We start from the raw sequence: 126,885 nt of genomic DNA on the forward strand, positions 1-126,885 counted from the left end.
AGGGCATCAAGCCCCAGTCTGAGGATGACTACAATGAGGCCATACAGGCTATTGACGCGAGTGCTGGCACAGGCTAGCCTCATTATGTCTTGGTGAAGACAGTATGAATGAGACAAGACATTGGAACAGCAGAAGGGTAACCGCTTTATAAGGAAGGGCACAGGGAAGACCACACAGATTGCCCGGGTGAAGGCAGCTATTCCAATCTTTCCAATAACGCCATGGGTGAGGATGGAAGCATAGTGTAGTGGGTCTCGGATGGCCACAAATCTGTCAAAGGCCATGGACACTAGGACTCCTGATTCTGCTATTCCAAATACATGGATGAAGAACATCTGTGTGATGCATGTGTCAAAGGTAATCTCAGGGGCATTGAACCAGAAGATGCTGAGCATGGAGGGCAAGGTGGACATGGAGAGACTCACATCAGTGATGGCCAAGATAGAGAGGAAGTAGTACATAGGCTCATGGAGGCTCTGATCCACCTTGATGACAGCTAGGATGGTACCATTTCCCAGGACTGTTAATGCATAAAGAAATCCCAGAGGAAAAGCCATCCATGGATTCTTGTCTGGCATCTCTGGGATACCTGTCAGAATGAAACTGTGGTGGTTGGCATGTGATGAGTTCAAGTTCATCATGGTATTCTCACCATTTGGTGAAGCTGGACTCTCCCACTTAGCTCACAGCTCCTAAATTGAAAATATATTCCCATATAAACAGGTAAATGGCTTTATGAATGTATAAATAGAATGGCAGAGGGAAGAATAATACTAAACACTAGCATCTAAATTTTTTTTTCTTTTGCTCCTAGAAAGTCACACGTGATGACCTCCCTTCTCTTTGATTTAATTTTTTTATCTGAAAAATGGAGATAAGACTAAATATTAAGTGTTTAGATAGTAGAGAATTAGACTCCTCTTTTGGTTGCTCTCAAAGTTTGGTAGAAAAGAAGCAGCCAGAAACAAAGACTTAATAACAGAGTATTTTGCTAAATAAATTTTAAAAAACCCACCAAATTCACACTACCATTGGCACTCACATACCCACACGCAATCCCATGGCCATCACAAACCCACATCCACACATATCCATGTGTGTGTGTTAGTGTATGTAAAGACAGAAATATATCAATCACCTGCGTAGGCATCTATTACACTGTATCTGTAATGAACTGCATGTGCAAAATAGACACATTAGTGGAAAATTTGCTCATATTATCATTTAATCCTCAAAAATTTCAACAATTTATAATTTCCATAACCTCATTTTAAAGTAGCAAGGAGCAGAGAATAAAGGTTATTGGCTCAAGAGAATAGCCACAGATAGGGCTTTTTGTTAGTCTCCTAACACGTCAGAAATTTTGGAGCCATATTTAAAAATGCTTCCTTCATCAGATCAACGCTTGACCAATTTCCAAACTTATCTCTAAAACATGAAAAAAAGTTATCTCCTTTCTTCCTCTTCCTTGAGCCAATAAATCATGTACTCTATTTCTTCCCAGCTCTCTAATTGATCTTACTGCATCCACTAGTGCCCCATTCCAACACATTCTTCATTCTGCAGTCAGAATAGACTTTTTTCCAAAAAAATAGCAAATCAATTTATTCATCAGAAGCAAAATGACTTTAAGGGATCCCATGGTACTTAAAACAAAGTTCAAAATTCTTAGCCTGCAAGGAACAGGAAGATCCATCCCCTCCCTCTTCAGCACCAATTCATGTCATTTACTCTTACCTTTGGTCTATTTAATCCAGCCAAATTTGTAGTCTTTAAGTTCCTGGATCTCACTGAAATATTTCCTCATATAAAGTTTCTACATTTGTTCTTTCCAGTTATTTAGGCTTTTCCTCACCCCCTGTAAAGTCCCTCTTTGCCTAACCAAAACCTGTATCCACCCTTCCCAAGTAAGCCTTTTTCAAATATCCAGGTAGCTTAAGACTCTTTGGTATGCTGTCCTCACATTTCTGGTCTTTTCCTTTTTAAAAGTCAGTACAGTTAGTTACACATTGCATAAGTATTTTTAAATGTCTATCTCTCCTACCTGACATTAAACTCCCTGACATAAAGGAATATTTTCTTGTTCATCACCTCCTTGAATACATGCAAAGCATATCTTAACTTTTCCATATGAATTGAATGAAGAAACGAAACAATGAATGAATGGCTATGGAGATTGAATGTTAACCTTCTCTCAAGCAGTCATGCATACCCTCAAACCCTTTTCTGATCTTCGACATGTGGATTAAAAATCTTTAACCAAGGAAAAAAATCTATTTTTCTATGAGGCCACAAACAAAATCTTCAATAGGGAGTCTGTGAGAGATAGTATGGACATCTTTGTTTTCACCGAGGTATTTGTGAGAAAGGAGAAAGACATCTCAAGGGCTGGTCGGGCAACTCTGAGCTTGGGGTGGGATTAGGCACACAAAACCAGGTGGATTTCCCTGCTCATTTTGTTTCCTATTTTTCTGCTGTAGGATGAGAATTTTCTGTTTGGGAAACATGAATACAAAAAAGTTATCTTGTAGATTCTGATTTCTTAGACACAGAAAAGTCTTTGAAAGGGAGTGCAGTCCACTTACAAATGTTGTGTTATGTCTTCCTAACAGAATCCCAGCCTCTTTCAAAAAATATACTTTCATGTTATGTGAAAGCCATTCACTTGCTTGGGTTGCTGACCCCTAATCTCAAAAATTCTGGTGGCTTTCACTTGGGACGAATCAATTGGCTTATCCCTACTGGAGGTTTTCTTGGAAAATCTTTAATATTCTTTGTCTAGACCCCCAGGGCCTGCTGAAGCACTGTTCTTCTATGCAAATGGTTGATTGCTGTTTTCCCCTTCTGTGATGCTTATTTTGACTCTGCTTTTCTTTACCTGAATGTGTTTTACCCTATCTTCTCCTTTTTATCCTCATTCTTATCTCTACCATCTTTCTTCTCCTTTTCATCTTCCTTAACTTTTCAGCCCCCTCCTTCTCTATCTTCCAAGGAAATCCCTATGTATTCTTCCATCCCATCTTTAGTTTATAATTATCCATGCACTATGTCTCCCCCCACAGTCTATGCCTTCTTTTATTCCTAATAATAGCACCTGAATTGTACTTTTTCTTTTCATCTTTGCTTTCCAGCACTGCATGAGACTGTGTAGACTATTATCATCTGTATTTATCATATCCTTCACTAGAATTTCTGCTAGGATTTAATGAAAAATTTTACATAAATAATTCAATACAGTGCTTGCTTTTATGTAGAGGGCATACAAAACATTTTAAGGTTAATTTGTTACCAGTATCAACCTCTGTGCTCCAGTGCAGAATTAACTGGGCTCCTTCCCTTCCTTGAAATTAGCATGCAGAGCACTTATGAAGACAACTCAAACCTCTGGTGGTGTCTGAGGCCATCATGATTCTGCAAGGATTTCACAACTTCTCTGTAAATAATCCCTTGTGGGGTGTTACACAGTGCCACCTGGGCTAATCCCTATTCCATCACCATTTCTCTACTAACTCCAACCCTTCCTTTATCTGTCAGACTGCCCTTTCTTCGGCCAACACTTATCTCAACATTTTCTTCAGTTTGCTTTTATTTGCATCCTCTCAGCCAGTTGTGAACATATACACACTTGCATATGCACACACACATGCAAACACACTGATTTGCCTCATGTTAAATCACTGAGTTTTAAGATTCTAGCTGAAATTGGGTCCAGGGCTTCTGACTCCAAAGCCAGTCTTACTCTCAATGATGAAATAGTGTTATAATTGGCCCTGCGGTAGGGCTAGAGCCTACTGTTGTTTTTGTTTGGAGAGAATGGTTGCCTGAACTCTGTCCTTCAGGAACACAGAGGCAAAGTTCTTTGAATTTACTGGACTTCTTTGGTTTCCTGGGTTGTTATTCCAACATATCACATATAATTTCTTTCATTTGTTTTAATGCATTTTTCTATGATTTTTTTTCATCAATGAGATAATTCTGAAAATTATAGGGCCAGCTGATTACTTCAGTCTGTGCCTTTTTGTGGTCAGTCCTTCAATTGTCCACAGATCCTTTCTATCTCATCTTTATGCCCCCTTTGATCTCATTCATTTTCCTTCATAGGCATATTCACATTATTACAGAAGAAAACAGAAGTCAGATATAAAACATTATTTGGGGGATACTTTAGTTCAGTCATGATTGAGAGTGTATGGCAGAAGTTTATCTATTTATTTTAAATTTCTAAACCCATTTCTTTCCCAGTGTGTATTACAACCTGAAGGAGACAATGTGCACCATAAACGTTAAGGAATAGTGCCTAAATATAAGTGCATCTATATATTTTTGAATAAGAGATTATGAATATATCTAGAAACCTATGAATTTTCTGTGTATTTATAGTATTACCATATATTATATATTACGTAATATATAATATATATTATATATTAATATATAATTCTATATGTGATATATATTATCATATATTTTATATATCATATGTTGTATATTATGTATAATAAATACTACATATAATGCTACTACATTATACATATTTCTAATATACACTATATACTATATATATTTCTATAGATTAGGTTTTAATTTTTTAAACTATCTTTAAGCAACCCTAGTCACTAAGGGCAAAAAGTTAAATGACAAGATCTTTAATTTCAAGGAATTTTGATCTTGTGAGAGTGCTTAGTGGGGACAGAACTAAACACGTACAAAGCGCTTGATGCAAACTTTCTGAATGCTTAGCTGGTGACATGATCTCCCTGAGGACATCAGGACTTGTCTCATCCATATGTACAGAGACTGATGCCACCTCTAGCATAACTTCCTCCAGAAAGACTCCAGATTATTCTAACAGTCAGAGTTTCCTATCATCTGGAACTCTACTCTTTCAAAGGTGTGCCTCTCCATATCTAAGATGGCAAATTCAGTAGAAAGAGTAGAGTCTGTTAAGTCTGATACATCTTGTTTGAAATCACAGTTTTAATTTTTCAGCTCTTTGATCTTAGGGACAGTTATTTAACCTGCCATTCATTCAGCATTTAGTTGTTATCTATTATTAAGCAACTTCTCCTGGATAAGTGCAGCTATTCCTTTCCCTCCCCATCAGCATTCATACAGCCCAATATGTCCAGAGGAAATCACACAACCATGTTTACTATTGCTACTTTAAATGTATTTATTTATTAGTAAATTTATAACTTAATTACAAAAGTCCTCATGTATTCCTTCAATGCTTTCAGACAATCATACTTTATAACTTTTCTCCTCCCTTAGATAATGATTTCCTACCGATCCTTTCTGCTCAAACACCCATCATCTTACCCAAATACTTGCTCTTTGTTGATGACTTTGCTTCTTCCTTCATTAAGAAAATTAAGACAATCAGAAAACAACATCCAGCACCCCACACTACATTTATTCCTCCACTAACAGTGCCAAATATACACTGACTTTCCTGTTACCTTATATTATAAAGATGAGATGAAATATTCATTCTCCTTTCTAAAATCCAATTCTCTAGTCTTTACATCAGATTCTATCCCCTGTTGTCTGCTCAGGAACATCACTTCAGCGATTCTGTTTATGACTCTTTCTCATCATGCAGTTTTTATCCTGTACACGATATTTCCACCAGCATCACACATCCTGTCAGGTTTTCCATCAGAAAAAAAAAGCATCCTGCCAGTGTTTGCCTCATTTCTTTGTTTTTTAATATAAATATTCTAAAGTGCAAGGGTGTGTGTGCATGTGTGTGTGTGCATGTGTGTGTAGGCACATGTGTGGGTATGTATGTGCATCCATATATAGATACATGTGTATAACAGTAGAAAAAGAAGATTTTCTGCCTACTTCAGAGGAATAGATTGGTGAATCCTCTGTAAAAAAAAAAACAACAACATAAAACTGGACAAATTATTTTTTAGAAAACTCTAACACTCTGGAAATTGACCCAAGACAGGCAACACATTGAGAAACATATTGAAAAGCTTATACAGCTTCTTGCAAGAATGCTCCTCTCCCACCACTGTCAGTAATACGAATAATAAAATCAAAAGTAGTTTAACCAGGTTTGGGCTGCCTGACAAAACAGCAGCTGTGTTGCCAGAGAGAGTACAGACTCAACTTGGGGTGGAGGAAAAAAAAAAACAAGGTTAAGTCAACTAAAATTGAAAAGCTAAGTGTAAAATTAACAGGGAAAATTCACAGTTTTAGTAGCCTGAGTTTGCAAATAGGGGAACACTGAAAAATTTAACAGGGAGAACCTGGAGATTACAGTTATAAAAGGGCCAAGTAAGCTCTTCATGCATCCCTTGCTTTCTGAGAAGCTATTTTAACATGTGGGGGAAACTCAAGACAGCCTGCTGGAAAGTGAAAGCAAAGTGGGATGTGAGAACTGGTTGAATATGAAACGTACACCCACACAACTCACAGATCCAGGAGCCCAGTGTTTCTGACCTAAGGTTCTCGGCAACAGTTTCTGCCCAAATTATTGGCACACCACCAAGATGTATAGACTCACAGGCAATACCTAGGAAGCCAGGATGAAAAATGGAATAAAAGTAAGAATAATCTGAGAGTACACATCAGTATTTAGTGGGAAAGATTTATTGTAAGAAGACAGATTTCACAGTTTAAATTCAGACAAATTACAAAAAATAAACAAAAGAAAATAATAACAAAAACACAACTACCTTAAAAGCAATTAAGAACCTAAGGTCTCTATGCTATTGTATTTAAGGTATCCAGTTTTCAACAAAAATCTGTGAGACTTTTATAGAAATAGGAAAGCATTGTTTATAATCAAGAAAAATAGCACTTAATAGAATTTGACTCTGAAATGTCCCACGTGTTGATATTAGTGGACAAATAATTCAAAGAATATATTTTAAATGTATGCAGATTATTTTTAAAAATTATATTAAAATAATAAAAGGAAATATGGTGATGGTGATTGAACAAATAGGTAATCTACATAGGGAAAACGGGAGTATAAAAAAAGAACAAAATGGAAATTTGAGTTGAAAATTACAATAAACTGAAATTAAAAAATAATCACTAGATCAACTCATTAGCAGATTTGAGATGGCAGAAATTAGAATCTAAGAACTTGAAAATAGATAAATAAAAAAGTAACAAAACAAAATAATATAGAGAAAAATATTGAAGACAAATAAACAGTGTCAGGCATTTGTGGGGCATCAGCATACCAACATCTGTATAATGGGAATTCCAGAGGAAAGATGAAAGTGGCAGCATCAATGTTTGAGAATATATAATATTACAAATATTCTAAATTTAGCAACAAAAATTAGTCTACAGATTCAATAAGTTTAAAAACCTAAATTAGAATAGAAAGATGTTAACACATAGACACAACATCATAAAACTGCCGAAAGTCCAAGACTGATAACAGCCAAAAAAAAAAAAAATGACTCATCAACTTATGGGGTAAAAAATGATCGAATCAATGCCTGATACTTCATCTGAAAAAAAATGGAGGCTAGACGGCATTGGATTGGCATATACAAAGTTCTGAAATAAAAAAAAAATATTGAAATAAGATTTCTATATTCAGTGAAACTCTCCTTCAAAATAAAGGGAGAGGGGAAGAGCAAGATGGCTGAGTAGAAACCTCCAGGGATTGTCTCTGCACAAAACCCAAATTCAAGAACTATCCACGCAAGCAAGCACCTTCAGACAATCAAAAATCATGTGAGGGATCATACTACCTGGCTTTAACATTATATCAAGAAAAGAGGCATCAAGAGGGCAGAAAAGACAGTCTTGCTTTGCCTATGCAATCCTCCCCCGTCCCCTGGCAGTGCCACCCCAGCATTCCAAGTGGAGAGAGCATCTGTGTGCCTGGGGGCAGGAGAGTGAAGTTATTGTGGGAATTTGCATTGAAACTTAGGGTTACTCTGGCACGAGGGAACATGACACAGGGCAGAATTCTGCCGGTGCCCATGGAGAGAGCATTTAGACCAGCCTGGGCAGAGAAAAATCCTCCATGCCAAAATCCAAGTTCCGCTAGCCCTACCACCAGCAGACAAAAAGCAGCCTGGGGCCTACACTAAATTCCTATGGCAGTAAGGCCACAAGGGCTTCAGTCCTTGGGCTATTTCTGTGGCTGTGCATGTTCAGAGCCAGTGGACTTGGGTTTCACGTGACCTGGTGTGACACCAGCCACTGCTGCCAAGCCAGTACCTGTGTCACCCCTCCCCCAAGTGCAGACAGTATGTCTCAGGGAAAGTTGTCTTCTCTTTGGGGAAGGGAAAGGGTAAATTTCAGAGGCCTTTGTTTTATAACTTAGGTATCAGCTCAGCCATGGTAAAATAAAGCACCAGTCAGACTTCTGAAGCTCCTAAGTCCAGGCCTTCATTTCTGGAAGGCATTCCTGGGCCAGAAAGAAACATGCTGCCCCAAATGGAAGGACCCAGTATGAGCAGGATTCACCACCTGCTGAGTAAAGAGCCCTTGGGCTTTGAATAAACATCAGAGGTAGCCAGGCAACAGTCACCATGAACTTTTGGTAGAATGGGCTGGCAGTGCCCTTGTCACTTCTCCGCAACTCCAGCAGTCCAGCACAGAGACTGAGGGAAGAGAGTGAGAGTTGTTGCCTGGTGATCCAGGGAATCTTCTTGTATCTTACCCAACCTCACCAAGGCAGTACCACCAGGAGTCTGTAAGAGTCACAGCATTACTGGGATTGGGTCATGCCCATTGCTGATAGAGCTGCAGTGACCAGAGACTTAGACCACAACACTCCATTCCTTTTGAGTATCTGGAAAGCCTTCTCAAGGATGTGTTCAAACAAGCCCAGAATGCAAAGATTAAAATAAAGACCTAACTTTTCAATGCCCAGATGTTGATGGACATCCACAGGCGTGAAGAACATCCAGGAAAACATGATCTAACTAAACAAACTACATAAGGTACCAGTGACCAATCCTGGAGCGATACACATGAATTAGCAGCAAGGTTTGATGTTAATATTCCATCAATATTGGAGCATTTGAAACAAATTGGCAAGGTGAAGAAGCTGGATGGATGGGTACTGCATGAATTAAACAAGTGTCAAAAGAGAAATCGTCTCAAAGCTTACCTTTCTTTGCTGTCATGACATAAAGGTGAACCATTTCTGTAACATATTCTTCCATGTGATGACAAATAGATTCTTTTTTTTAATTTCAGCATATTATGGGGGTGCAAAAGTTTAGGTTACATATATTGCCCTTGCCCTCCTCTCCCCTCCGAATTTTTCACAATATGTTGGGGGTACTAACATTTTGGTTACATGAATTGCTTTTGTACAGTTTGAGTCAATGTTCTAAGTGTATCCACCTCCCAGATAGTGTGCCTTGTACCCGTTAGGTATGGATTTCCCCATCCCTCTTCCTCCTCCCACCTGTGTGATTTCCATTGAATTTTACTACCATATGTGCACACGAGTGTTGATCAATTAGTTCCAATTTAGCAATGAGTACATGTGGTGTTTTTTTCCATGTGGTTTGTTTTTCCATTATTGTGATACTTCACTTAAAAGGATGGTCCCAAGTTCCATCCAGGTTGTTACAAAAGGTATTAGTTCCATTTTTTTTAATGGCTGAGTAATATTTCATGGTATACATATACCACATTTTATTAATCCACTCATGTATTAATGTTCACTTGAGTTGTTTCCACATCTTTGCATTTGTGAATTGTGCTGCTATATACATTACAGTGCAAGTGTCTTTTTAATAAAATGTTTTTTTGACCTTTGGTTAAATACTCAGTAGTGGGATTGCTGGATCAAATTGTAGGTAAACTTTTAGTTCTTTGCAATATCTTCATACTACTTTCCATAGCGGTTGAACTCGTTTGCAGTCCCACCAACAGTGTGTAAGTGTTCCTTTCTTTAACATCCATGACAGCATCTACTGTTTCGGAACTTTGTGATAAAAGTCATTCTCACAGCAGTTAGGTTATATCTCATTGTGGTTTTGATTTGCATTTTCCTGATGATTAGAGATGTTGAGCATTTTTTAATATGTTTATTGGCTATTAGTCTATGTTCTTTTGAAAAGCTTCTGTTCATGTCTTTTGCCCACTTTTAAAAAATAGATTCTTTTTGACAATCACAAGTGTTTGGCACAATGGTTGGATAAAGATGAAGTACCAGAACACATTCCCAAACCAAATATTTATGAAAAAATGCTAGTGGTGTCTATTTGGTGGTCCAGCACCGGTATTATCCACTACAGGGTCATGAAACATGAACAGTGGATTACAGGAGATGTCTACTTCATCCAGTTGGATGAAATGATGAAGATGTTTGTGATTAAGCAGCGGAGATTGGTCAGTAGAGACTGGCCAATCCTCTTGCAAGACATCGCTTCACCACATGTTGCACAAACCACGCTGCTCAAAGTATAGAGGCTGCACTTGGGAACACTCTGTCATCCACCATATTCACCAGACCTTGCACCAGCTGACTACCAGTTCTTCCAGGCTTTGGACCAGTTCTTGCAAGGATGAACATTCAATTCTCAACAAGCTGTGGAAAACTCCTATTGTGATTTCATTGTCATTAGCTCTATAGGCTTCTTCACTGCTGGCAAAAACAAGCTAACATTAACATAGTTTAGTTGCATACTTTGATTAATTGTACTGCTTCTTGTAAGAGATATAATAAATGAATGTTTGATTCAAAATAGTACATTTCATATTTAATGACCTGAATGAACAATATTTGATTCATAAGAAAGTGACTATAATCAACAATAAGTTAGGGTATAGTTTAAAATAACTAAAAGAACAGAATAGAATTGTTTCTAACATGAAGAAATGATAAATACCTGAGGTGATGGATACCCCAATTAACTTGATTTGATTAATTCATATTGTATGCCTATATCAAAATATATACCCTATAAAGATGTACAATTATTATGTACCCATTATAATTAAAAATTAAAAAACTAAATTTAAAATAAATTTTTTAATAAATACAAATCTGAAGATTTTACTGCTAGAAAGTCTTCTTGACAGGAAATGGTAAAAGATGTACTCTTGGTGAATAGAAATGACGCCAGGCATTATCTTGAATCCAAAGAAGAAATAAACAGCATTGAAAATGACAAATGTATAGGTAATAGAAAAGACTGCATATGCAAATAATGTATTATTTTTTAGTTTATTTAAAAACACAAGTTGCTTAAGTAAATAATGATAACATTGAATTATTTGGTTTATGATATGTAAACGCAATAAGTATAAAGTAATTTCATAAAGGATGGGAGAAAATGGATGTATATTGTAGAAAATTTGCAATATTTTACTGTGAAGTGAAAAGTAACAAGGTTAAAGATGCATTTTATATATGTTAGGGTAATTATTAAGAAAATAACTCAAAATGTAGCTACTGAAGTATCAATAGAGGAATTAAAATGTTATAATGAATGGTACAATGGTGATGGATTAGATTTTGAGAAAGAGAGCAAGGCCTGAATTTTGGTTTGGGCACCTAGGAGGATTGTGGTATAACTAGTGTGATTTATTGAAATTAACCTTAGGGACATAGGAAGAAACAGTTTTTTGTTTCTGTTTTACAGTATTTTCCTTGTGAAATTTGAGTTTCTTATTTGATATCCAAGTGGAGTTACCAAGTAAGCAGCTGATAGGGAGATCAAAGTAGAATTATACTTACAGGTAATAAGCATATAATGATATTTAAAGCTTTATCAAAAGCTTTTTAAAAGTAATATTTAAAATATTACTCATTGAGAGAGTGGAGTTAAAGTATAGGGGAAAAGACCAAATAAAAGACACAACAAGATTTTGTGATTTAGGAAGAAGATAAAGTCATCACTGGATACTGAGAAGTGGAAATTAAAGCAGGAGGAAATATCAAACAAACAGTTTTGCAGAAACCAAGAAAAGAAAGTAATTCAACATTGTAATTTTGCACTGTATTGAATCCTGCTGCAAAGCAGAGTAAGATGAAGAATGTTCTCTGAGTTTAGCAATAAGCAGGCCATTGATGACATCTGCAATACAATGTTCAAAGGCTTTGCTGGGAAGCCGAAAAAAGAATGGAGGGATAACTAAAAGGCATGTGAAACAAAGGTAAACTATTCTTTTAACTTTTTTTAAGAGAGAATTTTAAGCATTAAGCCCTAGAGTATAATTGTATGCTGATATAACTAGTGATGCACCATTCATACAGGACCCGAGATTAATTCAGTTTGCATGGGTTGCCCTCACAGTTTTACACTGGGGAAAACCAGGTCCTCTGAGACCATGACAAAGAAGACTTGCTCAGAAGCTGGAGTCTGTCTGGACTTTGGCCCTGGGGGCATCTCCGGGAAGTCAGCCTCTCAGGTCTCCATAGGATCACTCCAGAGGAAACTGGGATCTGCCCTAGCATTATTGCTTTTAAGTCTCTGTGCTACAGTGGCTGTCAGCATCAGAAAAGACACGAGCTTCCCAGACCAGGCTCTGGGTGAGTTGGGGAGAAATCTTAGGTGCTTTCTTTGAGGGTGCTGTCACAGAATGGAGGGAACTGCAGTATGGGCACTTCATAGAAAAATGTAAAGGTCAGCATTGAATGGTGGGAGTTAAGGAGGTCATGGCTGAACTCAGTCCACTGTTTTGTCTGGAATTTGAATTTAGTAGGAGAAATTGCCCCTGTGGCTAAAAGTTGATCCTCTTCTTTAGAAAAAACCAGAACTTCAAAGCACGATGATCAGAGTACCTGGATTTAACTTTTAGTTTTGAGATTTGGGTCGAATTAGTTAACTTCTCTCACTTTTGTTTTTCTAGCGCATGCAGTTGCAATAATAATAGTTCTTTTCCCCTAAGCTTTTTGCATCGTTAAATGAGATAGGACATATAAAGGGCTAAGAACAGAGCCTGGAACAAAAATAAGCAATCAATAAATATTAGATATTTTTATACTTAAAGGACTAAAATAATTTTAATATGCCTATCCATTATTTTTTCCATTGTTTATCATATAAGGTTATTGCTTGTGTTTTCTATGTATTTATAAAGAGCCCAGAATGACCACAGTGTTCAGCAAGCATTATTTTTTTCATTTCTTTCTCCTTTTTCATTAAATAGAAATAACCCTTCTAACTGTAGATGTGGGAATTAAGTGGAAAGAGGAGTATCTTATTCTGCCAAAGACTAATTAGTGAAATAAAAGTCCTGCAGATTGTTCCCCTTTCCTCCTAAGTCCCAGATCAAGTCCAATGACAAATACATTCCTTCCCCAAGTGAAAAATCAATCCTAGGCTCCCCCATGAGACAAATCCAAAGGGCCTTCTCTTCTATCCTGCAGCTGAGATCCTTTCAGAGTGTAGGATGTTCATGCCTGTCCCTCAGAAAGCAGCCATTCCACCTTTCTGCCTGAAAAAGTATTGAATGGTAGTTCCATAGTAGACGAAAGGAAATGACTCTCAATGCCCACCCCTCCCCCACCTTCAGCTACAGAAGCTCCTGCCCTGTTGCTGTGAGGAAAGCTCAGGCTGGATCTTCTCCATGGTATATCACTATTATTGAGGGAGATAGAATTAAGCTGAGTGCAGCTGAGAAGACAAGCTCGACATATTGACCCATGTATAAAGCATGCCTGTGTTCAACTTTAGGAACACAGTGCATTCATGTCGCTGATCTTGCTTTCAATGTGTTCTTTGCTAAGGGGTCTTAGAAGGTCTTCCGTTCAATCACGATAAGTCTGGTACTTAGTAGGTATTCAATAAATATGAAGTAATTAATCAATAAATTAATTGAACATGAAAAGGTTTTTTCTGAGTTCATGAGATATTAAGAAATCAAGAGCCTGGTTTGCTATTCTCATCCTAAATCCTGGAAGAGTGGCGCTGGTCTTTGGGATTAAGCTCCTTAGATTGCCAGCGCAGTGTTTCTTTTGTGGTTACTAGTTCTTCAGAATCAATTTTCCTTCTTATTCTCTTGTTATTATTGACTTTTTTACTACCTTTGACTCCTACTCATGTACCATCCTTTCATCTCTGATTTATCCAGGACCTGCTTCCTCTAAATCTTTTACAGTAAGCAGTAATGGTTAAGTGCAAAGTCATTGAGAGAGATCTACAGAATCCAACATCTTGAGCCTTGCAACAGCCACCACTTGCAAGCCATGGATTTCAGTGTTGGGATAAATCGGTTGAGCGGGGGAGAGATATTAGCAATACAGAATTTTATGGAAATATGGAAATAATATATGGGTAGGTTTGTACATAAATTTAACAACATGTAAAAAGATTTCAGGACAGAAATATTTTTAGAGATAATGTTTATACTTAAACAAACATTACCAAAGTTATGGATAATGATGAACATTGAATATAGCTAAGCTTTAGTGAGTGTTTTTTATTTCCCTGATGCTTATCTAAGTGCCCTATCAATAGTCCTAATGAATACTCTTAACAACCCCATGGTAGATACTATTATTTTTATTTTCATTGTAAAGAGGTGAGGAATGAGCACAGAGATTATTAAGTAACCTGTTCAAGGTCATACAGCCAGGATTTGAACCCAAGTGGTCTCTCTCCAGAGTCTTTAGTTTTAAAGCTATTTTCCTTTTCAAATTTCCAAAAGAGAGACAAAGACAGAGAGATATAGGTAAAGAGAGACAGAGGGTATGCAGTACATAAGTGACAGACCCTCAAATCCAACTGGACCAAAAATTTGTCAAGAGGTCAGCTAGGATGATGCCATCCTTTAACTCGGCAGTCTGCAGCCCCAACTTTTCAAGTTTCAGTAGATTTTTCCTAAATGATAAAAATATTCTACATCTGTACTCTCCAATTGCAATACAGTAGCCACTAGCCACATGTGGCCATTGAACACTTAAAATATAGCTAATACAACTAAGGTGAAATTTTAACTTAATTTAATTAGTTTAAATTTAAATAGGCACATGTGTCTAGTTTCTACCATATTGGACAATACAGCACTAAACTACTGATTCCCAAGAAATTTGGGATAACTCTTTTCTGTTTCCATTCATTCCAAGCATTCATATTTCTGTTTTTTGTGTCTGCTCTGGATTTTGTCCAGTGGCTTTGGTCCTTTCTGTGACCTAGGTTTCTATTTCATGTTTTGTTTTTTTTTTTTAAATCCTTTAAGTCTGTGTTCTTAACTTGGGTCCATGATGGTTTTCAACAAAATGTAAATTCACTTAATATTTGTGCAAAACTTTGCTTGTATTTGTGTGTGTGTGTGTGTGTGTGTGTGTGTGTGTGTGTGTTTCTATGAACATTCTTACTTGGGAGACCCTTTATGAGATTCTTTGAAGGGTCATGATAAAAACAAGGTTAAGAGCCACTATAGCACTGCTCTTTCTTTTAATCCTAAACCCTCTGTCAGCTGTGGCTAGACTGGCCTAAAAAGGTGATTGTTTCAGATGCACATTTAAATATATATTCTTAAAGACAATAGCACAAAATTAAAATGGAAGAGAATTGATTGTTTGGTACTAAGATTTTAATCTTGAACTTTGTCACTGTAAGCAGTGGGTCTGAACATCTAGAATAGCCCATAGATCTACACAGGCCTTACTGAGAGTTATAGTGAGAAATGTAGTTGTTGCTAACTCAACATGGAGTTTATTAGAGCAGCCACATAGTAGCATGGAATAAAGAGAATGAGGATTCCCCATGGAGGGACAGGGAAAGAAGTCCAGATGAGTTTTCAACACCAGAGTTTTCAACACTGACTTTACTAATCTGAACAATGCTTGAATCTCTCTTTTTGGAAACTCCTTATGAATGAATTTCATCTAGCTAAACCAGCTGTTAATTGCAAAACTTGCAATATTAAGAGGTTATTCTTTTCTCTAAGGAAGAGAAAAATGGATCTCAGAATCCTTTTCCAGATGCACCTTAGGACAAAGAAATCTCATTACAATAAAGAAAAACAGTGTCTTTTTGACAGGGCCTGAGTAATTGAGACCAGCAATAAGAAGACTTGGAATGTTTCAGAAAAGGGACTAAAGTAACTCTACTGTGGTTCCCAGGTATTCATTTTCTACTACTGCTATGAGAAATTACCACAAACTTAGTGGCTTAAAGCAACATGTATTTATTATGTAACAGTTTTGTAGGTCAGAACATGAGTCTCACTGGGCTGAAACCAAAGTTTTACGAATTCCTTTCTGCAATCCTTTCTGGAGACTCTGGAAAAATTCTCTCCTCTTCTCTTTACCAGCTTTTATAGGACACGCACATTCCTTGACTTCTGGTTCTCTTCCCTCATATTCAAAACCAACAAGTAATGTCCAGTCCTTCTCATGCTGCCATCTCTCTGGTTTTTGCAGCTGGGAAAGTTTCTTCACTTTTAAGTACTCATGCGATTAGATTTGACCTACCTGGATAATCCAGGATAAACTCTTCATCTCAAGGTCTTTAACTTTATTTCCATATGTAAATTCCTCTTTGTCAAGCAAGGTAACATCTTCATAGGTTTCAAGGATTCCAGTGTGGACATTCTTGGGAGCTATTATTCTGCCAACCATAGTGAGTCTTTCTAAGGTTCCTTGGGGGCCAAGGTTACTTCTCCCTCCCTCACATGTTTCAAGCTCAGGTCCTTTTACTACCCATAGACCAAGGAATGCAGAAATCAGAGCTTTAAATTCCTTAAAGGGTATCTTTTCTCCTCCATCCCACATCATACAGGTGGAGAAATTGAGTACCAAAGAGGGAAAGGAGCATATCTAAATCACAACAATTTAAGATCACAATTAAGATATACATACATACATATACACATGCATTCATCTACACATCCGGGTTTAGGAACAGCCCTGGGGTTTGTATTCACTAACATTTTCTTTATGGTTATTTTATTGATGTTGGTGTTTATTATACACATAAATGCCAATGCCAAATTTTTTCTTATTATTGCAGCCTGCAAGACAGCTAACTCCTTGATGTTTTCAAATGATTTATATCCCCCTTGGGGGCAAATGCTAATTGAAGTTTTTGTTTTTTCCTTTCTGCTAAGTATTTTAGCATTTTATGAACAGTAACAGAATTCTTGCCTCATGAGGCATATCCATCAGTTTTTGTATCAAGCTGTGAACATGGATGTGTTAGAATGATATCTTATTTATTCTCTTTTATGGCTACCATCTCAATACTTATTGTCACTGATTCCATTGAAGGATGTTTGACTTAATGAGCTCTTCTCTTTTTGTCTAGTCAACCACTGTTCCACTATGTCACTGCTCAACCAAACTGCTGATAACCACCAGACCTTCTTCACCCTGACTGGGATTCCAGGAATGCCAGAGAAGGACTTGTGGATGGCCTTGCCCCTCTGTCTTCTGTACAGCACCACGTTCCTGGGCAACGTCACCATCCTTGTTGTGATCAAAGTTGAGCAAAGTCTCTATGAGCCCATGTATTATTTTCTGGCCATGTTAGCTGCTACTGACCTTAGCCTTTCACTATCTTCCATGCCCACCATGGTCAGTGTTCACTGGTTCAGCTGGCGTTCGGTAAATTTTAATGCCTGTATCAGCCAGATGTTCTTCATCCACACCTTAGGGGGAGTGGAATCAGGTGTTCTGGTGGCCATGGCCTTTGATCGCTTTGTGGCCATCCGATTCCCTTTGCATTATGCTACTGTTCTTACTCATGGGGTCATTGGCAAAATTGGAGCAGCAGTCCTGCTGCGGAGCGTGGGGGCTGTGCTCCCTGTGCCTTTCCTCATCAAAAGGCTACCTTTCTGCCACTCCAATGTCCTCTCCCATGCATACTGCCTCCATCAGGATGCCATGAGGCTTGCCTGTGCTGACACACGTGTCAATAGCATCTATGGCCTGCTGGCTGTGATCTTCATCATTGTGTTAGATGCCTTAATCCTCTTGGTGTCTTACATTCTAATCCTCCAGGCAGTATTGGGCATTGCTTCCCGGGAAGAGAGGCTCAAGGCTATCAACACCTGTCTCTCTCATATCTGTGCAGTGCTGCTTTTCTATGTGCCTCTCATCAGCATGACCCTGGTTCATCGCTATGGGAAGCATCTGTCACCACTAATACACACATTCATGGCCAATGTCTACCTGCTGCTCCCTCCTGTGCTCAATCCCATTGTGTACAGTGTTAGGACCAAGCAGATCCGGAGGCGTATTGTCCAGGTGTTCTGTGGGGGCAGGGTTGGCCCTTAACAGCATCTACGCTTTCTGTACAAATGTAATCAATTCAGAGAAAAGTATAAAATGCACCACTGTTCTATAGAAATTCCTGCAAAAATGAAAATGTTTCATATCTCTGCTGTTCAGTACAGTAACCAGTGGCCACACATGGCTACTCAGCACTTCAAACATTGCTAGTACAAGTGAGGAACTGACTTTTAAATTTATTTAATTTTAGTTAATTTAAATGTAAATTTAAATAGTCATATGTAGCTAGTAGCTACTGTACTGAACAGTACAAATATAATGGGTTGTGAGATGACATTACATAATGGTTTTGATGAAAGCAATAATTTATTGCAGCTTGATAAAAATAGGAACTTTTATACTTAAAATGGTATATAACAAGTTTTTAAACATTTATGCACAATAAAATTCACTCATTTTAGTATATAGTTCTATAAGTTTTGACAAATACATAGAGTCATCTAACTACCACTGAAACCAAAATATAGAACAATTTTATTACTCCCCCAAATTTCTTGATGCTGCCCATGTATAGTCAACAGCTCTATTTACACCCAGTCTCTGACAAGCACTTAGTGGTTCTCCTTCCCTGTCGTCTTTTTCAGAAGTGTCATGAAAATGAAACCTTGCAATAGAAATATATAGTCTTTTGTGTCTGGTTGGCTTCTTAATATAATGCATCGAGATTCACTCATGTTGTTGCATGTATTGGTGGTTTATTCCTTTTTATTGCTGAGTAGTTTTCCATTGTATGCCATTGTTTAATAAGTTTTGTGAAAAATATTTCCAGATTGTTCTTGCTGCATTATAATCACTCAGTTATTTAGTGCAGAACATAAGACATTTATTTTATTTTGCCTTTATTTATAGATTTTATAAATATGAGGGGAGCATGTGTGAGTGGTTGAAAACAAGAAAGAAAAATATTTAAAAAAATCATGTTGAAAATATATGAGAGCATGGTGCATTTAGAGAGTTGGAAAAATTAGAAATTCTTTGTGTGCTTTAGATGCCAATTTCAACTTGACTTCTGTCCAGAGGGCTTTTCTGATCTGCCTTTTAATTTGTCACAGTTTCTCACATTGTACTTCGATTACCTAACAAATATCTTCCCTGTTATTCTATGTGCTCCATAAGAACAAGGACCCTTTTGTTCCACTTCATTGTATCCCACATATTTAACATAGTTTAGAACATACGGTAGACACTCAATATATATTTTTGAATTAATGAAAATTTTACTTTATTAATATTGATTTCATGCTTCTTATCCTTTGTATTCTCATTTAATATTCATAAATCTCATTTGAAATTTTCAGAGTCACTCATTTTAGCTCACAGGAACCAGGGGAAAGCAGTGGTGTTTACATATGAATCTGAGCAGTGCTTAATGTATAACTTCATGGAGTTACTCAATATTTCTAGATACTCGTTGAGATAAGCACATTTGCTCAGTGTGCCTCATATGGATATAGTGAGCACATAGATGGAGAAATGTTTCAAGAGTATAAAAAGCAAGGGAAGTTAGACATGAGCAGGATGATTGAGTCAGATTTACTACATACTCTGAAAACTTGGATTCTGGTCAAAATGAGGCTTAAACCAGGTGTGCACATGCAGTTGGGAATCAAACAGTCAATAATATGGATAGATTGAGACCATGTAGTTAAACCATATTTCTTGAAGATATGAATAGAAAGAGTTGACTGAAGAAGGTAGTATGACATATTGGTTAAGATCAAGAACTTTGAAGTAAGATAGACGTGGTCTTGCATACCAACTCTGTAACTTGCTAACTTTTAGATGGGTAAAGTTATTCAAAACCTCTGTGAGTTTCACTTTCCTCAGCTGTGAAATAATGGATAATAATACTTAGCTCATAGGGTTGAGCATGAATAAATAAGACAATGTATTTAAAGGGTATAGTGCAGTTTCTGTCATATATTACGTGTTTGTCAAATGTTAGGTGACTTATGCTTAGAAGGTAGGTGGGCTGCTGACATGATTCAAACAGGAAGGCTTCATAGGAGGGGCTCCTGTATCAGACGAGGCACTTGAGAATGGCCAGGGGGATAACAAGAGATGTTAGAAACAGTACATATGGCAAGCAGAGAGATGTCTCCTTCTGCCCTCTCCTAATCCAGCTCTGACATTCAGAGAGCCTCTCTGGCTGAAAATCTGTAGCCTAAGGCTGGGGGAAGAGGAATGGTTGTAGTTATCTGACCCAGGAAGGCAGTTTGCACAGATGCCCATTACTGTCAGCCCCCAGGGCCAGGACTATTCTTCCAGTCCCTGATAGATGGGGTTTGCTTGGGCCTGGGAGCATGGTTGAAGCTGTGTCTGGGGGATGTGTCTCGGGTGCTATAGAGGAACATGTGAATATGGGTCCCATCACTCTTACTCCAATCAGTACACTTACTAATCAAGAAAACGTGCCCTGTTGCCTGGGAACTCTGTTAGGCTACCTATAAAGCCCCCACCCTTGGGATCTGGTTTAGTCCCTGCTCTGGGATAGGGCTGAAGAGAAGTTGGTCGTGATTCTTGCTGATGTGACCAGGTAAGATGAGTGAATATATGGGAAGAGACCAAAGGGAAGGAATTAAAGAATGAGGAATGTTAGGACAAGAATGGGAGGAAGACAATGCAATGGATTGATGGAAGCTATAAGTGGCGATAAAGAAATGGAGAGGTGTAATTGATACTGGAAGAAATTGAGGTAGGAGATAAAAGACAGGAGGGAAAAGAAGGGAGAAAAGACAAAAGTCGACAGTGCTCAGAACTCTTTTTTTCTGGCCATAATTGCTCAGGAATCAATCAACATGATTAAATGAAGCTCTCTATTGTTCCAGATTGTGCTTTAGCAGCTAGTATTGACAGGTAAAAAACATGCACACCTAAACTTTCAAGGAACTCACACTCCTGGCAGAAAAGGATGATATTTGCATATATAAATTACCAATCTCAGCTGTGCATCGTTATTGAGAATCAAATGAAAGATCCAAAAATTAAGTGGTGCAAAGATTTATAAGCAGACGGTAGTTTCAGTTTAATGTGTCCTGGAGCTGTCAGGGCAGGTTCTGAATCATGGAGAAAATAGAATTCAGTGCCGAGAAATAAAGAGAAGTTAGGGGTTGGTAAATGAAAAGGATGGATATATATCATTACTGATGCCAGAAAACAGTTACGTTGACCTTTGGATCACTACCTTATTGAGTTGTATGTTATCTACGTCATCTTACCTGGTCTTTTTGTATATGAATGAGCAGTGTTACCTCCTGCCTGGATGGTCAGATGGAGACTTGTACTTGAAGATAGAAAACACTAGCCTGTTCCTCTGGTTATCGGGCAATGTAGAGAAAACGTTGATGAACTTAGGCACTAAACTTTGACCTACAACTGGCTCCAGAGTGTATGAGCTCACAGAGAGAAATTCCTCTGCTACTTCTTCTTCCACTCCCCAAGAAAAATTTCTCCAGCAGCAAGATGAGCCACTGTATCCTATTCTCCTACCCCTCTCACATTATCCTGTGTCACTTTTTTGGTCTTTGTGAAATATCATTCAAGGAACAGAAGATAAACAGTATCTGCTTTGTGGGCATCTTATCTCTCATTTACTCTTCCACGACAAAACTCCCCTCTACATACATCAGCACACGGAGACACACACAATACAAACATATGCACACATTGACACATATTTGTAAACACATTGGACTCCGTAAACATTCTTCTTTAGATGAGTCATGAGGACACAGTTCTCTATTTTACTTATTTCTCATCTCTATCCCTTCTCTGTATCACACAGATATATAATAAGTCATTCAAAAATTTTGTATTTCAAAAGAAGGAAATTATAATGTACAACTATCCATATTGTCTCATCAGCCTGTCCTCTCTGATAGTTTGAAGTGTAGTAAAAAATATTGGACTTTGAAGTTAGTCAATCTGGTTTTGAATTTCAAATCTATATCTATCCATTTTACCTTGGACATATTATTTACCTGCCTGGGTTCATTTTCTTTCTTTAAAGCAGGAGAAAAATATCTACTTTGAATTTTTCCTGGGATTATATAAAATGATATATAAAGTGGCTAGCCAAATCTATTACTTACACAAAGAATCTTAATTATTTTCCTTTTATCTTATTCTATCCTCCTTCCACTCTTTTTATGTTGTCTAGGGAAGTAATTTCCCCAGGGTTTATTTTTCTTTCAAAACTTCCAGGCTCAACCTATTCTTCATTCATGTATTCTTCATCCATCTCTCTATCATCTGCCACATCTACTATTTATCAATGTATCGATGTAGAATATTTGAGTTGCCATGTGCCATTCATTATGTTTGTCTCTAGATAAAATACAAAGATGGACAGCATATGTGTTGTTTTTTGAGAGAGCCAGCATTCTAGTGGGGAAAAGAATATGTCATCACAGGTGTCCAAGAGTGATTTGTATTGTGCTTCTCTGTTAATTATGGAGCAACTTATATAACTTGGAGACTTAATACAAAGACCCATCAGGTTGTAATTGTGACTGTTGCTTTGTTAGTATTCATATGTCTGCATGTGTGCGACCTAAGTCTGTAAGCATTTTCGACTTCAATCCAGGGCTAGTCTGAGCAATAGCGTGGGGATAAGTCTAGGGAGATTGATGTTTATAATCAAGAAAGAGTAGAGGCAGGAGCATGGGGCCAGGTTCTAACAGGAAAAATCCAGGATGCCATAGAATTATGTGATAGGTACAGTAATTAGACTGGGGGTTTTAAATAAAGAGAAATTACTGTGTAATTTAAGAAGGGTTTATGAAAGAGTTAGGACTTTAAAAAAAAAGGATCATTCTAACAGATATTCTTCTTCTTATTTTTCTTTTCAGGGTGTGTCCTCAACCCACCATGCTAATTTTCAACAACACCACCTCCTCCTCCTCAAACTTTCTCCTCACTGCATTCCCTGGGCTGGAACGTGCTCACATCTGGATCTCCATTCCTGTCTGCTGTCTCTACGTCATTGCCCTCTTGGGAAATAGCATGATCTTTTTTATCACCATTATTGAGCGGAGTCTGCACAAACCCATGTACTATTTTCTCTCCATGCTCTCAGTTATTGATCTGTGTCTGACCATCACAACCCTTCCCACTGTGCTCGGGGTCCTCTGGTTTCATGCTCGGGAGATCAGCATCAAAGCTTGCCTCGTTCAAATGTTCTTCCTGCATGCTTTCTCCTCCCTGGAGTCCTCAGTGCTGGTCACCATGGCCTTTGATCGCTTCATGGCCATCTGTAACCCACTGAAGTACGCGACTGTCCTCACAGACATGATGGTCCTGGTAATTGTACTGGTTGTCTGCATACGACAGGTACTTTTCTCAAGTCCTGTGGTTGTAACCATACAGACTCTGTCTTTTTATGGGGGTCAAGAGCTTTCCCACCCATTCTGTTACCACCCAGATGTGATCAAATACACACGTTCCAACTCCTGGTTGAGCAGTTTTTGTGGCATGTTTCTTCAGCTCTACATGATTGGCACTGACTTACTGTTTATTCTTTTCTCCTATGTCCTGATCCTCCGTACTGTTCTGAGCACCGTGACCCCAAAGAAACAACAAAAAGCTCTCAGCACTTGTGTCTGTCACATTTGTGCTGTCACTGTTTTCTACATGCCAATGCTCAGCCTATCTTTGTCACACCGTCTCTTCCGCTCCACCCCAAGGGTGCTCTGCAGCACTTTGGCCAATATTTACCTGCTCTTACCACCTGTCCTGAACCCTATCATTTACAGCTTGAAGACCAAGACCATCCGCCAGGCTATGTTCCAGTTGCTCCGATCCAAGTGTTCACAGGGTCGTCATGTGAGGGGTCTTAGAGGAAGGAGGGATTGAAGGGAGAAAGTTGTTGGGACATAAATAATGTGTAGGTAGGAAATAGAATTGGGCCAGTGCCATCCACAGGACTTTTGGTCCTGAAGCCATTTCAGTTGAATTATAGGAATGGGAAGAAGAAAGTAATTTTTCCCTGAACTTATCAAAGTATTTTTGTTTTTAAATACAATTAAAAACTGAATCATTTATGTCTATGTCCCTCAGACATTTAAAACAATGTCATAGACTCTTCCGTATGATAAAAGCATAATAAAATCACTTTAATTTAATGGAATAATTTAATTATCTGCTTTAAAACAGGAATTTTTAGAAGAGAAAAAAATGAGCATTTTATTTTTGGATTCAGCTAAAGAAAAATTTTGTCCCCCTGAGGTCAAATTTCCCACAGAGCAATGGAGAGTGTTCCTAGAGCTGGTAAAAGGAAAATTTACATGTGTGTACAAAGGCATACACTTAGAAATTTGTAATTAAAATATCCAGGAAAATCTTACACATTGGTTTCAGGTCCTAGAGTCACTTCTGGAGAGTGCTATATCCTTACCGATGCACTCTCTGTACTTGTCTCTTTTCTTCAATCCTTTTTTTTCTAGTGAAAATGATACTTTTTTCAGTTCTAATTGCTACTTTGTGTACCTCCAATCAGTCCAATCTATAAAATTACACATTGACTCAATTATTATTAAAAGGATTTGTTCTATAAAATTTGGATTTAGTCAAAAGGCTGCACTCAAGGATCCAGAAGGCCACATGTGTCCCCAAGGCTGCAGGTTCCCCTCCCCTCACCCAAATTCTGCTTTCATAGTCACTCTTCAGTGCTGGCTCTTTCTCATGCCTGCAGCTGCTCTTTTATTTGCCCTTGTTCCTTCGGTTGTCAATTTTCTGCAGAACAGCTATTAGCTGCCTCTACCTTATGGTGTACTTGTCACTGTAGAATTGCAGAGTAACCTTGTTGCTTTTAAATAAGAAATTTCTGGATTACTTTTATTAATGATAGTTGTTTTGTGAAGAAGTAACATCAGATGCAGAGTTGCTAGGGTATTGCAGAGAATTCTCTAAAGTTTTCTTTCAAACAGAGTTTTGACAATTTAGTTCCACCTAGGATAATTCATGTCTGAGCACAGTGGACCAGGAAGACATTCTGATTTGACCCACCTGTCTCCTCCCCCAGGTCATCTTTCTACTCTTTGGCAGACAGGTAATACCCATACCAATTTTTGGTTTGTTTACCTCAGTGTTCTTTCAAGCTGCATTGTTCAGCTCAAGCACTGACAACTTTGTGACTCTACTTTGCTCAAACCCCAATGTCCTTTACTTTAGTCATTAACAATAATATTCACACATTATTTATAATTAAAATTATTTGTATGATTTTGTTTTTATACAGCATATTCAGGTGATTTAGATCACAGAAGATTGTGTGGCAGAAGCTATTATTTTAAGTGGAAAAAAGAAAATGCATGACCATCCTAGAAAGCAATGTAACTGGAAATAAAATTCAATTTTTCAGGCTCTAAACTCAGCATTACACCAGAAATGTCTCTTGGCCTCGTGCACTCTGAGGGCAGTCTTTATATTCCAATTGTACTACAATTCAGTATTTTCCTTTTCAATATTTCATTCTCTTATTGCTGCCAAATAAATGTCTCTTTGATTTTATCCTCATTAAAAGGAAAAAATATAGCTATTATGCAAAAGTACAAGAATCTCAAGATATATCTAGTTTCTAGACATTTGTTCCATACTAAGAATTAAGGACAGAAGAATTCTTTTAAAACAGACAGGCTGTTAGTGAACCCAGGGTAAAACCACAACCTTAAGGATTATTTATGAGGACTTTGTAGGTTTAAGTAAGACTGCCAGTATTGGGGTTGGGACAGATAAAACTGTTACAGAGTTGAGCATGTGCTAGGTGAAGTCACTTGGTGAGTTTAGGAATATGAGGACTTCAGGAAATGATATAAAATGCCAAACAATATTTTTTAACATTCATGTTATTGAGCCCAGATGTCAGTGCACCTGGAGATGGAGAGGGCTTATATAGCATCTGAAAGGGACAGTGGCAATGAGGATCCACGGGCTGGGAAACAAGAGACCGTTTTCCTTAGAGAGTGTCACACTGTGGCAGAGGCTCTGACACTGGAGTTAACCTGTGGCAGAGTAGACAACCCAGCTCACTCCCCAGTCTCACCATCCAGACTCTCCTACATCAGTTAGTTCTTTCAGATGTCTTTGCTCTTATAATTGCTTCTTTTTTTTTTTTTTACCTGCCAGATGTTTATTATTTATTCATTTTGTTTTTTTTCTTCTTTTGAAGACTTTTCTAAAGTTTTTCTTGGTAGATCTATAATTCTCTATTCACAATTCAGAAATTTCAAAACATCTGAAAAACAATAGCTTTTTCAAAAAATTATCTTAACATTTGTGCCAAAAATTATTGGCTGAAAAACCTAGCAGGAAAAGATATGAGCATATATATGGATTATTATTTATTCATATATTTCAATTCAGAAATATTGCCTCAAAAGCCATATGGCCCCTCTAATGTATTAAAAATTCTGAATTTTAAAGGTTTTAGATGAAAAATTGTGAAATGTGCAATAATTCTTTCAGTTTTATTTCAGTCAGTACCTAGGGCAGGCTGCTGTGTGTGTTAATCTTCTACTATTTTGAATGTACTTTTCATACCTGACTCGAAATGCAACTGCTTACCCAACACTAAAAACATTTTTATCAGTTAATAGGATATGAATTTGTGTTTTGTTATTAGTTCAAGCAATGTATTTAATATATTTGGAGCTTTATTCTGATTATAAATGTCATATATTATATATAATTAAATTTGTGAATATATTGAGAAATAGGGAAAATTATTAAAAACATAAAAAATATAATAAAATTATTTAGAACCATACTGAGAGATTATATAATACAGTCATGCACTCCAAAATGACATTTCAGTCAATGACAGACTGCAAATATGACTACAGTCCCATAAGATTATAATTCCAGTATTTGATTGTACCTTTTCTATGTTTAGATATGTTTATAGACACAAATACTTACCATTGTGTTACAATTGCCTACAGTATTTAATACAGTAACATGCTGTACAGTTTTATAGCCTAGGAGCAATAGGCTCTACCATCTAGGTTTGCATAAATACACTATATGATGTTCCCACAAGGATGCATTTCTCAGAATGAATCCCCAGTGTTAAGGAACTCGTGACTGTGTAAGACCTAATCTTTCTTTTAATAAACTAAAACATGTTCACACATGTATATATATATTCATAAACTGAAATAAGTTTATACTCAAATGTATATCTTACTTGTTTGCTTGATTTTATTCATTATTCTCTATTAAATAGTAAAATTTTTTATTAGACTTAACTTCTAGGAAACTTTCCTTTGATTCTCCACCAAAATAGGCACATTGCCATTCTTTAATGTATGCTTTCCTAGATATGTAATTAAACTTACTATACTTTACTTAGCATATCTTGTTATTTATTTACATCTCCCCACCACCAGACTGTAAGCTCCTTGATAATAGACCTATTTCTTATCTTTCATTTAACCCTTAACTCCTAACATAGGGTTTAGCAAATACCACTTAGTTGTTGATGCTGTGCTGCATTGGTGAATAACATTTAACCATATTTGTATATCATGGATTATGTTGTTATTTCTTATTATTTAACATTTCAGTAACCCTTGGTATATACTTTTATAAATATATATTTGATCCTACCTGTGATTATGTTCTTAGATTCCTAGAAATGTAAATTATTAAATTTAGAGGGAGGCAAAATATCTGCTGGGTTCTTGTGGGGGCTCAAGTTATAGGCTCTGGAATCATACTGTATGAGTTTAGATTTCATGACTTAATACTTTATGGCTCTATATCCTTGGAAGAGAGTTGTTTAACTTAAATCTGTAACTTTCTAATCCAGAAAAGAGGAGGAAGTAATATAATCTACCTTTCCATGCTCTTGCTGAAGTTAATGATGTTGATTCTGGTAAACACAGAGCCCAATGCCTGGAACCTGGGAAATGCTGGATGTTTCCTGTTGTTATTATCTTCTAAATTATGACTATTTAAATTTTATACACATAACTAATTGTTTTTTGGTAAAAACATGTAACACTTTTTATTTTCACTTTTCCATTGTAATTATTTAATTAGAAAATCATTCCCATCCAGAAATTATTTATTTACTTATATTTAAGCAGATTTTAAGTTATTTTTGCACTTAACTTTTAATTTGTTTTTGTGTGTGATAAACATCACAAATAACAAATATGAAATTTTAAATAGGTTGTCATTTTTTCCTACCTGTATTATTTGACTAATCAATTTATTTTATATAATGTTCTGATATTCTTTTATTGTATGTTAAGTTTTCAGGGCTTATGTGGTGTACTGCAGTGTGTTCATTCTATCTCTTTGTAATGCTCATTGATTTGTTGAATAAATAACACAATTTTACAGCTGTTTAATGAATGTCATTATCATAGTGAGCTGTATTATTATTTGTATTGTGTTTATTTTATTATATACTCTCCAGTTTACTCCTATAACTCTATTTTTAGAATTATATTGGTAATTACCAAAGAAATATTACTGGAAGCTTAATTAGAAATATTAAACCCATCTGATGATTGAGAGATACAATTTTTATCCTATTAATTCTTCTATCTAGAAATATTTATTGACATTTTATGACTTGAGTCATTTATGCCTAGTACAGATACGAATTTCTGAATTGAGGACAAACACAAAAAGGGGGATAAACATTTGTCTTTGTGTCTTTGATGACAACGTGTTTGCTTTTCCTTGTGGTTTAACAGACATGAACCGCTTTACAGGACAGCTTCATTGACTTGAAATTTATAGTTACCCCTTACTATTTTGGCAATAAGTTTTCTATCATTTCAGATGCTCAGCGCACTTGTAATTTATCATCATAGTCCTAGCTGTCAAAGGCTTTTTTTTTTTTTTTTTTGAGACAGAGTCTCGCTCTGTTGCCCAGGCTAGAGTGAGTGCCGTGGCATCAGCCTAGCTCACAGCAACCTCAAACTCCTGGGGTCAAGCGATCCTACTGCCGCAGCCTCCCAAGTAGCTGGGACTACAGGCACGCGCCACCATGCCCGGCTAATTTTTTCTATATATATTTTTAGTTGGCCAGATAATTTCTTTCTATTTTTAGTAGAGACGGGGTCTCGCTCCTGCTGGTCTTGAACTCCTGACCTCGAGCAATCCACCCCACTTGGCCTCCCAGAGTGCTAGGATTACAGACGTGAGCCACCGCGCCCGGCCTTTTTTGTTGTTTTGATTTTTTTTTTTTTTGTTTTTCAGTAGTAGTTGGGCAGTATGTCAGACTACTAGTCAGATGCCATTTTATATATACTCTACAAGTAATGGAGATATGCCAAGGCCAGTGAATTTGATTAACACAATTCCTTGCAGGAAACAAAATACAAGTAGAATAGACAGACGTGAGCTAATAATTATAACACACTTGGAGAATGGCTGGGGCCACAGAAAAAGAATTGAATACTACACCCTGGAAGGGGGCAAGGTTGTCCCTCCCTTCCTTGATTAGGCCGTGGGCATCTTATCCAGGATCAGCTATTGAACAATAAGAACTTACCTAAACTCACCTGGGGACATAGCATATATATGAATATTTACCCATTTAAAAAATACAAGAATATTTGAGCCTTCTTCAAAATGGTTCTTTGAAACAGAAATAATAATTATTGGTGAGTTCAACATACGCAGTAAAATATTGCACTCTATTAATTGAAATAGTTTTCTCTCGATTCGTAATATAAAATTGTTAAGAATTGATTTATCTAAAATTTTATAATTTATAACATTGTCTACTACTAAGTACTCACAAATAAAAGATGGACAAGAAATAAATTTTTCAGAAAATAATTTGAGGTACATGATCATCTTCAGTTGGTTACTTATCTTTTTAAAATATGAAACCATTGATTCATGCATATAATTATATATTGGATAATATAATTATTTTCTGCTTGTTTAAAATTATTTCTAGCTTGTTTAATATAAATTGATTATATCAGAGTTTAAAATAGCAAGTGCCTAAACAAGGAAAGAATCATTATTTTAGAACATATATTTTAGAGCAATTAATCAAGAATATCAATGTTTTAAAGCCACATACTTACAGCCAACTAGTCTTTGACAAAGTCAACAAGAGCATACAATGGGGAAAGAACACGCTTTTCAACAAATGATGCTGGGAAAATTGGATTGCCATATGCCAAAGAATGAAATTGGACCCCTGTCACCATATACAAAAATCTACTCAAGATGGATTAAAGACTTGAAACCGTAAAAATACTAGAAGAAAACCTAGGGAAAACATTTTTGCATATTGGTCTAGGCAAAGCATTCATGACTAAGACCTCAAAAGCATGGGCAACAAACACAAAATAAACAAATGGAACTTAATACAGAAGAAATAATCAACAGAATAAACAGACAGCCTTGAGAATGGGAGAAAATATTTGCAAACTATACATCTGGCAGGGGACTAACATCCAGACTTTAGAAGGAACTCAAACAACTCAATAATATCAAAAATAAATTAATTAATTAATTAAAAAGTGGGCTAAGGATGTGAATAAATATTTTTCAAAAGAATTACTGCTTTTTTTTTTTCTTTTAACCTTTCCTACTTCCTACTAATAGCACAATCATTCCTCTGTTCTCCTTTCTGTAGTTATGACTTATTAGAAGTTTGGAGTAATGTAGAAAAAAAAGCTAGTTTTTCTAAAAGAATTTTCTGAGAGAGTTTACTGTCATAATGTAAGACTATGGAAGCCATAAAGTAAAAGAATCACTGGTTGTCCCTATTTGATTGTTAAGGAAATAACAAAGGGCAAATATTGTTAGCAAACTCATACTTCACAATAGACTTCTTTCACTTAAATGGGAAGTCAAGAATTCCCACAGGATTGACTTAAGGCTCCTTAAGAAATACAATGTGTCTGAAGGCCACATGAAAGAAAACCAATAATTAGAATGGAGTAACATCCTTTAACCTTTAGCTTCTTTCATATTCATTATCTCCAAGGGGATAGAATCCCTCCTGCCACATGTACTTGTCCTTGTGCTGTAAACAATGTAACAAAAATCACATATCTGTGTGTTAATTCATGATTTTAATAGTATTCTATTATTGTTCCATACATGCTGCAAATGTCCATGTCAGTCCTATGCTCACAGATGTCTTAGCCCTACATGTTATACTGATTATTGTCATCCCTTGGTATTCTTAGAGGATGGGTTCCAGGACCCTCAGGGATACCAAAATCTGAGGATGTTCAAGTCTCATATATAAAAGGGCATTGTATTTGCATATAATCTACTCATATCCTCCCATATACTTTAATTCATCTATATATTACTTATAATACCTAATACAATGTAAATGCTGTGTAAATATTTGTACCATTTATGGAATCATGACCAAAAAAGTCTGTACATGCTCAGTACAGATGCAACCATCCCTGTTTCATTAATATTTTGAATCTGTAGACAAAGAACCTATAGATATGGAAAGCCAACTGTATAAGGAAGATTAAGAAAGATAATGATAAATCATTGATAATGCTTTGCTTAGAAATATATTGTTTTCTTCCCTGTTCCTGGATGACCCTGCCCCACTTTGTCTCATAACTTTATTTTAGACCTAGTTTTCCCAAAACCTTGTCACGAATTTGTCGTGTCTTCACACAATATACAATGGGATTCATTAGAGGTGGCACTAGCAAGAAAATGTCGGCAATGAGGATCATGGCCATTGGGGACTTATGCTTGCCAAAGCGGTGCATGGATGCCAAAGCAATGATGGGCACGTAGAAGATAAGAACAGCACAGATGTGGGAGACACAGGTGTTGAGAGCCTTCAGCCGCTCCTTATGGGACCCAATTCCCATCACAGTTTTCAGGATGAGCACATAGGACACAGCAATGAACACACTGTCTGACATCATACAGAGGGCAACAAAGAAACCATAGAAAAAGTTGACTGTGTTGTCAGAGCAGGCCAGCTTCATGACATCCTGATGGAGACAGTAGGAATGAGAAAGTAGGCTTTTCCTACAATATGTCAATCTTTTAAGAGTGAAAGGAAATGGGAGTACTAATAGCATGCTTTTAATGAGAAACATCAGCCCCATTTTGGCAACTCTGGCACTGGTGAGGATAGAGCTGTATCTCAGCGGGTTGCGGATGGCCAAAAAGCGGTCGAATGACATGATCAGAAGCACTGAGGATTCCATATCTGTGAATCCATGGATAAAGAATTCTTGAGCAAAGCAGGCATTTGGAGAGATTCCTGTGGCATTGAATACAAAGATCCTCAGCATAGTGGGTAGGGAGGAGAGGGACAGACCCAGGTCAGAGACAGCCAACATGGAAAGGAAATAGTACATGGGTGCATGGAGTGATGGCTCAGTCCTGATCACAAAGAGGATGGTGCAATTACCCAGGACAGCTACCAGGTACATGAGGCATATGGGGATGGAGACCCACACCTGAACATGCTCCAGCCCTGGGATTCCAATCAGGAAGAAGGTGGTAATTTCAATTTCAGAAGAATTGAGAATGTTCATGTTGAGTCTACTGGAAAGTATTTATTTTTGTATCTAAAATGACACTTTCAACACGGATCAGTTGTACATTTGTCTTCCTCCTTTCAGCACATTTGTCTGAGAAATAAACAAAAGAATGCAATTTTGAAAGACTTACCATTTTAAGAAATAAAAGATTGAGGTATTAATTCTAAACAGATTATAATAGAGTCAGATAATGTTAACTGACAAGGAGAACCAGAAATAAGGATATTGTCTTGACCAGTCATACATTTCTGTTAAGTTTTTGGGAAAAAAAATACTCACGTAAAGAGCAGTAACCGCAAACAATTTCCCCTTATACTATTAGGCTTTGCTCCTCAGCATCCCAATCCAGTGAAAAATTATATAGAGTCAGTCTGGACTATAGGGTTACATCTTTTTCCTGGTCCAGAACATAGAATTGAAAAAAAAAAAAAAAAGGACAAGGAAATTCCAGGTAGTGGATTTTAAGAAAGTATAAAATTAGATTTCTCTAATTTCTAGTCATTTGCAGCAAACACTTTTAAGGCTATTTCTTGAGCTTCTAAAAGCTGTTTTTACTCGCTAGCTCTCTGTAGTAAGCAGTCCAAAGAAAGGACATAAAATAGGCCATATGTCTTGAATATTAGCCCTCACTTATAGCACTGTGAAAATCCCACCTTATTGTTGATTATTATTAATAATTAATAATCAATAATATTATTAATAATAATATGCTTGTTATTATTTATTATTTATTTCAATTTAATATAATTGTAATAAATTATGACTAATTCCTTTAACTCACATAGCATTTTGTGTTTCTAAATATCCTTCTGCTAATGTCAATATTTTTCCAGCCTGAATTTAACCCTCTGGCTTTGGAAGACTCAGTTCTTCTTGGTAGTTGTCTCTTTCTTCCTGATACCCTTGGCTTTTGTCTCAACTCCCTTCTATATGCCGTTAACAAAGTCATTTTTAATACTCCTTTTTCCCCCAGCCTGCTTGCAAAAACTGCTCTACATAATATAATACATGCATATATTATTTAAATTATATATTACATAAAATACAGTCTGGATTAGATGAACTCCTGTTTAAAAATTTAAATATCAGTATCAAAGTAAATAAAATCTTAAATGAAAAATAACTTTATATCTATCTAATCTCTCATTCCTCCAATATTTCCCTTCATGTTTATAATAAAATCTATACATCTTATCATAGCTGATAAGGCCAAATAGGATACCTCTAGAAACTTCTCCAGTGTACTACAACCACACTCCTTTTCATAACCCCTCAAACATGCCAACATCTTTCCATCTCAGGACTGCTATACCTCAGCTCAAAATGCTCTTTCCACAAATGTCTGGGTCACTGTTCATAACCTGGAGTTCTGAGTCTAGCATTTTGTTTTACTGTGAATGATCAATCATATGATCTCTGAGATGAACAATACATAGGTGGAGTGAAAAGTGTTAAGGGATGGCTAAACAGAAATTTAGTGTCTTTTTCATTTTCATAGCTTCTTCTCCAAATTTAAGTGAAACTTGCCTTTTGTCAGGAAATTATAGCTTCTTCCACTGCCCATTGCATCCAATTTTGATGTTTTACTTCTGAGTCCCTCCTACACTAAAATTTTGGAGCTTCTACTACAGCCACCCTTATTTATGTCCTCTCCAAGTCCTTAGAGTATTCATGTTTCAGGGACACTTCAGGAGATAAAGCCATATTGTAAGACAACATTATGTTATGGCCCTGTTTCACTTACCATTTAGCTACATAGGGAAACGAATTGAATTTAGGCTAGAGCCTTCTCAGCCTTAGTGTCCTATGTCTGCTGGCCATGATTTTTATGTACACACCACAGATTGCTTGAGCTGTCTTCTGAGGTTTGCTCTCATGGGACACCAGTTCCTCCACTTCTGCCTGTCTCTCTAAAGAAATGATCTCCTTGAAATATTTTCTAGAAATTCCCAGAAGGGAGTCTGGTTCAAGACCACAGTTTTATCTCACTGGTTCCCACAAGGCCATGGTGGAGTTAGATTAGGAGGGACCAAAGGTTTTAGAAACCTGAATACATCAAGGAGAGCCGACCCTTGATTAGGGAAAGGAGTTGAGGCTACCAAGAAATCACTTAACACCAAATTAACCGGTATATTATTATTTAGGTTCACATTTCTTTGTTTCTTTTTTCTTATACTCAAGAAAGGTGTTTTTCCTTACTTTACTAATGAAATACAATTTACATATAGTAAGATGCAGAAATATGTAGTGTACAGCTCAATAGATTTTTATGTACATATGCAAACTAGTAACATTCCACCACAGGAGTGCTAAAATCTCCAAATCTGATTGTGAATTTGTCTTTTTAATTTTAGTTCTGTTATTGGTTATTTTGTGTATTTTGAAGCTTTCCTACCACATGTATATACATTAGGATCTTTGTGAATTCTTGATAGATTGATCCTTTCATCATTACAAAATGCCTCTCTTTTTCTTGGTGATAATGTCATGCTTTAAAGTCTATATTCTCTAATAATAATAATACGGCCACACTGACTATACATATTATATACATGATATTTTTTCCCTATTCTTTTACTCTTAACCTGTCCTTATATTTTACATGTAATTTTTATAATCACCATATATTTTTAATCTATTGTGATAAGTGCTGTTTTGTAATTGGGTCTTTAGCCAATTTACATTTAATATTTTATTGATACATCTAGTTTTATTTCTATAATTGTCTTATTTGTTTTCTCTAATTTTCTCTTTTCTCTTCTTTATTATAACATTCCTCATTTCTTTTAAATCTTTAAATCAAATTCAATCAAGTGTATTTCAGTATTTCATTTTATTTCCTCCACTGGCTTTTTAGCTATACTTATTTTTCTTTTCTTAATAGTTCCTTGAAGTAAGCAAACTTAACTTTTCAGAGTTCACCATAAATTAATATTATATTGTTCCATATATAATGCAAGAAACTTTTCACAATATACTCCCATTTAACTCATTTTTATCCTGTATATAATTACATCAAGTGTATGTTTCTACTTTAAAGAAGTTTTTAGCTCTCAATACATTGTAACTCTTAAATAATAAATTATCTCTTCCAGCAATTCATAAAAGATAAAAAAATAGTTTATATTTACTCACATATTCACCCCTTTTGGTATTCTTCATTTTTTCCTGCTTATACAAGTTTCTGCCTTGTATTATTGTACTTTTGCTTGGGAAACTTCCTTCAGCATTTATTGTGTGCAGGTCTTATGGCTGTGAATTTTCTTGGGTTTTGATTATCTGTAAATGTACATATTTTACTGTCTTTTGAAAGATAATTTTGATAAATTTTTCATTCTAGGTTGACAAATTTTTCCCTCAGTACTTTCAAAATGTAATCCTATTGTCTTAAGTACAGCATTGTTTCCAGTGAGAAGTTAGCTGTCATCCTTATCATTATTTCTCTATATGAATATCTTTTTTTTTCTCTGCTTTTAATATTTCTCTCTTTTTCTTTAGTTTTCAGAATTTGACTATGATGTGTCTGTTAACTCTTTTCATATTTATCGTGCTTGGGATTTGCTGCTGTGGCACTCATCTCAAATACAAATGGCCAATTACTTTCAGAGTTTCAGTTTAATAAGTCTTACACCTAATATTCTTTTATTGTACTATAGAAAATTATGACTTTTATCCTGTCCAGGACTTCCCCATAATTTATGTGGGGATTAACGTAACTCATACCCTTCCACATTATAATCAGGGTAAAATTCTGTGAATTACATTAATAAATCATGAGGAAAAATGGATATTTGTATTGGCATTATTTATCTTCCTCAAAGATGTCCATGGGTATATTCCTTAACATATAGAAGACATTTACTTAACTCCTCCATGAGGAAGAAACCCTCAACCCATCTATTCCAGAAGTTATTGGTTTGGATATACTATTTAAGATAACATTCATTAGGAATTTAGAAAATGGACTCTTAGATAAAGACTAGCATGCAGGAGGGTTTCTTTCTTTCTTTCTTTCTCTCTCTCTCTTTCTTTCTTTCTCCTCTTTTGTGTGTGTGTGTGTGTGTGTGTGTACTTTCAAGAAAAATACCTGTAAAAGTGGGAAGGAAGCTTGATGGGTTAAAAAGGTAATTTGTCATTCAAGGCAGTAATAATGAAGGCCTCAGTTAATGCTGAAGGAAAGTCTGGTACTGGAATAGCCCTTTATAGTTTGCCTAAATTAAAGCTAAGAGGAAAAAGACAAGGTCTTTTTTACCCCTAAGCCAATCCATCACTGAATATGGTCTTTCCACCACCAAGAGGCATAAACTGGGTGAAGCAGCTTTATTTGAATCAAAACGATTCCAGTAAAAGGGCTTAGCTGTATTCCAACAGCAGCCAAAACTTCTGGAAGCTGGGAGCTGGTACCTCAGTTCTGAAATAAGGATGACTGGGTGATTCACTGTATCATTTATAACTGTCAGTACTTGAACTACTGGAATACAACTGTTTCATGTATTAAACAGTTGGAATAGCTTCTCCAGTGTTTGGGTTATTTCATTTGACCAAGAAGACATAAATTTAAAAACTTAGTGAGTTAACTACAGCAGACACCATTGCAGGTGTTCTTGAAACCTCAACTGATCTTATCATCTTCCATCTCTGTAATCCATTCTAAATTCCCCTCTACTGAAAGCTAGAAGCTTTACTGTCTTGGTGTCTTTCATGGTGGAGTGACCCAGGCCCTTATTCCCAAAGGGTACAAATGACTGAATACAATGCCCTTCTCAGGCTATGGCTACTGCACTGGCTAATTTATCATCAAAATTTGTAGAGAATTACCAGGAAACAAACCAGTCAACCTCTTGGGTACTGACCATGTACTGAACATATTCCACTCCTTCACTGTTTAGCAGCAGCCCCATTTTTTCTGGATGATCATGGATTGATTACCACTGTCAGGTTAGTGACCTCTTTCCTTACCAGCTAGTCTTTAGTTTTAGAAGAGATCAATGCTACTAAGTAGGAGTGTAACTTACATTTTACTTGTACCCTTACTGTGTCTCCAACTCTGGAAATGGGAACCTTTAGTCCAATAGAACCCAAATTGCAGAAATAAGACGTGCAAATTTCCCACACAGGTCACTGGAAATAATTGTAAGTGGGGCAACTCTTGCATTTTACACTTTTGTGTTCAAATACATGTATTCTAATTATTGGAGTCATACTCATTGGAAATGTAGAGTTCACAGTTCTGACAAACATATACATCTTTATAATCACCACCACAATTGAGATATAGAACATTTTTATCATGACAAAATCCACCTCTTCATCATAGCCAAAGACAATCACTGATTTGTCTTCCAGCATTATAGATTATATTTGTATTTTCTAGAGTTTCATATAAATGGAATTATGTACTATGTAATCATTTGTGTATTACTTCTTTCTCTTTACTTCAGATTCTAAAAAATAATGCATCCTGTTGCATGAATTAGTAATTCATTCTTCTATATTACAAGGTAATATCTTGTTATGTGAATATACTACATTTTTTCATAAATGATACTTTTAATTAGTCATCATTAATATCTGAATTGTAAGCAGATTTTTAGACACATGGCACATATCTATCAGCTTGTTCAACTTTAGAACCTCTCTCATGCCAGTAACTTTTGCAGGACTACTTCCTTTTCCATGAACCTCCATGAATGTTCCCAATTCAACATTTTTATTTTTTAAATAAATGTATCGTGAAGAGGATTACTAGATTGGCAAGGCTTTTCTATGTCTTTCCTAGGGCTGTCTAGAATCAATTTCTTAACAACTCCTTTCAAGTCACTTGTCCGGTCCTCTCAGGTCATGACTTTTATCATGTTCTTCCAGATTTGATGGATCTGTTTGTAAGAAGTATCCTGAATTGGATTGTTGTGTTTTTTAGTAAAAATCAACACAGAGCAGAGGAAGTAAATAACCATGAGTATTCTTGACATCAATATGATCTTCAATCACAGTTTGCCACTTTTTGACCATGAAGTACATTTTGTCATGGGTAAGGGCTAGGCCATGGGAATTGGTCAGGCAGTTTTTTCCTTCAACATCTTTAGTAATTAGCTTGAGATTTTCTAAATGCAACTTTGCCAATATTGGGTCAATGAGGTTTATTTTCAAAACAAAACTTTAAGGTCATCAGATGCAATTTCCGTTGCTTAAGTCCTTGTGATTATGTTTGTCCAATATTTCTTATACTGAGCATAACTGGTACTTTTATATTATACTGATCTTTCTTAGAAAATATATCAACCACTTTGTTTGTGGCTCTTTTTTGTTACCTTTTATAAGGTGCTTGTTCTTGCCAATCATTATGGTGTTGTGCAGAGAAGCTACCACATTTTTAAAATAGATCAATTAATGGCCTTTGGGTTTTTTCAAGCTTTAGCTATTATTAATATATTAGCTATGCATGATTATATAGAAATAATTATGTCTACAGATGTTTTCATTTCTTTTGAGTAAATACTTAGGAATGTAAATACTATATGACATGTAAGTTTGTATTTAATTTGCCTGGTATATTTTGAGGCTATACATTTTGGATTATGTATAACATTATTATAGAAATAAATTATATTTCTATTTTTCTTCTTATTGGTATACACTGTCATTCCTTGTCCTTTGTATGATATTAAGATGATCATCCTAGCTTTCTTTGACTTTATGTTTATTTCATCTATCACTTTTCTTCCATTTTTTTACATTCTTTGCATGTACTATTGTTTCAGTGTATTTTTTGTAAACAAGCTTATTATAAAATTTTTTAAATTTTTGTTTCTAATCTAGTACCTACCTCTATATCATTTAATTGGGAAGTTTAATTCATTTAAATTTACTGTGGTTATTTCTTTATTCAGAAATCTTCTGCCCTTTAATTTATTAACTTCTATTTATTGTACTTTTATTTTTCCCTTCTTTCTTGCTTTTCTTTGGCTAGATCAAATTATATTCTGCTTTTCAAAAATTGTTTATTTTTTCTCATGGACATTTCCCTTCAACTCAGAGTCATATTTAACTTTACTTTTCCTTGTTGATTTCTTGCCACTATTCAAAAAGTCCTGTAAGATGCCAACTCAGAATTAGGTCTCATCATTTTGGTGCTTTCTATTGATTGTCACAGATCTAGACAACAACCATCTTATGGTTCAAGTGCAGGACAAGAACCTGTTTCTCTAACCAGTTAAGATTGGTGGCCTCTGTAAGCAATGTAGATCATTCACTTTTTAGCCTTCTTTTATGAATTGTTCACATACAGTTTTCATTCCTCTCAAAGCAGAAACTGAGAAAATAATTTTAGAGCAAGTTAATTATTTGGTAGCTGATCCCAAGAAATATTTACCATAATTGTACAGGAAAAGGAAATCTTGATACATATGTTATCAAGCAAGTTACTAAAGAATATTAGTCCTTCTGAGTAACTCTGGAAGACAGTTTAGAACATGTGTGTCAGTTATTCCTCTTCAGGAATAAGGAAGAAAGAATATTTATAAATTTACATCTGTTCATTATTGGTGAGGACTGTTCCAGGTGGGTTTTAGATTTCCAGGGTTGCTGGAATGCTGAGTGTAGACAAAGCCTGCTCATGGGAGTTCTATCTTAAAGAAATGCAGATATTGGCAGTTGGAGATCCAACTGGCTTAAAATAAAATGTTAAGTACCAAGAGGATAGGGTGGGTATCAAAGCATCCTCTAGAATGCCTGATGACTTTTAATAAGTCAGTTTGGTTCAGGTAACTTGATCTCATGTGGAGATGGAAACCACCCTTTATAAATTAATAAAGGGATGCAAGGCTAGAACTGTGGTAAGGCCCTAAACTTTGCAAAAGCACACGCAAAGCTAAAAATAATGATAATAACCAGCCACTGTGCCCTAGTTTGCTTTTCTGTAATTGCTACTCAGGAGTCACTTAGCTGATGGTCATAAAGATTCTTAACTTTCCCAATAGATAACATTACTCTTGTGAAACCTAAGGGTAGTTTTTAAGATATCTTCCAGGCCCTGCATTCCAGTGGACTGGCTGACCCACCCAGACCAGTGGCCCATACTGAGGAACTGACTCAACTGGTATTGTGACCCCCACCCAAGAACCAACTAAGCAAAGAAGACAATTTCTACACCCCTGTGGTTCTGACGTGAACCCACTCAATTAGCAGACCCAATTGCTTAGACTTTTTTTCACAAATTATCTTTAAAAATCCTTTCTCCCAAATCTTCAGGGAGGTGGATTTGAGAAATTTCTCGCATCTCCTTGCATGGCACCTGTGATATTAAACTCTCTGCTATAACCCCTGCTGTCTCAGTGCATTGGCTTTCTCTTGACCAGTGGACAATGAACTTGGTTGGACTATAACAAGACTGTTTAATCTTATTTATCCCATGGGAGTTGATTGTCTTCTCCAGATGTGGAACCTGGCCATGAATAGGCTTATCCCTGCTCATTGTTTTAAATTTCTGTTCCTTTTATCATTCAAAGAGATGTATATGTTGTGTTTGAGCCTGGTTATATCTTTTTATGTTATTCTTTTAAATCCTGTTAATAATAATTCTGTTTATTATTAATGTAAAGTCTTTCCATTATTTTGGCCAAACTTCTCCTTTTTAATTTATAAACGTGCTTTAAAAAAAAAACTTAAAACCATTATCTATCTATATCTTCTTGTTTTATACATATATATCTTTTTTTTTACTTAAATTTTCTTTGATTTTCATATTGCTTCATAGCCTTGAGTAACTATTATTTAATTTAAACTCTTAGTGGCTTACTCCTATAATCCTAGCACTGTGGGAGGCTGAGGCAGAAGGATTGCTGAGCTCAGGAGTTCGAAGCCAGCCTGAGCAAGAGCGAGACCTCATCTCTACAAAAAATAGAATACATTAGTCAGGCGTGGTGGCACATGTCTGTAGTCCCAGCTACTCAGGAGGCTGAGGCAGGAGGATTGCTTGAGCCTAGGAGTGTGAGGTTGTAGAGGGCTAAGATGATGCCACTGCACTCTACCCGAGATGACAGGGTGAGACATTGTCTAAAAAATTAATTAATTGATTAATTAAAAAAATAAACCCTTGTAGGACCAATATAAAAATTGAAAGATATGAATGAAGCACAAAGGATAGCCTTCAAAGAACTTAGTGAATGTAATATACAAGTTCGGAGGTATGTAGTTTTGAGATATCTGTTTAGAAATCTAACAGAGTATAATAGGCCATGTCTACTTCAACATTAATCTAATGATCTTTGCCAAAAATGGATCATAGACATAAATGGAATTACTGGTAAACCATTTTATAATTTGTAAAGTGCTTTTAAGAATATTTGATATTTGTATATTACTATCTCCATTTTGTGGATAATTAAGCTGAGATGAAGAAAAGTCAAGTTCTATGGCTTAGAATTGGAACCAAAGTATTTTGATTACAGATATTTTGTAACTTTAACTACATTTTCCAACCTCTATGAATGCCATATTTCAAGCTGCTTCTATCAATGTGATTTCAAGTATTTGTCTTTCTCTTGAGTAGCCTACCAGTTGTTTTGTCTTACAATTTCCCTCTAGCTTCTACTGAGGTACCTGAATATCCCAAAGTGTTAATGTACCAGCCCCAGGCCCAGGGGTTTCTGTGTAAGCTTGATTACTCTCAAGGGTCTACAACCCTGAGAAAAACAGAAGTAGGTACATCTACATAATGTGTAGATTAAAGTGGAGAGTTCTTGATTTTATCTTTCAGGGACTCACTGAGCGTCTGGTTCTGATAAAGGAGGTAAAAATCCCTTTGAAAACTTAAATGAAAGCATGTAGAAAAAAATATATACATAACTTTTAAGTCCTTTTTTATTATTTATTTTATTACATTGGCTAAAATCTCCTTTATAAAGCTGAAACAGTGATGGGGACCTTGCTGGTTTGTTTCTTGGCTTCTGTTTTGCATTTTTATTTCAAAATATTTAGGGGGTATAAATGTTTTTGTTACATGGACACCTTTTATAATGCTTAAGTTGGGCTTTTAGTGTGCCCATTATGGGTACCTTGTTTTATTGTTTTTTAAAATTGAGACTGTTTCTAAAAGTTCATCATCAAGTATAATGTTCATTGCAGATTTTTGATAAGATACATTTCATGAGCTCTAGTTTCCATTAACTCTTAGTTTAAAAAAGATTTTATCATGAAAAAGTGTTTATTTTATCATTTTTTTCGGTCTTCCTTAAGAAATTATTTTCTCCTCTAATCTGTTAATATTCTAATTACATCAATTCCCTGATATTGAACTAATTTCATTTATTTCTGGTATAAACCTTACTTGGTAATATTGTATTCATTCTTACTAGATTCCATCTTGTAACAGTTTAAAATCTGTGTTGTTAAAACCATCCCTTATTTTTAAGATTTTTTTCTTTTTTACATTTGCATATATTCCCATCATGTTTTAAGGACTGTCTGACTCCAGAACCACTGCAGTTAATCTTTATTGTATACTGACATTAGTAATGAAAGTGAATAATTTTCCAAAGACATGTTAAGGTGAAAATAAAAGCTGGATGAAAGTAAAAAAAAAAAAAAACAGCTTATGTCTGAATAAACGTCTATGGGGAGGAAGAAGAATTGGCTTCAGTGTCTGTATGTTTGTGTAAATGTATAGTGTACGGTATGGTTTGAAAGTTAAATAGGTATAATATGAAGGTTAAATTGAAAAGGTTAAATATCAAGATATTTTTAATACCCAAGTATCAATAGGGTCCCATTTATTTAATAATATGACAAATAAAAATAAGCTTTATTGTCAATTTAAAAAATAAAAATTTATCTTTGGCCAGTCTAGCACTTGATGTATGGAAGGAATGGCTAGGGGAATTTTGTTGAAGTGATTATTAGCGGTTTGTATTTGCTGATTATCTTCATTATGTTAGAGACTATATCAGACTGTCAAAAGCAACTCTGAGGTAGGTACTGTTATTTACAATGATTAACAGAAGAGAAAACATCTGCTTGGTGGCTTAAGCAGGATGACAAGATTCACACACGGTAAATTGCCAAGCTGGGATATATGCTCATGTGTTTGTGCATTAGTCTGAGGACTGAATTTTTATGTTAAAGAATAAAAACTCTAAGTGGTTTGGGCAATATTTGATCTGAGGACTATCCTTGAAACATTCTGTTTTTCTGAAACCTACCACATCCTACCTCTCTGGATATTCCTTTGCAACATCCTCTCAACAACCTTGCTGTACTTCAGCGTTCTATGAGATTTAAATTTTGTAATTTGTACATTTTTTCCAGTATGATTTCATTTACTCTCATGATTTCAGATGCCAACTATCATGTCAATATTTCTGAACAAACAGCTCTTTTGTGCTATTTTTTTTCCTGAAGTTCACTCATATCTAAATGCATACTGTGTATAGGAATAGTTTACCAAGGATAATACGAGTGACAGGAATGTGCATCAATGTTCCTTATTTGCTGCCAAAGAAAAATATGGAGAAGGTACTAAGAAATGATTGTACATGTCTTATATTTCATCCATTCACATTCATTCTTTACATATTTGCTGAGAGTCTTCCATATTTCATGTATCATGTTGATGACAGATACATGAAGATAAATACAACTCTATGTGTTTTAGCATTTAGCAGTCAGTGTGCAGAGTGGTGGTGGAGTTGCACAGATAGGATTCCATGAAAACAATACAAAAGATTGCATGGAAAAAGCAATGGAAATGACTCTAGGTGTCTTATTACTGATTCAATAAAAGCAGCTCCACTTTGATATTATTCTATTTGGTTTAATGTTATATTATTTTGTTAAAAAGGCTAAAAAGTCACTAACAGGACAAATTGTTAGAAGTAAATTTTCCACGTTGGAGAATATGAACATGTTTAAGGACTTATGGTAAATTTTCAACACTACAGTTGATTAACTTGCCAAATATGCTTTTGAGCATAGTATATAAGTGAACTCCTTATCCCATAGAACTGAGTCTTATCCAAAAGTATGTCTGCTTTCTGTTTATGTGGTTTCAGATCTGGCTAAAGAGCTCGTATTTGCACACATCATGTCTGTTCTCAATAACTCCGAGGTCAAGCTTTTTCTTCTGATGGGGATCCCAGGACTGGAACATGCCCACATTTGGGTCTCCATCCCCATTTGCCTCATGTACCTGGTTGCCATCATGGGCAACTGCACCATTCTCTTTATCATAAAGACAGAGCCCTCACTTCATGAGCCAATGTATTATTTCCTTGCCATGCTGGCTGTCTCTGATATGGGCCTGTCCCTCTCCTCCCTTCCTACAATGCTGAGGATCTTCTTGTTCAATGCCATGGAAATTTCACCCAATGCCTGCTTTGCCCAAGAATTCTTCATCCATGGGTTCACTGTCATGGAATCCTCAGTGCTTCTAATTATGTCTTTGGATCGCTTTCTTGCCATTCACAATCCCCTAACATACAGTTCTATCCTTACTAGCAACAAGGTTGCTAAAATGGGACTAGTCTTAGCCATTAGGAGCATTCTCTTAGTGCTTCCATTCCCCTTCACTCTAAAGAGATTAAAATATTGTCAAAAGAATCTTCTTTCTCACTCATACTGTCTTCATCAGGATACCATGAAGCTGGCCTGCTCTGACAACAAGATTAATGTCATCTATGGTTTCTTTGTTGCTCTCTGTACTATGCTGGACTTGGCATTGATTGTTTTGTCTTATGTGCTGATCTTGAAGACGGTACTCAGCATTGCATCTCTGGCAGAGAGGCTCACGGCCCTAAATACCTGCGTCTCCCACATCTGTGCTGTGCTCATCTTCTGTGTGCCCATCATCACCCTGGCTGCCATGCATCGCTTTGCCAAGCACAAAAGCCCCCTTGTGGTGATCCTCATTGCAGATATGTTCTTGCTGGTGCCGCCCCTGATGAACCCCATTGTGTACTGTGTAAAGACTCGACAAATCCGGGAGAAGATTTTAGGTAAGTTGCTTAACATATGTAGGAGATAAGAACTTGAATAACTAGAAAATAAATTATCAACCAGTAAGTAATTGTTGGTACTTGCTATGTGTTTAGTGCAGTGGTGGTCACTATCTGATGGATGACTGGAAGGAGAGAGAGAAAAGCTATGCAGTGCAGAATTTATAATAAAGTTGGGAATATAATTTAAACAGGATAGAAAAAATAATCATTAGATATATGATATGATACAAGATATCATCTATGAATTCTACAAAAACCTTTCTGCATGCAAACTGGAAAATGTGGAGGAAATGGACAAATTTTTAGAAACACACAGCCTCCCTAGGCTCAAGCAGGAAGAAACAGAATTCCTGAACAGACCAATATCAAGAACTGAAATTGAAACAGCAATAAAAAAGCCTTCCCAAAAAGAAAAGCCCCAGACCAGATGGTTTCACACCCGAATTGATATGATTCATAGATGTTTAATTAACATTTTAAGAAAAATTGAAAGAAAACATGATAAAGCAGTTGAATTTGAATTAGCTCTTAAAGAATGGTAAGATTTGGGTAGATTAATATTATTCAATTAGCCTTTATTACATATATATAGTATAAGCTCTATACAATCAAGGAAACGTAAAACAGTAGAGCAGATAGCAGATATGAAGGATGTTAGTCTGGTTGGAATACAGAGTGTAATCTGGCAAATACTGAGTGATAGTTTTGGATAAAATGAGTAAATCAGATTTTGGAGTACCTAAAAGACCCTTCCGAAGTCTAAATTTAGGAGGTACCGGAAAGCCAGATTAGTCTCTAAACCTATTCCTAACATAGTAAATCTCATTTTAAGAACAGTGTGTATGAAAGCATGAGCAAGATGGATTGAATTTGGGAGAGATAAGGAAGGCAGATTAACCAGAGATAACACAATAATCCTGCTGTGAAGTGATGACTCTCAGGATGGGCACAGACAGAACAAAACAGTTTTTGTTGTAACCAACATATAAGTTATAGGAAATTCACAAATTTTACTAAGAAATAATTTTAAACTCTATGATTTTGCTGTTTAGTCTCTTCTGCCATTTCGTCTTTTTCCTGTGCTTTAAAAAAATTCAGCCCCTCTGGTATGTTTTTAAAAATTGGACTCCAACAGTACACAGAATTTTGTACCATGATATTTTCACTAAAATTTATATTTTAAACTTTTTCTCATGTAGAGAAGAAATATTTTAAAGAAAAAAATCAAATGATTGAGCATACGACTGAAAATTCAATTTGAAGGATGGCAAGGAATTAAGATTCACATGACAATCTCTCGGGGGCATTGAGGTAACAGAGTTGTTACAAATAGAAAAGGAGAAAATTTTAAAAGGGACTGGAGGTTTGAACAATGGGTTCAATTTTATCTTTTTTTGGCTTCCAGTTGAAGAGGATCAATTTTATCTTGAGAGGATTTGGCACAGGTGACTAAATTTGCAAAGATAGACATCCTATAGAGAGTTTGAAACAGGAGACTGACATGTCGCTTATCTGTCATGACTAGGAAAGTAACATTAGTCCTTTTTGCAAGACAATAGTACTCAGATGTAGATATGGAATTAAGCATATATTTTAACCAAGGTTGTGTCATTAAACAGTGAGGATCCTCCCTTATTAAGGTATCTCTAATATGCTTTGTTATCCATTGATTCTCACTGCTGTTGTCTTAGTTCAGATTTAAAACTTCCCCTGAACTCTCCAACCATTCTGTACATTCAGATTAGCTACTTGGAAGATGTTTCTAAAATGTAAATTTAACTTCACTTAAAATCCTTCAATAGCTGTGTAATAATTTACAAGATAATTGCAAGGCTCTGCCTATGCGCAAAACCTTTGCATTCTTCAAGGCCTGCTTGTCTCTACTGCTTTCTCTGTTAAAGTTTTCTGTCTTACACCTCAACTGAGTAATATAAAAACATCATGTTGTTACTTGCACCTTAACTGTTGTTTTTGGTGTGTTTTCTGTCAAGAATGCTGCATACGTTTTCTACTGCTGCCTAACAAATTATCATAAATTTAGTGGCTTAAAACAATACAAATTTATTATCTCACAATTCTGTAGGCTAGAGTTCTCACATAGGTCTCACTGGCCTAAAATCAAGGTGGCAAGCCTGTGTTTCTTTCTGAAAGAACTGGAGGAGAATTTGTTTCCTTGCTTTTTCCAGCTTCCAGAGGTAACCTACAATTCTTGGCTTGTAAGTGTCTTCCTCATCTTCAAAGCTAGCAACATTGCATCTCCCTGTGACTTTCTTCCATAACTTCTCTTGACCATGGCTGGGAAAGGCTCTCTGCTTTTAAGGATTCATATAATTATATTGGGTCCACCCAGAAAATCCAGGCTAATCTCACTGTGTCAGGTCTTTAACTTTAATCCTGTCTGCAAAGTACCTTTTGCCAAGTAAGGTAATATATTCACAAGTTTCAGTGATTAGGACGTTGAAATCATTGGGAGGGGTTGAATTCTGCCTGTCACAAATGCACTTCCTCAACTTCTGTTTCTCCCATTTATCTCTCTAGCAGGACCCAGCTTAAATATACTTACTCTATTAAACTGTACAGACACCTTCTCATTCCAAGTATAACAAATTTATACCTTGATTTTGTTCCCTTTCATGATATACTGATTTCTACACCATAATTTATAATAAATATTAGCCTTTATTTCAAAGGTTTTTTGTCTCTGCCAAATTGTAAACTCCATGAGATGTGTGTGTCTGCACATATTATTTCGTTTTAAACTCTTAGTGTTTAGCACATATTTGGACAAAGAATAAATATTTGTTGATCAATTTATAAATGCATGAGTGACAACCATTGAATTAAAGAACTGCTCATTTCCTATGCTCAAAATCTTGAGCATCCCTTGTGGACTGAGCCCTGAATACACCATGTCAATTATCTCAAATTATAACACATTATCACTCCTTTAGGCAGCTCCTTTCCTCCTACTACAATCATATAGTGTGTGCCAAAATGTTTCTGTCTAATTTGCTAAAGACCAGAGAACTTGCTTGCTCTATTACTTCTCCCCATCTCAGTCTATTTTTGTGCTAGTGTTCACTATCTCACTTTAATTTTCACATGCCAGGTTTCACAAAGTCCTACAGAAGTTTTTCTCCCAAATGTATATGAAAATTTTCCTGTTCTAACTGTTCTTCCATAATCCTTGTCCAAATCACCGTTTTTCCATGCTAGAATTTTTTCTATAGCTCTCTAATTTGCTTTCTTTCTTCAATCTCACCCTCCTATCTGTTCTCCGCTTTCTAGCCGGAGTCATCTTTAGTAAAACAGTCTAAGTTACCCACTTGCTTAAAACACTGTCATCCTCTCCTCCTATCTTGGACTAAGGAACAGAGCCCATGGGCCTAAAGAATCCTTGTAATCTGGCTGCTGCATTTTTCTCTGCCTTATTTCAGGCCTGTAGTCTGCTTTCAGCTGGACCTGTTTTACTTTAGGCATGATTAGAACCCAGACCAGAATAAACAGACAAGAACCAAAGAACAAAAGACTCCTACAAGAAAGAAAGAGCTGTACAATTCATTACTTGCAAGACCCTGATTTAGCATCAAGCACCACAGACAAAATAATAATAATAATAATAATTCAGTGAATTGCTCAAGGTCACACAATAAATAGTAACTGAAATTGTTAAAAAAAAGTGGAAATTAGAAAGTTTCCATAAATTCATCTACTTTAACTCTAGTGACAATCTAAATAGATATTATAAGCTTAAGAAAAGCTTGAGACAAAAGTCCAATGAGTAAAAAGTGAAAGAGCAATGGGAAGAAAGAAGAACTTTCTGAGGTCAGAGAAAGTACGAGACTTGAACCTCTTTCCTAGGTCTTCCCCAAATGAGAGCATTATAGGATTGTTCCCAGATATGGTAGCTGAAAGAATTGAAGCCATTTACAGTGGTGTAAGAGAGGCATTGGAATTTAATCGTTTTTTAATTTGTTTGTAAGACTGGTAGAAGGAAGCAAAACTTGAATGGATCAATTTTGTGATCTGGAGACATAAGGTAATCTATATAGGAAAAATATATTGCACACACTTAATTGGCAATGTATTATTTGCTCGTTACTTTACCAAATATCTTACATATAGTGTCTCACTTAATCCTTATAACAATTATCTGAAGTAAATATTACTCTTATCCAAAATTTATAGCTTAGACAATTAAAGTGATGTTAGTGAGAGAGCCAACTAGAGTTGCCCGGTACTCATCTCCCCCATAAAAAGAGACCAGGACATCTGCATTTCTACTGTATGTGACTATAAACAACTACATTTTGACGGGAGTGACTGAGGAAGTATGCTGGAGAGCACCAGGTACGCAGCAAAATCACTGTGGTGCCCAAAAGCCCAGGATAGCACCACACAGAGCAGAGGGAGGCACCCTGCCTCTTCACACTGTCTCTCTTGCCTGACTTCCCTTCAGTTTGGATTTAGAAGGGACTTCTTATGGGGAAAGAGTAAGCTGGAGACCCTCAGCAGTCTCCACTTCCATCATAAACACCAGCAGTCCTCGCTATAGGAGAGTCCCTAGTCCTCTTAGGCCCTGAATCCAGTTTGGATAGTTGCTGGGAATTCACACGACTGCATTGTCTCAGAGTAGGAGCCCCCAAATTAAGCACATAATATCCATACAACCTAAGCTATTATGATATGGCATAATCTTGAACCTGGACCCACTGCTCTAGTGTGCCCTGTGCTTGGTCTTGGCAGTAACCAGTTTCTGCTGGCTTTGACTGGGGCATGTGGACCCTTGCTCCAATGGTTGCCAAGTCCTTGTAAATACAGAAGAACTACCTTATATTGAAACTGGGTGTTAATCATTCTTAAAGCTTTTGTTCAGAACTGTAAGCTGATGTAAGCTTTGGCTCAAGGCTCAGGCAAGTAGCCAAAGTCCACCTCCTATATTATCTCATATCCGCCACCACCTATGAGATTTCTAGGCTTATTGTTTTGCACAATGGTCCTTATCCAATCAGTAGATCTGCAAAAAACAATGTTGGTATCTTAACGGGGACTGAGCTGAGTCTGTAAATTACTTTGGGTAGTATACACATTTTAACAATGTTGATTCTGCTGATCCATGAGCATGTTACATTTTTCTATTTGTTTACATCCTCTGTGATTTCCTTCCTCAGTGTTTCATAGTTCTCCCTGTAAAGGTCTTTTGTGAAGACCTCCTTGGTTAAATAGATTTCTAGGTATTTATTTTGTTTGTTGCTATTGTGAAAGATATTGAGTCTTTGATTTGTTTCTCAGCTTGACTATTGTTGGTGTATATGATGCTACTGATTTGTATACATTGGTTTTCTAACCTGAGACTGTGCTGCATTGATTTATCAATTTCAGAAGTCTCTTGGCATAATTTTGGGGTTTTCTAGTTATCAGATCATATTATCAGCAAAGAACAATAGTTTGACCTCCTTTTTCCCATTTGGATACCCTTGATTTCCTTCTCTTGCCAGTTGCTCTGGCTAGAACTTCAATCACTATGTTGAACAGAAGTGGTGATAGTGGGCAACCTTGTGTGGTTCCAGTTCTAAGTGGGAATGCTTTCAGTTTTTCCCCATTCAATAAGATGTTGGCGGTGGGTTTGTCATATATGGCTTTTATAATATTGAGGTATGTTCCATCTATGCCTATTTTGTTACGAGTTCTCATCATAAAAGCATACTGAACACCTGCATGTGGCCACACTATGTGGTCTGAGCTAACTCTTAGATTGGGGGCTGGATTCCTCAAGCAAGTGTTGAGACAGAGAGAAGTAGAGATAGATTGGAGATGAGGGAGAGAGAGAAAAAGAAGCAGCAAAAAACTTATCACCTTTTATGACCAAGCCTTAAAAGTGTTACATGGTCATCTCCACAGTATTCAATTCAGGAGGCATTTACAAAGCCCTACCCAGTTGCAAGGGGAGAAGAAATAGACACCCCCTCTTGAGGAGCGGCAAGTTTCTGGAAGAGAATGTGAGATGAGAATTATTTCTGTGGCCATTTTTTGAAAACACAATTTGCCACATTATACTACATTGTATTTCTACTCCCCACCCCTGCCAGACTAGAGTGAGAGTTCTGTGAGGGCTGTGACCTCTTGTTCATCCCTGTATATGTTTGTTAGTAAATAAATAAATGTCTCCTCTATTTCATGCCCATTAGATGTTATAAAGGATGAACAAGTACAGGAGCATTTAAGGTGACAGTGCCTCCAATATTAGACCCAGTTAATAACAAAAGGCATGAGTCACCCGATCTCTGATCTGTTTTGTCTTCACACTGTAGACAATGGGGTTCATCAAGGGAGGAAAGAGGAGATACACAAAACCCATGACCATCTGGACCAGGTGGGGTGCCTGCTTTCCAAAGCGGTGGATGACAGATAAGCCAATCATGGGAGTGTAAAAGAGGAGCACAGCACAGATGTGAGAAACACACGTGTTAAGAGCTTTCAGTCTCTCAGCCTTGGAGGCGATGGACAGTACAGTGTGCAGGATCAAGGCATAAGAGAAGAGGATGAGTAGCGAGTCTACACCCACTGTGGAAACAATGACAAACATGCCATAGATGCTGTTGGCCTTGATGTCTGCACAGGCCAATTTCATCACTTCTTGGTGGAGACAATAGGGATGTGAGAGGACTGGGGAGCCACAGTAGGGGAATCTTTTGAGCATGAAAGGCAATGGGAAAATGAGGGCTACACTACGGCCCAGAGAGACGAGACCAATCCTGCTAATGGCAGCGTTGGTGAGAATGGAAGCATAGTGCAAGGGGCAGCAGATGGCCACAAAGCGGTCAAAGGCCATAGACAGTAGCACAGAGGACTCTAGGAAGGACAAACAGTGAATGAAAAAGAGCTGGGCAAAACAGGCATCACGACTAATCTCCCGTGCCCCAACCCAAAAGATGCCCAGCACTGTAGGGAGGGTGCACAGGGACAGACCCAGGTCAGTCAGAGCCAGCATGGACAGGAAGAGGTACATAGGCTCATGGAGTGAGAGCTCTGCTTTAATGATAAAAAGAATTGTGCTGTTGCCTAGGATGGAAATTAGGTACATGAAGCACAGTGGGATGGAGATCCAGACGTGCATGTGCTCCAGCCCAGGAATGCCACTCAACAGGAAGGTAGAGGAGATGCTGCTGCTGTTTTCCAGGGATCCCAGTGTCATCGTGTGTGGAAACAAGGGTGAAGTTGAGTTCTCTCCAAAATCCTGAAATGAATTGAGGAAATGAGAGTGATTACACCTGGCAGAAATTAAAGAGAAAAAAAGATTAGAATCAAACAGACCTAAAATTGCATAGCTCCTTTCAGGGGTGGTTTCACTCTGGTCCCTGGCTTCCTCTCAACATCTTTTTGAGGTGATATTTTTAGTGTCAAAATTTCAATAAGAAACAAACACATGGAATTGTGAAGTGACTGCTAGGTAACTTGTAAGAGCCAAACTGGGTGAGCTGAATATTCTACATGAGCTCTTCCACACTTTTTGCTCTGTTCGGACCTCTGTATCAACCAGATCTTCTTCTTGGCCTCTGGACTTTTTAGTAGGCTCAGCCAATGGGAAGCACCAAAGATTGATAGGAGTATAGGAGGGAGAGAGTTCAGGCTCTTTCTCCATGGCACTGTGGGTTGACAGTGGCTGTGTTCCACTACTGAAGGCCACAGCTGTTGTTGGGGACCTTTCTTCTACAGCAGCACACCTTCTTGAGCTGCAGGAATTGCTCTCTTTGCTCCTCAGGCTAAGGAGTTAGAATACCTTCACTGTTCCCGTTGGCCATACTTAACTTTGCCTACCCCTTAACGAAAAGATCTTTCATTGAACAATCCTCACATGACTCTTTCCTTCCAGGCCTCTCACTAGTGTTCCAACTTTTTTTTTTTTTTCATCTTCTTTTTTCCACCTTATCTTACATTGATTTCTCTGTTATTATTTTTATTTATTTTTCTTTCTTTCTCCTTTTTGTTTTTGTTTAACCTGGCCAGGTCTGTGAGAGCCCTAATCCTAGACATAGACCAACCATCACTAACCATCTCTTCTGGTTTTCCTGACATAGAAGCCTAGCCTTGTCCAGATAGTTCATAAATGCTGCTCAGGTCACAGCATTCCAGAGAGAACTGGAGGGTGCCTGGATGCCTGTGAATCTATTTCCAACTGCTAGGTAAGAAGGCAAAGCCCTGGCCCTCCTGTCCGCCAGTGATTGGCATTCTCCAGAAGTCTAGAAATCCAACTACTGTGGACCTACGTAGCAGGAGGGGCTGAAGCACTACCACACATGGCCACATCCCCAAGTACAAGGCTGAGTCCAGGAGAGTCCACAGAACACGGGCAGGGATGCTAGGAGGGCCATTCTTCTACAGATAAAGAAATGAAGGCTCGGGAGAGTCTAGTCATTGGGCAGAGTTTCACTTGCCAATTTAGGCCTCCTGAGGTGCAGAGCAATAATATTTCCATTCTCAATTAATAATGCCACTAGAATGTGAGCTCAAGAGGGGTAGGAGTTTTGCTTTGTTTACTTCTGTAAAGCCAGAGCTTAGAATATGCTCTGGTTTATAGCAGTTGCTCAGAATTTTTTTCCTTGCATAAGTAAGAGTTAAATTTTATTTAGTTAGCTATCAATAACTTAATGTTTTATCTCCTTAAAAAATCCCTGTGAATCCTGTTCTATTGATAGCATGATGCTATAGATGAGGAAACAGAAGCTTCAAGGAAACTATTACCATGTCTAAAATAAGAGAAATAGTAAATGACCAACATCTGACTATTCTCTAGACTTCGGGCTCTGAACAACCGTTACACTTTCTTCCCAAACAGAGAATAATTCAGCATCAATTAGCAGCAGCTAACTGAATAGGTCTTCAAAAACAGTGCTGACTCTTTAGCTAAATTAATAAATAAGTGGATTGGAGAAATACGCATAAACATAATACACAGACATTTTCTCTGTCACTTTGAATACCAGTGACATTAATAGCCAGTGTCTTTAACTCCCTGCCCATTTGAAGGTCAGATTTGTGCTCATGCTGTGCTCCTTAGCTTCTACTGTAGCCACTAGTGCTTACCATGTTTCATATCAAAGTGAATTCAGAAGAACTGTGATAAACTTAACTGCCAGAGATAGACAAGCTACATGGTGGTTAACAATATAACTTATAAGATGGAAATAATCTAATTATAACTAATATAAAACCTAATATATTATATAACCTAACGCAGAAAATATTTTTGACATTAAAATGAAGTACAGTAGTAAAGAAGAAAGAAATATAATACCCGATGAGCATCTGCTATTTGCCAGGCTCTATATCAGGAGCATTGCAAAAATAATCACATGTAGACTTTAGAAAAACTTTGCAAGTTAGTATTATTCCCTCAGTTCACAAATGAGAAAAGAGAGACTTAGAGTATTTGATCATGTGCCTAAAGTCATATAGCCAATCAGTGCTGGAACTGGAATTCAGACTTAGATCTCTGGAGTTCCAAAGCACATACTAAAAATTTGGAAAAATTAAGGTTAACAAATCCAGACAACTTTTTAAATTAAGGCAGCCTGAAATGGGTGGAGGTTAAATGACAAAACATGGAGAAATATCAAAAGTCTGTTTCCCACCTCTGTTTGCCATAAGTTCAAGACAAACTCTCTTTGGGATTGGAATTTGTGCTTCACATGGTCAGGAGTAGGGCAGAATAAGAATCAGAGAAAGAATGATGAGAACAGGTTGTAGGAGAGGACTTAGAAATAAAAGAAAATCTAGAATAATTAAGCCAGTTGATATCGGCTTGGGAAAGATCACCTTTAGTCTGATGGACAGAGAGATCTTAGTAGTATGTGCTTCTTAATGAAGATCTTCAGATTATCCATTATCAGGTTTGGTGAGGATTTCATTATTCCTGACCAGTACTAAAGCAGTTGTCCAGAGCAGGGTGAGATGGGGGATAGATTTAACCCATGGCCTTTCTGCCCCAAGTTACTTTGCTTGGAGACTACTTCCTGAAGGGATTTAAGCAAGTTCAATGGCTGTTCTGATTCTTTTACTTATCTTCTGTGATTACTCAGGGAAATGTCTTTTTATTTCATAGAAAAGCTTTTCTCCCAGAGGATCAGATTAATTCATATCCATCTATCTCTTTGCTTCTTGGAAATACCTTCTGATCCAACTAAGCTGTGTCTGAAACTAAGAGGTAGATGAACCCTTAATAACTGAGCTCATCTCGTGTCTGCACTGCAGTTTTGCCCACCTAACTTGCTTGTCTCTCTGGGTCTCATCAATATTCCTGCTGTTACCATACAAGAGGCAGCTCTCTAGTCAGGGAACCAAGGGAGTGCATGGAGAGAAAGCTGCTGTCTGCTTTCTGAGCTAGTGCTAAGATCAGACCTGGGATCCCATGAAGCCAACAAGATCTTACTTCAGTGGTTGCCATCTTTAGCAGGCACCCTTTACAGCCTTTCTGTGACCAAAGTCCCTTCTCTCACCTCTCTCTCCAAAGCTCAGGCTGAATCTCCCAGGGTCTCTTCTTGGCTTCACACTCAGCACCAAACACCTGACTCCTATATTGATACATCACATACCAAGACTGAAAACTAGAGGCTGTGGGAAGTATGGAGGGACTGGAGGATGGAAGTTTAAATCCCTGATTTTTGTGCAACTGCCTGTTGAGACCATTTCAAGGATTTTTAATCAAGTCCCTACCAGGACTGACTCCCTGGACCTCATTACCTCATACCTTGGGGATAAGCGAAAAAGAGGAGAGGGGAGTGGTTTTATGAGATGACTAGATGGGAAGCCCAGAGGACACCGTGCCCGTGTAGCCACTGCTGAAGGATACGATGAAAGTTTTGAACAAACTCCACAACTTCAGGAAAGCAGAGTGGGTGTTGTCGACAATGTTTTATGTGTGATACAGCATAACTCCAGTTAATGCACATTGGATGCAATAGTGTGCATGTTAGGTACATATAACCATATGTGAATTTAAAAAAGGGCTTTTTACTTTTTATTTCAGAGTATTACGGGGGTACAAACATTTAGGTGATGTATATTGCCTTTGCACGCCCTGAGTCAGAGCTACAGTGTGCCCATCCCCCAGACAGTACACACTGCACCCATTAGGTGTGAATATACTTATCTCCTCCTCCCCCCTCCCACCTGCCTGACACCCAGTGAATGTTACTTCCATATGTGCACATAAGTGTTGATCAATTAGTACCAATCTGATACTGAGCACATTTGGTGTTTGTTTTTCCATTCTTATGATACTTCACTACGAAGAATGGGCTCTAGCTCCATCAAGGATAATACAAGAGATGTTAGTTCACCATTGTTATTTGTGGCTGAGTAGTACTCCATGGTATACAGATCCACTCATGTACTGATGATCACCATGGATAACAGACTTAAACCTAAGGCATGAAACCATAAGAATTCTAGAAGAAAATGTTGGAAAACTCTTATAGGCATCAGCCTAGGGAAAGAATTTATGAAGAAGACCCTAAAGGCAATCACGGCCGCAACAAAAATAAGTAAATGGGACCTGATCAAACAGACAACCTACAGAATGGGAGAAAATATTTGCATGCTATACATCCACCAAAAGGCTAATAACTAGAATCTACATAGAACTTAAGAAAATCAGCAAGAAAAAGGGCTTTTTAAATTTTTAATGTTTTTCCCATCACCAAGGGGAAGAAGGAAGTCAGGCCAGGATCTTGGAGACACTGTGATGGTGTTGATGGTTATTCTTGGTGCCCCGGGTACTCCTGTATTCTCCTGCCCCGTCTACACTCAGCGACTCCATCTCCTCTTCCTCTCTCTGCTCTGTTCAGAACTCAGCCCTTCGTTTCTAGATGTCAAAGAGCTAATTGAAGAAACTAGTCATTTCTTATGCCCTAGTGGGTGAGCCCATGCAAAAGGTAGTTAAAACTAAAAAGGAGATTTTATATGTTAATACAAGGATATGAAGAGATAATTATCTATTTTTAGGCCCTGGAAGAGCTGATGGAGAAAAGATTTTAGAGATATGGAGAGGCATTTCAGTGTTTTCATTGTCTAGATAATTAGTATCCAGCTTATGGCATCTCTCCTGGGAGTATAAAGATATAAATATTAAGGGATTTCCCAGAGTCCCCAAACCATTCACAAGAGGTTATTTTAATTCATTGTCCTTATCTCTTTAGAATGTGGCAGGTTTCCTCTTCTGGCCACATTCCAGTAATATTTGGATGAACGTGTTATACATTTAAATGTTACAAAACAGTGTTTTTCAAATTACAGTCCCTGATGACCTAGATCAGAATCTCTTTTGATGCTTGTTAAAAATTCAGATTTCTGGGCCACACCTCTGAAGGGCAGAATCAGAAACCTTGACATTTGTGACAACCACAGAGGTTTAGTAATTTTCATATATCCTTGTCCTTATGATTTGTTTTCAACTCTGATTCCATAATTTTTTATTCCCTCTATAATTTAATGTACATCTTCACTCTTAGCTTGGGATTTGTTTCAAAACACAGTTACCTGTATTAATTTGCTGGAGCTATCATAACAAAATACCATGAACTGGGTAGCTTAACAGCAGAAATTTATTTTTTCACAATCCTAAAGGCCAGAATAATCTAAGATTAAATTGTGAACAGGTTTGGTTTCTCCTGAGGCCTCTCTCCATGGTTTACAGATGGCCACAATCTCAGTGTGTCCTCACAATCCCTTTCTTCTGTGTGTGTGCACTGTTGTTTTCTCTTTGGGCATCCAAATTTACCCTTCCTCCAAAGATACCAGTTATATTGGATTAGGGCCCACCCCACTCGCCTCATTTTAACTTAATTACCTCTTTAATGTTCATACCACCTGTTTATCCAGACATCCTGTCACACATTTATTCACCTGCTGAAAAAATATTTTATAACAAATTAATAATTTGCATATAATGAAATGATGTTGTGGGAATGAGGCAAGAATGTAGAGTGGCACATAAAATGAGATAAATAATCTCTATTCTCCAGGAAAAAATCTTAGCTAGAAAAATAAGAGTGTACTCATTTATTTATTCGTTGGTTCCTTCAGGTGTTAACTTACTCAACACATATATGTTAAACCCTGAACACAATTTTCTCTCTTCCCCCTCCCTAATCTCTATTTCTCTCTCTCCTCTCTTCTCCTTCTAACTCTACCCTCTCTCTCTTTAAAAAAATTTAAATATGAAATTAAATTAATTCTTATAAAAAGGAACAGAATTGACCAAAATATAATAAAATTTCAGCAATGAATTTTATTGTGTTTTGTTTTTCAAATAAATTCTTATGGTTATGATTGTAATGAAAATAAAAGTAATGAATTTTTAAAGTTTGGGAATAATATGTATTAATATTGTAATGTATAACCCATGTGCTCTCACTTACCTAGCACTTCCAGATCTACAACATTTGATACTCCCAGAAGCCCCATGAAATTTGCAGACAACAAACTCCCTTCATTTCATAGATGCCTAGGACAGTGCCTGGCATCGAACTGGTTCTCAAGATATATTTGCTGACCAAGCTGGTGAAGGAAGTCACAGAGCCTTTGACGCTATGCCTAGATTTTCTTTCTTGCCTTACTGTCTTCCAGAGCTCTGGCATTAGAATTTAATATTTCATACCTGACTCTCATCTCTAGCTCTCCCCACATAGCTCTCCAAATCCACTCCCCTTAGTTCCCACTTGGTAAAGATCTGACAAATTGATTACCCGGTATTGTGAGAGAGCAAATTCTTTATAGTGGAATCTGCTATCTTTCTCTCTCTTTTTACCAGGTTCTTCATTTCCTTATTTTAAAGAAAAAAATTCGAATTTCAGATTTATATTTCAAAATGCATTCATGAAAGAGAGATGTGAAGGGTTGGACGGTGGCTTCTTAGGGCTTTGCAGACCACACTGTGCCCCTGTGTGATTTCTTCATTAGGGTGAAGAGCGGGGCTTAGGTCAGAGATGGATGAAAAGGTGGGGAACAGGATATTATGTTTTACAGTTACCTACATTTCTGTCTTTATAGCACCTTTTTTATAAGAGCTCTTTGTGGTCACACTTAAGAAATCTAAGCCTTCTTTTGGGTTTCAACATTGTTCAGATTCTTGCCAGGCCTTGACTAAATCTCTTTCTCAATATAAATATGTAGTAGAACCAAAGGTAGGCCATCTGTCACTGCTTGTGTGAGTGGGAGTGGGGGCGTGTTTTGTTGCCTCCTTGAGTCCATGAGTATGTGTGTATAAGCACAGAGCTCTTTGAACACAGTGGTTCATTCATGCCTATGTGTGTATAGTCGTGGGTCCTTTACTGTATTTTGTAGAACATGACAGCTTAAAAGCAGTGAAAACAGGCCCAGGTTTAGAATACATGACACCTGGATTTGTCTCCCATCCCTGCTCGTAGTCAATTGTTATCTTTCAGCACCACTCTTCTCCAGTGTAATGTGGGGATAATAAAATCCAATCTGCTGAGTAATCGGAATGATTAACCACAGCCACCATGAAATTCTTGGTGTATAGGAGGCAGTCAACAAGCAGTAGCTATTGTTTCCACTAATATTTGCAACCACCCTGTTAGATATTAATGTGTGTATTTTACACTGAGGGCGTATAAGACAAGCCATTAGACTGAACATAGCTGCTTTCTTCCATCTCTCCTTGCCTTTCTCTTTTATTACTCTCTTCCTCCCTATCTTCTTCCTTCTCTTTGCCTTTCCTCTTTTCTAGCCCCAATTTATCTACCATTTTCTCCTCTGACTTCTCTACCCAGAATATGCTTTACTTTAGGAAAACTCACTCTCACAAGCCTCTAAAGAGATAGGCCCCTGTGCCATTTTGTTTACTACAGCTTCCTTCCACATCATCTGGTCCCCAGCACACTTCTGATTGAGCCATGACTATTTCTCTGACTTCCAGCCTGATTCCTTCCAACCTAAGTCCCATTCTAATCACTGACATTTGGAGATTGGGCTCTTCCCGAAACTCACATGCCTCAGGATGGGGTGGCCTCCCATAAACATGATTTTGACACAGAAAGAAAACCTTAATTTTTTGGTATGAGGCCCTAGATAGAGTAGATGCTCGGAATATTATGAGAAATTATGATCTTTATGACAATAGTGACAATGATACAATTAAACACAAAGTGAGCACAAAACGATTGAACCTAATGCCTTAAGCATGATTCCAGGCAGTGCAGTGTGCAGTTCTGCCAAGGACTTTTGGGTTTATTCCTCAGGCCCAAATAGGGAGAATTACATTATGAAAATCCCTTCATGTTAGATCCAAATTTACCTATTTTATGGCTTATTTATGTTGATGATCCTCTATACAATATCTAATATGAGAAATGTAATCGTTTCTCTAATAATTTGCCATAATTTTGAAAGCATGCTTTAATCCAGAAAATGAAACTAGTAATAAATAAATCCAGCTATTATCATCACTCACAGATGTTAGACTTCATCTTCAAGTCTTTCCTTAAACATAGAATTGTGGAGATAAGTGATTATTTATTGAATTTTGTGAATCTAGAGACAGCTAATCTTTGAAGTCAAACCACACATACTTATTTAGATTTTGTCCTGATTTCTAAACAATCTTGTAGGAGCTGAGTAACAAGTTGGTAGAGAAGGTACAACCAAAAACAGCAGAAGGCATAGAAGCAGCTTGCAGGGCTTTCATACTCTTTCAACAAATGGATGGAGTACTTGTCCTCTTTGAACTCTATGAAAGATATTCTTCCAAGACTCACAATATTGGTCTAGTCCAGGGAACTCCAGTACAATCCATGTTGCCCCAGATCCTGATTTGGGGCTTCAGTCTGACAAAGACAGAGACATACTGGCTCTTCCAAAAGAGAACCGGAATAGGTACATGGGCTAGGTTGTAAAGCATACATTAAGTAAAATAAATAAAGGAGAATGTCAGGTCAATGAGATATATAGCTCATACACTGGCCAAAGGCTGGTGGCTTTATCCAGTATAGAAACACTTTACTAAGAAAAAGTATAAGTATAAGAGGTTTATAATTTGGGGCATAAAAGCATGCATATGCAGATCTCTTTGATTTTGTTTGTAAAAATATGTAAGCATTTTTGTTCAATATATGTGTCTTCTCAAAATTTGGTATTCAATTATGATGCATATTTGTCTGAATATACCTATTTGAAACATTTGCATCTGTGTAAATATATGTATATCTTTGTATGTGTTCATATCCACACGTGCCTATGTAAGTTTTTGCTAAGGTGATTATGTTTATAGTTCTCTTCCTTGATGTCTTCTTCACAGGGAAAACCAAGATTATAAAACTGATCATTTCATGTAGTCAAATTTCTTATAGCACTACTAGTTATAGTTCCTTCCTCTTCATGGTGAAATATTTTATCTTTATGTTTCTCTTCCAATGACTTCGTTTTTGGTATCTAGAGTCAGGCTGAGGCAACTAGAAAGAGAAGAAATTTCTCAGCCAAAACTCTCCTCTTCCCATGACCCCACGTAAAGTCCTAGATTAGGACAGGTCTACCTGCGTAAATATATAAAGTGTTATAGTTCACTCCTTATGCATCTGGACATATGTGCTAACATCCAGCAATGAATTTATACAAACTGGCTCAGTGGGAATATATACCAACACAAACAAGCATGGCATGGCAAATATACACACACAGAAATGTCAAAACACGCTCAGAAAGAACATTAGTGTGTGTGTGCACATGTGTGTGCTTTGTTTGATATTGCTAGATGCAGAGATGATGAGAGAAACATCCTGAAAATAAATATAACAGGTACTTTTCTCCCACCTTTTTACCACTGTAATATATGTAATAGTGAAGGAAGAAATCAAGTTGCTTGACTAGTTACTCAGATGGTGGGTGATAACCCTCAACCTTCATTATCTCTTTTGAGGATTATCCATAAATATTTTTTTTATTGTTTCAATTTGATACCTTCCCTCAAACTCCCAGGGAATCTGCTCCTTTTTTGACATTTTGTGGGTATGTGCTTAATAAGCACTGTCATGAAAAGGCATTACTTGGGGCATGGGTATGGATATGTGCAAATATTTTGTAAATAAATAAAAAGTTTAATTATAGCAACATAAAAATAAAACTAAAATACAAGTTTAAAGGATCAATCATCAATCAAATTCCACAGACCAGAGGATTGAAAGATGAAACATATGTACTCTTTTGGATTTTCTCAAAAAATATTAAATAGTTAATATTTTTTGAGAATTGTATATTTGTCAGTTGCTGTGTTAGGTATTAACATGAATTATATCATTTAATCTTCACAATATCCCAATGAAGAAAGAAGGTGTTATAATTACTTCCATGCTCATTCTGCAATTGAAGAAACAGAAGAACAGAGAGGTGATTAACTCTCCCCAGGTCACAGTGCTTGTACGCTGCACAGGTAATTATCTTTTTGTTGATATTAAGTAGTTTATTGTTTTGCCACAGGGTAGTTGAAACCAAATGTACCTGTGGGCTTTATGCCCAAACCTTCTTCCCTTCCCTCTAACTCAATCCTGCTGAAAACGCCTAAGTGACTTTACAAACTCAAACTTCTTAATGATGCGTTGACGGATTTGCTTGGTCTTGATGCTGTAGACAATGGGGTTCATGAGGGGTGGCACCAGCAGATACACATAAGACATGAGAAGGTGTACGATGCGGGGAAGATGTTCACCAAAGCGATGCACAAGAGACAAGCCAATCATGGGGGTGTAGAAGAGTAACACAGCACAGATATGGGAGACACAGGTGTTGAGGGCTCGAAGTCGCTCCTGGTGGGAAGCAATACTCAGAACGGTGCGAAGGATAAGGGCATACGAGAGAAAGATGAGCAGGGAGTCCACGCCCACTGTGCAGGCCACAACAAAGAGCCCGTAGATGTGATTGACAATGATGCTAGAGCAGGCCAGCTTCATGATCTCTAGGTGCAGACAATAGGCATGGGTCAGTACATGGGAGCGACAGTACTGGAAGTGCTTAAGAAGAAAAGGCAAGGGGAGGATGAGGAGGGCACTTCTAAGCACTGAGCTTAGCCCCATCTTGACAATACGTTCAGGTGTCAGGACTGTGGAGTAACGCAGTGGGTTGCAAATAGCCACATAGCGGTCAAAGGACATGGACAATAGAACTGATGACTCCACTAGAGACAAGGTATGGATGAAGAAGAGCTGAGTGAAGCAGGCAGGGATGCCAATCTCTCTGGCATCAAACCAGAAGATGCCCAGCACTGTGGGCAGTGTGGAAAGGCAAAGGCCCAAGTCTGTGAGGGCCAGCATGGCCAAGAAATAGTACATGGGTTCATGGAGGGTGGCATCAGTACGGATGACATGGAGAATGGTAAGATTCCCCAAGATAACTGTCAAATAGATGGTGCAGAAGGGAACAGAGATCCAGCCATTGAGATGTTCCACACCTTGAAAGCCCGTCAGGAAGAAAGTAGCTTTTTGGAGGCTGCTATTATCAGGGATTATCATAGCTTTACAATCTTGGATTTACCAACCTGTAATATAGAATGAGATTCCTGGAGAATGACAGGGCTGAATTCTTACTCACCTAATTTTTCCAGGACATTAAGTCAACAAGGGTCTGCAGATCACATGGGAAAGAGCTGGGGGGCTTGATCTATTAGCCTTTTCTAGAGGGTCTAGGAAGGGGACTTTTATAGTGGATTACTATAGCTCATGACTACCATATGATTTAGCTTAATGGTGGTGTGTCCACCAGTATTGGACACAGAGGATTAATGAGGCCATCTAAGATGGCTCTTTTTTTATGTGCTCCTCCCTGAAAAAAATTCTCCAATTCAATCACAAGAGCATTCAGAATTTGTGTCATATACATGGGGGATTGGTAGTACACATCACTTTGCATGATTGTCTACTTGAATTGGGTGTATGTAATGTGCCTTCAAATGTATTTGTAATTCGCCTGAGGATTTTGTTTTATTTCACAGTGCCCAGCCTACAGGAGAGAACAGAGGACGTATTTAGCAAATGTTTGCTGAACTCCTTGAACTCCTAACACGTGACCAGAGTGATGCCTCCCCTGCATCTACATACCAGCTTCTGGTGGATTAGGAGAGAAGTGGTAGTGGGCAAATCTGAAGGCTGGAACTGAGGAACATCTTAGAAGAATATGGAACTTTAGAAAACAAACAGTTACAGGAAAGGGGGATTTGGGGCTTAGTTCTGAGAGAAACGCCAGGAGAGATGTGTGTCTCCAATATCAGGAGGGTTAGGCGAGGACATAGAGATGTGGATGCAGAAGTGTGCAACAGGTCTGAAGCACAAGGAGCAAAGAAAAGAAATCTGAAATTACAAGGGAACGTCTCTAATCTTTAGTTTAGAAAGAGGAAACTAGATCTGAAGGCACTCAGAGAGAGCTATGCCTCTGGGGCTTGGACTGGTAATAGGTCTGTTCCTGTAATATCTGAACTGGGTCCTCTTTTGCTCTGCCTTCAGAACTTTTATTTAATTACATTGCAAAATTCTCTATTGTGTTCTACGTATGTAAGTGCAATGCGACCAGTGTATTATCACATGCACAAAAAGTTTAAAATAGATAACATTTATTAAATATATTATGTGCCTATTATATTTCTAAATGCCTAATATGTATTACATCATTAAAGTCTGAGACAAATTCTATCATATAGAGTCTATTCTTAGGAGCATAGTATAGGTGAGAATTTGTTGAAACAGAGAGGTAAAGTGACCTGGGTAAGGTTACAGAGCAGTTGAGGATAAAATTCAAACCCTGACAGTATACTCCAGAGTCTATGCTATTGGCCTTTATACCATATTTCCTGCTACTATTGCTATAACACATAGCTGCTATAAGAGTCCAACAATTAAAAAATGAAAAAAAAAAACATGAGGTTTTTACTTTGGACAAGTCTGTGGGTAGCCTTTTCCATTGTATAAATGACATTAGATTAGCCAAGACTAGATAACATTAGAGAGGAAACATGTTTTAAAGACCAAGTTCAGTTTCAGGAATGCTAGATGTAAGTGTAAACAGGAATTCCTAAGGAAAGTGTCTGGAGGATATTAAGTTATCTTTGGACTCACTTATATGAGTGAGGGCTTGACTTGTAGCATATCTGCCATGAGTATGGAGAAAATTGCTAGGAGATGAAATGTGAAAAGGAGACAGGAACTCAGTTCATAAAACTGAAAACTTTTAAATGAGGGTAGAACATAATATTAAAACTGGGAAAAAAAGAGAGAATGGAGAAGCAGAGACACAGGATGAAAACCGTAGTACATAATGTTAATGAAATTAAGTCACCACTGTTGACTACAAAAAAGAGATAAAGTAAGATAAGAGTTTTCAAAAAGACATTACACTTAGGGTGGTGAGGTCATCATCAATTTTTCAGAGAATGTTTCAATAGGCAAGAAATGGATTACAAGGGCTTAAATTATCAGTGGGTGAGAAGGAATAAATAAAAAAGTCTATATTTTGTATAATTTTCCTCCAAGGGAAAATCTACAGATGGGTAAAAATATCAGGATGTTTTAAGGAAGAAAGATAGGAAGTTCAAGTTTTTTTTCAAAAAGCTTCCTTTTTCTCAGTAAGGTAGTGACACTTTGAAGGGCTGAGGATAAAGACCAAAATTTCCCGTCCAGCTTTTGCCACTCACACCTCAAATCAAAACAAATACTAATAAAATAATAATACAATAATTAGCATAATAATAAAGACTTTCTAGTTTTATGATTCCAAAGGGGAAGCTAGAAAAGGATGTAAAAAAGTATGGCAAGGAAAGAGAAAGAAATGAAGAAAAGTGCAGATTTAGAGGGGAGGTGGGCTCTGAAAGAAAAAGTGGGTGTCATAGGATTTAGAGAGTGTGCTGTGGGCTCCTGAGGCAGTGAGGCAAACAGGTTTTGAGATTGAATGCATTGATTAAGGGAGAAAACAGCAACAGAATTTTAAAAAGGAGTAACAATAAAGAAGGGGAAGTTTCCCATCACTAAAGGAGAGATGCAAACACAACTTTAAATATATGTGTGTCTTTTCCGCCAGCAGACTCACAGTGAAGCTTGTTTCTATCCATCTCACTCTGAGACATTTCAGAGAGTTTGAGAAACACAAGAAACCTTCAGAGGTCATCCATTGCATCCCTATATCTCCAGACAGGGAAGAGTCAATCTGCCTATCTATTGAGAAGTTGCAGTTATAGTATTCCATCCCAGCTATCTTCTCACCTTCAAATATATTCCTTGCATTTTATATTCTGGATATGGGTAAGGGGCAAGGGTGTAAGTCCTAAGGAGGGAAAGAAAAGATAAAAGCAAGTCATGAAAAACACCTGAAGGTCGGAATTATTGCATCACTAGAGCTTGCAACTGTGGCACAGATTTGGAGCCTAATAAAGTTTGCTCAATAAATATTGAATAAATGTATGAAGGAATGGATAGAAAAGAGATGAGACGCAGTAGAGATTAAGCACAATAATTTTTAGTGTAGCTACTCTCTGTTTCCTTCTCAATGACATTCATCTCCAGATCAATGGATCAGAGAAGTGTCAGCTGATTCCTTCACTAGACTACATGAGATATGATCCTCCCTTGAGTTCTAACTTATTGGAATAAAGGAATGTCATCCTAGAGTCTATGAAGGAGACAAGAGAAGAGGCGAGTTGAGCAGTGATCCCAATGACACTCTTACTCCCTCTGACTTGTATTCCTGATATAATTTCACACAAAGTTGTTTACTATTATCAACATCTGTATTGGTGACAGTCTGTAAAATTATTCCCGTGACAATCATGACCTTATTTAAGTATAGAGCTTGATTGTTAAAAAGGGCTATCAAATCCACTTTAATATTTAATTATTATGAACCAATTTTAAGGTAAGGAAGGTAGAGATTACAATTTCAATTTTGAAGGTCAAGGACCTATTGCTCAAAATGATGATAAAAGAGATGAGTGGCAGCAGGGATTAAACAAAATGATCAATATGACTTTTACAAGATCACACACAATGACAAAGTTGAGACTAGAACCACAGGTTTCTGATCCCAAGTCCATCCACCACTCAAATCTTCCTTGATTGACAGGATATGGGATTTAACAAGCAGCTAAGATAGAGAGCTCAGTGTATGGTCCTGGTTCTATGTGCCCAGTTATCTCTGTGTTCTGACCGTCCTCTGTGGGATTCTGTTTGCAATACAGACCTGAGCACCGACAGCTGGAGAGAAAAGGGCTTGGAGGATATACTTCCATCCAGAAGTCAGATTGGATGGTGGCTTGGCTAAAAGAATAATCCTTGTTTAAAACTCAGAGTCTTTTTGAAGAGCCCAGAAGCTTCTCCTCAGGGCCCTTTCCAAAGGCTGAGAACTCTCTGAAGAGTTCTTATAGCTCTTTTCTGAGGACGGAGGCCACAAGAGACAGGAAACACAGTGTCTGAGCAATGAGGTACACAAATAAAGCATTAGGAGGAGGAAATCTCTTGTCTGTGGGTAAGGGATGTCTTCTAAATGTTAGGATATTTCTAGTTATGGATACATGTTGTGAAACTGGTTAAGAAAGACCTAGCTAGACCTGAAGACCAATATTTCATGAGAGAAAGAGAGCAAGAGAGACCTAGAGAAGAGAGAGATGATTCAGTTTCAAATAAAATATAAAGGTGATTTCAACCTTATCTCTTGATACTATCTAGCCATGTGACCCTGTGACCATGGGAAAATTACGTCATCTTTCTGAGATTATTTTCTTATGTCTTAAAAAAAGAAACTTCTCCCCTTGTTTTGTTTTTGTTTTTAATGCAGATCCTGGTACTAAAAGGCATTCTTAGCTGTTAACTGCTAGTGTGATTTGGTTTGAGTTTAGGAAGAAGGAGGTTTCCCCTAAGCCTTCAGTCTGGAACTATAGGTTTCTTAATTACTATTGGCTGTTCTTTGTGTTTTCTCCCTAGGACACATGTGGTTTACATCATAATTCTGAAATTTATACTGCAAATGTCAATTTTAATACCTTCAAATAGTTCACCAACCCATTTACACTACCAACATCCATATCAGGAGTTCTTTCAAAATTGATTTAAACAACTGAAATAAACATATGAACAGAATAGTTCATACTTAATTGATTCTCAGTAAACAGCATTATTAAAATAATTAGTAGAGTGACCACGATCCTTGTTTAACAAGAGTGAACCTAATTTACACTGTTGTCTTGGTTTCCCAACCACTTTAGAGTCTGTCCCAGATTTTTTATTTTTCCACAATGTGTTATAAATAACTACTTCAAAATGATGGGTTGCTACATCTCCACTTTGTACTTCAAGGTTCTGCTGCAGCTTAATCTAACTGCATGTGAGATACATGTGCAGTGCATACAGTTCTCACTTTAACACATTTCTAAATCTGAAAAGTGACTAGTGATATCTCATCTCTCTTTTCTTAATCATTCCCAGTGTGATACCAATAAAGCCATAAAGACAGCAGCAGGCAGGCTCTTCGCTGATAAAATGAAATGCACTGGCATACAAGCATGCAGCACAGCTAACTTTTTCCAACATCGATTGGTGGTGGAAGTTGTACTTGACAGTGCTGGCTCTTCCATATACTTTTATTTATTCATTCATTTAAATCAAACACTTCGGTTACTTCTTTGCCAAAGCTGTGAAATGAATGAAACCACAGGGCTGCAAGCAGCCTGGGGTCAACAGGAAATTATTTGATTAAGTAAACTCAAAAATATGTGCAGGAAATAAAGACCAATGCCTATCTAGTGTTTATCATTTATTATAGTGGTATGATTTATTTCATTGTTTAATAATATTATTTTTTGATAAATCCATTGGCATAAAAGAGGCTGACAAATAAAAATTCACAATTCAGATTTAAACAACTTATTTCTACTTCTCAAGAACTTCTATAATAAACTTATAATTTGCACAAGATGTTTGTCAACATGTACCATCGCCATGGTGGCCAAACTGATATAATCAATCACCACATGTACTCACCATCAAATTGGTATTAAATGATCAACATTTAAGTGCACATATAGTAGTAACATTCATTGGATGTCGGGCAGATGGGAGGGGGGAGGAGGGGATGGGTATATCCACACCTAATGGATGTGGTGCGCACAGTCTAGGAGATGGATACGCTTGAAGCTCTGACTCGGGTGGGGCAAAGGCAATATACGTAACCTAAACATTTGTACCTCCATAATATGCTGAAATAAAAAAAAATTAAAAAAATTAATTAAAAAAATAAAAAAGATGCTCTTTGGAAACATGGTTATAATTACTTCATTCTAAAAATTGGGAGTTAAATATATATATATAGTGAAAAAGTTTAAAAAGTAATAGCTATATGTGAGAATGTGCACATGAGAAGATCAATGTAATTTTTTTTTACAAAAGTCACTAAATAATGGAGATATAGTCATTTGAGTTTCTTTTAATTATGGAATTGGTAATAATGACTCATATGACTCCAGAGTAATAGCCCTTACCATTTATAGTTTTAATTTATATCCAAATATACAGTTAATATACATATTTTAAAATCATTGAGTTTGTGCAGGATGTTTTGGAATTAAATAAATCAACCATTGTATCAACATGAACCTTAAAAAAAAACTGAAGAAGCAATTTATCCCTTCCCTTAACAGGCTTTTGTTAGGAAAGTAAAGGAAAGTAAGGAGACAGGTTTTTTTTAAGACATAGATATGGTACTTTTTCACATTTTTTACTATCACATATTCTAGAAAGCAGGAAGTAGAAGCTTCCAGTCTTCCTGTAAGGCTGAAATTTTTTTATATACAATCTGAGAATCAGAGCTGAACTTTCCCATGATCACAGCAGTGTTAAGGGTATTTAGGATAGTGAATATCAAAGGCCATTCATTTTATGAGCTCTGTCTGAGTATTAAACCCAAGAACATTCTACTTACATGTTTAGTCCCTTTCTCATTCCTTTGATCAGCTTATTTTTGGACAAAATTTCCCCACGACCTTTTCCCGGATTTGATGGGTCTTCACACAGTACACAATGGGGTTCATGAGTGGTGGCACCAAAAGGAATATATCAGCCATGAGCACATGGATCATAGGAGACACATCCCTGGCAAAACGGTGGAGCATTGCCGCACTCAGCATGGGCACATAGAAGATGAGCACGGCACAGATGCGAGAGATGCAGGTGTTGAGGGCCTTGAACTGTTCTCTTGGGGTTGCGATTCCTAGTACAGTCTTCAAAATCATAATGTAGGAGAAAGTAATAAACACCAAGTCCAACATAGCAGAAAGTGCTGCAAAGAGTCCATAAACAACATTGACTCTGTTGTTAGAGCATGCCAGCTTCATGACATCCTGGTGGAGACAATAGGAGTGGGAGAGCAGGTTTTGATGACAGTATGTCAGCCGTTGCAAGAGAAACGGCAGTGGAAGGATCAAAAGAACATTCTTGGAAGTCAGAAAGACCCCTGTTTTGATGACTCTTGAGCTGGTTAAGATTGTGCTGTATCTCAAAGGTTGTGGATTGCCACGTATCGGTCAAATGCCATTACAGACAGCACCGAGGCTTCCATGACTGTGAACAGATGGATAAAAAACTCCTGGGCAAAGCATGCAGCTGCATGAATTTCCTGGATACCAAATAGGAATAGTCCCAACATGGTGGGTAAGGAAGAGAGGGACAGCCCTAGGTCAGAGATGGAGAGCATGGAAAGGAAATAGTACATAGGTTCATGGAGGCTTTGTTCTGTCTTGATAAAGAAGAGGATGGTAAAATTCCCCAGGAAAGAAAGAAGGTACACAGATGAGAAAGGAATGGATATCCAGATGTGACTCTCTTCTAGTCCAGGGATTCCGGTTAGAAGGAATCTGAGAACTTCAATGTTTGTGTCATTAAGAGGAGACATGACACACGAAAAGATACTTGACCAGATGTTGCCTCAATGCAGTTGGAAATTTCTTTAATGAAGTTATGGTAGAAGATATCCCTTTCTAGTACAATGTACATCACAGATACTAAGAGGACTGGTAGATACTTCTTAAAGCCAAATGTCTATGTTTGTACTGTCAGTTCAGACTGTAAAAAAAAAAAAGAAAAAAAAAAGTCAAACACAGAAACAAATGAGGAGAATATGAAGAATATGACCCACTTTCTCATCCAGGCATTTGTTTCAATTTGTTAAAGTATCAAGTGATTTGACTTTTAATATTTAACAATTCCAGATAATCTTTTGACCACATGAAAGTACTCATGTACCAATCTCACAAATCTGGTGTCCAATTTCATGGCTTTCTTATTTCAGTTTTATAAAACTTCTTGATGAAAGGAAACAAAATCTTGAAGGGAAAGACAGCATTTATTGTAGATTAGAGGTGAGATTCATAAATTATTCCATATATATATTCATACCTATATATCTCTATAGGATAAACATTTAAAGTAATGGCTGAATTGGAAGTTTATAATTATACAGTCTTATAGTTACAAGGGACCTTTAAAAATACATAGTTTTACCCTCCTGCCTATATGGAAGCTACTCTAACTCATGCTGAATAGGTTGTCATTGGCTTACACATCCTAACTTATTACCAGCATTAACATATTAACAACTACCTAAAGCTTTCAACTTCTGCTTGAATACTCATATAGTTTTTCTTCTTTGAATTGAGTTGATATATGTTTCTAAAAAAATCCTATCTTCTTTTCTCTGCAAGTACATAATTTAGTCCCTTTTACACAAAATAGCTTCTTATTTTCCTTATTATTATTATTAGATTAATGTCTGTCTTCTCCGACAATTAGAATATAGAGGGTAGGGAATTATGCACTGCTCACTACTGCATTTCCAGTTCCTAGTATAATAAGTGCAATTTAGTTGTAGACTCACACTTATTTATAAAATTGAATATTATTTCCCAAAGTTGAAGACAGGAATAGTTTTCTCCATTCTTCAGGGTAAACATCATCTATTCCATCATATAACATGTTGTGATTTATGCTTGTTTGTTTTGTTTTGTTTTAGATTCCTCATTTTGTGCACCTCAAACAACAAGAAATATTAGACCTTTTTAACATATCTAAAACACTATTCCTTGACTATTGGTTCAAGAGTGTCTATCTCTTCCAAAGTCTTTATTTTCCATTTTTTAATGATCTAGGAATTATTAACTCTCCATTTAATCATATATACGATCTCCCTCACTTTTAATTATTTGTCAAAGTTGATTCTTTTCCAAGAATATTGGGAGTATGAGAGAACATTTGCTCCTAGGAAAGTATAATCTCTTTGTGTTTCTGCATCATACTGGCTGCTTTGTTGCTAGATTTTTCTCTTCTTCACAGCTCCTAAATGGGTGAATATGCAGAGTACTGTCCAAGGACCTGGGTTATTGGGAACCTATAGCTTATTAAAAATAAATATTTGTAATTTAATAGAAAGACCAAGTCTACAGAAATGCTTTGTAAAAAGCTAGGCCATCGTGAGAAACAAACAAACAAAAAATACTCCTGGAAATACCTGGAAGCATGTGTTGCATATATTAGAGGTTCAAAAATAATGCTTGTATCTATTAAAACTCTTCGTTAATTGTGAGGTATTATCCAGCTGGGGGAGGGGTCCAATTACTCTTCTTTAAGTATTTAACACTTCTGAGGCTAAAAGTGCAGGACATAAAATTGGTATGTTTAATGGAAAAGATTTGAATCAATGAGTGTGTATAAGAAATTGTTCCAGGATGTGCAAGATTGTAAGGTGATATTAGGAAGGAAAATTAGAATTTTGTCATCAGTAAAATTCAAGACAATAAATTTCTCTTTAACATCATATCCTTTATTCCTATCTTTAAAATCTTTGACAATTTATATGCCCACACTTGAAATATACAACTTAAGTAACCTGTATTCTAACTAGGTGAAATATTATTGAACTCTTCAACAAATATTTTTCCACCATAAATGTCCTTATTTTTACATTCATTCATTAGCAATTATTTATTGACATCTAATCTGCATCAGAAATGTCCTAGATATTAGATGGCTAGAGATAAAGAAAATAGATAGGTCTCTCCAAAACACTATCCAGGAAGTAAAAAACAAATAAATGTAATATATCTATAATTATAAATATTAAGTATAATGAAGAATTAAGAGATAAAAAGAAGGTCATAATATGAACTAGGGTTTAGGTAATCTATGATGAAATTAAGCTTAAAGTTTAAGAAAAATGAATAGAAATGAGTTATATGAAACTGGAATCAAGAATATTTTAACAGAAAGCATCTAATGTGAAACCCACAGAAGACAGAGAGCTCTGTAAAATCAATATTCTTTCAGAAGGCCAGTGTGGCTGGAATTTAATGATTATCTGATGATATGAAGAAATAGAAAGAGTGCAGTCCATATATGGTCTTAGAGTATGTTCTTCATTGATTTAATTTCTTTCCTAAAAAAGTAAGAGTTTGTATTTTGCCTTTTAGAATGTTGACTCTCACCTTGCACAGAGAATCAGTTACAGGGCAGCAAGAATGGACATTTAGAAACTTAGGAGCTTTTTGCAGTATTTCACTAAAGAAATGCTGGTGACATATTAATTCTAAAATGACTAAAATGTAGAAGGATACAGAATTAAGATACAATTTAGGTCTAGCATCAAAAGGACTTAGTGTGGATAGATTGAATGTGGAGGATGAGAAATCAACTACTGTCAAAACTATAGACATTATTATTTTTCTGTCTTGGTTGTAATTTTTTGCTTTAACCAGAGATGATAACAAAAGACATATTTTTTCATGTTAATTGAGATGGGGACCTCAGGTAATGTTTTTCCTGTTTCCAGTTCTATGCCCATCTCATTATCCAGAATGAATAAAATAAGTCTCATAACAACAAAAATATATATTGATAATTCTTTGCATCAAATATTAGGTTTTCTCAAAATCACCTTAAATCTCTCCTACTAAAGACAACTCCCATTATGTTTACTATGATATGTGACTGTTATATCTGCTTCTGACACAATTTTGCTCCAATTCTCATTCTAATCTGTCTAGTTTTCACACAATAAACAATTGGGTTCATCAGTGGAGGTACAAGTAAGAGAACATTTGCCATCAAAACATTAGCGAGAGGAGAGACATGCCGGGCAAAGCGATGGACAATAGCCAGGTTGATGATGGGCAGATAGAAGATGATCACTGCACACACGTGTGAAACACAAGTATTGAGGGCCTTGAGCTGCTCCTTTTGGGATGCAATTCCCAGCACAGTCTTGAGGATCAGGATGTAAGACACAGCAATAAGCATAAAGTCTACCATAAGGCAGAGTGCCCCAAAAAAGCCATAGATGACATCAATTCGGTTGTCAGAGCAGGCCAACTTCATGACATCTTGGTGAAGACAGTAGGAATGGGATAACTGACTTTTCCTACAATATCTTAAGCTTCTCAATGTGAAGGGGAAGGGAAGAACCAGGAGTATGCTCTTGAAGGAGAGTACCATTCCTATTTGGGCAACTCTGACAGTTGTAAGGATGGAGCTGTATCTCAGAGGGTTGTGGATGGCTAGGAAGTGGTCAAATGACATGATCAGGAGGACTGAGGACTCCAGTGCTGTGAATCCATGGATGAAGAATTCCTGGGCAAAACAGGCATTGACAGAAATTTCAGGAGCATTGAGCAAGAAGACCCTCAACATGGTTGGCAGAGAAGATATAGACAAACCCAAGTCAGACATAGCCAACATGGAAAGGAAATAGTACATGGGCTTGTGCAAGGAGGGCTCTGTCTTGATAATAGAAAGGATGGTACAATTTCCCAGAATAGCAATAAGATACATGCTGCAGATGGGGATAGAGATCCAGATGTGTGCATATTCTAGCCCTGGCATCCCCACCAAGAAGAAAGTGGTGATTTCAAAGTGTGACGTGTTGACAGTGGACATAATGCATTCAGAGGGCTCTGCAATAAAACATATAGACACTAGTGTTGGTAAAATATGAATATCTGGAAATTTGGTAGAATAAAAAGCAATGTTTAAATTTATGGCTTCTTTCAGCTTTCTTGTGACAGATCAAAGCATTTATGTGGCTATCATATGGAGACAAGTAGATGCCACTTTAGACTACAATCTGCCTATCTTATAAATTGGGAAAATTATTTCTGGCTATATTTTTTCTATGGAGAAACAAGATTTAAATTTTGCATTTAGATATAGATATTTCATTTTTTCCTGTAAAATATTAGTAAACTTTAGTTAATTAATTTGGAGTCCTCATTATTTCTTGCTTTCAGATCCTAGATAAAGTATTGGGTAAGACATATGATTTTTAGAGTGCCACTACATGTGGGCAAAAGAATCTTACAGATAAAATGCTTTCCTAATTCTCAACTCCCACAAATGTATGGTCTTCCCAAAATCAGTCTTCCCTAAGTTTTATCCTTGCCATCTGTAATGTGTTGATGATTTAAACATCTTTTAAAAAAATCACATTATTTTTAAATCATTTATATAGTTGAAAGGGAAGTGCTATAGAGATTACTGACAGATGGTGAGTCATTTTCTCCTGGACTGGAATTTGTGACCAGTTGTGTAGTGTTGACTAGAGGACAATAACCTAGAGTGGTTAGTATAACAACTTAGGAGAATTTTGATTCTATTAAACCTGGGATCCCAAAAGGTAAATACATAGTCTATTTACACAGTTTCTGAAAGGAACACTTTGCCTAGTGGTATGAGTTTTGGATGCTCTTCCTGCTCTGTATAAAGTTCTATGTGACTGAGACAAAAAGAGAAGTCAAATGAAAGCCAAATACATGAGTATATCTGGGTACTTACTAGAGAATGGATATTTTGGTGAGCACTTTCGAGAGTAGCTGAAGAATCCCAGTATTAAAACCCAAGAAGATACTGTTGAAATTGTCTGCCATCAATGGCTCCTCCTGATATACAAGGGCTTGTCTCCTCCTTTTTCCCTAAGCACTGGCTCTGGGACCACTGAGCGCTCTAGGGATGCAGCCAGGCTGGATCTTTTCTGAGAATAAGAATAAACATCTGCAGATGTAGTAAACCCATTGAGAGAGTTGATACCGTGGAAATGAAATAAACATCTGGACTTTGTAAGGATCTCTTTGGTTAGAGAGAGGTCCTTAATAAACAGGTATTGGAGAGATATGATAAATCCTATACAAAAGCTATGATAACTTCTGTTGGATAGTTGACTTATGTGTTATTCTTTTACCCAGGGCAGAGCCTAAGCAGAATGGTATGTGTTGAGTCTGTGCATTCAAGGAAACGTTGCAGGACAAATACCCTAAGTCATAAATTTTAGTCTAGACTTTACTCCTGAATCCTGGATCTATCTTTCCAGGTGCTCTGGACATTACTGATGAAATATTCATTAAAACCAAATTGTGCAACCTAGACTCCATTTTTTCCCTTCCCAAACCTGCACTTTTCAAGGAACTTACCACAGTAATAATAAGCTTTTGTGTTTAAAAATTTGCTCGCCAAGAATCTGAGCTCTTTTGTCTATACTAAAAACCAATATTTACTAGGAATTTAAATTGTTTCATTTACTCCCTTTTATTACTAGATGATGATTTCAAATCTTGGAATCTTTTGAATAATGTTAACTAATATTATCATCTTCATTTTATTGATGAAGAAATTGTTTCTCAAGGAAATCAAGCAGTCTGTCCAAGATCACATGAGAGTTGTAGGGTAGAGGTAAGCTAGGAACTCAAGTTGTCATATTTGCAAAACATACAGCATGCAGTCATGATGATCAATCAATATTTGAAGAGTTACAACCTGAATGTATGGCTGGAATTCTGTACTATTGTCAGCACTGTAAACTGACTACTGGTTGATTCCAGGGGATAATATGGAACATTTAGTCTCACAGCTGTGAACCTTTCCAACAATGAAAATCATGCTAGCATGGAGATCCTGGGAAAAAGGCACTCATGGAGAAGAAAAATACACACTCACCTTCGTTAACATATTGTTTTTGGGTGGATGTTAATATTGAGTTGACTAAGGAGAGGGAACATAAGGAAGTTTTACCATAATCCTCCCATGAACTCTTTTAAACTATGTGATGATTACTTCTTAACTGCAAATAGCCTACTGTTTGCATCCCCCTTGGAAATAAACCCCCCTTGGCTATGTTGCCAATAATTCTTTTCTTCCATTCTTGCTTTCTCTGCGAACTTTCTCCAGGTCCTTCTCATTAAACAGAGAGCAGCATGTATTTTGTGTGTGTGGTAATTGCTTTGGTAAGGTCATGTGTCCATGGGCTCAATGTCCAATTTTGAGGACTGAGTCCATTTGTTCCATGACACTATAAAGTAACCTACAGGACAGGTAGCACATCTGTTTTTTTTTTGCTAATCCTGATGTGTACAGTCACTAGCACAGTGGATGGCATATGGTAGCTTAGTAAATTTTTGTTAAATGAATAAATGATTGTACTTTTAAAACTGGCATCATAAAATATGGACTGTTTTTATCGTTATTATCTTTATTATCTTTCTCATTTTGCTATACTTACTGTGGAACAAAAGAACAGATTTTAATAACTGTAAGAACAAGCCATAAAGATTTTTACATTGCAATCTCCTATTGTATCGATTTTTGTCTGCTTAATTTATATGATAGTATATTTTGAAAGTTTTATTTATATACATAGAACATGAATATAAAGAATATTATAAATGCTATAATAAATGAATTGTGCATAAATATAATTATTAACATTTCATGCTATAGATTTAAGGTTTTTTCTTGTAAAAATAAAATATTTTAGATTAATAGAAGTTTCTTTTGGTCCCATATATTGAATGATAGTGTAGATATACATATCAAACAGATGGGATATAGCTGAAACAGTGCCTATACAGAAAATTATATGTTAAATTCATTTATTTTATTAGGAAAGATGAATAGTTGAAAATACAAAGATAGAACTATTTCAAGAAGGTTGTAAAAGAAGGAAAAATTGAACTCAAAGGAAAATGAAGCTAATAATAAGATCAGAAATCAATAAAAATGATATAAAAAATTCCCCAAAGTATATATTTGGTTCTTTGAAAATTTTAAAAATAAATTTAAAAAAACTTAGTAAGACTGGTAAGAATAAAGAGAAAAAACAAAATTTATATTAATAATAAAAGCAGGGAATATAACTACAGATTTATAGACATACAGAAAATAAGTAGATTTAATAAACATAATGAATAACCTTTTTTCAGTGCATAATTAGGTAAACTGATCAAATTATTTAAAATATACTAGATGCCAAAATTTAGATAAGAAGGAAGAGAAAAGATGGATAGTGCTATATCTATTAGCACAATTTAGTTTAGAAAATAGTTTAGAACAAAGCTCTGAAAAAAAAAATACTTCAAGTGGGCTTTGTTTACGATTTATTCAATGTATTTAAGAAAGAAATAATATCAATGTTGTATATAACCTTTCAGAGAATAGAACACTTCCCAACTTGTTTCATGCGTAATATCTAAACCAGTCACTTAATTATGAAAAAGGTATTCATTAGTGAATATATATTATGCACAGAGATTTAAACCTTTTTTATACTACTACTTGCAATATGGATTTATTTCTACTATTTAATGAGAATACTACATTTGAAATTCATTTATTACATTGTGGGGAGTTAGCTACGCTCCCCGCAAAGAGGTTTTTTTTTCGGATCAGGTCCCTCAGGCAGGGGTCATCGCAAAGGATGAAAAAATAGTAGGAAACAGAATAATAATAGTAATACACAGAGCCACAGATATAGTTTATAAAGTAAAGGTTTATGAAAATAGATATAAAGAGGGTATCCCGGATGGGGATATTTCCTCCTGCCAGAAATATCTCCCAAACTGAAAATCCACACAGGTATTACATAGGGTAGATACAGGCTCCCGTTGCCCTTGGCAACAGGATTCACATACTAACAGGCAGTTTGCTTTAGGGTCAAAGTCTTCTAAAAGGCTACTACAGATCCTTCAACTAACTCTAACTAGGGGAACAATGAGTTGTAAAATCTTCTTGGGGCAAACTTCTAAGTTTCCTGATAAGGCTATTACTTTAGCAAAAAACAGAGACATCTTGGCTCCGGTGATTGTGTTCTTGGAGACAGAGATGATTTCAGAAGTCAACATGAGCTGTGCTTTGTGTTAATTACTTTAACCTCATGGCTCCTTCTGGGCCCGGCTTGGGCATTAGCATATCTCTCTGATCAGCTCTCATCTCCCGGGGTCCTTGTCAGCTCCAACCCGTGGCTCTAGGAAGAGGCCTGTCTTGTCTTTCAAAACAGGTGAGAACCATAGGCCCAGTTTACAGCTGTCTCTTTGAAGTGCAGCTATTACTGACCAAGGAGACGCCCTCCTGAGATGAGGCAGCTTTTGAACTAACACATTTCTTTTTTCTTTAAGGCAAAGCCTTATTTGACTTCTGAAATCAAATCTTGTCTCCAGAAACACAGGGGGCATTTCTATGACTCAGTATTCTTAGCTCAACATTACATTAGTCATAGGTCAGTTATTGCCCAAAGAACTTGCTGCAAGAAATATACAAATGTCATTAATGAGTCTAATTGTATAAAGTCAATACATTTAAATTATATTTATCTGTACAGTAATTTGCTAAAAGGTAAGACATGACTAAGAAACTTTTTTTGTGTACAGAAATTTACAGATATTTAGGGAAAAGTCTAAATGGGATTTGAGAACTTAAAGATAGTTTTTTTAAATTTCAGCATATTATGAGGGTACAGAAGTTTAGGTTACATATATTGCCTTTCTCCCCCTTACCTCCCATAAGGGTAGAGTACAATGACATATGAAGAAATAATATATAATCGTATGACCAAGTGGAACTTATCCTAGGAATGCAAGATTAGTTTTCAAGAAGCATGAATGCATTTTTCCAGACTGCCAGACAAAAACAATAAATTCACATGGTCATCTCAATATATAAAATTTAATTATTTCATTACAAAATCTCTGAGGAAATCAGAAATAGAAGAACACTTCTTTGATTTGGTAAAGACATAAGAATACTGCAGCTAACATTAATTTAATGAAAAAATATTTAATATTGTCTCCATGATGTCAGAGTCAAGAATGTTTCTATAAGTGCTTCTGTTCAAAATTATACAAAATGTCCAAGATAGTGTAATACAGAAAGGTAAGAGAAATGAAAAGTATAAAAATTTGAAAGGATAAAGTAAAAATGTCCCTATTTGCAAATGATAGGATTGTTCATATAAAATCTTTAAATATTACAAATAGGTGAATTTAGAAAAGCTGGCTGGATATAAAACAATATTCAAAATTGAAATCCAGCATACTAGAAAATAAATCTGATATTAAAATTTCAAATGCCCTTTATGATAGGCTCAAAAATATTAAGTATATAAAAATAAATGGAATAAAATACTTTCAAGATACAATAAGCTGAAAACCTAAAACGTTGTTGAAACTTTCAAGAAGACTTAAGTAAATATAAAGATATGCCATGTTCATTGATTAAAAAACTCTGCATTGTTAAGATGTGAATCCTTCTTAAAGGATTGTATTGCACTGAGGGGAGTCAGCTATGCTCCCAGCAAAGAATTGGGTCCCTCAGGCAGGGGTCATTGCAAAGGATAAGGAAACAATAGAAAATAGAAAATAAGAGAATATAGAAATAAAAGAATACACAGAGACGAAACAGTACAGTTTTATAAAGGATAGATTTATGAAAAAGGGGGCTCAGGAGACCCCACAATATTCCCGTAAATTGTGAAGCTATGAGTGAAGTTTCACATCAGTATTTATGGGTAACAGTGATTGGTTGCCAGGGGTTACAGATTTACATCATAACAGGTAGTTCCTTTTAGGTTAAAAGTCTCAAAGGCTTCTAGGGATCCCTTAATTAACTCCATCTAAGTAAGCAAACAATTACAAAATCTTTCAAGACAAACTTCTAAGTTCTAAGATAAAACTATCACTTTAGCAGAAAAGTTAAACAGAGACTTAGTGGCTCCATATTTCTTTATCTAATTATTGTGGATTGAGACAGGCAGTCAGGAGTCAAGAAGGAACTGTCCCTTAGGCTAATTGCTTTTTGCACCAGGTGTCTGTCTGTGGGGTGGGCACTCTTGGATCAGCTCTTATCCTGTGGCTCCATGCAAACATGCTTTGTTGTTCAAAGCAGGCAAAAACCACAGGCTTGAGACTGCAGTGTCACCTTGGAAAGCAGCTGCTACTGACCTGTGAGATGCCCTCCTGAGGGTAGGCAGCTTTTGGTATGCAAACTAACACATTCACATACTCCTTCAGCGCAAAGCCCTGCAAAACTGCTGAAATCATTTCTGTCTCTAATACAGGAATAATAATCTATGGGCCAACAGCCACAATTCTAGTGAAATTCTAGTATGTTTTATTGTGAAAATTGATAAGTTGATTATAAAATTTATATTGAAATGTAAAAGACCTAGAATAGGTAAGAGAAGAAAAAAATTGGATGAACTGCACGGTTAGATTTCATGACTAATTTTATATTTATTAATCTGCGTGGTTTTGACATGCAAATAAACAAATAAAATTATGTAATAAAATAGATTCCAGACTTTGACACATACATATAAGTTCACTTGTTTTATGACAGTGACACAATTCAATAGGGAATAGATGGCTCTTTCAATATATGGAACAATTTATATACAGATAAAAATAAATAAATCTTGAGCTTTATCGATAAATTACATTGAGTGGACAATAGGCCTACACATTAAATGTAAGAGGAAAAGTGTAGAAAAAATTGTAATAGGCCAGGTGCGGTGGTTCATGCCTGTAATTTTAGCACTTTGGAAGGCCAAGGTGGGAGGATTGCTTGAGGCCAGGAGTTCGAGCCTAGCCTGAGCAAGAGCAAGGCCTGTTCTCTACAAAAAATAAAAAAATTAGCCAAGCATGGTGGCATGTTCCGGATACTGAAGCCTTTAGTCCCAGCTACTGAGGAAGCTGAAGCAGGAGGATCACCTGGACCCAGGAGTTTGAGGTTGCAGTGAGCTATGATGCTGCCACTGCACTCCAGGTCAAGCAAAACAGAGCGAAACCATGTGTCAGAGAAAAAATGTAATAATATCTTCATGATTTTGGGATAACCATGGAAACAAAGTGGCTAACCCTGAAGGAAAAGGATTTTAATAATCAGAATTAATTAATAGGAAGAACTTCTATGGAAAGGCCAACGACCCACTGAGAATGAGTATTCTTACATATCTCAAACCAAGAATATATAAAGAACTCCTACAAATCAGTAAGTAAACTACAATAAAAAACAGTCAATACGTTTGACTGGCATTTTCCAACTTGCATTTAGGAAAATGAAAATTAATATCACAATGAGATATTATAAGATATCCATTAGAAGGGCTAACATTGAAAGGATTACCAATCCCAAATTTTGGTGAACATGTGGAGTACTAGAACTCTCATAAGTGTTTTTTTTTAATTTTTAATTTTTTTGGCCTCCTTATGTTAAGAGACAATGGCTCAGAAGTTTCCATCTGAAATTTGAGTTCTGTAGATCACAAGGTATTGATGTCTTTCCTGTAATACTTATTTTAAAAGTATTTCAGACAGAAAACCCCAGGCTTAGGTAATATATTTAACAAATCACTTGAAACATTTGACTGAGTAACAAAAACCATAGATATGTATTTCTATATATTATAAAAAGAGAGGTCACTTCTTAGCAATTTTTTGAGGCAAGTATAACCTATATTTCATAACCAGATTAGGACATCACAGAAAATAAATATGAAAGATGAACATACCCCCAAATTGATTCCAAAATCTAAAACGAAGTGATATCAAATCTAATCTGGTGGTTACACACACACTCACTCACACACTCACATTTTGACTCTATTGGATAAATTCAGACATCAAATTCATTTTATATGCAAAGATTAAAATTTGTAATTTACCATAGTATAAAAAGGAAGAAATCATTCAGTAGTCTAGATATATGAAAAAAATTGACTAAATTTAGTACTGATAATCATATGACAATGTATTAAACTAGAAATAGAAGGTAATTTCCTTGATGTTATTTTTTAGAAAACTACAATGAACATCAGGTATTAAAGTTACTTTTCCCAGGAGATCAGGAAAAGGAAGAAAGTGTTCACTATGCTCACTTCCAAAATTTAGCAGAGCTCTAGTCCATACGATTGGGTGAAAACCACAAATAAAAGACACAAGATTTGAATAAAAGAAATAAAGATTTATCATTATTCACATACAATATTGTGAATCATTAGCACATGCAAAATATCCAAAGACAAATCATGAGAGTCAATAAGTTAATTCATCAAGGTAATTAGGTATCTCTTTTATATCCAAATGCACATCCTGGCAACAGAAAATAGTAACTAAAGAGACCCACAGGTATTCATTTACATTATATGACAAAAGCAACATTGTGATATAGAGGACAAATAATGCTTTATTCAATAAATGTTTCTAAATGAACTATATGTCCATATTAAAAATATGCCTTGATCTTACCTCATCATTCATAAAAATAAATTTTACCTAGCTTGTATATCCAAATATCAAAAGCAAAGACTTAAAGCCTTCAAATATTATGCAGACAAATATTATTGATGTCAGTAAATTTTCCAGTTATTTATTTATTGCCCCAGCTTCAAACATAGCCTTCATTGCCTACTCTGCAATAGTGCAATTGGACTCAATGGACATTTTTTCCTTTGCAGAGGCATGATGTCAAACTTGGCCAGCAGAGGATGCTGCAGGGACATCTGTAGGAAAACTCCTGTGTACTTCTGTTTTTTTTTTTTTTTTTCCAGAATATTACAGGGGTACAAATGTTTTGGCTATAAAATTTCCTTTGCATCACCAGAGTTACAGCTACAGTGTGCCTGTCTCCCATACAGCACACACCACACCTGTTAGGTATGAATTTACCCATTCCCCTCTGCCCCCTCCCACCTGCCTGGCACATGATGAATATTACTTCCTTGTGTGTATGTGTTGATTGATTAGTACCAATTTAACGGTGAGTACATATAGTGTTTGTTTTTCTATTCTTGTGATATCTCCAGCTACATCCAGGATAATACAAGAGGTGCTAGATTACCATTTTTATGGCTGAGTAGTACACCATGGTATACATATAGCACAGTTTATTAATCTGCTCATGTATTGATTGGCACTGGGGTTCTTTCCATATCTTTGCAATTGTAAATTGTGCTGCTATGAACATTCAAGTGCAGATATCTTTATTATAAAATGTGGTTTATTTTTTTCCCCTTTGGGTAGATACCTAGTAGTGGAATTGCTGGATCAAATGGTAGGTCTACTTTTAGTTCTTTGAGGTATCTCCATATTATGTTCCACAGAGGTTGTACTAGTTTGCAGTCCCACCAGCAGTGTCACTTCCCACGTGCAGAAACCAGAAACATGGGAGAAACAGTTAACAGTGATCCTCACCACATCAAATTTCAACAGCACCCATGTGGTTAGACTGTTCCTGAAACTTGCAGTTACTCTAGTGGTTTGCCTCCCAGACAATCTATCTGCGACCCACAGGGGTCTTCCTAGATTCTCAGTCCAAGCTGTGATTTCCTTTCCACCTGTAAGGTGTCAATTGCTTGACAATTCCAACTATGGCTCCTTGCCTGCCAGCCTTAACCTACCTACCTCTCACATTGAAGGGGTGATTCTTTCCTCTCAGCCCTGAAAAGGAATCTCAGTCTGCCAGACTTGGCCCACCAAAGGGGCCATTGGGGTGTTTCTTTCTCCCCCAGGACAACTCAGTGAACTTCCCGGCATCCAGTGGGCTGAAACTACACATTCTCCAGTGAAATCATAATGTAGCTCAGGCCTGGGAAGGACCTCCCCCCACCGCCCTTCCAAATTTGTTGTTTCCTTGAGTATTCTCCCTTAGCTCTAGGGAATTATTTAGCTTTCTTTACTCCTTTTAAAATTAATTTCTTAACAAAATTTATAACTGTGTTAAGTAACCCTATTCAAAATACTGTATGTTTTTTGTCTTCTGGTTGGACCCTGTATGACATAGTAGGCACATATTTCTTTATAAGGACATAAAAGGCACTCTACATCAAACCAAATTTATAAATTAGGCTTTATTAAAAGTAAGAACATTTCTGGCCATCAATCCTGTCATTAAGAGAGTACACAGAGTATAGAAGATATTGCAATACGTGTGTCTTACAGAGTCAGCTCCAGAGTCACAGGGCTATTTCTGTTCCTCCAGGCTCACACACTAGGTTTGACCTACTACTTAAAACTTAGAGAGTTGAAAACTATGGTTATTTCCTCTTGAATTCACATCCTGTTCCTTCTGCCTGAAAGAGGATGTCCTTAAGAATTTTATTTCATCCTTTCTCTGTCACAGATTTTCTGGGAACTTTTCATCCCAAGTTTCTCTGGGAAACAGACATTGAGGTAAAATTTAGTGTTCAGTGTGTTTAATTTGGAAAATTCTTGGGAGAAGCATTTTTGGAAGAAAAGGAATGGAAGTAGGTAGCAGGGGGAAGAAGAAGTTGAGCAGTAAATCAGGCCTAATGAAAACCTTGTCCGACACCACAGGGAGTTCTGGAGCTGAAAGTGTCCAGCTGATTGTTCCTGCATTAGGCCCAAGAGGCCAGGCCTTTATGCCTTTATGTCTCTGTCATTGACTGTGCCATAACTGTAGGCAAAGCACATTTCTCCAGCAGAGGCAATTTCTCAAAAGGTTAAAAGTTGAAGTCTCTGTACTGGAGTCATTTCCAGCAGCTGGGGTTGCAAGCCCATCATTGAAATGGGACCAGGTAGTGCATCTCCATGTCCATCACAGCCCAAGTCAGAGCCCCCTGTATGGCCTGGGGAGGGAGAATGAAAGATGCTTTGGGCAAGCTTTAATTTTTTGCTGGAAATTGGAGAATATTACTAATATGTATTCTTTCTAAACCTTTGTCTTTTCTTTATGGTACCTCCTCCTCCTGGAATACTTTTCCCAGCGGTATGCTAATAAACCAGCTCTCTAAGAAGTTTTTTCAAAGCTCTAGGATGTAGTGTTTTCCAATTTCTGTGTTTTAATATTAATACTCCTATTGTGACCAATTTCAAACTACCAATTTGGTCTTACAGAACATGGTGTTAGAAAAAGATAAGCACAATTGTCTTTCACGAGTCAGCTTTAGCACATCACTTCCTTCTTCTTGTCCAACTGGTAAAAATGAATTTGACCCAAAAGGCACAAAATGTCAACTATTCCAATTGACCACTTTTTAATAACATTATTGTACAAGGTACCTATTTCTATAATGCCATCTGATATGCTTAATTTATTTTATACATATGTCTGCACTATGAAACGTTTACTCTTTAACATTAACGCCACACACTTTACTGTTCAAATATCCGTAGCAATAAAAGCAATAACTGCCACAATACATATTTAACTTGTCTCAATATATTTTTCTTGCATGAGTGACTAAACTCTAAAATTTACACTTGCAACTATTTAATATGTACCCATGACTGTTGGGGAATACCAGCTGCATAGTGCTATGATAAGGTAGCAGTCATGGTCCCATGCTCAAAAAGTTTGCAATACAGCTAAGAAAAAAAGTGAATATCTATGAAATAATAAACTATCACCCATGAAAGTACAGGTGTAGATCATTCTGGTGAAAAAGGAAAAAGTACTGAGTTATCAACACAAAAGAAATTGTTAAAAACACAACAATACCAAAGATCCACACAGACATGTAGAATAAGAGAGAAAAATTATTGAAAGATGAGGTGGAGATTGTATACAACTCCCAGAGCACTCACAATTTAAGATATGAAATCCTGTCCTATGGTATTAAGCAGAGAGTCCGCACAATTGCCCAGATCTTTAGTTAAGCACTATGAGGCTTTCTTGAGCAACTCCCATTTAACTGCCTCAGTTTTTGCTGGCAAATTGAGGGAGCTGATAGATCTACAGTAGCAATGAGATAAAAAATGCATCACTTACCAGTGATGCAATTAGGACTTAGTCCATAGCCAACAGCCACAGCAGGAATTCAAGGTACCGCCAAAAACTCAAATTCTAAACTTGCCCTACAAACTCAGAAATCTTTTCATAAAAAGTTGTAACATTGTGCTATAAGAAACAAAATATGGGAAAATGTATTAAAAAATAGACAAAAAAGGTAAAAATTGATTTCTGAGTTTTAGGTTAACATGAGAAACTATGTAAACATAGTTATATTTGATTTTAAAAGTTACTGCTATTATTATCATTGATAATAATTTAATAATATTAACAAATTTATACAGTTTTCAACAACTTAATTTGTAACACACATTGTGTCATATAAATCTTATAATGATCTTGGGAGTACATAAGACCATAATTATCACAATTTGTCCAAGAAAAACTGTAATCTCATATAGGTTAGAGATTAACTGACATCACGTATATAGGAAGTGAAAGAATTAGGAATTTAAGCAGATGGTCAAGACCCAAATATTTTACTTTTCATATACTAAATAACTTCCCAAATATTTTCAGTGGGAAAACTGGAGGATGGAAGTTATTAATACTTACAACCTCCTCCCTATCCCAAACTTTCGAAGAATTCCTAGACGAATCTGCTTTGTCCTGACACTGTAGACAACAGGGTTAAGCACTGGGGGAAGAAGCAGGTAGATGTCAGCCATGAGGACGTGGACTATGGGAGACAGATGCTTCCCGAAACGATGGACCATTGACACCCCAATAACTGGCACAAAGAAGATGAGCACCACGCAGATATGGGATACACACGTGTTGAGTGCCTTTAGCCTCTCTTCATGAGATGCAATACCCAGCACAGCATTAAGAATCAGAATATAAGAGAGAAGTATGAAGACTGAATCCACGCCTAATGTGGCAATGACTACACACAGTCCGTAAAGGCTGTTGATCCTGGCATCTGAACATGATAATTTCAGAACATCCTGGTGCAAGCAGAAGGCATGGGAGAGGGCATTGACATGGCAGTAGTGATAGTGCCTTAGTAGCAAAGGTGTGGGCAGTACAACTCCCATACTTCGGATACAGCAGGCCAAACCAATCTTGCCAATTACACTGCTGGTGAGGATGGTAGGGTAGTGGAGTGGACGGCAGATGGCAACAAAACGGTCAAAGGCCATGGCCAGCAGCACTGAGGACTCCAGGAAGGTGAATGTGTGGATGAAGAACAGCTGAGCATAGCAAGCACTTGCCTGGATCTCCCGAGCATCCAGCCATAGAACAGAAAGCATGGTGGGAAGTGTGGACAGGGACATGCCCAGGTCCGTCACTGCCAAGATGGAAATGAAGTAATACATGGGCTGATGGAGTGAGGACTCTATCCAAATGATGTAGAGGATGGTAACATTACCAACAAAGGCTGCCAAATATGCGAGACAGAATGGGATCGAGAGCCAGGAATGAACATATTCTAATCCAGGAAGACCCCTCAGGATAAATACAGGCTCCACAGCATCACTGTTATTCCAGACCACCATGGTGACCCTTGAGTAACTTGAAAATAGTGAGGAATGTTCTTGTTACTCTTTCTTAACCTTCAGAGTTATCTCTTGTGAGCACAAACAATGGAATCAGGGCATACATTTTTCCTCTAACCTGACAGAGAAAAACAGGAGGTATCTCTTATGAGCCTCACATAAGGAACATTTCCCAATATTAAAGAGCACCAAAGTCTGCAACAAAAGTGTGGACCACACAAATATGGTCATCTCTGTCAAGAACTGTGTTGGGTGTGCATTGAGGACACTGAAAAACTTAAGCAACATAAGAGTAGAGAAAGAAATTTACTAAATATTATAAGGATAAAAAGAGGGAAAAGTCACAGTAAATATCTATGGATTTGTATAAGCTTCCTGTCAGTAATGTTCTTGAGTTAATCGGTTAATGCTTCTAGGTTACCTTTTCTTTCATGACAATTGAATTGATTCCAAGGACTCAAGATAATTGCCCTTCAAATTTATTTTATTTAATCATTTATAATATACAAAGATTTTAAATATTAAATATTTCAGTGATAAAAGATACATACCCCATTATATAAAAAGAAGGCATGGACAAAAGGAAAAAAAAAACATAATACCAAAACACTATTTTGAGCTGATTTTTATAATATGAGCATAGTTTTGAGCTATTTAGTACAGCAACTATTCTCTAACCTAAAAATTCCTTGTGGTAAAAAACAAAAACAAAAACAAAAACTATATATACAAATATGTGTGTGTGTGTGACAACAATAAAATCTTTAGGGAGTAAAGTCACGTGTATAACTGTAAAAATTCTTTTAAAGGTGGTTTCTTGTTTGCTCTCCCACAAAATAATGAGCACACCTAACACTCATTATCACTTATATATGTCTTAAGTAAAATAGGTACCTTTCTACTTTGTTCACTATTTTTCATTCATTGTTTATTCTCTTGAAGCGATGCTTAATATAACATTTTAAAAGAATAGTCAACCCAAATATTAAATGATTCTCCAATTTTATGACCCATTTTCACCTACTTTCAGGAAGCCACAGCAATCCATAAACACAGTCCTAAGTACTCACCAACAGCGCATCTTAGAAACAACCAAATGATTTCTTCCTATTTCAGAAAATGATTCTAGTGTCTGATTTTGCTTTTCTTCAGCAATTTTTGTCATACTAGCCTCTCTTGCTGTGCTGGATGCCAGTGTTGCCCTTGCTATACCCTGGGTTGATGGCACTGGGGACAACAGCTAAACACTATGGGATTCTCTGCCCCTTCTGTCCCCTGGTTCTTTATTTTAGCCCCATTGACCTTCCCTGAGAAAATTCTTCTCTTGCATTGTTTCTCACCATCTGGGCCTCATCTCTGCAGCAGCATCTCAGTATCTCCTTTGTCTTCCCTGCTAGACCCTTAGTCTCTGACCTCTGGAAAGCGTAACATAAGACTCAGCCCTAGCCTAAAGTAAAAATCTTTCCAAATGTGGCCTCAAACTCACAATATAGGGCTCCAGCTATTTAGCAGTGACTTTTTATTGTCTCCATCATATTTAATAAAAAGTTTTTTTTTTTTTTTAATTTTACCCTTGATTTATTCTTCTCTCCACTTTACGGTGTGAAGACTGAAAGTTCTTAGACTGCACAACCTAGGATCCTGAAAAGGACTTGACTGGGAATCTATACCTGAGGAACAGAAGGAAATACAAAGCCATTCTCCCCGTGTGGTAAGAAAGATTTGTCTCTCTGTCTCTTGTTTTTTCCAAGTCTAGGCATCCCTCTTCCCCTATGAGCCAGAGCCCTGGTGCTCTTCTCCAGCCCCAAGCAGTCTAAACTGAACTTTCACTGGGCCCCTGTTTTGGATAAAGCAGTCTGTCCCTCACAAAGCTCTACACCTACCCAGGAGAATACTTGTTCAGAGCATGCATTCTTTTTTTTTTTTTTTTTTAACCTCCAGACATTTTTCTCTCTAGTTTCAACATCCCTAACTGACTTTATTTTTTCTTCATTCTCACTCAGAAAATTTTGTTCTACTTCCTGTTCTATAGCTGAGCTCATGAAACCAATCTAGGCATTAACCTTGAAATATATGGAACACACACACACACACACACACACACACACACACACACACACACACACAGATAATATTGTGGCCATGATGGAGATATAGTTTCTTTTACGTCATACCAGGAAATTACTCTATGTTTTTTCCTTTAATTCTTCCAACTCTGATATAAATCACATTTTCTTGAATAATCACATAAGGATTATCTTATTGCAGGAAGTAAAGTGAATCCCTGCTCTTTTGAATTTCCTTTCTCCCTCCTCTATGTCATGCAGATCCTTTATGTGCAGATTTCAATATTTAGAAAACTTCAATTGTAGGCCTGTCCATAGATTTGAAGTTAGGACAAGTAGGAATATCTCTGTTTTTATTCCTTATTTTTCATTATATATATTTAAGGTATACAATATACTGTTTTCATATACATAGTGAAATAACTATTACAGTCAAGCAAATCATCCTATTCATCACCTTCCATAGTTACTCTGTGTGTGTGTGTGTGTGTGTGTGTGTGTGTGTGTGTGTGTGTGGTAAGAGCACCTAAAATATACTCTCTTGGCCAATTTTCAGTATGCAATACAATATTGTTAATTATAGTCTTCATGCTGTGTATTAGAACTGTAGACTTATTCATCCTACATAACTGCAGGTTTGTATGCTTTGACCTACTTCTCTCCATATTTTCCCGTGCCCTCCCCCATACCCGTGATCCACTCTGTTTCTGTGCATAATTGTCCTTTCTTACCCTCTCACTGACCCATTTGTTGTGCCTGTTACTTTTTCTCAATCCCTTTATTGTTTTTTTTTCTTTATTCATTGTCTTCTGACCTATTTCTAGGTCATTGACAATGATTCTTTGTGGTTCTGTGTTTATTTTAGTACAATTTAATCATGTTGACACTGAAAGAGATTTAACAGGAAGAGACTGGGAGTAATGATAAGACTGTTTCAAAGGGCAGAGAGGCATGAAAAGACTCATGTCACACACTCACCTATTCCAAGTAATTCAGGGAGAACCACTGAGGATGAGACCATTTTCTTACAGCTTCTCCAGCATATTAGCTGAAGTTCTCAAAAATGTAATTTTCACTGATCAGTTTATCTTAAAATTGCTGGAAAAAAATTGGAACAGCACATTATGATATTGTCATAAATTTCAAAATTGTTCACCAGGGATTATACCCATTTTTTCCTGCTGCATATAGTATATTGTTCTTCTAATAATTTTACTCTCTTCAACACTGCATCTTAATACAAAACATGCTAAAACCTACCCACTATGTATTTGTAATTTAAAAGTTAACACTTACCTGAAATTTATACATGAGACAATTGCATCAATATGCCTACTAAATCTGCAACCCATATAGTCTATTTCCCAAATGACCCACAGTTCCATTATGTCTTTCTCTGACTAAACTTTTATTCACTATGGGTAAAGTCATAGTCTCTTTCTGTTTCTATTTCTGTGGCTTTCTCTCTCATTCTCTCATTTCATTTATTGTCTAAATATATCTTTATCTTTCTTATTCTGCTTTCTGCTGCCATTCTTTCTATTTTGTCTTTATCTAAACTTGTGTCTTTTCAGCATCTAATCCTCTATTTTTTCAGTCCTCTTACTGTCTATCTTTATTCTCACTTCTCTTTGTATTTCTGTGGTTTTACTTCTTGTCCTCTTTTGTGTGTCCCTCACCTGAGGAGAGTTCCCATCGCTACCTGAAAGTCACACCTGTACTGTTTACAAGTGTTACAATTTGGATTCTCCATGGAATTTGGGTCTTGAAAACCCTTGACTCAGTGAGTAGTAAGGCTTGAATGGTTCCACTGTCAGTATAAATACTCCTGGTTTCTGCTAGGGTAGAAAATTAAGCATTGGTGTCAGAGTCTGCAGAATCCCCAGAGATGAAATGACTGAACGAAGTCCTTATCCACAGATGTGGCAAGAGCACATGAGTATAATAGTGGAAATAGTAGAAATGATCCCTAATCCATCCACCGTTCCCAGTGCTTTCTTTCAAATCTCATGGTTTTCTCTTATCAAATGAGAATAAGAGAGTGAATTCTTGATAGTAATTCTGGCCCAGAGGAACACTGAAACTTCACCTTTAATTAGGGGCATTGTATTGAACAACGGTAATGAAGTGTAATGACAAGCCTTTCCATTGTAAGGTGTTTACCACTTCTCACTGAATAGAGTTATTTATGAGTCATGTGCTTAATAATTATTTATTAAGCAACAATAAGATTCAAAGATCCATACTAAGTATTGTAAAGGCAATCCATTATCTAGTTCATAGCTATTTCCACAGTGATTGGTATAGGGCATAACCACCCAGTATGCTCTTTTTCTTTATATCTTGGCTATCCTGCTTCTTTCATTTATTTATAAATTTTGGAAACAGCTTATACATTTCTACCAAGATATATATCGTGACATTTGTTGAGAATGTATTAAACCTACTGAGAAATTTTGGGAGAATCGAAATATTTAGAATATCAGATATTCCAGTCTAAGAACATAAACATGAATTAATTAAAGTCTTGAAATTTTAAAATATTGTTTTATACTTTTCTGTTTGGAGATTACATAGCTTACATTAGGTTTATTCTCAAGTATTTGACGATAATTTATGCTAATATAAATAGAATGAATAAATTATCTTTTTCTAAATCTTTGGTACTGATATATAAAGTCAATTTGTATTTGATCTTTTCCCAGAAAAACTGCTAAACTTATTTTTTATTCTTTTTTTTTTTTTTTTTTTTTTTTTGAGACAGAGTGTCACTTTGTTGCCCGGGCTAGAGTGAGTGCCGTGGCATCAGCCTAGCTCACAGCAACCTCAGACTCCTGGGCTTAAGCGATCCTACTGCCTCAGCCTCCCTAGTAGCTGGGACTACAGGCATGAGCCACCATGCCCGGCTAATTTTTTTGTATATATATTTTTAGTTGGCCAGATAATTTCTTTCTATTTTTAGTAGAGACGGGGTCTCACTCTTGCTCAGGCTGGTCTCGAACTCCTGACCTCGAGCGATCCACCCGCCTCGGCCTCCCAGAGCTAGGATTACAGGTGTGAGCCACCGCGCCCGGCCTTTTTTATTCTTAATAAGTGATCACAGGCCAGGCGCCATGGCTTGTGCCTGCAATCCTAGTACTCTGGGAGGCAGGAGAATTGCTTGAGCTCAGGAGTTCAAGACCAACTTGAGCAAGAGCGGGATGCGACTCTACTAAAAATAGAAAAATTAGCTGGGCATAGTGGTGCGTGCCTGTAGTCCCAGCTACTTGGGAGGCTGAGGCAAGAGGATTGCATGAGCCCAGGAGTTTGGGGTTGAGGTTGCAGTGAGCTATGATGACACCACTGCACCCTACCCAGGGCCAGAGCGAGACTCTGTCTCAAAAAAAAAAAAAAAAAAAAAAAAGTGATCTGTAGACTCTTTAGGCCTTATTTTGCACAATATTGCACTTTCACAAGTAATGCCAGCTTCTTTTTTCCTATTTTCCAATCCTTATATCTTTTACTATATTTTTTGCTTCTTTAGCATTGGCTAAGCTCTCCAGTGCATTGCTGGGCAGAGATGATTAGAAAAAGTCTATTCTTTTCTCCTTGCAAATATTACAGGTAAAGTTATCAACATTTCATGACTAAATATGTTGCTAAGATTTCCTTATATCTACCTTTTCCAGAGAATGTAATCACCTTCTATTGTCCATGTGATAGAGGCTTTTGTCAAGAATCGATGATGAATTTCATAAAATTATTTTATGTCTATTGAGATCTATGATTATGTAATCCATATGTTTTCCTTTAATAACCTATTAATAATGTGATTAATTATATGAACTGATTTTCCAATATCAACATTACATTTCTGGAATAAACTCAAGTTGGGCATGTCACTTTATTTTTCCTTATTTATTGCCAAATTTGTTTTTTATATTTATTTGTATAATTTAATTTAACTTAATCTAATCTAATTCAATTTAATGTAGTAAATTTGGGGGGAACAAATAGTTTCTGTTACATGGATGAATTGCACAGTGGAGAAGTCTAGGCTTTCAGTGTACCCATCAACTGAATACTGTACATTGTACCCAATAAGTAATTTTTCATCTTGTATCCCATCCCATCCTCCTCCTTTTGAGTATCCTGTGTTCATTAACTCACCATGTATGACTATGCATACACATTGCTTAGTTCCCATTTATAAGTGAGAGCATGTGACATTTGTGTCTTGTTCCTGAATTACTTTATTTCGGATAAATGCCTCCAGTTTTACCCAAGTTGCTGCAAAAGACATTATTTCATTCTTTTTATGGATAAGTAACATTCTGTGGTATATATATGTATATACCACAATTTCTTTATCCACTCCTGTATTGATGGGCACTTAGGTTGATTCCATATTTTTGCAATTGTGAATTGTGCTGCAGTAAACATATGAGTGTAGGTGTCTTTTTGATATAATAACTTTCTTTTCTTTGGGTAGATCCCCAATAGTGGGATTGTTAGATCAAATGGCAGGCCTACATTTAGTTCTTGGAGGAATCTCCATACTGTTTCTCAGAGAGGCTGTACTAATTTACATTCCCGCCAACATTTATAAATATTCCCTTTTTACTGAATCCATGCCTAAGAGGGAAGTTTATAGCACTAAATGCCTACATCAAAAAGACAGAATGATCACAAATTAACTACACAATGTTACACCTCATGGAACTACAAAAACAAGAACAAATCAAACCCAAAGTTGCAGAAGACAAACATATCAAAGAACAGAATGGAATTAAACAAAATTGAAACAAATTTAAAAAAATACAAAGACTCAATACAATGAAGAGTTGTTTTTTTAGAAGGTAAATAAAATTAATTGACCACTAGCTAGAGTAACCAAAAAAATAAATAAATAAATAAAAACGGAGAGCATTAAAATAAACTCAATCAGAAATTAAAAGAGAGGCATTAAAACTGACATCATATAAATAAAAAGGATCATCTGAGACAATTATGAATATCTCTATGCACACAAACTAGAAAATCTAGAGGAAATGAATAAATTTTTGGAAACACACAACCTTACAACCTCCTTCCTTGAATCAAGAAGAAATAGACCCTGAACAGACTAATAATGAGTAGAAAGATTGAATTAATAATAAAACAATATTCCAACTACAAAAGCCCAGGACCAGATGGAATCACAGCTGAATTCTACCAGACGTACAAAGAAGAACTGGAACCTATCCTACTGAAACTGTTCCAAAATATAGAGAAAGAGGAAATCCTTCTTAACTTATTCTGCAAAGCCCGTATCATCCTGATATGAAAGCCAGGAAAGAACACAACAACAACAACAAAAAACTACAAACCAATATCCTTGATGAACACAGATGTAAAACTCCTCAACAAAATATTAACAAACCAAATCCAACAGCACATCAAAAAGATACTGCCAGATTTGATTTGTAGATATTTTGTTTAGAATTTTTGCAATCACTGTTTATCATAACATAACCTAAAGTTATACTTACTTATAATATCTTTATCGTATTTTGTTATTATACAAAGCTCAAATACAACTTAGAAAATAGTCCTTCCCTCCTTCCCCCCAAATATTTTGCATATGTTTGTTATGATATCTTTATTAAATGGCCACCATCCACAGATACTATCTAATTATAAGTTTGATGTTTAATCATTAGACAATTTAGTTTCCTTCTTTTGTCAGTTTTGGAACTATTTGTGGAGAGATATAGTTAAGGAATATAGTTTTAAACATTTATAGAACTATTTGGATATTCTACTTTTTTTTTTTTTTTTTTTTTTTTTTACCAATTTTTAGATGTTATGTGTATCTAGGAAAATGTCCTATGGGTAAACATTTTGATGTTTATTGGCTAAAACGTTTGAACTAAGTACCTTTATAGTGTTTCAATGTCTGCTGGAGTGTCAAAGTATCTCCTTTTTCTCTCACTGATGTTGGTTTTATATGTATTCTCTCTTTTTCACTTACGTTTCTCACAGTAGATTAATAGTTTCACTGGTATTTCAAAGGATCAACTGTCAGAGATTGGGTTCTCCAGAAGCAGATATTAAGGCAGAGTTGGGGATGTGAAGGGTTCATTAGGTTTGAAACTTGTGAAGGGCAAAGGGATGAAGCAGGACTTGGCAAAGGGGAAAGCTGAACTGCAACTCAGGCCTGACGACGTCCTGGCCAATGCACTGGGGCTCTCTGGGCCACACTGGGCATTTACACTCTTGCTTCACTCATTTACCTAATGTAGGATGCCCTAGGAAGGGTGTGACCCCAGGGACATAATCTCTAAAGTTGAAACAAAAACCAGAGGAGCAGAGAATATATCCCTGCTCATGTGATACCCCATAACTCAAAGGGTTTTCACCAACTTTACTGGCTTCTCTCTCGTCTGCTTTCCTATAGTTGCTCTCGAGAACTCAAAAGTATCATTTTGTGCAGAGAAATTTGGTTCCTTTAGAAATCACTTCCAAATATTCTTTGCATTTTCGAAAAATATATGCACTGAACTGACTATATTAGCTTTCCTTTTATAATGAGAACACTGATGTTAAAATATGTCCTTTAGGAGATCTTCCTTTTACATGATTTTATTTTTTTTTCCTTTTTTATAATCTCCAGAGCACGATCTTTCCTGATTCGTTTTGAATAGTGTATATAATGTACTAGTCTCACATGCTCAGGCAGGATGTCTCCATTTCAGCTTACCACCCACAATTTAATTACCTTATTTCATATTTTTCATTACCAAGTAGACGCTGTTTGAATCAGAGCAATGTATTGTGTCAGAAGATTCCTCCAATTGTCTAAATTCTAAATAGAAAAGTTAAGTGCTTATGTTTGGCCAGGTGAGTGTGATAATCCTTTAGTCTAGCACTCTTGTCCAACTCTGTACAACTCCTACTGTGTGTCTGACCGCATGCTACTGATCCACCCGTTCCAAACTCTCCATCCAGAACTTCTTCCCATAAATGCAAGCAGCTAAATGATGGACTCAACAGTTTAAATTTATAACTAATATCTCAACAACAATATCAATAATTCCTAAAATTATGTTGCCAAAGACTGACTAAAGTTGTTACATTCATTATATATCATTAGCGCTATGACGATAAAGTTATTAAAACATTTTTAACAAATGTGGCAACTGAGTTATAAAGAAATTAAACAACTTGACCAAAGTCTCATAGCTAATAAATAGATAAGCTACCAAACCCGATAATTGGTCTCTACAGCTGACATCTTACATACAGCGTAAAAGATAACATCCCTTAAACTCTATCCATCTAACAACATACAGTGATCTATTCTTAATCTTATCCTTTCTTAGCTTGCAGCTAACGCTAGAGTCCCACAGCTATCTCTACTAGAGTTCCCCACTCTACTATACTCTTCCTTTTGGTCCTGATCACAGTGATTGAACATACCAAATGCTGAGACATATCAAATTGTAAGAACAAAATGTCCCTCTTAAAAACAAACTTTATTAAGACCCAAAAGTGTCTGAGTGTGGATCCAGCTGCCAAACTAGGTTCGAATCTTCAGGACTTAGTTCTAGCAGTTTCCAAGGCTGCTTTAATGCTTTGAATTTTTTGATCCCCAGTAAATCTACTGAAAGGACAGGTTGAATGACTCCTCTGTGCCAGCATTATCGCGTTTCAGACTGACATCTTTCTTCCTTGTGGAGACAGAAGAAAACAGTAAATTTCAAGTGGATTTCCTGCCCATATCCCCCCTTCCTCCCTCCAGCAGGAACAGACCATAAAGTTGCTGGATTCTTTGGATATCATCATCACTGAGGTGGAAGGTTCCAGGGTTCTGATACCAATACGTGGGGTACATTATGGAGTTTTGATTCCCAGAGTGCTGCAGGCCCAGAGAATGACCTATCTCATGAGTTGCAACTAGGAAGAGATTATACCCTGAAAGTGTAACCAAAAGTATAAAATTATGCATAGGGAAAACACTTGTGGAAAAGAAAAAAGAAAAGAAAAGGAGGGAACAGAAAAGAAGGAAAGAACAAATGTTAGAAGGCAAGGAAAAGGTACTACCAGGGAAAGAGGCTAAGTGGGAAACAAAATGACAAGATGCTTGGACAGATAAACTGGAAATGAACAAGACTTATGGAGAGAATTGAGGGACTGATAAACATAAGCAAAAAGATAAAGGAGAGAGAAAATCACAAAATGACAATGTATTTATTATGGGAGCATCTGTGTTCGTAAATGATCCCGTCTCCTCCAAATCATCCAGAAAACCTGATTCCTCAGCCAAAGCTTCCCACCTCACCCTGGGCATTCTGAATCCTTCCCTCTACCCCTTTGCTACATCAGAGGCTCCAAGGGAGACCACACCAACCCCCAGGTTCCCAGAGAGCTCTAGCACTCTGACCAGGCAAGGACTTTACCACTGTTTGAAGGTGACCAGTGTTCATCCTCATCAAAATGGACAACTCCGGGATTTTCAGAATTTGGTGAAAAGGCATGGCCTAAGACACCATTTCGCCCATCAAAGGGCCAACCATCTCCATGGGCTGTGGATGACAGAAGCTTTGATCACAAATGGAAAAGGGGGAAAACAGGGCCTAAATGGTCTTAAATAAGCCTTAGGGATATAGGATACTGTGCAAGGGGCTGCTGTTGGGTGTGTGAGAGGGCAAAGGCATTATACATGCAAAAGAATAGGGTGCAGCCAAAAATCTAGATACTCCTCATCTTCTGGAGTGAAACAAAATAGGGACTGATGGCAGATACTGAGTAAAGTTTACATGTTAGACACAGAAACCTCTCCCAAAATGGTGGGAGAAAAGGAAAAGAAAACTTAAGCTCTGCAAGTTTTTATAAATAGGTTGGATCAACTTTGAATAGCATTTCAACAGATTTGGGAGCTCTGTCATACCCTTTTAAAAGGAAAAATGTGCAATCTCCCTACCTGTTTACACTGCAGTGAACACCCCTTCTCTACCTATTGCTTCACTGTACTAAAAATGTCTTCCCTGTGTTAAACTTTGCTTTGCATTAAGATTTTGACTGATTTTTTTTTCTCAGAAGCTGAACTAGGTGGGCTGGGTTTGTGTTTATGCCCTGGGACCCTTTGTCACATCCCTTCCCCCACGTCAATTTCTTACCCCATTTCCGGAAAGAAATCTTGATGTCTGTATCTTCACTCTGTACCTGCTGGAAGGTCAGGGGAGTCACGTTGCTCCAGATGGAAACTGCATTATATATAATGTCTCTCACTATGAATGGCTTCATAGCATCTGGGTAATTGATAATCCTGAGATAAGAAATCTCTAAATTAAACTGTTCAGAGGAGATATGGGAATTATCTTAGCTCTAAAAATGAATAACTCTGCTTTGGGGAAAATCACTTAATATGCTTAGCTCATTTTGCTCCTCTATCAAACTGAGCTAATCCCAGATGAACTGAATCAGAAACTCAAGGAATTAAACATGCAAATATAGATTTATAAGAATTGTAACAAATGTTCCACATTATTCTCAGGTAAAGTCTGGGAACCACAACCCTACATGGTAAATGGGGGAAAAAAGCAATCAATCAATCAATGTGAACTAAATTGAAATGTATAGCATTCTAGATAATTTAGTATTGTTTTGCTTTAGATGTCCCCAATATATTTCAGGTCTTCAATATGAAGATTGACCTAGACAGGGAGTAAGTTTTCAAAATTATATCCTTGAAACATCTACACACTTACACAATAAAAAGAAGAAAGAAAAGATTTAACTAAGGGAAGAATTGGGTTTGTGGCCAAAAGGTAGCGGTTAGGCTTTACATTCGGAAAATGTGGTTGGAAGAAACTAGAATGAGATGGTAGAGTTGCCTTCTCTGAAGGAGATTTTGGGCTTTGGAGAGACTTCAGGGAAAGCAGAAGACTACTGCAGAGTTGCCTCTAGGAAAGGTCTTGTGGAAAGTTCTTTGATGTAATAACCCCACACTTCCCCCAGGCCTTAATAATAAGTACCTGTAGGTCAGAGTGTACTTATTCCATTTGGACCCTCCTGAGGAGATGGAGGAGTTACCCCCAGCCGGTACTCCACAGCGGGGCTGCTGTGGCATAGTATAGATCTGCTTATCTAGTAGGCCTGTCCCATTCGGATGGAACTGTTGCAGGAACTGTGTCTGTTTCTCCTGGGTAAGGCGTGGCGACTCCTGCTTAATCAGGAAAAATCGATGGAAATAGTCCTGGGTGAAAGATTAGGAAGGATGAGTACTTAGAGTCAATAGGGCAGACCCACAGCCTCAGTTACCCAGAGCACAGCCTTCTCTGAGGGCCTCAGATGATGCTGCTTTGTCTGTCTGTCCTTGTTAAAGCTCCTGTTCTCAGTCCAATAATGGAAACCGTCCCTGATTTTCCATGTCACTGGTGAGATGATATTAAGTCCAGGTAACAGCATAAAAGTGATGTAGATAAGCTGTAAAAATTTTTCTAAAAAGAAAGCATCCAAGTTTCAGGATAGAGAATCCCCAGTAAAAAGGACCTGAAGGTATTCCCGGGAATTGCTCAGAAAAGATGGCCTCTGGTCTTTCTGAGTGACTGAGGGTCCCTCAGTCAGGACAAAATCAGTGACTTAGGAGGACTTATAGTTTTTCTGATTTCTGCGTTACCCAATCCATTTGCATCTACACCTTCCATTCCATTAAAATACTTTTAAGAGTCCATTCTTTACCTATTCCTTGTCTCCACTGATTTTTTTTTTTTTTTTTTGCCAGTCCGCTGTACCAAATCTCAACTTCTGGAAAAAAAATAGCATCGTGTATTATAATCAGGTTTTCTCTATCTATATTTGAACTCTATCGGTACTCAAAGTACTTTAAGGGCAAAGCTCATGTCATATGCAACTTGATGTAAACCCCTTGGTTAATTTTTGCATATTATATAAGACTACATTTGCCTTTATTATCAGCTAAGCTGGGCTCTCAGAAGCAAATAATTTACTTTATTTTTCCGGGCTAAGTAGTAGCATGAAGTTGGACTAGGTCCCTGAGCAATTACAAAATATATGACTGATACCAGTTATAAGGAGTTTTAAGTATTTTTGATGCTTAAAAGGTTTGGAGCAAATCTATAGTTTCTTGAGAAATTGCCATGTGTTTTAAACAGATTGGGAGATTTCTCCATCAATATGAAGGGTGTATTAGTCCATTTGAATTACTTTCCCTGATGCCTTACCACCTAACAGACTCAGAGATCCACCATATACTGGAGTGTTCACCATATGCCATATGGAAGACTAAGAGTTTGGGAGATGAGCAATGGGGTCAGCCATTATTCATTAGGCATAAAAGGCACAGGCCCTAGAGCCCAAAATACTTTTAGGGGCCATGAAAATCCTTTAATTTTTTTTTAAATTAAAGGAAAAAAATGAACTCATAGATTGAAGAAAATGTTTTCATATGTAACGTTAATATATTTAGTTATATCATGCATTCATACACACATACTAACACACACACACACACACACACACACACACACACACACACACACGGAAGAAGAGCTCACAGAAGTCGTGATGTAATAATGTGGGCCTGATCAGTATACCTACCTTGACAAAGTCCCATCCTTCAAGGTCCGTAGCAGGGGGCACTGGAAGGGCCAGACAACAGGGCAGGAACATAGTGACTGCCAACGTGGCAGGCTGCATGGCAAATGTTCATTTCTCCTACTGCCTGAATCCATGCAGCCCACATGTGTCACCAGGCCTTTATAGCTGGGCCAGCAGCATTCAGTGGCTCATGTCACTAGTTTGCCCTTTCTTTGCATCGGTGAGTATTGTCATTGCCCATACCTCGTGAGGGCAGAGTGACCAGCAGGCCTTGATGATGACAGCAGCCATGGGATTTATTTTCATGCTCATTTCACACCTGAAGGCACTCAGAATCCCAGACTATAGACTTAGTTAAGGAAATACAGGTAAGCCTCGGGTATAAGGGACATCATTATTTAAAAATGAGGAAAGGAAACAAGAAGCAAGAAGTATATGAATAATTCATTACAGCTGTATCTATAGAATAATCCCTTTACCACTCAGAGACAAATACAATTTTGCTCCAGAAGCTAAAAGAGAAGAGAAAGGATGAAATTGAAGAAGGAGATAGTGTCCACTGTAATGAAGACCCAGATCAGCACACGAATAATCTCAAGACCCATACAGAAGAGATTTAGGAACACACAGAAAAATGTAGTTAATAGCTATGTGTTGGAGAAAATAAATCATTGATAATAAATTGACATATATAATACTCACAGGAAGGTTTCATTTCATAGCTTTAGAAATCACATAAATCTGGAAATGGATCTTAATTCCACTACTTAAAAGCTGTTCTGCTTTAAGCAAGTTATTGAACAATACGGTGTCTGTCTCCTTCTCTGTAAATTAGGGAAACTAATCCTACTCACATAACATTGTAGTAGAGGACATTGAACTGGTTGTGGTACACAGCAAGTCACAATTAATAAGAGCTGCTTTATGATTGTTATTCCAGTCACACAGACCCAGAAATGAAACACAAAGACTTGGAGACAGTAAGAGAAAGTGACTCAAACACCAGTCTTTACGGAGCACCTTCTGGGTGCCCAGACTTGAAACTGCCTATCCCATAAGGAGGACACAGAGGGAATAGATGGGGTTCCATTTCTTGCCCTCCAGGACCCCGTCTTCTGACAACCACAGGGACACCTGCTACATGAGTCCTCAGAGGACAGGGTTAGCCAGGGCACTGTGCTTCCCTCCCCCTTATCCCTGCCAGCTCCTCTGAAGAAGCCAAGTGGGCAGCAGTGACTGTGTAAAGAGTGGAAATCCCGTGGCTAATTCTAGGCAGGATGTTCATTACTTTTGACTCACCCCAAAACTTCTAGATTGCCAACTCCATGTCAACTGATCAATTACTGGATTGATCTTAATAATTTTTTCTCCGTCTTCCAGAGGCTTTTATTCCTTAAGCGTGGTACCACTGGGCCTTGTTGTCTCTGCAAACACAGTCTCAGTAAGTCAAATTGGATTGCCTTCTCCTGTGCCTTGAAAACCCACATGCCTCTTCCGTGGCAGTGCAACTCCCATCAGCGCCTCCTATGGAGAATCATGGCCCTCTCTTCCATGTCCCCAGGCTTGTGCTCTGCAGGCCTGTGCTACATCTCACTGAGGCTTCTTCGTCCCAGCGATATTTGGTATTGGGGAGTGGTGAAGGAGAGGAAGTGGGGTCTGTCCCAGCTGTGATCTTGACATAAGAACAGGCTGACAATTTAATTTTATCTTCCTGACAAGAAGGACAGAAGCCAGAGCTCTGGCCATGGACCTACGGTGAAAATGGAAAAACAAGCAGCAGGTGTTATGGATGTAAACTAAAGATCATGAGGGAATTTGTTAAAAAAAAAGATACTGTTATTAGAGGCCTATTATGAAATAATTCTATTGTGTTATGCCTTTGGTAAAGATTAAAATACAGTATTAACAACTTTATAGGTTAAAAATGAGACTCAAAGAGGACACTAAACATATCAAAGTCACACTATTAATGAATAGAGAAAATTAGCTTCAAATCTAATACCCAAATATTCCATTAATAGCAGTAAATAACATGATATATATGTATAGGTAGGTCATTAGGTAGACAGTCAATAAATGTGCAAACAAAGAGAGAGAGAGAGAGAGAGAGAGAGAGAGAGGACTACAGCTCAGCAGCAGCAGGGAGCAAACTACTGAACCATATGTTGCATTAAAGATGTGAGACACCAAACCACCAAGCAGTGGTACTACTAGGTGATTGCATCTACATGAATCTCAAGAACAGGTTAAACTAATTTACATAAAGCAACCAGAGTCGTGGTTGCCTCTGTTGTGGAGGGGATTGTCGGTAAAGGAGCACGTCAGAAATTGCTCAGGGGATGAGATGGTCTATTTCTGACTGGAGTCTGGGTAATACAGATATATTCACTTTTCAAAACTCACTAAACTGTACACTGAAGACCTGTGTATTTTACCATGATACTTCTCTAAAAATAAATAAAATTTAAATGAATAAAGAAAAAATATAGATCAACAAGGTACCGAAAACTATACCCATTTCTCCATGAGGAATATAGGACTATAATATAAATGGTAACGTGTGTGGCCAGAGGAGTAGACAGATGATAGTGTTCTTGTGAGTGTTATTGTGAGTGCTATAAACAATTTTATGTTCTAAAAGAAGAAAGTTATATGCTAAAGATGTGGGTAAATAATGGAATATCCACCAGAATAGTTATTAAGACTAGAGGTACCTGTGATATACTTGGGGAAAAAAGAATACCCTAAATCTGAAAAAGCCAAGGTGGATTTAAGATTGCCATGGAAACACAGATATTTATTGTTAGACAGCTATGGGATAGAGACAGTTTATTCCTGATAGCCTCTGTCAACTTTGTAAGATATGAGTTTGTCCAGTGAGACCCCACAGTGACATAGGTCTTATCAGATTCTCAATTCAAATCTTTTTTTTTTTTTTTTTTTTGAGACAGAGTCTCACTTTGTTGCCCGGGCTAGAGTGAGTGCCGTGGCGTCATCCTAGCTCACAGCAACCTCAAACTCCTGGGCTCAAGCGATCCTACTGCCTCAGCCTCCTGAGTAGCTGGCACTACAGGCATGCGCCACCATGCCCGGCTATCTTTTTTCTATATATATTTTTAGTTGGCCAGATAATTTCTTTCTATTTTTTTTTTTTAGTAGAGACGGGGTCTCGCTCAGGCTGGTCTCGAACTCCTGACCTCGAGCGATCCACCCGCCTCTGCCTCCCAGAGGGCTAGGATTACAGACGTGAGCCACCGCGCCTGGCCTCAATTCAAATCTTAATAAACTGAGGCATAGGACATACACAAACTTTTCCACGGAGTTGGTAAAAATATTAATATTTGTGTCTGTGTCTGGCTGAGCCAGACTATTTATTCAATGAGGCATGATGCTTGTCTTTACTGGCAGACCTTCATTGTTAATACCATCAATTTACCTTTGATGTTCCTGTAGCCTGAATGAATTCAAAAACCTAGGCTCAGTGGAGTCACAACGAAAGAAACAATGTTGAAAGTTACTCAAAACCCATAGCAGCACTGAAAGAAGAGAAAAGAAAAACCTCTTTCTGCATGTCTCTCATCTTCTCAGGTGCTCTGAACAACTCACTTTCTAAACCCCTCACTATATCAGTGATCTTTGAAGTGTTCCTGCATCCTCTCCTGCTAAGCTCTCCTTACTCCATCCCTGGTGTCCACATTACCCTCTTGTCCTTCACCAGGAGCTCAGCTTCCTCCTGCTGGTCTAGACTTCTCCAGCATGGTTAGAAATCTCCCTATGACCTTGGAGGGAGATGATCAGAGACATGCACAGACGGTAGGTCTTCAATGACTGACCTGTTCTTGAAATTCTGGTAACAGAATTGGTATTAAAGGAAACTCACCCAAAATTTCAAAATATCCCATTGTACACAATAAATATATATAAATATATATTTTTCAATTAAAAATAAATTGAAAAAATTGAAGAGAGAAAGAAATCCTTCTATGTTTACAGGCACATGCACTACACTGTCAACTCGTTAATGATAGAATTCTTCAATTTGCATTAATATGTGTAGCACAGTCTTTGGAACCTAGAAGGAACTCTTTATGCATTAGATGAATATAAGGGTTCAGCAAAAGAATCTCATAGCTACTAGTGAGACTGGAAGTGAGTATTTTATGACTACTTATTTTGCTATTTGTAAACGTGAGCATATAATTCGGATCTCTCTACACAGGTCAGGTGATCTATGTAATAGCTTATTGAGCACATCCAGTGTCAAGAATGCACTTTCTTCATCAACACAACCAACTGTGAAGTTAGTGTTTTATTATACCCATCTTGTAGCTAAGGAAATAAAGTTTTGACGTCATTTGGCTTTCATTAGAACAGTCACAATGTTCAAGGCAATATATAGAAGTTATGAACAAAGAGTGCTTTACTGTGAAGCACTTTTTTTTTTTCAGTGATCCTTTAATCACTGAACTGGATCATCACTTTTCATGAACTGCTCCATCTCTCCAGGTGCCACACCCCTCTCTGAACCTGCTTCTGGAACTCCCAGTGTGCACCATGCAATCTGATAGGGCAGACTCAGGTGAGCAGTCACCTGTAAGCCTGACCCAGCATTCAAATAAATGAATGCTGAGTGCTGAGAGCCTTCTTAAATAATAAACCAAATGATTGACTTATTCATGATTCAGCTGCATAGAAGGGGAAGTATGTGTTTGAAGCATGACAGTATTTTCAAAATGTAATATGCATATGAATCACCTGGGAATATGAATAAAAACACAGTTTCTGATTCAATAGTTCTTGGATGGGCCTCATGTTCTGAATTTCCAACAAGTTTCTAAGTGATGCCAATCCTGCTGGTCTAAACATCATAGTTTTTGAGTAGTTATGAGATGGAGGGTATTGGGAATGTGGGGAATGTAGGAGCTATAAATTTAACCAGAATGTTGTAAGAAGGGATACCAGGTTTTATATTTTATTTTAAAATTCAGAACTATGAGAAACAGGAGCTCAAGCTTTTCTAGTAATAACATCCAATTAGCTAAATAATATGCTCATGTTGTTATTTCTTGATTTGTAGTTTTAGACAATATCTATTGACTTATAATAAATAAGAATTCACCTGAACTGAAAAACCCTTTTTCTATCTTATCCTTTTAAACATGTTTATATCATTATTTTAGTTTCTCCATTGACTATGCTAAACATTTAAACAATACACTGTCAGTTGTACTTCTCATCAAAACAAATATAAGCAATATCTCTTGATTATTTACTTAGTAAAATGAGGATATTCATGTCTACAAACATTTCCTTCAACTGACTATATTTTAAAATTGTTTATATATTTTTTGTCATTACAGATAAACCTCAAACTTTTTCCTTAAAAGTTGAAAATCAACAAATAATATTTATAATTCTATTACTATGGGGATATAAATAGTACAAAATAATTGCACATCTATTTTCTTTGTAAAATTTGTAGTATTTTTCTTGTTTTTTTTCTTTTAATTTACTTTTACCTTTGTATTATCTTGACTTAGTAACCTCCTTATATTGTTTTGTAATCTTTTACCTTTTATGGTTTATGTTTTTCATCCCTAGATTTTGTTCTTTCCTTATAAAAATTTTGTCAAGTATTCAATATACACATTGCATCGAAGACCTTCATATGTACTGTTACCCCAAAGAAGGAATACATGGGTCATGGGAGATGTTGTACCTTCTGTCCTCACAATTGTGGACTCTGCAAATTAAATTCATTGGTCCCCAAACGAGGTATACTTTTTCCACAGGGAAATTGCAGCTATCATCTGGCAATTTTGGTGTCCTTGTACTGAGAAACTAAAAAGCAACTGCAAGAGGAGGATGTACCATGTTGCCAGGGGTAATTGATCCTTATCCCCAGGGAAAGGAAAAGCTGCTGTTTCACAAGCAGAAAAGCCAGATTATAGAACTGTATCAGGTGACCATTCTAATGGCAGTAGTCAGTCCAGAGCCCTCGCCTGGCTTGACCAAAGTTTTATCGGGGCTATATTGCAATTTTACCTTTCCTTCTAACAAATTCTGCTTCCTCCTCTTTTCTTTCACAAGTATTGAACCTTTAATACATTAGGTTATTTTAAGACAGAGGGTGCTAGAAATAACGTAGTACTGATGCAAAATTCTAAAAGTGAATTATTCTTTATTCCATAGTAATGTGAATTGTTTCTATTTTTATTTCTTTTTTTCTTATTGGGATAGAATAAAAGTACTTAAAAAATAAATGCCTTCAAATCATGTACCTAGCGCTAATTAACACAAGGCACCATCTGTCCAGTGTTTGCAACTGCTACTTGGTTGAGCTTCAAGCAGTCTATAGTCATTCTCCAAGGTCTAATTAAAGTCTACAGAGATGACAAAGGTGAATTAAAAGGAGATATGGTATGGACAGTGACATTAATTTCCATCAATGACTCTGAGGTATGGTATTGTTTTAGAATCAATTTATTAGCCCCAGGAATCTGGAGACAGTTTCCTAGACTTCCACTTGGCCTTCCTCACTGTAAAAGCCCTTATTCATTACACCAAAGACACATTGTAGAAGTTGAGGTATTACCAAACACATCAATCCCAACTATACATTCCAAGTATCCATCTGAATTAAGACCCCGCATCCAACAGTCGTAAAAATGGCAAGATATTCATTTTTCACCAATGTGCAGTTATTCAAGCAAATGATCATCCATCCCTTTGGGGAAGGATAGGGTTAGTACTAGGCAACTGTGTATAAGTACCATGGTGTTAAAAGAAACTTCTACCTGGAGATCTGCTCACTTCTTCAATCATTTGGTTTGGAGTCTGAAACTAACTCAGGTATGGAAACTGTGCAAAGGCTTGTAAATTCTCAGTGGGGCAACTGCTTTCAACTATCATGGTTACTCATATTTGATTTATTTTGTGGATGCAAGCTAAGATGCATAATTTTAGCTGCCAATTATTTTGCTCCTTTGGATTATATAAAATATTAACTAGTTCCAAAAAATGTTAACTATTTTCACAACATGTGGCTTGGTCCTCCTTTATGCTACTCCAATCTTTTCATTTATTATAATTGTGAAATCCTCTTTTCTCTATAGTTTCAAGGTTCTATCTTCCACATTGCTGTTTGTGAGAAATTAATGGATCAGCCAGCCTTTACTTACATCAATTCCGGTTTCCAGAAGAAAATCACCATTGAACTTCTCAGCTAATCTGGTGTTTCTCTCACCAGCAAATTCCTTACGATTAGGAAGCAGTGTGTCCTCCAGTTATTCCCAAAGCACATGATTACCTGGCATATCTTCTGGCTGGACACAGTCTATTCATCACAGAACACTCATTCCATGAACCTTTTAATTTCTTTTTTTTTTTAATTGCTTAACTGCTTTATTTTGTTTATTTTTTTTATTTCAGAATATTATGGGTTACCAGTGTTTTGGTTACATATATTGCCTTTGCACCACCCAAGTCAGAGCTACAAGAGTGTCCAATGCCCAGATTTGATGTACCCTACTGATTTCCCCTTCTCTCTCCTCCCACCTGCTCGATACCCTATGAATGTTACTTTCATATGTGCACATAAGTGTTCATCAGTTAGTACCAATGTAATGGCAAATATTCTTACACTGTTGGTGGGACTGCAAACTAGTACAACCTCCACTAAAATTAATATGGAGATACCTCAAAGAGCATTTTAATTTCCTCCATTACCATCTGCAATTATTATATTTCTTTTTTTTTTTTTCAGGATGAACCATTACTTTTTACATGCTTCTTGGAGCAATTTTAGTACTGTATTTATTCTATGTCCTCAGATCTTAACTGGATATAAAGCCCTATATTTGGGCAGTGTACTAACAAGTAATATACTCTTTTCTACCTGATTTTGTTTTCCAATCCCTTGAACTAAACATGCTCAGTATCTAGTATCATGCTTACTTTGATGTATCTTGCTGGTGGATGTCAACTTGTTCTTGCAGTTCCATTTGGGTATAGTCCTTTTTTCTCTGATCAGACCCAGTACCTCACCATTTGGTTATGCTACAAATTATCCCTAGTTTGAGACCATGTGGCAGGAAAGCAGGTGAGGGGTTGTGGGGAGTTAGCTACGCTCCCAGCAAAATTGGGTCTTTTTGGCAGGGGTCGTCGCAAGGGGTATGGAAATAATAGAAATAGAAAATAGAGAATATAGGCATAAAAGAAGACACAGAGATGAAAATATAGTTTATAAAGATGGGGGAGTCAGGGGATCCCCCAGCATTCCCAAGAGTTGTGAGGCCATGAGTGAAGTCCCGCATCACTATTTATTGGTGCAGCAATCAGTTGCCAGTGGTAACATATTTACATAATAACAGGTAGTTCGTTTAGGTTTAAAGTCTCCCCCAAATCTTCTAGAGATCCCTTCATTAACTCTATCTACATGAGCAAACGGTTACAAAATCTTTCTATGATAAACTTCTAAGTCCTAAGATAAAATTATCACTTAGCAGAAAGGCTAAACAGAAATATAGTGGCTCTATATTTCTTTACCTAGTTTTTTGTTGACTGAGACAAGTAGTCAGGAATGAAGCAGGAACTGTCCCGTAGGCCAATTGTCTCTAGCTGCAGGTGTCTGTCGGGCAGGGCAGGCATTCTTTGATCAGTTCTCAACCTGTGACCACCCACCGGGCCTTGTCCTACAGAAGCTCAGGCAGGCGGCCTCCAGGTCTGAGAGACGGGTGTCGCCTTGCAAAATGCTACTGACCAGTGAGATGCTCTCCTGAGGTGAGGCAGCTTTTGATCTGTGAACTAACACGTTCCTGTATTCCTTCAAGGCAAAGCCCTGCAAAACTCCTGAAATCTTTTGTCTCTTTATAGGCCCAAAAGGGGTAGTCCTAAGAGGGGCATACCTTGCCTTGAAGTTCTGAGACCTCTGCATTAATTCCCAGACCTAGGGAATGGAGTAGATTCTACTTCTCAGCAAGGAAGAATAGACTACTTCTGCATAATCAGAAGTTTCAGAAGAGTTTGGAGAAGTCAGAATACGTGGGTCTATCCATCAAGATTTCTCTGCCCATGTATAATGGCCTTAGGTTTTCTCTGTTAAGACTGTGATCTTGGCATAATCTGTCTAGGCTGGATGTTTAACTCTGTCTGAAGTTTGTTCTCTGATAAGTCAGTTCTAATATTGATCATTAGCTTTCTCTGCCCAATGCCGGAGGAGATGAGAGCTTAGTTTGTAACTAAGAAGACTCTGGCTTTGACACCTGCCTTATAATTGCCCACGACTCATTTCCAATTGTCAATTATTTCTCCACAGAGCATCACTGACACTGACACAGAATCCCATACAACCTGGAATCCAAACAAGGAACACAAGTTTGAGTAAAGAAACTCAAGTAGGTGGGACCCTAACAATGTGATTCTCTTGTTATTTCTCAAACTGCACTACCTAGATGTTGCTGATATGACAGAGTGATGGAATGTTCTCTTAAAGCTGAAGTGTCAGCTCAGTAATGATACCTGAGAGATGTGACAATATCCTCCAGGACACAGTATAAAACCTAAATCAATATCCCTTGTGTTATTTGTCTTGAGTAGGGAGAATACCTGGCTCTGGTGGTGAACATAGTGTTGTCATTGCTAAACATGACTTCTAGTTACACACTCAAACAATGTGTTTTTATTTTCATTATGCTGGTGCTGTTGGTTTAGAGGTCCTGGTTCCAAAGGTAAAAACATTATACAAAATGACATATAGTTCACAAAACTTTCAACTAGAGATGCCACCATGTCATTTTAAGATACCAGCAAGCAATAAAAAGGAATGAATTAACTCTAGTAGTCAGAAGGAGTTAGAAGTGCTGCTAGCCAATGTGGCCAAGTGAGAATGTGCTTGCTGTTAGGAGATCCTTGGGGATCTCTTGACACTTCTTGACCTGTTTTGATGCTACATGGACAAATGCAAAAGCCACAGTCTGAGAAGTTTACGGTGGCCAAGGATGAAATACTAACTAAGGGGGAAAGAAATCTAAAATGGGTAGTATAGGAGAGAGCTAGTATATATTAGTAACAGTTAGAGGTTCAGGGCAGCTGTGGTATAGTTAAATAATCCTGGTAACCATCCACTTGTCACTTTGCAATGGATTAAAAAAAGGCCAATATGAATTCTGAAAAAGCTGCTTCTAGAATTGGCTACTGACATACTTGGATCAAGGGTGCAATGATTGAATTTTAGTTGATGCTGTGATGCATCACCCATATCTCCTTGTCCTGTCAGGCTTAAAGCACCTGTTCCTCTAGTAAGAGTTTTACAGCTGACAGGTCTCACTGGAGTTCTTCTTGAGAATTTCTGTTTTCTGAATGGAGCTGAAAGGGGCAGCCTTGCAAAAATAACAGGAAAATGCCTAATCCCACAATTTCCCCAGTAACAGTTAAAGATCAGTCCTATGAGCTGTCTCACTAACAGGTACCCCGAAGCAGGAGTTCTGTTTTGCAAAACTTCTGAAAAGAGCTGAATGAATGAAAAGGAGATGTAAATCTCTCTCTTGCAAAATTGTTTTTTTTTTTTTTTTTTTTTGAGAATCTGCTTTTACATAGTTCCTGAGTAAACAGCAAAAGAATGAAGAGCTATAGCCTGGACCATATCTTAAGCACAGATTCACAGCTCCTGTGATAATTGCTTCTCCAAGGAAAGGCAGGAAACCAACACTTGGGCTTTAACATCCTCGCATTTTTGTTATCTACCTGCCACCAAGAAGAAAGAAAGGAGCGATGCAGCATTTTTATAACCCCCTTTAAAAGGCCCCTATAGCTGGTTTTGGGGGCCAGCACATTCTTCCTTTTTCCACCTCTGTGCTGGTCCTTTTCCCTTCCCCCTGGGGAAAAGTGCATTAACCTTTTCTTTCTACCCTAATCTCTGTCTGGAGAAATGTGTCTCAAAACCAGCATGCACTGGCATCACCACCCTAACAGGAGCCCCCTTACCCAAGGTCATGATTTCTCCCCATGGGCGGACTACATCAGATGACCAGTCCATAGGTGGTTAAAAAGAACCAGACCTTTCCTTAAATGTGCACAATTCTGAGTTAGAGTGATCTTGGTCCCAGAAGTCTTTGAAGGATTGAATGTAGCCTTTGTTACAATCAAATGGAGTTCAACTTCTCTCTTTACTAATTCTACATCCTTCTTTTTCCATAGCTGATTAACCTGAGAACACTCAATGCAAACAAATGTTCACTTCAATGCTTAATTCAAAAGAAACCCAACCTGCAACAACATCATTATCAAAGACATAATGTAGAACAGGACTGAAACAATATTTTAATTAATTCTGTGATGACTTGTTTTGCTTATAGCTAACAGCCAAAGTCCACTTTTGTATACAAGGCTTGCTTGCTTAACTTATAGCTAACAGCCAAAGTCTGCTTTTGTATACAAGGCTTGCTTGCTTAACGCTTGGTTGCGATAGAGAGCTAAAAAAACCATGCTCCAATGTAGTTAGAGAAAAACAACCATGAGTAGCTTCCTGATAAGGGGGCCAAGGCCTGATCAATATGTGAATAAGCTTGTGAGGGGCATATGTCCCCTTATCAGAGGTAACTGGCTGTAACGAATTCCAGCAAAGAATATAAAAGATATGTACTCCCGCTGCGCGGGGTCCCTGCCCATGAAAAGAGACCACTGCGTTGGTGCTTGGGGCTTGGACCCTAGTTCGAACTAGTCAATAAACTTCTTTGTGTTTTACAGCCTCAGTGACTCTGTCATTCTGTTCCCAGGGCCGAGGGAATCTGGTTCTAACAATATATGAGTGATGCAGGGGAAAAATTCTTTGTAAATTACATCACAATAAAAGACTAATTTATTTACTATTAAAAACACACCCACAAACTATTAAATAAAATAAAAAATGGACACAGTGTACACAGAGACTAACCTCTAAAAAAAATTCAAGTGTTCTTGAACATTAAAAGAAGCCTAAATAGCTCTTATTTTATAAGGTAAAAACTGTATTTATCAACAACTGAAAACTCAATTATAGTGGCACAAGCAGAATGACCAAAAAAATAAAATGTGACCACTTCTCCAGAAGAACCTGAAACTGCAAGTGAAAGGTCAATTCTGTTGAATACATCAGGGGAGAACTCATAGGGGCATTAACCATAAACAGCTACTGTGTATACATAAGAGGAATTCAGCTGAATTATTTTTGTATGCAATCTATAATTTAAGCACTCATCTGTGTAAAATACCCATGGGCTTCTTAGTCCCTCCAGGTTTAGCTCCCTGAGTTGTAGTTCCTAGAGGCATTTGTTCTTCCTAATGGGCACCAGGGTAAAAGGGCTAGAAAAAGACTATCATTATCAATATATGCACTCAGATGGGATTGGGGTGGCTTCATCCTGGGTTCATCTCTTTCTGACCTTGAAGTGTGGACCAAGTAAGTAAAACCTTGGTAAGTACCTAAAAACCTTGATGGTCCAATTATAGATCTAATCAATCAAGAAAATTAAGATAGGAGTCTTATCCCCAATAAGATGTTACAGTTATAGTGTTCAGTATTTGCTTCCATCTCAGAATATGCTCAAGACTTGAAACAGTCTTCATAACACCATCCTGACAACATTAAACATCACACTCCTTGTTAGGGTGGAAAGCCTGGTAGGTGCTTATTCAGAGATTAAGATACATAAAAGTTAAAAATCTTTATTTTATCTTCTTAGAGGAGAGAGAGAATGAGAGAGTGAGAGAGAGAGCAAAAAGAGAGGGAGAGCAGGAAGATGGTGTGGCATCCCACAGAAAGAGAAGTGGGTGACAACAGTGAGGCCAAGTGGCTTGCGGATTTTATGGGGACAAAGAGAAAGAGAAAAATAGTGATTGTTGTCATCTGAAACAGAAGCAGCTGCGGAGTAATTAGCAGGCAGCTGCAAGATGTCAGGTTGTCCATCTTTCTCTGTTCCTGGAGACTTGGTTTTCTCTGAAATGTGGTCAGGCTCATCACAGGGCAGGTGATTTTGTCCCTGGGATTTGGTTTTGGGGAGGAACCTGAGGCCTGGAGTTTGCTCCCCTGCTGCCCCTCCAGGTGCTTCTCAGGAACACCCTGAGGCTATAGAACAAATTCTAAAGGTAGTTTCTGGCAAATACAAAGAGAAAGATTTACATTTCCTTTTTGTCTGTTGGGCTCCTTTCAGATGTTTGTAAAAACAGAGTCCCTGCAAGGTGCCTGCCAGCTAGGGAGAGAAATGGAGAGAGAGAGAGAGCTCATAGAATTGATCTTTAGCTGTTATTAGAAAATTGGGGGATTAGATATTTTCCTGTTACTTCAGCAAGAATGCCCCTTTCACATGACACCCTTTAAAGCAAAGTAAAATAGTTTGTTCCAGAGAGGCATAGCATTTTCCAAAGAAAGAGATACAATAATTTTTGTAATTCAGGAAAAGTAGAGGTTTATAATGAAGAGTCAATAATGTGCCAGTTGAAAATTTTATTACCCCATTATTCTTGATTAATTACGAAACAAGTAATTTTTATTCAGTTAAGAGAGCTGGCATGAGCTCATCGTTATTAACTGGGTTTTGTGTGAAGGGATTTAAAACTCAGATCTTAAGAAATTATAAATTCACTTAAAAATTCAGACCTATTAAAGCAGTTATTATATGTCACAAACAATAGCAACATTTTGGCAATCCAATGAGCTTTGGGAGATAGGTTGCTAGAGAACATTTGGGAGGGAGGCAGAAGGGGAGCAGAGTCTCCACACAGCCACAGGGGGAGCTGCTGGGAGTGCAGATGGAGTCAGGGACAGGGGAGGCTGAGGAAGAAAAGCCTGAACTGCATAGGCTCAGTAGACAAGCCAGGTAGAGGAACCACCCAGCAGCAAAAACAGAATATTCTTCTCAAACATTCCACTTACCTCAAAATTTTAATGTTAAGTACATTTTGAGCCTCTGTCATGGAGGAAAAGAACTTCCAATAACTCTGTTCAACTATATGGACCAAATAAGTAAATAACTCTTACACAATCCCTGTTGGAATGAATCTTCAGTTTTCCATTGAACATTTAACACATTCTTTTCAGATTAGCATCAGAAACAGTCCTGGAATTTGGAGGAGACCAGGGCTAACATGCAGACAGCCTGTTATTAGTAGTTGAGCCACACAGCAGAACTGGATTAGTGTTGAAGGCAGACAGCAAAGTAGCACTAGTCATAGTGACAATGTATTTATTGCCTTCCTATGAATTTGTGCAAAAGTCTTTAACACTTGCCTGTTTTTTTTCCCTTATTTTTTCATTTGTTTCTTTGTTTGTTTTGCATATAATTTCTTACTCAATCCAGAACTTCCTAGGCATTTCTCTCTAAATGTCCTAAGAAATTTCTTTCTTGATGTCTGTTCCCTTGATACCTTGTCTTTTAAGGGTTATAAATATCACAAAAATGTTTACAGACAGCCCAGAGATGGAAGTAGTTTCAGAAGAGAAAAATAAATACAAGAAGTTGGAGATGGGGTTCAGGCCAGAAAAATATTCAGAAATCAATAAAAGTGCAGGCAGCAGCAGTAACAGTTCAGAAACAAATGAGGGCGGATCACACTGATTAGAGTTGGGGATAGAAGTAGAATAACGAATAGTAGTACTAGAAACTACCTCAACATTTCACATCTGAGAGATATTATCAAATTCTACATAATAAGGATTGATAGTGAAACCTATCATTAGCTCTAGTATGTTATTAAATAAATTAGTACAATAATTCATTATTTTAGAAGAGTCTATGGTCAAATAATTCTCAAAAAAATTGATTTTTCCTAAACATAATGCTCTAATTGGTTACATTTATACAATTGTATGTAAGTTTTGATGTAGAATTCCATTTAATATGATATAGTCAGCCAACTCACTGACTCATAACAAACATATCAATAATAGGTAAAATATTAATTTTAATTAATCTCCACACCAAACATGTATCAATAATAGATAATATGTAAAAGTGATTTAAAAAGTTATTGTCATGCTCCTTAGAAAGACAGATGACAGACAGATGCCAGATGATAGATAGGTTGATAATGAGACTCAGTGTAAAAACACTGACTGTGTGCTGAAGTTCAATCTATGGACCCTCTTGGCTCCTAGTCTAGAGATATATTGGTGGTTGGCAGTTTAACACCTGTGTGGGACTCAGCATGCCTGTGCTCAATATTTGACAAGGGACCACTCTAAGGTACCCTGCTTGAGAGATGAAGCTGTTAACCCACATGGAGAGTAGAAATACCTGTTGTCACAGCAAAAATTTGCAACCTGTAACAAGCTGGCTCTTGGGGAAAATGGAAAAATTGAGCGAAAATGTACTCATTTCTGTTTTGTGACAAGACCCCTTAACTATTATTAAAAAACCTAAAACTATTACAAAACTTCAGGAAATGAGGAAAAGCCACCTGCCATGTCTAATCATGGGACACAAACAAAATAATCATCAAACAAATAAGAAATTTCCACTCAAGATGACATTACAAATAAAGTTCAGAGCAAATGTGAAGATTAACACAGAAAGAAATGCTACGATGTCAGTAACAAAGGGAAGGGGAGCTGGGGAAATATTAGTTAGAGAGTGCAAAGTGTCAATCAGCCAGGAGAAAAAAGTGTTTTAGATTTATTGCACAACCAGGTGACTGTAGTTAATAATAATGTCCTGCATATTTCAAAGTTGCTGAAAGAGTGCATTTCAAATGTTCTCACCAGAAAAAAATGGTAAGTATGTGAGTTGATAGAAATGTTAATTTGCTTCATTTAATCATGCTACATGATTAAATATATATATATATGTCAAAACTTCACACTGCACCCCATAACGATCAGTTATTTGTCAATTGAAAATTAAAAATAATATTCACTCATGAGAAAAAAAGCAGTAAATAAAACTAAAATAAACTTTTAAAGTAGGCATGTTTAAGATTCTCAAAAATTAAAGAAAGCATAACAGCAATAAAATGAATAAAAGTTATAAGGGGATTGGTAGAATGAAATTGAAATGCATGGTCATTTAAAATAACCTTCATTAGAAAATAAAAATAGAATAGTTGAAATAAAACTCAATAGTTGCAATACAATTGTGACCAGACACACATGAAGATAGAATTAGTAAATAAGAACATAGTACTAAGGGATACACTGAAAATGCACCACAAATAAATGACATTTAGAAAATGTGAAGTAACCTAGCTAGGAAGGTTGCGAAGCTTCAACATTTTTTCACCTAGATAAAATGCTGAGTAGGTGATAGATGATATTCAAAATATAAGAAATGCATGACTTTTCTGATTGAAAATGTTCAACAAGTTCTAAGCAAAATAAATTGATAATCCCCACAGGGTTACATTCAATGTATTGAGCTACATTCAATGTAGCTCAATATGCAGAATATCAATGATAAAGAGAGCTTCCTAAAGACTAGATGCTAGCACTAAATAGGTGTACATCAAGGGTCCCCTGAAAATGGTTTATTAAAGGATTTCTTTATAGAGGTATATACAGGGTTAAGGACACAACAGGGAATGCACAAGTGCTCAGAAACCTATGCCAGGAAGGGAGGACACAAAAAGAAAGAACAGCATGGGACAGTAGGATTCTACAACAAAAATCTATAGTGTTCCTTTGCATCAACATCAATCACTCAGAAAAATAGAAAAATAAGGGATAATAAATGATTCTGTAAATCATAGCAACAATATCATAAGGTTTCTAAAGAATTAATTTTACAAAATATGCAAAATCATCTGTAAAAATGACAACATATTTTTGAGTGATATGAAAAAAGATTTTATGAAAAGACAGGGAAATTCATTGTTACATAGAAGATACTTTATAAATATGGTAACTTTTATAACTTGTATATAATGCATTGAAATTTTAAAGAAATTCTTAATAGGATGTAGATTGTAATATTTACATGAAAAAGCAAAATCTCAGGTTTTAGAATTGGATATAATAGGTGCCTGTATAATTATTATAGTTGAACAATAGTCTTTTCTATAGGACTTGTATCTGTTATAATCTATATATGTTGTAAGGTTAGATTTTGATAATAATTTGTGTTCTTTTTCTCTCAGTTTTTGTTTTTAGCTAGATACTGATGTCTAATTCTCTACCTATTTTCTCTATTTAGGTTTGTATCTAAGAATTGTACCTATATATTTGGTTTCACAAGATCTCAATTATTTCAATAAGATAGAGACAGGCTTATGAGCCAATCTACTTGCAGAACTACCAGAAGTCTCTTCTGAACTCTCATTTTTTCTTACATACCAGCATGTCTATCCTCAACAGTTCTGAAATTGAAATCTCTATTTTCTATTTGGTTGGGATTCCAGGTATGGAGACTACCCACATTTGGCTCTCCATCCCCATATGTTTCATGTACATGGCTGCCATCCTGGGGAATTGCACCATCCTGTTCTTCGTAAAAACAGAGCCTTCTCTGCATGAACCCATGTACTACTTTCTCTCCATGTTGGCTCTGTCTGACCTGGGACTATCCTTCTCCTCTCTACCTACCATGCTAAGGGTTTTCTTGTTCAATATTCCAGGAATTTCCCCTGATGCCTGTATTGCCCAGGAGTTTTTCATTCATGAATTCTCAGCCATGGAGTCATCTATACTTCTCATCATGTCCTTTGATCGCTTTATTGCCATCTGCAACCCTCTGAGATACACATCCATCCTTACCAGTGCCAGAGTCCTTCAAATTGGGATTGTTTTTGGTCTGAAAAATGTGGTGTTGATCCTCCCTTTCCCTTTCACTCTAAAACATCTAAGATACTGTGAGAAGAACCTCCTGTCCCATTCCTACTGCCTCCATCAGGATGTCATGAAGCTGGCCTGCTCTGACAACAAGGTTAATGTCATCTATGGCTTATTTGTTGCTCTCACAGGCATTCTAGACTTGACATTTATTTTCGTGTCCTACGTTCTAATACTGAAAGCAGTGTTGAGCATAGCATCACAAAAGGAAAGGCTCAAGGTCCTCAATACATGTGTTTCCCACATCTGTGCTGTGCTCATCTTCTATGTGCCCATTATCTCCCTAGCTATCATCTACCGGTTTGCCAAACACAGTTCCCCACTCATTAGGATCCTCATGGCTGATGTTTTTCTGCTGGTGCCTCCATTGATGAACCCCATTGTGTACTGTGTGAAAAGCCAGCCAATAAGAAATCTAGTCCTAGGAAAACTGTGCTCGAAGCAAAGCTGATGGGAATGCTTAACCATATGAAAACTCAATGACCAAGTGGAAGGAATCAATAAGGAACCAGACCACATATTCACAATCACTTCACAATATCATCTCTCCATATGTTTATCAGGACTGAAGAATCACACTTGCAAATTTGTTGGTTTGAGATTTAGACTTGGTTATCTGATGCAAATAAAAAGTATGCGTAGGTACTGCTTTCACGCAGCTTACTTTACCAGGCCTATGAACACAGTGTGTGCTTGTCATTTTCATTATAATTAAAGGGATATTCTATGTGCTTATTTGGAAATTAATAATATATGCTTATATGACAACTAGGTAGTGATCAGAAATAACCAAATATTGCTCACTTCTTTATTTCAAAATCTTAATTTTCAATACATAATTTTGACATCTATCAGATATGCACTGCTGTCAGAAACTGTAATTAAGACACACAAAGATATTGTTTTATTTATTATAGCCTTGTAGCATAGCTTCAAGTCTGGGAATTTGATGCCTCCCAATTTGTTCTTTTTCCTTAAGGTTGCTTTACTATATGGGGTCTTCTCTGTTCCATACAAAGCATATAACTATTTTTTCTAGGTCTGTGAAAAATTATTGGTATTTTAATAGGGATTGTATTGAATCTTTGGATCACTTCGGGTAGTATAGACATTTTAACAATGTTGATTCTGCCGACCCATGAGCATGGTATGGTTTTCCACCTGTTTATGTTCTCTGTATTTACTTACTCATTGTTTCATAGTTTTCCCTGTAGAGGTCTTTTATCTCCAAGTTAAATATATTCCTAAGTATTTTATTTTCTTTGTTGCTATTGTGAAGGGTATTGAGTCTTTGATTTCTTTCACAGTTTGACTGTTGTTGGTATATAGTAAAGCTACTGATTTCTGTACATTGATTTTGTAACCTGAGACTTTGCTGAATTTGTTTATCAATTCCAGTAGTCTCATAGCAGAATCTTTGGGGTTTTCTAGATATAAGATCATATCATCAGCAAAGAGTGATAGTTTGACCCCTTCTACCTCAATCAGATGCTCTTGATTTTCTTCTCTTCTCTGTTTGCTCTGGCTAGGACTTCAAGCACTAAGTTGAATCGAAGTGGTGATAGAGAGCAACCTTATCTGGTTCCAGTTCTAAGTGGGAATGCTTTCAATTTTCCCCATTCAATGGAACAGAACTGAGAACCCAGCTATAAAACCATCCTCAAATAACCATCTAATCTTTGACAAAGCAGAGGAAAACATATACTGGGGAGAAGAATCATTTTTCAATAAATGGTGCTGGGAAAATTGGATAGCCACATGTAGGAGACTGAAACAGGATCCACACCTTTCACCTCTCATAATAATCAACTCACAGTGGATAACAGACTTAAACCTAAGGGATGAAACTATAAGAATTCTAGAAGAAGATGTAAGAAAAAACTCTTATAGACATTGGCCTAGGCAAAAAAATTTATGAATAAGACACCAAAGGCAATCACAGCAACAATAAAAATAAATAAATGGGCCCTGATCAAATTAAAAAGCTTCTGCACAGCCAAGGAAACTATCATGAGAGCAAACAGACAACCTACAGAATGGGAGAAAATATTCACATGGTACACATCTGATAAAGGGCTGATAACTAGAATCTAGATGGAACTCAGGAAAAGCATCAAGAAAAAAATCAAAAAACCCTATCAAAATGTGGGCAAAGGACTTGAAGAGAAATTTCTCAAAAGAAGATAGACAAATGTCCAACAAACATATGAAAAAATGCTCAACATCTGTAATCATCAGGGAAATGTAAATCAAAACCACAATGAGATATCACATATCTCCAGTGAGAATGGCCTTTATCCAAAAGTCCCAAAACAATAAATGTTGGTGTGCATGTGGAGAGATAGAAACACTCAAACCCTGCTGGTGGAACTGCAAACTAGACAACCTCTGTGGAAAGTACTATGGAGATACCTCAAAGAGCTACAAGTAGAACTACCATTTGATCCAGCAATCCCATTACTGGCACCCACTCGAAGGAAAAAAAGACATTCTATAATAAAGACATCTGCACTCAAATGTTTACAGCAGCACAATTCACAATTGCAAAGATGTGGAAATAACCCAAGTGCCCTATCTTATCTATCAATAGATAAGTGGATTAATCAAATGTAGTATATGTATACCGTGGAGTATTACTCAGCTATAAGAAATAATGGGGATATAGAATCTCTTATGTTCTCCTGGATAGAGTTGGAACCCATTCTACTAATTGAAGTATCCCAAGAATGGAAAAACAAGCACCACATGTACTCACCATCAAATTGCTTTTAACTGATCAACACTTAAGTGCACATATAGTAATAACATTCACCATGTGTCACGCATGTGGAAGGGGAGATGAGGGAATGGATATATTCACACCTAATGAGTGTGGTGTGCACCATGTGGGAGATGGACATGCTTGAAGTTCTGACTTGGGTGGGGCAAGAGCAATATACATAATGTAAACAATTGTACTCCCATAATATGCTGAAATAACAAAAAAATTAAAAATAAATAAAACCCTTAGCTAAGAAAAAAAAGGCAATGACACTCTTACGCTTGAAACCACTCAAACAAATACACACACATGAAAAGTTTATAAAATTAATATAAACATTGCTTTATTTACCGGTTTCATTTGCTTCAATATTTCTTTCCTAAGCATTCAAATATTACCTTTTAAGTTATTCAGTTTAGACTGTTTCCTGTCTTTGAGGTTTCTATGGGAGTTCTACTTAATGACAAAATTTCTCTCTTTAACCAAACTCTACTCAGTTTCCTCTGAACGTTATTCTTAGCTAGGCTCTCACTTTTGGACTTTCATGTTTATCTCCATATTGTCCAATTTTAGCAAGAACCAAACCCTGCTAAGTCAATTTAACCAGATCCCTCACCCTCCATATCTGATTACCCTAGACATGCAACTGGCTTCCTAATACTCTGCCAGTCCCCAGATGATGTCTTATCACCTGAGGCACGCCTTCAGGAAGAATCCTGTTAGGTCAGTTGAACCAAAATCCCCCCTCCCCTGCTGTTTCCCTGTAGTAATTTTCCATCCATTACCTATCCTCGCAGCCCTATTCCTTCTTTATATATTTTTACTTTTCTTTGTTTGGAGTTGAGCTCATTCTCTCTCCTATGTGACAAAATCTCATTGTCACAACCCCTATACCTATCATGATTGTCTCTCTGAATAAAGTTTTTCTTACTGTGTCTTACAAGTGCCATGAATGATTTTTTTTAACAGTTGTGGTGCCATAATTCAGAATCATAATAATCATTGGACCCCCAAACTCTCACTCAGGACCCTATGTACACAAGCTAGGCCTCAGGACTAGCTTGTCTTGGTCTGTCACTGTTATTGCCACCACTAGTACCCACGTGTACCACCTACTGACCAAGGACCAGTTCACTTGGCCTCAACACCCATATCAAAGGTGACCTTACTTACCTCAGAAGTGGGGCTGCCATACACCTGCACTTATCACCTAGGAGCCCGTTGACAGGCCCACTTCTCCATCTCCAGCAATGGTGCATCCTTATGATTTCTCACTTCTTCTTTCCCCTAATATCTGACCACAACTTTGCAAACTAATGTTTCTAATTTTTCTCCCACCCTTCTGACTTGGCATTACTGACAATTGAAACTGTCCTTTCCTCCAAACCCTGTAAGCTGAAGCTGGAAAACTTGATATAAACTTCAAAGATTACCTTCTTGCCTGCTGCTGTGTGAACCATTGAGAGAGTTTACCAAACCACCTGATACTATCATGAAAAACCTTCAAACTGCAAACAAACAATTTAATGAAATTGCCTCTGCCATCTGTACTGCACCATCTGAAAATATTTTGATCACTTGAGGTTAGGAGTTCAAGACCAGGCTGGGAACATAGTGAGACTCCATCTTTACAAAACATTTTTTTTTATTAAGAGGGTGTAGTGGTGTGCACTGATAGTTCCAGTTACTCAGGAGACTGAGGGTGGAGGATCTATGGAGCCCAGGAATTTTAGGCTGCAGTGACCTATGATGGTGCCACTGTGCTCCAGCCTGGGCAATAGAGGGAGACTCTGTCTCTTAAAAAAAAAAAAAAAAGTAAAATAAAATATAAAGTTGCTTTGAGTGCAACAGGCTCAAAAACAACAACAACAACAAAAAACACTCTTCTCTACTGTCTGCCCTCTGAATTTATAAACCAATTTTCAGCTATTAATCCCCCATAGGGATTTCCCTCATTAAAGTCTTGACAGCCTGACCATCCAGCAAATATCCTTCACTACCAAGTCCCAACAGATAATACAACTTGTCGCTAATGAACAAAAGATGACTGAAGGAGAAAAATGGACAAATATTGTTCAAACTAAAGAAGAATTTCTCTTGAACAACAGGAGGAACTAACAGAGATTTTCTCCTTTACCAAGCTCTACTCAGCCTTCTCTGAACTCTCTTCTCCACTGGCCTCAACTTTAGAACTTCTGTGTTCCTCTCCGTATTATTTAATTTAGCAAGAATCCTGCTAAATCATTTTAACCAGAACCCTTCAACCTCCATATCTGATCACCCTCAATATCTACTCAGGTATCTCATCCTTTATCATTCCCCAGATGATGTCTGATCACCCTGGCCTGCCTTCAGCAGGCTGTTAGGGAAATGTCACCAGAATAACCCCTTGGCCCTGATGTTTCCTCTTAGTAATTTCCCACCATTGTGTCTCCCTCCCACCATCACTGCTCTGTTTCTTGGTTATAAGTTCCTACTTTTCATTTTGTACTTGGAGTTCAGCCTAATTTCTTTCCCCTACTGTAAGACTGAATTGGAATAGCCTTCCCATACCTATTGTCATAATCACCCTGAGTAAATCTTCCTTAAAGTTCCTTAATAAGTGTCACGAATAATTTATCTTTAACACTAACCAATAACTCATTATACAGCAATTTTTTGTCAATCCCATGTAAGAATGTAAACTGTGTAAAAGACTAATTTTCATAAAAATGTAAAATCATGGTTCTCACACAGGTATAAAATGAACATGCATTAAAGATCTCATTTACTTCATTTTTCTAAAGCAGGAATGTGGTAAATGCTACAACTACTTCAAAGAGGAATCCATAGGACAGACGTATTCATAGATAGGAATATTGATGTAAATTTGCCTGTGAATACAGAAATAGATGCTTCCGCAGTAGAAGAAAATCAAGTGAACTTGTACCTGACAGAATTTATTTACATGTCTGCATCCATGAATTACTTTGATTCTTCTAAATACATACAACTTACAGAATTATAAAATATCTCAGAGGCAATGAAAGCACAAAGTTCCCATATATTTGGAATTGTACAACCTGGAAGAGTATGCTTTAAAGTGCATAATTTTCCACTGAAGCACAACGTTTTCCCTATAGTCTCTCCAATTTTAATAATAAAATCTCAAAGATAGATCATTTTTGACCACAAAATAAGACTTTCCTCATTAAATTTAGCTTCAATATTTAAACAAGTGTACCAAAAATGCTAATTTGTCATACAGGCCTTCTTAACATACAGGCTTTTGTAAGGAATCTGAAATTAGACATTTAAAGGCCACTATTCTATGTTGTACCTAGTCTAGGAAGCCCAGTTCAAGAAATTCTGTCCATCAAATTATGCCTTCATGTATCTGTATTTTGTGCAATATT

The 126,885-nt window shown here is 36.9% G+C and overlaps 12 protein-coding genes across 12 annotated transcripts in view; 4 read left to right on the top strand and 8 right to left on the bottom strand.

Annotated features, from left to right (window-relative positions):
- Positions 1–692, bottom strand: part of LOC123641756 (olfactory receptor 51H1-like) — a 999-nt gene extending 307 nt beyond the window's left edge. The window contains exon 1 of the mRNA XM_045556687.1: positions 1–692. This exon is cut by the window's left edge and continues 307 nt beyond it. Coding sequence (XP_045412643.1) covers positions 1–641 — 641 coding nt within the window. The 5' untranslated portion in view covers positions 642–692.
- Positions 693–12,279: 11,587 nt separating this feature from the next.
- LOC123642021 (olfactory receptor 51H1-like) lies at positions 12,280–18,175 on the top strand. The gene is made up of 2 exons (XM_045556948.1): positions 12,280–12,481; positions 17,205–18,175. Exons 1-2 carry the CDS (start codon positions 12,280–12,282, stop codon positions 18,173–18,175), a joined length of 1,173 nt encoding a protein of 390 aa, XP_045412904.1.
- Positions 18,176–23,041: 4,866 nt separating this feature from the next.
- LOC123641647 (olfactory receptor 51T1) lies at positions 23,042–24,043 on the top strand. Its single transcript, XM_045556526.1, has one exon. It carries the CDS (start codon positions 23,060–23,062, stop codon positions 24,041–24,043), a length of 984 nt encoding a protein of 327 aa, XP_045412482.1. The 5' UTR covers positions 23,042–23,059.
- A 7,721-nt stretch (positions 24,044–31,764) lies between these two features.
- On the bottom strand, positions 31,765–32,700 carry LOC123641559 (olfactory receptor 51A7-like). Its single transcript, XM_045556434.1, has one exon. The coding sequence runs from the start codon at positions 32,698–32,700 to the stop codon at positions 31,765–31,767; it is 936 nt and encodes a 311-aa protein (XP_045412390.1).
- A 12,047-nt stretch (positions 32,701–44,747) lies between these two features.
- LOC123641560 (olfactory receptor 51A7) lies at positions 44,748–45,921 on the top strand. Its single transcript, XM_045556435.1, has one exon. It carries the CDS (start codon positions 44,786–44,788, stop codon positions 45,722–45,724), a length of 939 nt encoding a protein of 312 aa, XP_045412391.1. The 5' UTR covers positions 44,748–44,785; the 3' UTR covers positions 45,725–45,921.
- A 5,986-nt stretch (positions 45,922–51,907) lies between these two features.
- On the bottom strand, positions 51,908–92,380 carry LOC123641562 (olfactory receptor 51G2). The gene is made up of 2 exons (XM_045556437.1): positions 92,331–92,380; positions 51,908–52,935 (listed from the first exon to the last, which is right to left on the bottom strand). Exon 2 carries the CDS (start codon positions 52,891–52,893, stop codon positions 51,952–51,954), a length of 942 nt encoding a protein of 313 aa, XP_045412393.1. The 5' UTR covers positions 52,894–52,935; positions 92,331–92,380; the 3' UTR covers positions 51,908–51,951.
- Positions 63,186–64,278, bottom strand: LOC123641561 (olfactory receptor 51G1). The gene has a single exon (XM_045556436.1). The coding sequence runs from the start codon at positions 64,214–64,216 to the stop codon at positions 63,251–63,253; it is 966 nt and encodes a 321-aa protein (XP_045412392.1). The 5' UTR covers positions 64,217–64,278; the 3' UTR covers positions 63,186–63,250.
- On the bottom strand, positions 69,925–71,495 carry LOC123641564 (olfactory receptor 51A4-like). Its single transcript, XM_045556439.1, is given in 3 exon segments — positions 69,925–69,936; positions 70,659–71,240; positions 71,243–71,495. Coding segments are annotated over 2 exon segments (759 nt in total). The 5' UTR covers positions 71,448–71,495; the 3' UTR covers positions 69,925–69,936; positions 70,659–70,686.
- On the bottom strand, positions 74,717–75,658 carry LOC123641563 (olfactory receptor 51A4-like). Its single transcript, XM_045556438.1, has one exon. It carries the CDS (start codon positions 75,656–75,658, stop codon positions 74,717–74,719), a length of 942 nt encoding a protein of 313 aa, XP_045412394.1.
- Positions 88,339–89,286, bottom strand: LOC123642022 (olfactory receptor 51L1). Its single transcript, XM_045556949.1, has one exon. It carries the CDS (start codon positions 89,284–89,286, stop codon positions 88,339–88,341), a length of 948 nt encoding a protein of 315 aa, XP_045412905.1.
- A 6,692-nt stretch (positions 92,381–99,072) lies between the features above and the next one.
- On the bottom strand, positions 99,073–103,034 carry MMP26 (matrix metallopeptidase 26). Its single transcript, XM_045556951.1, has 5 exons — positions 102,936–103,034; positions 101,351–101,571; positions 100,493–100,641; positions 99,773–99,898; positions 99,073–99,287 (listed from the first exon to the last, which is right to left on the bottom strand). The coding sequence occupies exons 1-5, from the start codon at positions 103,032–103,034 to the stop codon at positions 99,073–99,075; spliced, it is 810 nt and encodes a 269-aa protein (XP_045412907.1).
- A 17,198-nt stretch (positions 103,035–120,232) lies between these two features.
- On the top strand, positions 120,233–121,180 carry LOC123641569 (olfactory receptor 51A4-like). Its single transcript, XM_045556447.1, has one exon. The coding sequence runs from the start codon at positions 120,239–120,241 to the stop codon at positions 121,178–121,180; it is 942 nt and encodes a 313-aa protein (XP_045412403.1). The 5' UTR covers positions 120,233–120,238.
- The last annotated feature ends 5,705 nt before the right edge of the window (positions 121,181–126,885 follow it).

This window comes from Lemur catta, chromosome 7 (genome assembly GCF_020740605.2).
Source record: "Lemur catta isolate mLemCat1 chromosome 7, mLemCat1.pri, whole genome shotgun sequence".
In the NCBI taxonomy this organism is placed as follows: domain Eukaryota; kingdom Metazoa; phylum Chordata; class Mammalia; order Primates; family Lemuridae; genus Lemur; species Lemur catta.

What these genes read in the sequence shown, in the direction of transcription:
- LOC123642021 (XM_045556948.1), top strand. Translation starts at nt 12,280, where the DNA reads ATGACAAAGAAGACTTGCTCAGAAGCTGGAGTCTGTCTGGACTTTGGC. An exon ending in CTTCCCAGACCAGGCTCTGG is followed by an intron (nt 12,482 to 17,204) that starts GTGAGTTGGGGA and finishes CTTTTTGTCTAG; the next exon opens with TCAACCACTGTTCCACTATG.
- LOC123641647 (XM_045556526.1), top strand. Translation starts at nt 23,060, where the DNA reads ATGCTAATTTTCAACAACACCACCTCCTCCTCCTCAAACTTTCTCCTC.
- LOC123641559 (XM_045556434.1), bottom strand. Translation starts at nt 32,700, where the DNA reads ATGAACATTCTCAATTCTTCTGAAATTGAAATTACCACCTTCTTCCTG.
- LOC123641560 (XM_045556435.1), top strand. Translation starts at nt 44,786, where the DNA reads ATGTCTGTTCTCAATAACTCCGAGGTCAAGCTTTTTCTTCTGATGGGG.
- LOC123641562 (XM_045556437.1), bottom strand. Translation starts at nt 52,893, where the DNA reads ATGACACTGGGATCCCTGGAAAACAGCAGCAGCATCTCCTCTACCTTC.
- LOC123641561 (XM_045556436.1), bottom strand. Translation starts at nt 64,216, where the DNA reads ATGATAATCCCTGATAATAGCAGCCTCCAAAAAGCTACTTTCTTCCTG.
- LOC123641563 (XM_045556438.1), bottom strand. Translation starts at nt 75,658, where the DNA reads ATGTCCACTGTCAACACGTCACACTTTGAAATCACCACTTTCTTCTTG.
- LOC123642022 (XM_045556949.1), bottom strand. Translation starts at nt 89,286, where the DNA reads ATGGTGGTCTGGAATAACAGTGATGCTGTGGAGCCTGTATTTATCCTG.
- MMP26 (XM_045556951.1), bottom strand. Translation starts at nt 103,034, where the DNA reads ATGCAGCCTGCCACGTTGGCAGTCACTATGTTCCTGCCCTGTTGTCTG. An exon ending in AAGGATGGGACTTTGTCAAG is followed by an intron (nt 101,572 to 102,935) that starts GTAGGTATACTG and finishes TCTTTCACCCAG; the next exon opens with GACTATTTCCATCGATTTTT. An exon ending in CTGGTCACCTTCAAACAGTG is followed by an intron (nt 99,288 to 99,772) that starts GTAAAGTCCTTG and finishes TTACACTTTCAG; the next exon opens with GGTATAATCTCTTCCTAGTT.
- LOC123641569 (XM_045556447.1), top strand. Translation starts at nt 120,239, where the DNA reads ATGTCTATCCTCAACAGTTCTGAAATTGAAATCTCTATTTTCTATTTG.